This window comes from Tachyglossus aculeatus, chromosome X3 (genome assembly GCF_015852505.1).
Source record: "Tachyglossus aculeatus isolate mTacAcu1 chromosome X3, mTacAcu1.pri, whole genome shotgun sequence".
NCBI lineage: Eukaryota > Metazoa > Chordata > Mammalia > Monotremata > Tachyglossidae > Tachyglossus > Tachyglossus aculeatus.
Window position 1 is genome coordinate 33,798,808 of NC_052099.1, and position 105,396 is coordinate 33,904,203.

Genomic DNA, 105,396 nt, shown 5'->3' on the forward strand with positions numbered 1-105,396 from the left:
TCTGTGGGGAAAAGAAGTGGTATTTGATTATGAGGTAAATGAAAATCGGGGCTGGAAGGCTCTGGGAGGCACCTAGCCAGTCTCCAGGTTGATATCACACGTACATCACGCCAGCGAGGTGGCTAACATAGAGGACGGGCCCTCCAGAAAACGGAGTCCCACAGTCTACATGGATATTCTCATTCCGATGTTCACGTGTCACCTAGATCCCTCCAGCTGCAGTTGAAACCCCTTTCCTCTTCCGTCCTTAATAGAGGTGGGGAACGGCTGATCCATAACGTCGAATACAAAGCTGCTAACTGTAAACTTTGGAGGGTTCAGTTTGTGCCCAGACCCAAACACCCTAAATAAAATATTCAGACCCTCGGTCCTACTACAAAACATCTTTTCCCTCTAAAGTTTGGCTTGAGCGTTGTTAGGGAATTAAGGAGCGTTTACCAGCCAGTGGGAGCATATTTGGACGATAATAATAATGGCATTTTATTGGAAGCAGCGTGGCTCAGTGGAAGGAGCCCAGGCTTTGGAGTCAGAGGTCATGAGTTCAAGTCCCAGCTCTGCCAATTGTCAGCTGTGTGACCTTGGGTGAGTCACTTAGCTTCTCTTTTAGACTGTGAGTCCACTGCTGGGTAGGGACTGTCTCTATATGTTGCCAACTTGTACTTCCCAAGTGCTTAGTACAGTGCTCTGCACACAGTAAGCGCTCAATACGATTGATTGATTGATTGATTGTAGACAACCGGGTCCCTTCACTTTTACTGTCAGCTCTGAGCTTTGCATGTAGGAGCCTTTCCCCTGGATGTTAAGGAACAGAAGATCAAAGGCACTGAAAGGTAAGACTCTCCCTCCCCGACTTAGTCAACTTTAAGGTCACGTAGCCAACTTTCAGTTATCCGTTTAATGGGATATATGTCTATATGTCTATATATATGTATATATGTTTGTACGTATCTATTACTCCATTTATTTTATTTGTACATATTCATTCTAATTATTTTATTTTGTGAATATGTTTGGTTTGGTTCTCTGTCTCCCCCTTCTAGACTGTGAGTCCACTGTTGGGTAGGGACTGTCTCTATATGTTACCAACTTGTACTTCCCAAGCGCTTAGTACAGTGCTCTGCACACAATAAGCGCTCAATAAATACGATTGATTGATTGATTGTAGACAACCGGGTCCCTTCACTTTTACTGTCAGCTCTGAGCTTTGCATGTAGGAGCCTTTCCCCTGGATGTTAAGGAAACAGAAGATCAAAGGCACTGAAAGGTAAGACTCTCCCTCCCCGACTTAGCCAACTTTAAGGTCACGTAGCCAACTTTCAGTTATCCGTTTAATAGGATATATATCTATATGTCTATATATATGTATATATGTTTGTACGTATCTATTACTCTATTTATTCATTTATTTTATTTGTACATATTCATTCTAATTATTCTATTTTGTGAATATGTTTGGTTTTGTTCTCTGTCTCCCCCTTCTAGACTGTGAGTCCACTGTTGGGTAGGGACTGTCTCTATATGTTACCAACTTGTACTTCCCAAGCGCTTAGTACAGTGCTCTGCACACAATAAGCGCTCAATAAATACGATTGATGGATTGATTGATTGTAGACAACCGGGTCCCTTCACTTTTACTGTCAGCTCTGAGCTTTGCATGTAGGAGCCTTTCCCCTGGATGTTAAGGAAACAGAAGATCAAAGGCACTGAAAGGTAAGACTCTCCCTCCCCGACTTAGCCAACTTTAAGGTCACGTAGCCAACTTTCGGTTATCCATTTAATGGGATATATGTATATATGTCTCTCTATATATGTATATATGTTTGTACGTATCTATTACTCTATTTATTCATTTATTTTATTTGTACATATTCATTCTAATTATTTTATTTTGTGAAGATGTTTGGTTTGGTTCTCTGTCTCCCCCTTCTAGACTGTGAGCCCACTGTCGGGCAGGGACCGTCTCTATATGTTGCCACTTGTACTTCCCAAGCGCTTAGTACAGTGCTCTGCACACAGTAAGCGCTCAATAAATACGATTGAATGAATGAATATATATGTATATATGTTTGTACGTATCTATTACTCTATTCATTTATTTTATTTGTACATATTCATTCTAATTATTTTATTTTGTGAAGATGTTTGGTTTGGTTCTCTGTCTCCCCCTTCTAGACTGTGAGCCCACTGTCGGGTAGGGACCGTCTCTATATGTTGCCAACTTGTACTTCCCAAGCGCTTAGTACAGGGCTCTGAACACAGTGAGCGCTCAATAAATACGACTGAATGAATGAATGAATGGGAAAAGCCAGAATACAGTGATTTGAAAACCACCGATGATACAAACCTTTCATTTTCCCCATGGCTTTAACGTCGTCGTCCAATTTTTGACTGAACACTTACTGGGTGAAGAGCACTGAACTAAGTACTTGGGAGAGCACAATACAACAGATTTGGTAACAAGAAGCTTACAGTCTAAAGGGATTGAACATACAATTATTTCTTTTGACCTTTCTGTGGATATCTTTTGTCCGTCTTCCCCGTTACAGTGTGAGGTTCTTGAGGGCAGGGGACATATCACTTTAAAAAAAAATGGCAATAGTTAAGCACTTATTTCTGTGTTTCCCAAGTTCTTAGTACAGTGCCTGTGAGGGCTTAATTCTGCTGCTGCTACTACTGATTCTGATTATCAATATCCTGATATTGGTAAAAAAGGTTAAAAAAATACCGTTTTTATGGTATTAAGCATTTTATGTGCCAGGCAGTCTATTAAGCACTGGGGTAGATACAAGATAATAAGTTTGAACACAGTCCGTGTTCCAAATGGGGCTCAGAGTCTTATTCCCCATTTTGTAAATAATAAATAACAATGGCATTTGTTAAGCACTTACTATGTACGAAGCACTCTTCTAAGCACTGGTGGGATACAAGGCGATCAGGTTGTCCCACGTGGGGTTCAGAGTCTTAATCCCCATTTTACAGATGAGGGAACTGAGGCTCAGAGAAGTTCAGTGACTTGCCCAAGGTCACACAGCTGACATATGGCGGAGCTGGGATTAGAACCCATCACCTGTATATATGTATATATTCACCTGTATATATGTATATATGTTTGTACATATTTATTACTCTATTTATTAATTTATTTTACTTGTACATATCTATTTATTGTATTTTGTTAATATGTTTGGTTTGGTTCTCTGTCTCCCCCTTCTAGACTGTGAGCCCACTGTTGGGTTGGGACTGTCTCTAGATGTTGCCAGCTTGTACTTCCCAAGCGCTTAGTCCAGTGCTCTGCACACAGTAAGCGCTCAATAAATACGATTGATTGATTGATTGCACCCAGTAAGAGCTCAATAAATACGATTGAATGAAAGAACTGAATGAATGAATGAATGAATGAATACAGGCCTGAGGAGAAGGCCCCGGGCGCACGCGCAGAGGGGGAAGCGGAAGTCGCGCGAGCCCCCCCGCGCGCCACGAGGAGCCACGCCCCCGACGCTCGCGCTCCCGTGCGTCAGAGGGGGCGTGATGACGTCAGCGACCCCGCCGCCGCCCGATCGCCAGGTGAGGCCTCGTGGAAACGCACGCGCGCGCGCGCGCCTGTGTCTCGCGGGGGGCGCGTGAGGGGAGGTCGTTGTTGGCGGGAAAAGGGGGAGCGCGTGGCTGCTCCACGACGCCATTAACGCCTCCGTCGCCTCAGGCCCTGCCACAGCCGGACACCATGACTGGCGGGTTCGTTGGCCCGCCCCGATTCGGAACCGGCCTGTGGAGGCAAAAATAATCATAATGGCGACGATGGCGTCTGGTAAGCGCTTACTATGTGCCCAGCACTGTTCTAAGCGCCGGGGTAGCCCCGAGGTCATCAGGTTGTCCCTCGTGGGGCCCACAGGCTTCATCCCCATTTGACAGATGAGGCGACTGAGGCCCAGAAAATTATAATAATGGCGTTTGTTAAGCGCTTACCATGTGCCCAGCACTGTTCTAAGCGCTGGGGTAGCCCCGAGGTCATCAGGTTGTCGTGGGATTCACAGGCTTCGTCCCCATTTGACAGCTGAGGCGACTGAGGCCCAGAAAATTATAATAATGGCGTTTGTTAAGCGCTTACCATGTGCCCAGCACTGTTCTAAGCGCTGGGGTAGCCCCGAGGTCATCAGGTTGTCATGGGGTTCACAGGCTTTGTCCCCATTTGACAGCTGAGGCAACTGAGGCCCAGACAATTATAATGATGGCGTTTAAGTGCTTACCATATGCCCAGCACTGTTCTAAGCGCTGGGGTAGCTCCAAGGTTGTCCCTCGTGGGGTTCACAGGCTTCATCCCCATTTGACAGCTGAGGCAACTGAGGCCCAGAGAATTATAATGATGGCGTTTGTCCCCATTTGACAGCTGGGGCAACTGAGGCCCAGAGAATTATAATGATGGCGTTTGTTTAGCGCTTACCATGTGCCCAGCACTGTTCTAAGAGCCGGGGTAGCCCCGAGGTCATCAGGTTGTCATGGGGTTCACAGGCTTTGTCCCCATTTGACAGCTGAGGCGACTGAGGCCCAGAAAATTATAATAATGGCGTTCGTTAAGCGCTTACCATGTGCCCAGCACTGTTCTAAGCACCGGGGTAGCCCCGAGGTCATCAGGTTGTCGTGGGATTCACAGGCTTCGTCCCCATTTGACAGCTGAGGCAACTGAGGCCCAGACAATTATAATGATGGCGTTTAAGTGCTTACCATATGCCCAGCACTGTTCTAAGCGCTGGGGTAGCTCCAAGGTTGTCCCTCGTGGGGTTCACAGGCTTCATCCCCATTTGACAGCTGAGGCAACTGAGGCCCAGAGAATTATAATGATGGCGTTTGTCCCCATTTGACAGCTGGGGCAACTGAGGCCCAGAGAATTATAATGATGGCGTTTGTTTAGCGCTTACCATGTGCCCAGCACTGTTCTAAGAGCCGGGGTAGCCCCGAGGTCATCAGGTTGTCATGGGGTTCACAGGCTTCGTCCCCATTTGACAGATGAGGCAACTGAGGCCCAGAGAATTATAATGATGGCGTTTGTTAAGTGCTTATCATATGCCTAGCACTGTTCTAAGCGCCAGGGTAGCCCCAGGGTCATCAGGTTGTCCCTCGTGGGGCTCACAGGCTTCATCCCCATTTGACAGCTGAGGCAACTGAGGCCCAAAAAATTATAATGATGGTGTTTGTTAAGTGCTTACCATATGCCCAGCACTGTTCTAAGCGCTGGGGTAACTCCAAGATCATCAGGTTGTCCCTCGTGGGGCCCACAGGCTTCATCCCCATTTGACAGATGAGGGAACTGAGGCCCAGAGAATTATAATGATGGCGTTTGGTAAGTGCTTACTATGTGCCAAGCACTGTTCTCAACTCTGGGGAGGTTACAAGGTGATGAGGTTGTCCCATGGGGGGCTCACAGTTTTAATCCCCATTTTACAGATGAGGTAACAGGCACAGAGAAGTTAAGTGAGTTGCCCAAAGTCACACAGCTGACAAGAGGCAGTCGGGATTTGAACCCATGACCTGAGCCCCCTTATTCCTCTCCTCCTCCCCATCCCCCCGCCCTACTTCCTTCCCCTCCCCACAACACCCGTATATATGTTTGTACATATTTATTACTCTATTTTACTTGTACATATTTACTATTCTATGATCTTCATGATGTGCATCTAGCTTTATTTCTGTTTATTCTGATGACTCGACACCTGTCCACATGTGTTGTTTTGTTGTCTGTCTCCCCCTTCTAGACTGTGAGCCCGTTGTTGGGTAGGGACCGTCTCTATTTGTTGCCGACTTGGACTTCCCGAGCGCTTAGTACAGTGCTCTGCACGCAGGAAGCGCTCAATAAATACGATTGAATGAATGAATGAACGAATGTGACCTCTGACTCGAAAGCCCGTGCTCTTTCCACTGAGTCACGCTGTTTCTCGATGGGCTGACTGAAGCACAGAGAAGTAAAGTGACTTGCCCAAAGTCACACAGGCGACAAGGTGCAGAGCCGGGATTTGAACCCATGACCGCAGACTCCTAAACCCAGGCCCTTGCCACTGAGCCACACTGCTTCTTGTTGGTCAAGGCTCACTTGACAAGGGCTGGCGGGGTGGGGGGGAGTGGGGATTCACGTGACCTGTTGCCATGTTTTGTTGTCTGTCTCCCCCTTCTAGACTGTGAGCCCGTTGTTGGGTAGGGACCGTCTCCATTTGTTGCCGACTTGGACTTCCCAAGCGCTTAGTACAGTGCTCTGCACGCAGGAAGCGCTCAGTAAATACGAATGAATGAATGATGGGCTATGGCTTCCGGGGCAGGATGTGCTGATCATCATCATCATCATCAATCGTATTTATTGAGCGCCTACTATGTGCAGAGCACTGTACTAAGCGCTTGGGAAGTACAAATTGGCAACATATAGAGACAGTCCCTACCCAACAGTGGGCTCACAGTCTGAGTGGGCAGCCCTGAGCCCGTGAGGGGAGGCCTTGTGAGGGCCTCGGGGGCGAAGATTTGTGCCTGGGTGATGATGATGGCATTTTGTTGAGTGCTTACTATGTTCGAAGCACTGTTCTAAGCGCTAGGGACGGATCAGGTTGTCCCACAGGAGGCTCACAGTCTTAATCCCCATTTTCCAGATGAGGTCGCCGAGGCCCAGAGAAGTGAAGTGACTTGCCCAAAGTCACCCAGCTGACAACCCTATGTCTGTCTCTGCCCATCTCTGTCCTTTTCTCTACCCCTGTCTCTGCCCCATCTCCGTCCCTACCCGTCTCTGCCCCTGCCAACTTGTACTTCCCAAGCGCTTAGTACGGTGCTCTGCACACAGTAAGCGCTCAATAAATACGATTGAAGGAATGAATGAAGTGGCGGAGCCGGGATTAGAACCCATGACCTCCGGCTCCCTAGCCCGGGCTCTTTCCACTGGGCCACGCTGCCGGGTCTGTCTGCCTGTCAGCCAGGAACCGGCCCAGATGGAAAACCTGACGGGCCGGTTGTGACGTGGGGGCGGATGGACGCCCCAGGATGTGGATGACGCCTGGAGGTTCATCTGGGGCCACAGGAAATGCCTCTTCACCCTTCAGCGGTACGGGGGAAGCAGCCTGGCCTGGTGGAAAACCTGGTTGTCAGAAGGCCTGGGCCCCGTCGCTTAAAAATGATGGTGGTAGTTGAGCGCTTACTATGTGCAAAGCACTGTTCTAAGCGCTGGGGGGATTCAGGGTGATCAGGTTGTCCCACGTGGGGCTCGCAGTCTAAATTTTACAGATGAGGCCCAGAGAAGTGAAGTGACTTGCCCAAAGTCACACAGCTGACAAGTGGCTGAGCCAGGATTCAAACCCACGACCTCTGACTCCCAAGCCCGGGCTCTTTCCACGGAGCCACGCCGCTTCTCTTCCTATGCGCCAAGCACTGGAGTAGATATAAGGGAATCAGGTTGTCCCATGTGGGGCTCCCAGTCTTTATCCCCATTTGACAGATGAGGGAACTGAGGCCCAGAGAAGTGAAGTGACTTGCCCAAAGTCACACAGCTGACAAGTGGCTGAGGCAGGATTAGAACCCACGACCTCTGACTCCCAAGCCCGGGCTCTTTCCACTGAGCCACGCCGCTTCTCTTCCTACACGCCAAGCACTGGAGTAGAAACAAGGGAATCAGGTTGTCCCATGTGGGGCTCACTGTCTTTATCCCCATTTGACAGGTGAGGGAACTGAGGCACTGAGAGGTGAAGTGGCTTGCCCAAAGTCACACAGCTGACAAGTGGCTGAGGCAGGATTAGAACCCACGACCTCTGACTCCCAAGCCCGGGCTCTTTCCACTGAGCCACGCCGCTTCTCTTCCCATGCGCCAAGCACTGGAGTAGATACAAGGGAATCAGGTTGTCCCATGTGGGGCTCCCAGTCTTTATCCCCATTTGACAGGTGAGGGAACTGAGGCCCAGAGAGGTGAAGTGGCTTGCCCAAGGTCACACAGCAGACAAGAGGCAGAGGAGACAGATGCAGAAATCAAGGTCGGGTAATAGAGAAACAGTGTGGCTCAGTGGAAAGAGCCCGGGCTTGGGAGTCAGAGGCCATGGGTTCAAATGCCGCTCCGCCAATTGTCAGCTGTGTAATATGTAATAATGGCATTTGTTAAGCGCTTACTATGTGCAAAGCACTGTTCTAAGCGCTGGGGGGGATACAAGGGGATCAGGTTGTCCCACGTGAGGCTCACAGTCTTAATCCCCATTTTACAGATGAGGGAACTGAGGCTCAGAGAAGTGAAGTGACTTGCCCAAGGTCACACAGCAGACATGTGGCAGAGCCGGGATTCGAACCCATGACCTCTGACTCCCAAGCCCGGGCTCTTTCCACTGAGCCACGCTGCTTCTCTATGTGTGACTTTGGGCAAGTCCCTTCACTTCTCTGGGCCTCAGTTACCTCATCTGGAAAATGGGGCTGAAGACTGAGCTCCACGTGGGACAACCTGATCACCTGGTATCCTCCCCAGTGCTTAGAACAGTGCTTCGCACTTAGTAAGCGCTTAACAAATGCCATCATTAGTATTATTTTTATTTAATGTGAGGGTGAACATCCAGAAAGACAGCTGTTACCCTATCCCTCCAAGCGGCCCGGCGCTTCCCGGTGTCATACGTGGAGGGATGGACCTTGGGTTCCAACCTAGGGTGGCTGGGTTTGTGGCGTTGTCACCTCCAGAAGGAATTGGAGGTCGATGCTTTGTGTGACGCCTGAGGGGAATCAGTGACAGAGGAGGTGTATGTCACACAAAGAAAGTTTCTGACCCGGAACCGGGTGGGGATTCATGCGGTTTGGGGCCAAAAATGAGCAATCGTTCATTGCTTCAAAATAGTTGAGGAGGGATGACGTGTCACAGGTCTGTGTTTTCATCCCATCTGAAAATAAGGAATGGGCCGGGAGTCGGGATGTCGGTTCTAATCCCGGCTCCTCCACTTGTCTGCCGTGTGACCTCGGGCAAGTCGCTTCACTTCTCTGGGCCTCAGTTACCTCATCTGTAAAATGGGGATTAAGACTGTTAGCCCCACGTGGGACAACCTGATTACCTTGTATCTACCCCAGTGCTTGGCACATAGTGAGCGCTTAACAAATACCAACTTGTACTTCCCAAGCGCTTAGTGCAGTGCTCTGCTCACAGTAAGCGCTCAGTAAATACGATTGAATGAATGAATGAATGAACAAATACCATCATTATTAATCAATCATGTTTATTGAGCACTTACTGTGTGCAGAGCACTGTACTAAGCGCTTGGAAAGTACAAGTTGGCAACATATAGAGACAGTCCCTACCCAACAGTGGGCTCACAGTCTAAAAGGGGGAGACAGAATTATTACCATTATTATTATTATTGTTCTCTGTGCCTCATCTGTAAAGTGGGAATTAAGACTGAGCCCTGTATGGGGCAGGGACTGTATCCAACCCTATTATTTTGTATCTCCCTTGTAACCTCCCTGCTTAGAACAGTGCTTTGCACATAGTAAGCGCTTAATAAATGCCATTATTATTATTATTATTGTTATCTACCGCAGCCCTTAGTAAAGTGCTTGGCACATATTAAGCACTTAAATACCACTATTATTAGTATCGTTATTAAATACTACTATTATTATTAAGAATAATACTAAAATGATGAGTCCCCAACCTCCAGATAATCGGCGTGAACACCCATGAGTGCCCCATTGGAGAAATGTTTAGTACATCAAGCGCTTAGTGCAGTGCTCTGCACACATCAAGTGCTCAATAAATATGATCGAATGAATGAAATGTTTACCCCCAAGGAATCTATTTTCCAAAAGGCTCACAGAATTTTCTGAGTAAATCAGTTCGCATAGGATCTTTAGGCTGGAATGTCCCTCAAGTGATCGTCTTCCTTCAGGCAGGACCATAAAGAGTATAAAGTCGTTCAGGTTCAAAGATGCTATAACTGATGATGAAGTTTCTCCGAGTGTGGTTTTGCTGAAATCATTGATGTGTGACCTGCAGGCTCGCAGTCTGAGCGTGTAAAGATTGTCTTTTGCTGTACTGTGGTCCTTGGTGTTTGCAGCATTTTTCCTTGTTCTCAATTCTGCGTCTTACTTAAAAGGAGCCACATCATTAAGGTCTCGGTGTCAACTTGGGCTCTGGGTTTGGCCCAGCAGCCAATTAGATTCAGCATCACAATTGACGATCCGGACAAAGGAATCGAGGGCTTGCTCATTAAAGTTGCAGATGAAACCAAGTTGGATGGGGCTGCCAGCACTTCAAAAGCTGGAAAAAATTAGAATCAGGCTGGAATTCCGTAGGGACGGGCGTACGTAATGTACCTAGTGAACGAAATTCAAAACCCACTAATTTGGGTCGGGGAAAGACACGAGCGAGGAAAAGACCAAAAAGTGAGTCAGCAGTGTGGTGCTATTAAGCCTCATTGCATCATGTTGGTTGTTTATGCAATAGAATATGAGCGAGTTGAGAAACCAGTCAGACCCTTTTTAGAATATCGCATCCGGTTTGGGCACCGCACTGTATTATAAAGAATGTAGAGGAACTTGGAACAGGTCCAAAGAATAACCACACTATAAAGGGATGGGAAACGAGCCCTAGGAGAAACGGTTAAAAGAGTTGCTGTTGTTTAGCCTCGAGGGGAGTTGGCTAAATCTCTGAAGAGTTTTCATTTAGAAGATGTTTTCCACGTCCACAGAGGACTCAGCGTGAAAGGAAATGGGCTTTCAGTAGAGAAGCAGTGCGGCCTAGAGGAAGGAGCACGGGCCTGGGAAGCGGAAGATCTGGCTTCCAATCGCAGCTCTCCCACTGGTCTGCTGGGTGACTTTGCACAAGTCACTTAACTTGGGTGCCTCAGTTTCCTCATCTGTAAAACGGGGATTAAATCCTACTCCATCCTTCATAGATAGCCCCAGGTGGGAGAGGAATTGTGTCAGACCCGATCACCTCGTATCTACCCTAGTGCTTAGTACAGTGCTTGGCTCTTGGATAGTGCTTAGCAAATGCCGTAATTATAATTATTAAAGCAGGAGGGAATTCACTTGGACCCATGGAAGAACTTTGTAGCTATCAAGGGGATCAAACAGAGGGATGGCTACCGAGTGAGGTTGTGATGTCTTCTGAAGAAAAGAACCGGCCTCCATTCATTTATTCATTCATTCATTCAGTCGTATTTATTGAGTGCTTTCTGTGTGCAGAGCACTGTACTAAGCGCTTGGGAAGTACAAGTAACAAGTACAAGTTAAGCACTTAGAACAGTGCTTGGCACATAGTAAGCGCTTAATAAAATGCCATTATTAAAAAATGCCATTATTATTACAAGTTGGCAACATATAGAGACGGTCCCTACCCAACAGCGGGCTCACAGTCTCCATCTGTTCACCTGCCTGGAGAGAGAGAGAGAGGAATTGACTGAGTGATCTCCCAGGAATCTTTAATTATTAGTTTAATTATTAGTCCTTTAGATCCTGATTGTTATTGAGCATCCCATGCTGTATTTCACTATATCACTACCCCTAAACCATTTGGACAGGTGGACATCTAGCCTGCCTTAAAAAACCTTCTTTAGTAATCCATCTAATGTTTAACCATCCACACATGTGGAATTTATTTCTCAGTGTCTAACTCAAGTCTCTCGTGTTGTAACTTAACCCCAAAGAAGATGGAGAATAAGGGAGTCGTATAATTGTAGATTGTAATGAACTCAGCCTTCTCTCTTACGGGGGAATAATCGCAGTTCCTTTGATCTTTGCTCATAGGTAGGATCGAACCACTTCAGAGCAGGCTGCGTAAATTATTAATAAACTCTGGCTCTGAAGTCAGGGGTGTGAGCCCCAGCCACCCTCTGTCTTTCTGCAGTGGGCAGCAGTGTCAAGCACTGCAGATGGCTGGGAGGGGGGAGAAATGTCTGTCACTCTTGCTGTTCTAATGGACAAGACTAATGAGAGGTTCCTGTAGCTGCCTCCCCTCCTCAAATTGATTTATTTATATTAATGTGTCCCCCCCCTCTGGACTGTAAGTTCACTGTGGGCAGGGAATGTGTCTGTTATATTGTTATATTGTACTCTCCCAAGCGCTTAGTACAGTGCTCTGCACAGAATAAATGCTCAATAAATACGATTTACTGACTGATCTTACTGTCAGAAAGTACCTACTCTTACTTTTAGACTCCAGGCTGGCAGATAGGCCGGCCTCTTGCTTTCTCCTGCCAACTCAGGTTCCAGAGTGACTTTCTCTGCACACATTAGAGTCCTCTGGCTTCCACCCCCTGCACTCCGTGGGAACCACCCTCGCAAAAGTCACCGGTGACCTCCTCCCTAATCCTCCTTGACCTTTCTTTTTTATGGTATTTATTACGTACTTAACCACGTGCTAGGCACCGTTCTGAGCGCTGGGGTAGATCCAGGTAATCAGATTGGACACAGTCCCTGCCCCACATGAGGCTCACAGTCTTAATCCCCATTTTACAGATGAGGTCGCTGAGGCCCAGAGAAGTTAAAGGAGTTCCTCGAGGTCACACAGTAGACGAGTGTCCTTCTGACTATAGGCCACGCTGCTCATCAGCTGCCTCTGACACTGTGGACCACCCCTGTCTCCTGAAAGCATGCTCTAACCTGGGCTTCACTGACACACTCCTCTTATCTCTTTGGCGACTCGTTCTCAGTCTCTTTCACGGGCTCCTCCTCTGCTTCCCACCCTTAACTGTGGGAGTTATGTTGCCAACTTGTACTTCCCAAGCGCTTAGTACAGTGCTCTGCACACAGTAAGCGCTCAGTAAATACGATTGATGATGATGATGATGAGTCCCTCAAGGCTCAGTCCTGGGTACCCTTCTATTCTCCATCTGTGCCCACTCCCTTGGAAAATTCTTTTGCTCTCAGGGCTTCAACTGCCATTTCTATGCAGAAGCAGCGTGGCTCAGTGGAAAGAGCCCGGGCTTTGGAGTCAGAGGTCATGGTTTCAAATTCCAGCTCCGCCAATTGTCAGCTGTGTGACTTTGGGCAAGTCACTTCACTTCTCTGGGCCTCAGTGACCTCATCTACCAAATGGGGATTAAGACTATGAGCCCTCCGTGGGACAACCTGATCACCTTGTAACTTCCCCAGTGCTTAGAACAGTGCTTTGCACGCAGTAAGTGCTTAATAAATGCCATTATTATGCAGATGATCCCCCAATCTCCATCTCCAGCCCTGACCTCTATCCTCTGCAGTTTCACATTTCCTCCTGCCTTCGGGACATTTCTATTTGGATTGACCTGCCAGCACTTCAAGCATAACGTGTCCAAAGCAGAACTCTTCATCTTCCCACCCAAATTCTGTCCCCCACTGACTTTCCCATCACTGTAGACAGCACTACCATCCTCCCTGACTCACAGACCTGAGAAGCTGAAGCAGCGTGGCATCACTCCTGGGCTGAGCTCCCTTCTAGATGCCCCCTAGGTTCTCTGCGTTTCAGCGTGCTCAATATTTACCAGTACTTTATATCGCTAATATAAAGATTAATTTTTCAGTTTTTTTCCCTGAAAAATTGCCGCTTTAGGCAAGGACCTACAGGGCTTTATGGAAATGCTTCACTGTCCCTTATTTATCAGTCGATCAGTCGTGTTTAGTGAGCAGAGTACTGTACTAACCGCTTAGAAGTGGGCGATATAACAGAATTGGTAGACGCATTCCCTGCTCACAACGAACTTAAGCCTTTTGTTCCCAAGGAAGGTGTGGCAGGGCATATTTGTGCCAATGGGCTCATTTCAAGAAGGCATGTGAAATCATTCATTCATTGTCATATTTATTGAGTGCTTACTGTGCGTAGAGCACTGTACTAAGCGCTTGGGGGAGGACAGTACAACAATAAACAGGCACATTCCCTGCCCACAATGAGCTTACAGTCCAGAGGACTTGTGGTGGCCCCCCAGTGAGTTTAAAACTGAATCCTTCGACCAGGTAAGCTAAACTTGAGCCCAACTGCCTGGCTGCTGCAGTTTCTCCCAGCTCCAGAAATAGTCACCCGGGCCATTTAGGCAACCTGCTAGGAGACCCCTAACAAACCCTGGAAGGGGGAATTTCGAACTCACCAGAGGAGGCCATCGCTAATTCTCACCTCGGGGCCAAAATAACATCAACCACGCGGATCGTCCTGATTTTGTTACCAGACTTTGGCTTTTCAAGCTTTCCATTTCATTTACAGCGACCGCCGCTTTATCACGCATTTTATTTTTGTGATTAAGTTGTACACAGACCAAGGGTTTTGAGTTGGAACTCTTGTGCTTAGCAGGAGAAAATTGATTTGGGGAGAGGATTGAGTTGAGCCTGGAGGCTGGATTTACATTTTTAGTTGCCCAGTGTACCAAGTCCAGATTTTGAATCTTGTCCCAGAATGAAGGAGCCAAGTTTTGGTGTTTGAGGCTCTGTGCCTCAGCTCACTACCAGTGTTTGATGCCCACCTATGCGAGTGGAAAAGTTCAAATAGATCGCCGTTCTATAACATGGAGGCTCTGTTCTTCAAGAACTCTTGTGTTAAGGAACATTTGTATCATGATAATCCTGCTTTGACTGACATCGCATGCGTGTGCCCCAATCTTTTCCTTCCCCCATCTCTTCCCGGTCTATCCAGAAACCTGTTGATGGCCGTGTCTTCCCGAAAAGAGTTCTATCCAGAGGAGAGCAGGTCATTTTCTCGCAGCGGTAGGGCCTCAGGTGTTGCTGAGCGAGACTTTGATTTAGCTTGGAGAAGCTTTGCTTGTTACCCATTCCCACCCGTCTGCATTCTGACAGTCACGTTGTCAGGTGGGATCTTTGATGTTTCTGAACAGCGGCCGTTTACGAGTTGACGCGTCCGGAAGCGTCTGTGGCCAGAGCCAGAATATCTGCAGTGGGGCCTGGTGGTGAGGAGTTTCCATTCCGACTTGGTGGTGGATTCCGTGAAATAACTCCCCGTAAGGCGTGCGGCTAGGACTTAGCTCCGAGGACCGCTGCCGAGATCCACGCTCAGGGTAGGATGGCTGGCATGCGCAGAAGAGTACCTTCTGCTTTAGTGCCACGTAGGCTTTCTTTCTCTTGCCTTTGTTGACTACTTAACTCTCCCAGATTAGATGGGAGGCCTCGTGAACTCACCGTGCCCGAAGCCTGACTCAAAGCCATGCTAGGCTCTGCCTCGGGGACCAGGTCGCAAGCTTGGCACCCTTAGCGTGGGTTTAGGTGGCCTGTTCTCTGTTTGGAGAGTCGGGGTGTCCCATCCCTTCTGGTTCCAAAGCCATTAACCCCTCCCGTTCCTCGCCTCCCACCCCCAACCCCAGCGGGTGGTAGCCCTGGCACTGATGAGCCCTGCCACTCTGTCCACCGCACCATTGGGCACCCAGAAGCTAACTCCTCTGGCTCATCCACACATTCCCACGCTTACGTTCGCAGCATCAGGCCCCGGGCCTCACACACCGGTCTTTCTGCTCAGTCACAAGAGCTTCACCGTCAGCACTGTCTCCTTCGAAGAAGGAGGAGGACTTCTTCCTGTATATACAGTCCTGTATATACAGGACTTCCCTGTATATAGGGAAGGCCTCAGACAGTTGCTCCTTCTCCCCGCCTTGGTGGAGCAGAGCACAGCAGGGGCCGACGGGACGTTTCAGGGCCGTGGGTGAGGGCACGGCTGCTCCGCCACTTGTCAGCTGTGTGACTTTGGGCAAGTCACTTAACTTCTCTGGGCCTCAGTTCCCTCATCTGTAAAATGGGGGTTAAGACTGTGAGCCCCTCATGGGACAACCTGATCACCTTGTATGTACCCCAGTGCTTAGAGCAGTGCTTGGTACATAGTAAGCGCTTAACAAATACCAACATTATTGTTATTTTGTTCCAGAAAGCAGCATCCGAGTCTGGGGGAGAAGGGGCTGGTAGAGGTTCTTACTGTTGCCACTGCTGCTTCTCCCTTCTGTGGCGGGGCCGAGGTGAACAAGAAAACTTTTCTGAAAGCGGTTTGAGGGTGCGATCCATGTTCTCTGTGATTTGTGCTTTCATTTATTTATTTAATTTGTAAAGTGAGGGATTTCAAAATTGTCTTCCGATAGTCGCACTGGAAAGGGAGCAGCAAGGTTCTTAAGAGTCAATGATTCTTTTCAGGTTCCCCAGCGCGAGCAGAGAAGATCTAATGGGCAACTGGTGACCTAATCCTCCTTTCAGGATGTCTGAAGATGAGGAGAAAGTGACCCTGCGTCGCCTCGAGCCAGCCATCCAGAAATTCATCAAGGTGGCAGTCCCCACCGACCTGGAGAGGCTGCGAAAGCATCAGATGAACATTGAGAAGGTGAGCCTTTCCACTGCCCGAGCACAAGGAACGGTTGCGTGGCTGTGCTGCTTCCGTTCGCCCTGGTTTTCAACTAAACGTGGCGCGTCGGACGAGATACTCCCGATAAAACACCCGGCTACCGTTGATTTAACATTGCGATCCATTTTAGCGGGGGCTTAACCACTCTGCACACACATCACTCTCAAAGTGTTTGCCTTGGACGGACTAGATCGACATAATCGGAAAGGGTTTTGGTTCTGGTAGTGCATCTTGATCTCACAGCTGGCCGAATCCGTCAGGTTTTCCCAGGAGGCCCTCTCCCTGTGGCTTTCCCAGGCATGCCTCGGAAGCTGGTTTGGGAAGGGAACAGGTCCCGGACAGCAGTCCTGTCCTTTAGGCCCCAGCCTTTCTGTCTTCCGGCTACCACTACTCCCACACCAAAGATTCTGCTTCCTACGAGGGAGGATGTGGCATTTAGTCTGTCATCGTCCTAGCCGCCCCCGGCTACCATCCTGATAAAAAACCCCACTTCTTCCTGAAATGTGGAGGGGAGAGGGTGAGAAGTGGACAGGTGGGTAAGAGGCCTTCCCCAACTAAGCCCTCCTTTCTTCTTCTCCCTCTTCCTTCTCTGCCCCCCGACTCGGTCCTGTCTTCCAGCGCTTAGTACAGTGCTCTGCACACAGTAAGCGCTCAATAAATACGATTGATGGATTGATTGATTTCATCCCCTCTGGCCTAGTGAATAGAGCGTGGGCCTGAGAGACAGAAGGTCGTGGGTTCTAATCCCGGCTCCACCACTTGTCTGCTCTGTGACCTTGGGCAAGTCACTTTACTTCTCTGGCCCTCAGTTCTCTCATCTGGAAAATGAGGATGGAGATTGTGAGCCCCGTGAGGGACAGGGACTGCGTCCAACCCGATTTGCTTGTATCCACCCCGGCGCTTAGTACAGTGCCTGGCACTTAGTAAGTGCTTAACAAATACCATCATCGTCATCATCACAGCACTTCTGTACACATCTGTCATTTATTTATATTAATGTCTGTGTCCCCTTCTAAACCTTTTAGACTGTGAGCCCACTGTTGGGTAGGGACTGTCTCCATATGTTGCCAACTTGTACTTCCCAAGCGCTTAGTACAGTGCTCTGCACACAGTAAGCGCTCAATAAATACGATTGATTGATTGATTGTAAGCTTGTTGTAGGCAGGCAGTATGTTTGTTATATTGTTATATCATACTCATCATCATCATCAATTGTATTTATTGAGCGCTTACTATGTGCAGAGCACTGTACATACTCTCCCAAACTCTTAATACAGTGCTCTGCACACAGTAAGTGCTCGATTGACTGACTGACTGAGATCAACTTGCACTTCCCAAGCGCTTAGTACAGTGCTCTGCACACAGTAAGCCCTCAGTAAATACGATTGAATGAATGAATGAGAACGAGCAGAATGGGGCAGGGAACGAGCAGAGTGGCGAGAGAGAAGGAGAGAGACCGTGAATGAGAAAACAGAGGAAGGGGACCAGAGAGGCGGAAAGGAGCAGAATGTGACCAGCGGCTTCAGTGCAGTGAAAAGGACCAAAGAGGAGCAGAGCGTGGAGGGGACGCAGGATAATGGAACGGGGAAAGACAGAGGAGAACATTGAGGGGCAAAGAGAAAGACACGAGGTAAGGAGGAGAGGGACCGGTGAGGAACGAGAGAGATGCAGAAGAGAGGGTTAGAAGAAATGGTGAAATGGAGAGAAGAGACAGACACACCGAGTCAGCTGAAGAGTTGAAGGCCATGGAGAAAGGAAGGGGATGAGAATGTCAAAAAGCAAAGGAAAAGGGATGTAAAGAGGAAAAGTGCAATGTGTGCTTAATCTGGTGGAGGGACCGGTGAGGAACGAGAGAGACGCAGAAGAGAGGGTTAGAAGAAATGGGGAAATGGAGAGAAGAGACAGACACACCGAGTCAACTGAAGAGTTGAAGGCCATGGAGAAAGGAAGGGGATGAGAATGTCAAAAAGCAAAGGAAAAGGGATGTAAAGAGGAAAAGTGCAATGTGTGCTTAATCTGGTGGAGACTATGTTCACTGAATAGTAATTAAAATGTAGTTGATAACCAGGTTTACTATCTCTCACATACTAAAACGAGCATTTTGGGCAGATGTCCAAGGTCTCTTCCCCCCCACCGCCCCCGCCCCATTCCCCCCTTTTTAAAATGTTATTTGTTAAGTGCTTACTATGTGCCAGGCACTGTACTAAGTAGACACTTAGCTTGTATGTACACAAGCTAATCAGGTTGGACACAATCCATGTCCCACATGGGTCTCATAGTCCTTAAGGTCATACAGCAGATAAGTGGTGGTGGTGGAATTAGAACCCAGGGCCTTCTGACTTCTAGGCCCATGCTGTATTCACTAGGCTTCTTTGCGTCTTTGATACACTGTTTGGAAAACAGTTCTCTCTAGCTCTCTTCCTCCCTTCAAGGCCCTATTTAGAGCTCACCTCCTCCAGGAGGCCTTCCCAGACTGAGCCCCTTCCTTCCTCTCCCCCTCGTCCCCCTCTCCATCCCCCCCTTCTTACCTCCTTCCCTTCCCCACAGCACCTGTATATATGTATATATGTTTGTACATATTTATTACTCTATTTATTTTACTTGTACATATCTATTCTATTTATTTTATTTTGTTAGTATGTTTGGTTTTGTTCTCTGTCTTCCCCTTTTAGACTGTGAGCCCACTGTTGGGTAGGGACTGTCTCTATATGTTGCCAATTTGTACTTCCCAAGCGCTTAGTACAGTGCTCTGCACATAGTAAGCGCTCAATAAATACGATTGATGATGATGATGATGAAAATGTGGGCATATTTCCTAATTTTCTTTTTGAAGAAGGATTTTTGTGTATGTGCGTGTGTGGGATACATTTTGAGAAAGAAATAAAAAACCAAGACTGTGGATTTGATATGAAAAGCTGTAGGATTCAGGCTGGTCTCTGTCAGCCTCTGTTCCCATCCTTGCTTTGTCAGCTCTAAGCCCCCTGGGAATTTAGGTGACCTGGAGGGTAGGGGTGATCAGAAGGTGGCCTCGGGCCCAGTCCTTCTATTCTTGGACTGTGACCGGCTTTGTCACGTGTCCCCAAGTGGTTCCCAGGGTAGACAGGAATGATCGGGATTCCTACAGTGAGACGGAGCTCCTGGTAGCCCATCCATCCTGGGCCGTGAAACCGCTGACAGCTTTCAAAATTCTGGGCTTTCAGAGAAGTCTGCTGGTTAGTGAGAGGGGCTTCCAGATTTGGCTACTGTCTGTCTCGTGCTCAGTCCAGTGAATTGATTTCCATCAGTGGTCATGGTGCAGTTGCCTCTGAGGTCTCCGTTATTAGAATCGACTGAAAGAGTAGGTATTTTTCATTCTGGAAAAACCAAAGCTGAGAGGAGACAGAATTAAAATTGACAAGGTCATAAAGGGTGTGGACAGGGTGTACTTGGGAGTTACTGTGAAGCAGTGTGGCTTAGAGAATTTAGAATTTAGACTGTGAGCCCACTGTTGGGTAGGGACTGTCTCTATATGTTGCCAACTTGTACTTCCCAAGCGCTTAGTACAGTGCTCTGCACACAGTAAGCGCTCAATAAATACGATTGATTAGAGAATGGAACACAGGCTTAGGAGTCAAAGGTCCTGGGTCCTTATCCCAGCTCTGCCACATGTCTGCTGTGTGACCACGGGCAAGTCACTCCGCTTCTCTGGGCCTCACGTCTTCGGTAAAATGGGGATTAAGAGGGTGAGCCCCATGTGGGACAGGGACTGTGTCCAACCTGATTAACTTGTATCTAATCCAGTGCTTAGAACGGTGCTTGGCACATAGGAAGTGCTTAACAAGTACCATAATAATAATTATTATTATTATTAATATTATTATTGGCCTGATCTCACAACTTCACAATCAAGGAGGGGGCGCCCGTTGAAACTAGAAGGTGGCAGTGGGTTTGAAACAAACAAAGAAGTGCAAATAAACAGAATTTGTTCCCACAAAAAGTTGTGCCGCCAAAAAAATGAGGAGGCTCAAGAGGCGTTTGGGTAAGTTCTTTGTGAAGTGGACCACGGTATAATTATAATAATAGTTGTGGTATTTTTTAAGCACTTACTGTGTTTCAAACACTGTTCTAAGCAGTCGCATTGGGAAAGTTAGGCAATGTAGAAGGGATAAATGTACTCGGTTTAGTAGAATTTCAAGTTCTCTGAGCCAAAATGGTCTGAATGTCAAGTCTGGATCAACTGTAGTTGTTTGCCAAGGAGGAAGCTATAACAGGAAACATGTGTAGAATCTTGGTCAGAGGAACTTGTGCCTAGCAACCGCTTAATTACAGAAAACACAATCTCATACTGTTTCTGTAATAAGCTTCTGTGCTCACATGGAAGTATCCAAGCAGCTTCAATTCAATTCTGAATTTCAAAAGCTAATGCATTTGGAAATGTGGTACTGCCTACCCCTTGTCAAACAAGAAATCAGTTCATCTTCATGTGTTTTGAATATAGTTTACAGTTAACAGGGCTTCCGTAATCTCTCAAACGTGTAGGAATTTTGTCGTAGCAGTATTTAAAATCAATTTAAGCCCCAGGCCTTTGGTTCAGACTGAGAAATCCTATAACTGAACTAACTAAATTCTCCGCTTAACAACAATACTAATAACTGTGGTACTTAAGAGCTTACTATGTACCAGGCACTGCAAAAAGCTTGCTAGTTGCCTCGTCCCTACGGAACGAACAGGAAAGAGATAAAAATGCCAAAGAGTGATACAGAGTTCAGCCCAACGGAAACGAAGCCTCCATCCTCTTCACGGTTTCCTTGCGTCAAACTTGTCAGAAGTAGGATGGGGGTTGGGTGGGGGGCGGCAGGGGGTTATTTCTCCTTCAGCATCCTGATGAAAGCCTTCTAGAGAAAAAGACCCTCAACATTTTCACAGCGGAAGCGAGCGGCACGTTCAGTAGTGGTGTCGCAAGCGGACGAAGGCCCATCAGTGCCCAGATACTGCCCTTTCGGACCATGATTTGCTGTCTTGCATCTGTGCTGCCGGTCACAGGGGCACCAAGTGAGAGTTTATGGATGGCTCAACGCAAATCATTCCTGCTCCTGAAACGTCAACTCATGTACACGCCCTACTGAAGGGGGGCTATGCCCTATCCTACCCTAACCTCCTGTCAGTCAAAGGCAGGTGGGCACTGGTCTTTTCAGGCACGTTTATGCATGTAGAGAGTATTTCACCAACTAGGAGTCTTCTCTTTGAAAATTCTCACTCCCTCTCTCTCTCTCTCTAAATATGGGGGGAGAGAGAGCTATATATATACTGTAGATTTAAGATTGATATATGAAAAGACCACTTATAGCTGAAGATCTTATGTGTGTGTGTGTATGTATATATGTATATATTTATATATATGTATATATGTATATATATTTATATATATATGTATATAAATTAGAATTTTCAGGCACATTTATACATGTGGAGAGGATTTCACCACCTAGGAGTCTTGCCTTTGAAAATTCTCTTTCTTTCTCTCTCTAATAATAATAATAATGACTGTATTTGTTAAGCACCTACTGTGTGCCAAGCACTGTTCCAAGTGCTGGGGTAGATACAAGGTAATCAGGTTATCCAACATGGGGCTCACAGCCTTAATCTCCATTTTGCAGATGAGGTAACTGAGGCCCCGAGAAGTGAAGTGACTTGGCCAAAGTCACACATCTGACAAGTGGCGGAGTTGGGATTAGAACCCTGTACTAAGCGCTTGGGAAGTACAAGTTGGCAACATATAGAGACGGTCCCTACCCAGGAGCGGGCTCACAGTCTAGAAGGGGGAGACAGACAACAAAACGAAACATATTAACAAAATAAATAGAATAAATATGAAAAGACCGCTTATAGCTGAAGATCTTATATATATATATATATATATATATATATATGTATGCACACACACACACACTATAGAATTAAGATCTATACATTATGTAGCTGAAGATCAAATATACATATGTATGTATTATATATATATATTATATTTGAGATCTTTAGCTATAAATGACTTTTTCATCTATCAAATACTCTACATATCCTTTCTCTTGCCTTTCCCCTTTTCTTCCTCTCATCTTTCTCTGCCTTCTTACCCGCTCCGTCTTTTCCTCCTTATTCTTCTCAGCCTTTCTCTTCTGCCTTCTTTCTGCTTCCCCTGCCTCTGGCCCCCCTCCTCCTTTTCTTTTCTCTCATCTCTACTGAGTTCCCAGTGGGGTAGAGGAATGCAGTGTCTGTATTCCGGTCTTTCTCAAAGTGTAGTGCAAGGGACCATTGGGATGGGAGAGGGGACGGGGGCGGGTTTTGGGGGGGCAGCTCGAAGTAACCTCCATCCACACCACTGTCACTTCTGCCCCCCCGGGACTTGGTCTGAGAGAGGGACTGACGTCCCTCCCATCCCCTTTCCTCAGCATGCAAGCCCTGCTGGGACGAGCACTGCGTTTGAGGTTGGGAACGCAGTTGGGAGGTAGCTGCCAGCTTTCTCCCTTATCCCAGACAGTGGAGGCCCCGGGGATTTCTGCCCTTCCAGAGATGTCCTGCTGCATCCCGGCCCCTCCCACCCTGGGATCTCCTCAGGGGCTGAATGCCGTTCCCAGCCGGGGCTGCTGGTCGGTCTGCTGTTGCAGGCTCTTGGCCCGAAGGAACAGAACGGACGTCACCGAGGATCCGCTGCCCCGTGATCCCCAAACAGCCGGTGGGGCCGACGCCAAGAATGCAGGATCGGGAGGGAGGCAGGCAGCAGGAGGACTGATTGCCGCCGAGCCCGTTCCCTCACATCCTGGATCCCTGGCCTCTCTCACCCTCCCTCTCCCTCCTGCCATGGTTTTCAGCACGTGTGTTAGAGAAGCAGCGTGACCTAGTGGAAAGAGCACGGGCTCGGGAGTCAGAGGACCTGGGTTCTTCATTCAGTCGTATTTATTGAGCGCTTACCCTGTGCAAAGCACTGTACTAAGCACTTGGGAGAGCTCAGTACCACAGTAGACACATTCCTGCCCACAACGAGCTCACGGTCTAGAGGGGGAGTCTATCTGTAAATTGATAAATAAATTACAGATATATATAGATACATGCAGGTTCTCATCTTGGCTCCGCCACTTGTCTGCTGTGTGACCTTGGGGAAGTCATTTCACTTCTGTGGTCCTCAGTTACCTCATTCGTAAAGTGGGGATTAAGACTCTGAGCCCCACGTGGGACAGGGACTATGTTCGACCCGATTATCCTATGTTTACTCCAGTGCTTAGTACGGGCACTGTACATAGTAAGTGCTTAACAAATACCATTATTATTATTCTCATTAAGCAGTGTGGCAGTTAACTTGTGCCATCGAACAGTGGGAGAGGATTGTAGCCCGAAAGACGTTGCCTCCCTTCCTTTCCTGTGTGGCTGGAGGGGAGCAGATTGTGTCAGCCCAAGCAGGGCACATACTCGGTCTTCAGTAAAATCCTCAAGCACAGAGTAAGGGACTGCCTATTGAAACTTAAAAGTGGTCGGGTTAAGACCAACCGCAGGAAACCTTACACCCAATAGGCAGTAAGTGTGTAGAATTTGTCACCCTGGGAAGCAACATAGGCCAAAAATGTGAGTCAGTTTGAGAGAGTTTTGGATTAATTCAAGGATGAGAGATGCATAGTGGGTCACTGGGTGGAACCTGTAGGATGTAAGAGGGAAAAATGAGGGCTATTAGATTCCTGGGCAGTGGATCAATTACTGTTTATTTGTGCGGGGAAAATCACGTATTTTTGAGAGTCACCAAACCAGTCTCCCAAAGAACTGTGTTGTTTTTTTTGTGTGTGTTTTTTAATGGTATTTGTTAAGCTTTAACTATATGCTTAGCACACTGCTCTGCACAAAGTAAGCGCTTAATAAATCCGATTGAATGAATGAATGTTCCAGGCACCTCACTAAGCCCTAGGGTAGGTACAAGCTAATCAGGTTGGACACATTCCCTGTCCCACGTGGGGCTCACAGTCTTAATCCCCATTTTACAGATGAGGTAACTGAGGCCCAGAGAAGTGAAGTGACTTGCCCAAGGCCACCCAGCAGACAAGTGGTGGGGCAGGATTTAGGACCCAGGTCCCCTGACGCCCACGCTTTTCCCTCTAAGCCACGCTCCTTCTCAACTTTTTCCACCTCCTGTGATTGCTCCTTTCAGTGAGCAAATTGAGTCTGCAGAGAGGAAGTACTCAAGACTGTCTGACCGTACCCTTGTTCTCTGGACAGTATCAGCGTTGCCGACTTTGGGACCAGCTTCACGAAGAACACATCAACGCAGGCCGAACCGTTCAGGTAAGGATGTTCAGTTGCCTTTATTCGGTGAGTGAGAAAGAAATGAATTTGGATCTGGGAGGGAGAGCATTGACGTTCTGAGAGTCCATGACAACTGAGCCCGGTATTTTTAGCATCTACCAGATGTAAAACCGTGGTTGTCCCCTGATGGCAACCAGGTAAACCCTGAGGAGGATTTATGGGCATTGATTCAGACCCGTTTTCCTGGCACACGAAAGGGTCACGTTCTAAAACAGTGGGAGGGAAGGCGGGAGCAGTTTGGCCTAATGGCCTGGGAGTTGGAGGATCTGGGTTCTAATCCCGGTTCCACCATTTGTCTGCTGTGAAACCTTGAGCAAGTCACTTCACGTCTCTGTGCCTGTTCCGTCATCTGTAAAATGAGGACGAAGACGGTGAGGGACACTGTTCGACCCTGATTATCTTTTATAACAGTAATAATTGTGGTATTTGTTAAGCACTTACTATGTACCGGGCACCGTATTGAGCACTGGGGTAGATAGATGATAATCAGGTTGGACGTAGTCCTTGCCCCACATGGGGCTCACAGTCTTAATCCCCATTTTCCAGATGGGGTAACCGAGGCCCAGAGAAGTGAAGCGACTGGCCCAAGGTCACACACCAGACAAGTGGCGGAGCTGGGATTAGTAATCAGGTTCTCTGACTCTCAGGCTTGCGCTGTTGCCAGTCAGTAGCTTCTCCTTCCTGAGGTCTATCTAAGTTGACCATTTTTAGGCCTGCTCTCCCTCGTTGTATTTCCAAGGCAGCTTTTCAGAATATCAGCTCCGCCTTTTGCTTTGGATTTCTTTTATCTTGCTGATTTCTTCGGATTTCTCCCACCGCTCAGAGCAGCCTGGCCTGCAGGGACAGTTATCTCACCAAATGACCAGAGAAAGTGGTTTATCCTACAGCTCCCTCTGTAGGGTAAGTTCTTGACTCTCGAAATGCACCTTGCTTGGCTTCTAAACCAGCACTCTGAGAATCGTTTCTCTTCCCAGCTTGTCCATTTCGGAGAAATTCTACTCAAGGAACCAGGTTTTTAAATCCCCAGGGGCTGTCTAGAGCAAACTTATGTAGAAAACCCTACTGGAAGTTTTGTTAACCTGTGAGAAAAAGCATTTAATTGTGCTCTAGTTCTTTGATGGGGTTGCCTGAAGGGAACATGTATTAAACTTAAGCTCTTGGAACCCTGATTTTATTTTCAAACGTCCTGTCTAGCCAAAGAGGCTAACCCTTAGTCAGCAAGAGAAAATGCCCAGGAGAGGAGAGGCCTCGGCTTCAAAGGGTTTCATCTTTGGTTTGGACTTTATTACTCTCCTTCTCAGGGTGAAGGAGGATTCTGCTATATCAGCCTCCTCACTGGCCTCTCTCCCACTTCGATACATAACTTCATGCTGCAAACCGAGATCGTCTTCCTAAAATGATCTCTTCCCCACCCATCTCTCTCCATAGCAAACGAAAACTATTCCCCTTCCTCTCTCTGACTTTCCCTCACTGTAGACAGCCCCACCATCCTTCTTGTCTCACAGACCCGTAACCATGGCACTCTCCTTGACGCCTCTCTCTCGTTCAACCCCACACACTCCGTCTATCACTAAATCCTCTCTGTTCATCCTTCACGGCATTGCTAAAACCTGCCCTTTCCTCTCCATCCCAAATCGCTACCACGTTAATCCAAGCACTTAACCTGTCCCACCTTGATTTTACTGCATCAGTCTCCCTGCCTCCTGTCTCTCCCCACTCCAGTCCATACTTCACTCTGCTGCCCGGATCACCTTTCTACAAAAAATCTTCAGTCCACGTTTCCCCACTCCTCAAGACCCTCCAGTAGTTGCCCATCCACCTCATCGTCAGACGGAAACTCCTCACCATTGGCTTTAAAGCACTCTATCACTCAATCCATTTGGCCTAAGAAGCGGGGCTACCAAGGGAGAATTGATTCCACCACAGGACCAATTGAGCCATGAGCGGACAAGTGTAGGTTTCCGCAGTGGATTCATTTTAGAATTATTTCTGAGATCCTGTTTGGTTTGAGCAAAAGGGGATCTTATCTTGTTAGCTACCCTGTAGACTCCCAGCTGGGAGAGCAAATGGTCATGTGACAGCCGACAGTTTCCCGTGGCATTTGGTTCCAAAATGATAGTCGAAAATCATGATTTTATTTCAAATGCAGAATCTGTTAGAGCTAAGAAACGTTTCTACACAGTGACCTTTCAGAGGGTAATATTTTCCTCCAATTTTTGTTACTTGTTGTTTTCTGTAGGGTTTCTCTGTTCTTGTTTCTTACGTGCGTTACTTCTTTTTGATGCCCAAAGGAGAAACTAATGCACTGTCACTGGTATTAGCCATTAGAAAGACATAGTTGGGTGCTGACAGGTAAAGGATATTCTAGAGCTTTGTTTTAATTAGATAGGACTCTGGAGCCTTTGATAATAAATTTTATGATATGTAGAATGTGTTTGCCGTAAGCTGTTTAAATGTTTACCAATGGACTTGTGTTCTGTTTGTTTGCAAAGAAATCAGATTAATTATTGCCATACCAAATGTTCTCTGCAGCAGACACTTTGCTTGCAAAATTAGATGTTGTAAAAATACATTAGGAATCCCTAAGTCAGTATTGACCCAAGGCATCCGCCACAGGTTTTGGACAAATATATGCACAGCCACTGTACCTTTTATCCGTGCACACACAATTAGTCATTTTTCCCCCATTTTCAATTTACACAGAATAATTACCTTCGACAGTCAAAAGTATTTTAAAGTCTAGAGTTAGTCTTTGCAAAAATGACTGAAATTCAGGAAAACTCGGAGGGGGAAGGAAGGCGGCCAAGCGGAGTAGGGAGAAAATGGACCAGTGCTCTGGAAAAAAGCATTATAGGGAAGAGGCCGAGATGCCGAAAGAGGCTGGGAAACGGGTAGAGGGAGGAGGGAGTTGGGAGTGGAGGGGGGAGGTAAGGAGACACGTCCCCCCAGGCACGTCTAGACATACATGCATAGACAGAGGAGCTCAGGCCAGACTGAATCCGCAGCGGCAGAAGGAGGAAAAAGGTGGACCAGCTTTGGAGGGACCAGAAGATGTCCTGTATATATACAGGACACCTGTATATATGTATATATGTTTGTACATATTTTTTACTCTATTTATTTATTTATTTTATTTGTACATATCCATTCTATTTATTTTATTTTGTTAGTATGTTTGGTTTTGTTCTCTGTCTCCCCCTTTTAGACTGTGAGCCCACTGTTGGGTAGGGACTGTCTCTATATGTTGCCAATTTGTACTTCCCAAGCGCTTAGTACAGTGCTCTGCACATAGTAAGCGCTCAATAAATACGATTGATGATGATGATGATGATGATGTCCCAACTCCAAGCCCGGCAGAGGCAGAAACTCTGGGCAGCCACTGGCGGTTCTGCCCAGATCTGCTCTGTGTTGCTCTCTCCATCACTGCCACGGTTCCCCATGACTTAAAAAAAAAAAGACATCTTTAGAGGTTCGTTTTTGGGGTGGCGGGACCGAAGGACAATATTTGTGATTCCCGACCCATTGCGAAAAGGGCAAATCACTTTTTTTTTAATGGCACTTATTAAGCGCTTACTATGTGCAAAGCACTGTTCTAAGCGCTGGGGGAGATACAAGGCGATCAGGTTGTCCCATGGGGGGCTCACAGTCAATCCCCATTTTACAGATGAGGGAACTGAGGCACCGAGAAGTTAAGTGACTTGCCCAAAGTCACACAGCTGACAAGTGGCGGAGCCGGGATTTGAACCCATGACCTCTGACTCCAAAGCCCAGGCTTTTTCCACTGAGCCATGCTGCTTCTCACTTAATTTCCCTAAGCCTCAGTTTCCTCATCTGTGGGCCCTTGAAAGTGCTTCTCTTTCTGTTTGCTTCACAATATGTGCATTGTGCACACTGTGTGTGTATGTCTGTATTCTGGGCAACTAAAATGAATTGGGAACTGTCAGACAACTAGTAACCAAACACTGATCTATCCCACCAACTCACTAACGAGTGACCAAACCAAGGCCCTGGAGGGCAGTGATCATGTGCCATGCTTCTGTTGTGTTCTTCCAAGTGCTTCACACGCCCTAGAGAAGCAGCGTGGCTCAGTGGAAAGAGCCCGAGCTTTGGAGTCCAAGATCATGGGTTCAAATCCCGGCTCTGCCAATTGTCAGCTGCGTGACTTTGGGCAAGTCACTTCACTTCTCTGGGCCTCAGTTACCTCATCTGTAAAATGGGCTGTGAGCCCCCCGTGGGACAACCTGATCACCTTGTAACCTCCCCAGCGCTTAGAACAGTACTTTGCACATAGTAAGCGCTTAATAAATGCCATCATTATTATAGGTGCCCAACATATAAAATAATGACAATAATAATGGTACTTGTTAAGCATTTACTATGTGCCCAACACTGTCCTAAGCACTGGGGTCCATACAGGATCATCGGGTTGGACACACAGTCCCTGTGCCACATGGGGCTCCCAGTCCGAGTAGGATTTAATCCCCACTTTACAGATGAGGTAAGTGAGGCACAGAGAAGCAAAGCGACCGGCCTAAGGTCACACAGCAGGCAAGCAGCAGAGCTGGAATTAGAACTCAAGCCTCAGGCCCAGATTCTTTCCATTAGACCCCTTTGCTTCCTGCATATCATTGAAGATGATGAGGAAGAGGAAAAAGGAGACAGGAAAGACACCCAGTGTGGAGCGAATCTGGGGTTTGGAGCAGGGTGGAGGAAAGGAACTTTGTAAAAGCCTTCAGCCGTGTGGATCTTCAGTCAGAGGGAGACCACCTCTCTCTGGATGAAGAGTTCTGGGCCAGGGGGAGGGAGAGGGAGAAAGAAGGAGAAAATTCACTTTAACCATCCACTCCCTGTCCTAAGAATCCCCCTTAAGGTTCAGATTATTCTGAGTAATCCCATTTCTCCTGCTGTAAACGTTAGCTGTCTGCTCCCTGACTATCAGAGTTTTAGGCAAAGCAGTCACTCAAGTCAGATCTCCACACCACGAGGCCCCTGGAGAGAGAGAGTCTCTGACCCTAAGTGACCCTGGGGTGCAGGCAATTGGCCATAAAACCAGGTTTAGGCCGGCCCGTGGGTTTAGTCGTCTGCTCCAATTCAGTATTTTTAACACTCAATAGTGTCTGTACAGTAGACAGAGTGGCCGGCAAGGACCAGCCCATCCTGGCTTCCATTTATCAATCAATTGGTGGTATTTATTGAGCGCTTACTAGGTGCAGAGCACTGGAGACAAGTTCCCTGCCCCTAATGAGCTTCCAGCCGAGAGGGGGAGAAGGTACTGGCTGGCCTGGAACTACCCAATGGGAGTGGGATCATTCAGCTTTTACTTTTATGTTTGTTTTTCCACCACATGTCGCCTTCACATTTTCTGGAGGACATTTTAGTCAGGAAACCGACAGAAAACTTTCCAGGGGATACACAAACTTCTCTTTTTTTTTCATTAGGGTCCCAGTTAATACTGTGCATTTTTTTTTTTACCCTAAAGTTGTAAAGTTAGGCAGAGCGCATATTCAGAAGTCTAAACAGTTGGCTCCAATGACAAGACTTTAGGGTGTGAATTGATGCGTGTATCAAGTTCAAGATAAAATTCTGAAACCAGAGTCGGTATGTTTTTTTTTTTCCTCGAGAGCAGTCCCATTGTTAGCCAAGTGCCAGGATGATTCATGAGTTAGGGCTGCTTTGTCCCTTTCTCTCTTACTTCTCTTTCTACATGAAGCATCATGGCCTAGTGGTCAGAGCCCAGGCTTGGGAGTTAGAGTCATCAGAGGACCTGGGTTCTACTCCTGGCTCTGCCACTTATCTCCTATGTGACCATCTCTGTGCCTCAGTTACCTCATCTGTAAAATGGGGATTAAGACTGTGAGCCCAATGTGGGACTGTGAGTCTAACCTGATTATCTTGTATCTGTCCTAGTGCTTAATACAGTGCCTGGCACATAGTAAGCACTTAACAAATACTGCCAAAGAAAATCTCATACAAACAGTTGTAAGAAATGTTTAAAAGTAGTCAGCAGGGGCAAAATATAGTCTTCACAGCCACTTGCTCTCAGTGAGTCATGCTTTTGGAAATCTTTAAATTAAAAAAATAACATATCAATAACATCACTCGACTTTTATAGTCTCCATTTTTTTTCCCTCAAATCGGAATTCCAAAAGGCCGGACTTCTCCAATCTTTCTCCCTAACGGCTGTGCAGATACTTCATGAGAGTATTGGGCAGCTCATCTAACATGAGATCTTCAAAGAAAACAGTGGGTTCAACCAATCAAGTAATTTCAGTGGATGTAATTCTTCTTCTCCTTCTCCTTCTCTCTTTCTCCTTCCTCTTCTTCCTCTCGTTAAGTGCTTACTCTATGTGATGCTTACTCTATGTGACAAGCACTGTTCTAAGCACTGGGGAAGATACGAGTTAAGCAGGTTGGACACAGTGCCTGTCCCACATGGGGGGAGAACAGGCATTGGATCCACATTTTACAGATGAGGAAACTGAGGCATAGATAAGTTAAGTGACTTACCCAAGGTCACACAGCAGGCAAGTGGAAGAAGCAGGATTAGAGCCCAGGTCCTCTGTCTTCTAGGCCTGTGCTATTTCCACTAGGCCACCCTGCTACTCCACACTGGTGTTAGAAAAATTTCCTTCAGCAAAATAGGCCATTCCCAGCATCAGTTTGGGGATCAAATATATAAAATGAAAGCATCTGAAATTCTTGTAGACCCCACGGTGAAACCTTACTGTTAATAATAAATACGTCACTAAGAAATGTACAGCATTCAGGTGATGATTCAGACCCCTCAGTTCAAGTCTGAAAAAATCTCAACAACACACTCATCAGGCTCGCCTCACCCTGGAGGAGCCAAATGATTTGTGGTTCACGTCGTCTCATTTTGTGGGCACACAGCCACAGTTTAACCAGGAACGTGTCCGTCTCCGCCTCCGACCAGAGTCTCCGTTGGAAGGAGAGCTCGTGCTCAGAACGGAAATCAATGTTACGGTGTCCTTTCCTCTGACCGCTGCAGCAGCTGCGATCTAACATCCGAGAAATGGAGAAGCTTTGTCTCCGAGTCCGGAAGGAAGACATCCGAGTTCTGAAGAGAATGATCGATCCCGTGAAAGAAGTAGCCTCCGCTGCCATAGTGGAGTTTCTCCGACTCCATTCCGAATCGGCGGAAGAACTGGAGAGGCAGCTCCATGCAGACGGCTCTTCGGTCCACGGCCCCATGACCAGGTCCTTGACTGTGGGAGGTATGCTCAACGCTAAGCGTCCTTTGCCAAAACCGATAAGAATAAGAATAATGATGGTATATGTTAAGCGCTTACTATGTGCAAAGCACTGTCCTAAGCGCTGGGGAGGTCACAAGCTGATCAGGTTGTCCCACGGGGGGCTCAAAGTTTTAATCTCCATTTTACAGATGAGGTAACTGAGGCCCAGGGAAGTTATGTGACTGGCCCAAAGTCACACAGCTGACAGTTGGCGGAGCCGGGATTTGAACCCATGACCTCTGACTCCAAAGCCCGGGCTCTTTCCACTGAGCCACGCTGCTTCTCCGATGTTCGGAAGCGAGGCGGGCCTCGTCTCTGTTTTCTCGGAATCCCTTGGCTCTAATCCTGGCTCTGCCACGAGTCTGCTGTGTGACCTTGGGCAAGTCACTTAACTTCTCTGGGCCTCAGTTACCTCATCTGTAAAACGAGCCCCATGTGGGACAGGGACTGTGTCCAACCTGATTACCTTATAATAATAATGATGGTATTTGTTAAGCGCTTACTATGTGCCAAGCACTGCTCTAAGCGCGGGGGGAGATGCAGGGTGATCAGGTTGTCCCACGAGGGGCTCACAGTCTTAATCCCCTTTTTACAGATGAGGTAACTGAGGCACAGAGAAGTGACTTTGTCCAGAGTCACACAGCTGATAAATGGCAGAGCTGGGATTAGAACCCATGACCCCTGACTCCCAAGCCCGGGCTCTAAAGAGCTTATACCTACCTCCAGCGCTTACAACAGTGCTTGACACTTAAGTGCTTAACAGATACCATTATCATTATTATTAGTGCTTGGCTCCTAGTAAGCTTAATAATAATAATAATAATAATGGCATTTACTAAACGCTTACGAGAAGCAGTGTGGCTCAGTGGAAAAGAGCCCGGGCTTTGGAGTCAGAGGTTGTGGGTTCAAATCCCGGCTCCGCCACTTGTCAGCTGTGTCACCCTGGGCAAGTCACTTCACTTCTCTGGGCCTCAGTTCCCTCATCTGTAAAATGGGGATTAAGACTGTGAGCCCCATTGGGACAACCTGATCACCTTGTAACCTCCCCAGCACTTAGAACAGTGCTTTGCACATAGTAAGCGCTTAATAAATGCTATCATTATTATTATTATTATGTGCATTATTATTAGTGCTTGGCTCCTAGTAAGCTTAATAATAATAATAATGATGGCATTTATTAAACGCTCACTGTGTGCATTATTATTAGTGCTTGGCTCCTAGTAAGCTTAATAATAATAGTAATGATGGCATTTACTAAACGCTTACTATGTGCATTATTATAAGTGCTTGGCTCCTAGTAAGCTTAATAATAATAATAATGATGGCATTTATTAAACGCTCACTATGTGCATTATTATTAGTGCTTGGCTCCTAGTAAGCTTAATAATAATAATAATGATGGTATTTATTAAACGCTCACTATGTGCATTATTATTAGTGCTTGGCTCCTAGTAAGCTTAATAATAATAATAATGATGGCATGTATTAAACGCTTACTATGTGCAAAGCACTGTTCTAAGCGCTGACAGATACCACAGTTAGTACCATTATACTATATGTCCAGTTCCTGGACATTCATCGGGGTGACATTTTCCCCAAAATAGTTGTTGATGTCAGCCGTAGGCGTGAAGATGGGAGGAGCAGAGGATTGTAAGGGGCAGGCGCCGCTCCCTCATTCCCCCAACCGCACCGTCAGCTTCCTGACTGCCACCACCCCTCCACTTCATCATCAATCGTATTTATTGAGCGCTTACTATGTGCAGAGCACTGTACTAAGCGCTTGGGAAGTACAAATTGGCAACATATAGAGACAGTCCCTACCCAACAGTGGGCTCACAGTCTAAAAGGGGGGAGACAGAGAACAAAACCAAACATACTAACAAAATAAAATAAATAGAATAGATATGTACAAGTAAAATAAATAAATAAATAGAATAATAAATATGTACAAACATATATACATATATACAGGTGCTGTGGGGAAGGGAAGGAGGTAAGATGGGGGAGGATGGAGAGGGGGACGAGGGGGATCAGTAAGGATCAGTACTTCAGTAAGGATCACTCAGCTTTCCCCTTTCGGGAGTAGGTAGGCTTCGCTCTCTGGTCCTTGTACTTCCCAAGCGCTTAGTACAGTGCTCTGCACACAGTAAGCGCTCCATAAATACGATTGATTGATTGATTGATTGATTGGTCCCAAGGTCCAGGAGCAAGGAATTCCTCATCCTCAGAGAGCCCACTCTTGGGGCTGCCAGCCCAGAGGAAAGCTGGGGTGAAGGAACAGGCCCTGCCCATAGTAGTAGTAGTCTCAAAGGATTTATTCAGCACACCTACTCTATGCTAAGTTCTGCTCTAAAAAAAGGTTGTTGCTTTGTTTGGCAGGGTGGTGGTGTTTATGTCGCCTCTTGTTAATCTGACCAACAAAGTCGGGTTTACAAGGGGAGCAGAGAGGAAAGAGTCATTCCTTAAAGAGAAGCAGCATGGCTTAGTGGCTAGAGCACGGGTCTCAGAGTCAGAAGGACCTGGGATCTAATCCCAACTCGGCCACCTGTCTGCTGTGTGACCGTGGGCCAGTCGCTTCACTTCTCTGGGCCTCAGTGACCTCGTCTGGAAAATGGGGATTGAGATCATGAGCCCCACGTGAGACAGGGACTGTGTCTAATCCAATTTGCTCATACCCGTCCCAGCGCTTAGAACAGCACATGCCACATAGTAAGCGCTTAGCAAATACCACAATTATTATTATTACTACTGCTGTCTGCCATTTCCTTTTCAGTGGGGGTCCTTTCCTCACTGAAGGGCGAGGGGAAGGGCACAGGTTCCCAGTTGCAGCTTGGTGTTTGGGATGGACCTCGGTCACACAGGGAAACCCCTCAGTCCTTCCTCCTCATCCCCCCGTCAGTAGGGCAACAGGAACAGCATTTTAGTAGGGTTGAAGGGAAAACTAACCACAGGACAAGATTCAATTGGAAAACTGCCAGAAGAGTCTGAGCAGCATATCGAGTGGGATGGAGTGGTAGACTTTATCACCGGGATTGAAAGGGGAAGATGGGTTTGAATCCTCCTGTACCTCCCCAGGCTACCTCTGTGAAAGTAGTTAATAATAATAATAATAATGACGGCATTTGTTAAGCGCTTCCTGTGTGCCAAGCACTGTTCTAAGCCCTGGGGAGGATACCAGGTGATCAGATGGTCCCACGTGGAGCTCACAGTCTTCATCCCCATTTTACCGATGAGGTAACTGAGGCCCAGAGAAGTGAAGTGACTTGCCCAAAGTCACACAGCTGACAATTGGCAAAGCCGGGATTTGAACTCATGACTTCCGACTCCCAAGCCCACACTCTTTCCATTGAGCCACACTGAGTTCTTTTAGGCCCTGTATTTTCTGTGGCTTTTTGAACTTCCTTGGAAGTTTTCACTTGAACTTCAGCCCAAGAGAGAATTTTTGTAGATGGGGGGGGGGCTCAGAATCAGGACTCTTAGCTGGTGGTTGTGGTGGCCAGAAGCCAGCCTCGAAGGGGGTGCAGTCTTTTTTCATTTTTTTGTCGCATTTTCCAAAGCGCCTATCCCGTGCCAAGTGCTGCGGGAGGTGCGAGACAGATCCCATCGGACACAATTCCTGTCGCATACAGGGATCGCAGTCTAAGCGGTAGGGAGAGCAGAGTTTCTCTCTCTCTCTTTTCCCAGGTGAGGAAACTGAGGCCTTGAGGGGTTAAGGGACATGGCCTCCTTTAAAGCTCTGAGGTGGTAGAGATGGCAGGGCACTGTAATATCAAGAGGGAATGTAGAGGAAGGACTGAGGACAGAGGGGAAGGAGTGAGGGATGGGGAGAGAAGCCCCCAGGTCCACACTGCCCTCATCCTCAGAATGCCCGGATCACCACCGCTCATTTTAGGAAAGCCACCCTGAAATGCGCAAGGGCTGCATGCATTCAGTTGCCGCCCGGAGGAAAATCTGGTGAGGGAAGGAGAGCTCGTCTCTCCGAGGCGTACATTTCCAGTCTCAAAGCTCGTTTTTCACTTGAACTCCAAACCCTCCGCTTCTGTTTGTTCATCGTCTGAATCCACTCTGGCACCCGGTGGTCTTATTGGCAGAAAGCCAGATTCGAAGATAAAGTCTGACACGGAAGGGAGAACGACAGGTGGTGTAAATCCCCTTTAAATCTCTGCTTCTGCAAACTCACTTGCCTATCTGTGTTTCAGGAGGGGAGATAGTTGAGGTATTGTCAAGAAATATAAAACACCGGTATTTTTCTTTACCAAGTTTGGGGCTTGGGGTCCAGATGAGCTCTGCTCAGCCATCTTCCCCACGGCTCGAACCCTTCCAGAACCTCACCTCTTCAGTTGCGTAGCGGTTCGTCCAGATTCAAAGGCAGTGGTCCGATATCTAAGACGATGATTTATAATAGCACCTAGGGTGAGTGAATTAAAGAAGTCAGAGCCGGTTGGACTGTCTGGATTTTATTTGCTGGTCGTGCGTTATTACATTGATCGGCGACGAACACTGTTGTAAACTTGGAAGCACCGTTTCCATGGCAAAGAACAGATTTCTTTGTTCTTCAGCCCTGTTTGCATTTGAGACAAATACATGGTTTGGGTTTAACCGAGACATAAATGGCAGGAGCGCTTTTCCTTTTTCTCTCAGAAGTGACTTTTCTGTTGATCTAAAAACACCACCTATTTCCCGTCCCCGTGTTATTTGAAGAAAGAGCGTATATGCGGCAAACGTCTTTTGGCTACACCTTGCATCAGGGAACTTCAGTCCTCTTTATGGCAGAGATGAGGTGTTGAAAAATTTCCTTCTGAGCAGGCACTCACAGAAGTCTCCATTAATTTGCTCTAAGAGACTTAAGCCTGTTGTTTTCTGTTACGTTAGTAATTGTAAGTGGGAAAAGATTATTGTGGTAATTTCTGGATGTGGATGAAGAGAAAGTTAAAGTGAGGCGTCCTGTGATGTCATGCCCTAGGCTGAAATTTCTGTCTTGAAATCTGTGAAACCAGAGTTCTCAGAATGCCGGGGCATCGCCGCTGGACTAGAATGCGAGAGTTGGTTTCTGATGTTTGCCTCTTTCTTTTGATTGATGAAATCGCAGGAAAAGCACCAAGTAACTTTAATTTCATAGGAAAGGAAGGCTGTCATTTTTGCAGACGCTAAAATTACTCTTTCAGCACCCTTATGGCCAATTTAACTGGTGCTAAGCAGTTTTTAGAAACCATTATATAGATGTCTTTGTTCGAGATGGAAAAAAAATCTACCACCGCTCACATTTTGGAAGATTGAACTGTGTCGCGGCTTTTAAGAAAGGAGACGGGGACTGGGCTCCGTGTGAGCGGACTTGAGAGAAGTTCAGACTGGTGTGAGGTCAGGAGTGGCAGGAAAAGGCTGGTTCGGGTTGAGGTGAAGGAGAAGAGACACTGGAAAGGAAGCAGAATGGATGGGGAGCCCTTGAAGGAGAGCAGCTGGGGGCTCGCAGTCAAACCCCGGGGAGGAGGGAGAGTCAGGGGCCAAATAAACTTGGCACAAGCCATTGTCATCAGTTGGCCCTACCTTCAGATTGGGAGGGTCTGTGCTACTTTATCTGTTTATTTATGTGTAATAATGTCGGCCTTCTCCTCTAGACTGTGAGCAGGGAACGTTGTGTTCGTTGTGGGCGGGGAATGTGTCTGTTGACTGTTATATTGTAATCTCCCAAGCGCTTAGTACAGTGCCTCGCTCAATAAATATGATTGAGTGAATGAATGAAAGCAGTTCAGATTTTGTCCTGGAAACCGTCCAAGCAGCGGGATCGTTCCCGATGAGGAAATACCGGGCAGTTTCTCGGAGAAGAAATGGAAGAGTGGAATCCGCTCAGGTGGGTTCGGACGGTCATTTACAAGGCAGGCGTTGGGTCAGAGAGGTTGCAAGCAAGTAATTGGCCTCTTTGTGCTGCCTCTTTTTAGCACTGTAAAAGAGCTTACAGAGGGGTGATGTTTTCCTTCAGGACCCCTCCCTACGCCCGAAGCGGAGGAGTACCCCTACAGTTTAATTCAGTTGGAGGCGCCTCTCCCCGAAATCCCTCAAGATCAAAACGCCGCCGAGTCCTGGAGCGCTTTGGAGGAGGTGTGTTGCGTGGCCGGTTATCCTCTTCCCCTTGTCTTGCGGTGGCTCTGAGCTGGGGGGTGGCTTAAGTAACGTCCATTATTTTCTTTCTGTAGGATTTGATCGCGCTCAACCAGCTGGTGATGGATTTCTCGTTGCTTGTCAGTGTAAGTCCTCTCCCCCCACCCTCCGCCCCCATCCGCGCTCCCCTGTGGGCAGGCAGAGTGTGAAGCCTGCTGTTTCATCTTGAGGAAGTCCAGGAACAATAACAACAATAATTATGGTATTTGTTAAGTGCTTACTATGTGCGAGGCACTGTACTAAGTGGCAAGCCCCTGTCCCTGTGAGAGCAGCGTGCCAGGCCTTTCCCATAATAATGATGGTATTTATTAAGTGCTTACTATGTGCAAAGCACTGTTCTAAGCGCCACCCACATCCACATCGGCTGCCACGGGGCCGTCAGCTGGAGGTTCCCCAGGGGAGCTGGATTTGGGGCTCAGGGAATTCCCGCCACCGCCCCTTTCCAGAGTTATTTTTTCTGGGTGAGACCGCTTAAGGTAGCTTCGTTTTTATTCATTCAGTCGTATTTGTTGAGCGGTTACTGCGTGCAGAGCACTGTACTAAGCACTTGGAAAGTACAAGTTGGCAACCATTAACTTTTAATTAATGTTACTTGATTATTCTGGCACCCTGAATAGCAAAGAGCCACGGTTCAGAAATCCAACCGGTAAGTAATATTTCTGTGAAAAGGTTTTTTTTCCCCCTTTTTAAGACCAAACCTTAGGTATTTAAGTTGAGCTTCCTCAGAGATGCGATGCCATCAGTGGGGTGAGGTGAAAGCCAGGAGCAGCTTCCCTTCCCGGGTTCCTGCTTCTTCGCTTGCGAAGTGGGAATGGGAATACTGCCACCCTGCCGCCTCCTTCCCGTCTTCCCTCCCCTCCCTCGAAGGAAGGGAAGTGAGTTGGCCAGGGGAGAGTCGGGGCCAAGCCGGGGCTGGAGGAGGAGGAGGAGGAGGAGGGGGGAAGTGTGGCACAGCTAGAGACAAAGGGAAAACTAGGCCTAGCTGAAGGCTGGGTAACTCCGGCATTCCGGGCAGCAACTGTCGTGCCGTTCCTTATGTTCCTGGGACCACCATTTCTTGAATCGACGGCGTTTTACTCATTCATTCATTCATTCAATCGTATTTATTGAGCGCTTACTGTGTGCAGAGCACTGTACTAAGCGCTTGGGAAGTACAATCAATCAATCGTATTTATTGAGCACTTTCTGTGTGCTGAGCACTGTACTAAGCACTTGGGAAGTCCAAGTTGGCAACATCTAGAGACGGTCCCCGCCCGTGACGTAACTCGCGCCCGTTTTGAACCCAGGCTTCGGAGAAAAGGGATGGTTCTTGCGGACCCGACTCAGCGTGAAGCGAAAGGGGCGGTTTGGATCGTTTCCAGCTAGTAAATAGATTTGAAAAGCCGACCCATAGAGGGGCATCCGCGCTGGAGTGACCTGTTGTTCACTGTAGCGGTAATATCCTCCCCGCTTCTCGTAACCTAATGGTTAAATGCCTTTCTTTTAGAAAAGGGAACTTTGTGCTTTCAGCCCAGTTTGATCAGCCGCTCTTCCCCACTCCAACTGGAGGGCTACAGCAGCCTGTGCGGATGAAAGCTTCGGCGGGGCCTGATTACAGGAATTAAAAGAGTGTGTATCGGCGGAGGCTGCTGCTTCCCGGCAGGAAACCTCCCTCCTAATTCCTTTGCATCTAGGCTCAGCAGGAGAAGATTGACAGAATTGAAGACCATGTCAACACTGCCGCTGTGAACGTGCGAGAGGGGAAGAGAAGCTTGAGCAAGGTAAGGAACCGCTCCTGCCACCCGATCAATGCTTCTCAGCCTCCCAGCAATATTCCGTATTAACCCCATCGATCCGCCGATTCTAATGGCGAGGGAACCGGCAATTAAGGAAATGAGGAAAAAGCGACACATTGGATTCGGGGGAGGAAAACAAGAAGAATCGATGGCTATTGAAATAGTCTCTTCCTCGATTCATCCCGCCAGCCGAGACCCATTTGGTGGAGAGGGCGGGCGTCCGCGGCCTCTTTAGAAGGTCCTCGGGGTCCAGTTCCCAGAGGGCCTCCGAGAAGCGAGGAGGGGAGATGGGTGGGAATGGGGTGCCGGCCCCCAGGATAGGGAATTGGCCTCTGGGCGCAAGGATGAGCCTCCACTGTGGAAAAAAAGCCTTTGTAGAGTCCGGGCTCGGGGCCTCCAGGCCTCAGCCGGGAAGATCGATTGATTGTTTTACAAGCCAAATCAATCAGTGGCAATTAAGCTGATACTCTCTCCCTGCCAGGACGTCTCCGGGCACCCTGCGGCCTTAAGCAATTCCACCTCAGGTTCCTCTGGTTGGAGGATGGGGCCGTAAGGGAGCATTCGGGGGCCGGTGCGCCAGGACCGATGCCGGGAGTGGGGGAGGGAGGAGGCGCGGCCCCCACGGGCTCGTCGTCTCAACCCCTTTTCTAAAATGGGATTGTTTTTCCAGGCTGCGCGATACAAGCTGGCAGCCCTGCCCGTGGCAGGTGCGGTCCTCGGCGGCATGGTGGGAGGCCCCATCGGGCTCCTCGCAGGCTTCAAAGTGGCAGGAATCGCAGCTGCTCTCGGCGGCGGGCTGTTGGGCTTTACGGGCGGAAAACTGATTCAAAGGAAGAAGCAGAAAATGATGGAGGAGCGCTCCTCCAGCTGCCCCGACCTCCCCAGCCAGAGGGACAAGAAGTCGAGCTGAAGCAGGCGGGGACGGAGCCCGGGCCGCCCCGGAACGGGGGCTCCGGTGTGTGGACGGGAGCGGGAGGAGCCGTCGGGGTACTGTTCCGGGCCCGTTCCCGTTGGGACTCTGGCTGGGGGAGGTGACTTGATCCAGGGCCTGGCCCAGGAAAAAAAGAGAGAGAGAGTGTGTGTATATGGTGCAATGTTGGGGGTGCTCATTCCTCCTCCTAAGAGGATGTCTGACCTGGGGCCGAGCGCATCCTCTCCTCCTCCGGTCCTTTTCCTTCCCCAGCTGAACGGTGAGCTGCGTGCAGAGGGATCACAGTGTTCCCGGGTTTGTCTCGGCCCATTTGCTTCCCTCTCCCTCATTCCTCCCCAGCCCAGGGTCGCCATTCCGTCACCACTGGCCCCTCACTAAGCCCGAGAGCTCTTCCTGCTCCCCGAGGGGCCCGCCCCGCCCCACCACAATCCAACTGCCCCAGAGCCAAGTGTCTCTTTCTCCTCCCACCCCTTTCCTGCCTTTCTTCTGACCCGCAGCCCCTCACGCGGCTCCGGAGGCGGGGAAAGGAGAAAGGCAGGCAACCTGCAGGTGCCAAAGGAGCTTGGGGTTCATCGGTCCAGCTGGTGGGAAAAGGCTGCCCTTGAGACCAACTGACGTAGCCTCGGCTCACCGTAACTTTCCTGTAGGGCAAAGTCCCAGGGAGGCTCTCGCTCTCCCGCCGGGAGGAGACGGCAAGGGGCCTACCCGTCCGTCCAGGCTTCAGGGAAGGGCCGTCCTTCAGCTGGCCACTGGTCCAGGGCCTGATGGAAGAAAACAAAATCCGTCCAGGGCAGGCGGGGGAGGATTTTCAGTTTAGTGGGTCCTCTGGGTCCCCCCCTCACTGCCAGTTTGGGACCTGAATTCTCTCTGCCCCGTCTGTGGTCGTGGACCTGCTTTTCAGGGCTCCAGGAGGAGGAGGAGGGATGTCCTTGGGAGAGCAGGTAAGCGCTTTAAGACCCAAGAGCAAGGTAACAGGGGACTCTCCATCTATGGATTATTGGGTTCAAGGCCAGCGGTCCGGTGGGGCTTCAGCTGTGGGACAATGATGCCTGGCTGTGATTTCTCCCCCCGGCCAACTCCCCACCACCTCTATTCAATAAAAGTACAGAGTCCAAATCCAGCAGGATCCATATCTTCATTACACCTCGCTCCTGAGCTGTTCCAGTCAGTGGTATTTGAGTGCTTACTACGTGCAGGGCACTGTACTAAGCGTTTGGGAGCGTCGTGGCTCAGGGGAAAGAGCCCGGGTTTGGGAGTCAGAGGTTGTGGGCTCTAATCCCGGCTCCGCCACTTAATAATAATAATAATAATAATGGCATTTGTTGAGTGCTTACTACATGCAGGGCACTGTACTAAGCATTTGGGAGCATCGTGGCTCAGGGGAAAGAGCCCGGGTTTGGGAGTCAGAGGTTGTGGGCTCTAATCCCGGCTCCACCACTTAATAATAATAATAATAATAATAATGGCATTTGTTAAGCGCTTACTATGTGCAAAGCACTGTTCTAAACGCTGGGGGGGATACAGTGTGATCAAGTTGTCTCACGTGGGGCTCACAGTTTTAATCCCCATTTTACAGATGTGGTAACTGAGGCTCAGAGAAGTTAAGCGACTTGCCCGAGATCACACAACAGACATGTGGCAGAGCCGGGATTCAAACCCATGGCCCGACTCCAAAGCCCGGGCTCTTCCCACTGAGCCACGCTTGTCAGCTGTGTGACTGTGGGCAAGTCACTTCACTGGGTCTCAGTTCCCTCATCTGTAAAATGGGGGTGAAGACTGAGAGCCCCATGTGGGACAACCTGATCACCTTGTATTCCCCCGAGCGCTTAGAACAGCGCTTGGCACATAGTAAGCACACCATCATCACCCCCCCTTTTAGACTGCCCTTTTAGACTGTGAGCCCACTGTTGGGTAGGGACTGTATATGTTGCCAACTTGTACTTCCCAAGCGCTTAGTACAGTGCTCTGCACACAGTAAGCGCTCAATAAATACGATCGATGATGATCACAACAGTTAGTAGGCCGGCCGGCCTTCCGGTAAGGTTTGGGGAAATGGCCTAACAAGTCCACTGACCGACCCACACTGCGCTGGGCATTTCGGCGCCCGGTGCCACAACCGAAACTTGTCCCAACTCCACGGCAGGCGCTGATGGCTCTGCTGCTCAGTCCTTCCTGCCTGAGGAAGGGAGCGATTGTGGATCATCATCATCAATCGTATTTATTGAGCGCTTACTATGTGCAGAGCACTGTACTAATGACTTAGATACCCACACAGAGGGCGAGGACTAAGGCTGGGCCAGGTTAACGCCTCCCCTAGCTCTAGCTTGGCACAAAACATGAAGAACAAGAGGAGGGAAACAAGACAGACATCACAGTGGCTGCGGGGCACCGTTACCTTTCCCTGCCGCTCGGCTAACGACTCCGGTCACGATCTACCGCCTTTTTCCTCAGGGAAGAGGCTCTCGAGAGCTGAACGTGGAAGGGATCAGGGCACCGCTGACCAGATCTTTCCCAAGGATGCTCTTCAGTCGCCAGTGTCGGAGAGGAGAAGGTTAGCCCAATCCTGACTACTCCGAGGAATAAAGAGAGGCGTTATCTGCGAGGACAAGCAAGCAACATCAGCAAATGGAAACTAACACGTAATCCTAACAGTCTGGCCCAAGGAAGAAGGGGTCATTTAAAACCAAAGTTTTAATAATAATAATAATGATGGCATTTGTTAAGCGCTTACTATGTGCAGTGCACTGTTCTAAGCGCTGGGGAGGATACAAGGTGAGCAGGTTGTCCCACGTGGGGCTCACAGTCGTAATCCCCATTTTCCAGATGAGGTAACTGAGGCCCAGAGAAGTGAAGTGACTTGCCCAAAGCCACACAGCTGACAATTGGCAGAGCCGGGATTTGAACCCATGACCTCTGACTCCCAAGCCCGGGCTCTTTCCACTGAACCACGCTGCATTTAAGCCCTTCTAGACTGTGAGCCCACTGTTGGGTAGGGACTGTATATGTTGCCAACTTGTACTTCCCAAGCGCTTAGTCCAGTGCTCTGCACACAGTAAGCGCTCAATAAATACGATTGATTAAGCAAAATAAACAAGAACTTTTTTTTTAAATGGTATTTATTAAGCACTTACTTTGTGCCAGGGACTGTACTAAGCAGTGGGGGAGCACAGTCCACGTCCCACAAGGGGCTCACAGCATTAATCCTCATTTTACAAATGTGGAAACAGGCTGTGCTAAGCACTGGGGGAGCACAGTCCACGTCCCACAGGGGGCTCACAGTATTAAAACTCGCTTTACAAGTGTGGTAACAGGCACAGAGGAGTGAAGTGACTTACCCAAGGTCACCCAGCAGACAAAGGGTGGAGCCAGGATTAGAAACCCGGGTCCTTCTGATTCCTAGGCCCTTGCTCTACATTCTGCTTCTCGGAACTTCAACCACCGCTCCTGCCCTGGTTCCTGGCAGTTTAGGGCACCTGTAAGTCCAACTTACCCACTGGAGGATGCGGGGGGCCACTAGTTCGCTCTCCTCTCAACAAGAACCAGCCGGAAAGGGTCCCAGATATCCCGGAGGCAGCAGCAGACAGCTCTCCACGGGCGAACGCCAAGCCCGAGCTGTGGGGTCAGGGTGGGGGAAGAGAGCTAAAATCGGAGGCCTAATAAGCAAATCAATCAATCAATCGTATTTATTGAGCGCTTACTGTGTGCAGAGCACTGGACTAAGCGCTTGGGAAGTACAAGTTGGCAACGTAGCAAATGCGAACCAAGAAAACCCGGGAGCTTTTAAAGGGGAAAAGAAGAAATCTGATCAAGTAAATCAGTGGCTTCCAATCCCAACCAAAACAAAACAAAAAAAAGGCGGGGGTCACACCCTGAAACACAAGCCCAAAGCCCCAAGGGAAAAAGAGGCATTCATTCATTCAATCGTATTTATTGAGCGCTTACTATGTGCAGAGCACTGGACTAAGCGCTTGGGAAGTACAGTCAATCGTATTTATTGAGCGCTTACTGTGTGCTGAGCACTGTACTAAGCGCTTGGGAAGTACAAGTTGGCAACATATAGAGACGGTGCCCTACCCAACAGTGGGCTCACAGTCTAGAAGGGGGAGACAGAGACGGAGAACAAAACATATTAACAGAATAAAATAAATAGAATAAATATGTACAAGTAAAATAGAGTAATAAATACGTACATCATCATCATCATCATCGTCATCAATTGTATTTCTTGAGCGCTTACTGTGCAGAGCACTGTACTAAGCGCTTGGGAAGTACAAATTGGCAACATATAGAGACAGTCCCTACCCAACAGTGGGCTCACAGTCTAAAAGGGGGAGACAGAGAACAAAACCAAACATACTAACAAAATAAAATAAATAGAATAGATATGTACAAGTAAAATAAATACATAAATAAATAGAGTAATAAATATGTACATACATATATACAGGTGCTGTGGGGAAGGGAAGGAGGTAAGGCGGGGGGATGGAGACGGGGAGGAGGGGGAGACTAATCGCTGAAGAATCAAGTCACAAAAACCTAAAATCTCAGGAATCACTTGAAATCACCAACGGGCCTTTCTGAGCAAGACACTTCATCAAATCAGACACTTACCTAGTAAGCCACTGGCAGGAAAGGAAGACCACCGGGTGAAGTCCTAGAAAAGCCTTGAAGATCACAGAGCAATTTAAAAGAGAACCCGGTCACCCAATGCCCGCGTCTTGGGGCCCACCTCCCCAACCTGGCCGCGGCGGGGGACGGGGAGCGGCATCTTAGGGAAGCTCAAACCTCCGGGAACACTTGACCCGATCCACGCGGTTCAGACCAGACGGGAGGAAACCACACCAGTTGTTAGGAATAGAGTGAAGAGACGCCAAAATTGGAAACAGTAGGAGAAAATCGCCTTTATTGGTTTTCTTTTTAGGAAACACCGACCTGCCTCCGATCGGGCCAGCTTTCCCCCCCACAAATTAAAAAAAAAATCACCCTTGAAGGCTCAAAAGAGAGCCCCTTTCCTTTTAAAAACAATCTACGGATTCACCACGGGCTGCTGCTTTAAAGGGATTCTGGAGAATCTGCTCCACTGACACCATCATCATCATCAATCGTATTTATTGAGCGCTTACTATGTGCACAGCACTGTACTAAGCGCTTGGGAAGTACAAATTGGCAACATATAGAGACAGTCCCTACCCAACAGTGGGCTCACAGTCTAAAAGGGGCTCACCAGGTCCCGGCCTGTGGCTTTCTCCGGTTTGCTATGCTTGAGTTACGCAGCAAGGACCCGCAAGGATCACCACCGACACCGAGTTAATAGCCCCGTTGAGTCAGGAAAACACCACACAGCGATCTGTCAAACTTTCTCCTTTATTCCCTCCTAAGGAGCCAGGCTGTTCACCCGAGGGGTCGACACAAGTACCGGCAAACGGCTCGTACGGGAGGAACAGCGGAAAATGACCAGACTACACAGACATCACCCTCGGGGGCCGGGCCCATCCATCGCACGGGGCCCCGCCCGGGACACTTGGCTTCGGGGTTTAAAAAAGTTTTACAGGACAGCTCTGCCCGCTCGGCCCCCCAAAAAGGGGCTGGGCGACCCACCACACGGTGAGGGTTCGAGCCGGGGCGGGAGAGGGGGAGGGAGAAAAAAAAATTAAAAAAATCCAAAAAAAAAAAAACCCCAAAACATTTTTTAGTTTATTCAAAATAAAAATACACATAGAATTATGAAAATATAGGTTTACTATTTCCACCACACAGAAGTTGATGCTGCCGTCTGCAATGCCTGCAAGATGTTTTCAGGTTTTCAAAGCTCATCTCGATCTCTCAGCAAGGTGTACCTATATTCGCTGGGGGCCAGTTTCTGGAAGGAGCTTTCGGGGGGGCTGCTTGCTACGTCTTGGACGTGCTGAAAGAGACGCAGAGAAAAAACGTGTTGCAACAGTCATTTGCTTTGTAGAGTTGTGGGGCTTTGGCATCCAGGTTGGGCTTTACTTGAGATGCTGCTAGGCTTTAGCATTTGCGATGCTTGCCGCGTGCATGGAAATAGCGCTTAGAACAGCGCTTTGCACATAAGCAGCGGGGCTCTGTGGAAAGAGCCTGGGCTTTGGAGTCGGGGGTTCGAATCCCAGCTCCGCCACTTGTCATCATCATCAATCGTATTTACTGAGCACTTACTATGTGCAGAGCACTGTACTAAGCGCTTGGGAAGTACAAATTGGCAACATATAGAGACAGTCCCTACCCAACAGTGGGCTCACAGTCTAAAAGACTTGTCAGCTTGTCAGACTTGACGGTCACCCACTTGTCAGCTGGGTGACTTTGAGCAAGTCACTTCACTGCTCGGTGCCTCAGCTACCTCATCTGTAAAATGGGGATTAAAACTGTGAGCCCTGCGTGGGACAACCTGATCACCTTGTAACCTCCCCAGCGCTTAGAACGGTGCTTTGCACATAGTAAGTGCTTAATAAAATGCCATCATTATTATTATTTTTTTTTTTTTGGTGCCTCTCACCCGCTGCATTCCCTGAACAACTCCTGTGAGCGTTTAGTAAAGTGCCTGGCGCATAATAAGCACTTAACAGATACCATTTACAAAAAACAAAGACTGTCAAAAAACAGGTACTGAATACCTGTACTCCCTCTTACTTAGACTGTAGGCCCCATGTGTGCATCTATTCCACTTGAATCTACTCCAGTGCTTGTCACACAATAAGCACTTTAAATACTCTAATAATATTCATTTATTTTACTATTTATTTATTTATTTTACTTGTACATATCCTATTTATTTTATTTTGTTCATATGTTCTGTTTTGTTCTCTGTCTCCCCCTTCTAGACTGTGAGCCCACTGTTGGGTAGGGGACCGTCTCTATATGTTGCCAACTTGGACTTCCCAAGCGCTTAGTCCAGTGCTCTGCACACAGTAAGCACTCAATAAATACGATTGATTGATTGATTGATTAATAATACCTGCTGCTTGGGGTATCCCAGGGAAGGAACCCTCACCCCCGCCCTTAACTTGAATCTTCCCCAGTGCTTAAACAGTACTCGTCACTCAGTAAGCGCTTTAACAAATATACCATCATTATTATAGCAATACTAATACCGGCTGCTTGGGGCATCCCAGGGAAAGAACCCTCTCCCTGCCCTTGAGGGGCTTACAGTCTAACTGGGTATAGAGCCAGTCACGGGAGCCACGCAAATACTCTTCCTGGGCCACCTCCAACTGAGCTTTCTCCCAGCAGCTTCTCCACCGGACTGAAGTTTGAAACCCAAGAGCTAAGCCCCGACTCCGTCTGGTTCCCCCTTCCGCACCCCTCCGTCCCTTCCCTCCCGCGATAAAAGCCACACCATCCCTCCTTCCTGAGTCTTGAAGAGCTCTTGGGACTGAATGAGTCTTAGAATGAGGCAGCGCTTAGAACAGTGCTCTGCACATAGTAAGCGCTTAATAAATGCCATCACTAATGAGTCCTCAAGGCAGCAGGGAGGCCCCTTCCTTTCCGGGGTAGGAAGTGGTCAGTCCCAAAACCCTCTCGCTCCTCCCTGCTCTAGGGATTCCCCAATTACCGCTCCAACGATCCAGCCTTCCTCTAAGGCAACACCAAAAGGAGCTACTTGAAGAAAGTCCGCCGCCTTGTAGAAGAGGAAAGGAGCGCTCATTCTTTAGGCCAAATCCTTTAGATGTTTTTCGGGGAGGAGGCAAAAATGACACCTCAAACAAAAGGCCCTCTCCTTGTCCGTGAACCCCAGGGAAATGGTTAATCGGCAGTTGGGAGAGGGATAAAGCTGGAAAGTTATCGGCTAAAGCAGCGGAGGGGCACACCGAAATGTCGGTATCTCCCGAACTCGGCAGGAGGTGTGTCTAACCTTTGGACGGGGAACAAAGGCCAGTGACGTTCAGTTCATTTTCACTCTGGGCTACGGCGGTGTCGGGAGTTAGGGAAGCCACGTGGCTCAGTGGAAATCAATCAATCAATCAATCAATCGTATTTATTGAGCGCTTACTATGTGCAGAGCACTGTACTAAGCGCTTGGGAAGTACAAACTGGCAACATAGAGAGACAGTCCCTACCCAACAGTGGGCTCACAGTCTAAAAGACTAAGTTTTTTAGTTTTTTGGAAAGAGCGCGGGCTTTGGAGTCAGAGGTCATGGGTTTGAATTCCGCTCTGCCACCTGCCAGCTGTGTGACTTTGGGCAAGTCCCTTAACTTCTCTGTGCCTCAGTTCCCTCATAGGTACAATGGGGATGAAGACTGGGAGCCCCCTGTGGAACAGCCTGATCGCCTTGTAACGTCTCCAGGGCTTAGAACGGTGCTTTGCACGTAGGAAGCGCTTAATAAATGCTATCATTATTATTATTATCATTATTATTATTATTATTAGGGAGCGATCAACCAACCATGCCAGCCTGTTTGGTTCCAGTGTACTGCAGTGTCAGATGGCCACGGGCCTAGCGGGCGGGCATGGCTGGTGCTCGAGTGGGGAGCCTGAGGCGTTCAAGACTCGTGACGGGTCAAGGAAGGAATCCAAGATTTAAAAAGTCACTACTTTCTCTCTGAGCCCATCAAACTCCAAGAGGCGGTGGCAGATGGAATCCACTCCCCTTCCCTGCTGATTCGGAGGCCCCGTTAAGCGACGCCATAATAATAATAATAATAATGGCATTTGTTAAGCGCTTACTATGTGCAAAGCACTGTTCTAAGCGCTGGGGAGGTTCCAAGGTGATCAGGTTGTCCCACGGGGGGCTCACAGGTTTAATCCCCATTTTACAGATGAGGTAACGGAGGCATGGAGAAGTTAAGCGACTTGCCCAAAGTCATACCATCCCAACAGCACACTGTGGCCAACAGTCAAAGCAGGCAGTCGTAAGGACCCGACCAAAGGATTAAGAGACTATTTCATGCTGCTCACTGAAGAATACTTTCCTCAAGCAGAAACAGGCAAGATGTTGACTGAAAGTCTGTTAACTGAAAGAGGCTCTAACTGCATTCAAGGGCGGGAGCGGAGGGAAAGTGGGGCCGACAGACAGAGGCCCCTGCTCAAGTGGACGGCCGGTCCCTACCTGTCCGGGGGAAACGTCGGTGGGGTCGGGACCGTGGTGAAATTCTCGATGCAGTTTCCCTGAGTGTAAGTCCAACACAAACTGTTTGAGTTTACCCGGAACCCTGGAAAACAAACAAAGATGAAACCAACAGTCTGCCAGGGGAGTTTGTTCGTTTAAAAAAATGAAAATCGAAAATGAAAAGTGCTAGTCCACACAGGCCCCCTAGATGCTGTTGGGTGCCTTTTTCAAAGCGTTGATCATCATCGGGGAGGAAAGAGTTAAGCAGGAATTCCCGTTTCTTCTCCTCGCTCCTTTCTGTCAAGACCCTAGCAAGTGTCTTTTCCTTTAATAACTCCCCTGGAGTCGTCCGAGCCAATAACTCGAGCGAGTCCCGATTCTGGCTCCCGCCGGTCCCCACCCGACCGAGAACAGCGGGGGTTCAGATGCACAGTTTACAAATACAAAATCAGCCATCGGGTATATATGTATATATATTTGTACATATTTATTACTCTATTTATTTATTTATTTATTTTACTTGTACATATCCATCCTATTTATTTTATTTTGTTAGTATGTTTGGTTTTGTTCTCTGTCTCCCCCTTTTAGACTGTGAGCCCACTGCTGGGTAGGGACTGTCTCTATATGTTGCCAATTTGTACTTCCCAAGCGCTTAGTACAGTGCTCTGCACATAGTAAGTGCTCAATAAATACGATTGACTGATTGATTGATCGGGTAGCCGGGTCGACAGGGCGCCTTCGAGAGATCCTCCGGCCCCAAGTAACTGCCCGTACACCCCAGGTAAACACTGAGAGGAGCTCGATTTAAATTTAATCTGCGACCGTCTACCGTCACCCGCAGCAGAGTGCTAGGATACAGCAAAATCAATGCTATCTATGAAATGTCAGATGTGCTACAATGCTCGAGGCGAAGATCCAGGAAAAGGCGGTCACAAACTCTGACAATTAGCTCCCACCCAAATGCAGCGTGAACGTCCTATAAGCGGTGCCCAAGACGGCTTATGAATGATCCAAACTTGCAGGGGACAGAAACTGCCACACCAAAAGGGACAGTAAGTCATACAAAGAACTGCTCTCACACCGAATCGCCTTCCTCAATGAAAAGGCTTTCTGAGGCAGGAAGGAATTGCAGGTCATGGACCGCCTCACGTATCCGGCTTTGAGGCGTGGTGGGGAAGTGTCAGGGAAAGGTGAAGAGGACGGAGAAAGATGACGTGTCGATCAGAAAACTTTGGCAACTGATTGGTCCCCCTAATAATTGGGGCTCCCTAATGGTCTTGCCCTTCCCCACCAGTGGAAAAAGCATCATCGATATTAGGCGGCATTGCTGCTCAGTGATCTTAACCTAATCGGAAATCAGAGAAGGTAGCAAACTGGTACTGGTTAGAGACGAAACCCAAGGAAACAGAGCGGGGGGGACAGCAGACCCCAACTGTCAGAGCGTAACCGGGCAGCTCTGGTCTCTCCTTCGGACCCCAGCAACGGGTGATGAATCGAACGTACTGAGACCTCTACGCCTTTTGAGAGGATGCAGACCCCGGAGAACGCGAAGAGAGTCAGACTCGTGTTTTCTTGCTTTGGAAATCGTCGTTTCCTAGGTGAGGGCCTGGCAATGTTTCCTGTGAAAATCCGTGCAAACTCGCTGATTTGTACAGCTCTTGCCCGAGCCAGTCACTGGCTGCGAAGAGTTCATTTCTGGCTTCTGGCTGAGCCTTCTTTATACCCCCGCCCAGGAGCCGGCGAGAACTCGTTCCTTGTTTTCCTTCCCCGACTCTAAAAGCAGAGCCCCTTACTCCTGAAATCCAGCACTAATCTTTGAACTACCTGATATTACCACAGACATAGCAACATGTTCTTAGACCATAATAATGGGGGGAAAAAAAAACCTGGGCAATATTAAAAATACCACCCAATGCACAACTATCATTTTATTTTCACCAAAGCCATCAAAATACTTCTTTAAAAAAAAAACCCAAAGGAAATGTCTACTTACACCAAGTCCCGGAAGTCAGGAAAGACATACATGTGCCTGAAGCTGTCGATGGCTATAACTGGGCAGTCGGCGGGAGTTTTCTGTATGTGTAGAAGCGGATGCCTAAATTTATCACAGTCAGCATGTAGAAAGTTGATTGTACCTTTCAAAGAAAGAGGGTTTGGTAGTAAGATTAGGCTCGAATTTATCTTCACAAAGAGAGGAAAAAACATGACCCAGTGATACAGAAATCCAAGACTGTTACTCCACTCTCCAGGAAAAAAACCACGTGCCGTTATTCTTCGGCACTTCGGTTTTCCCTCCAGTATGGGAAGCTAAATTGGCTTTCTGTGAACGCCCTAGCACACGTGATCCTTTATAAGTTTGATCTTGTACAGTTCAGGCACTTGCCAAATCAGAACCAAGAGTTCGCCTACCTTTCTCGCTGATTAACTGGCGAGCTACTTCCTGTTGGAATTGTTCTAGACTCTCGGCATCGTCTTTCATATGGAAAAGTATGAGGAAAGGGAGGCCTTCCTCTGTGAGTTCCTAAATTGAAGGAAAAGACGTTGAGAGAAACCTCTATTTGATTTCCAGAGAGAAGAAAACCAAGAGCAAACACACACATACACTCTCTCTCTCCAATCTAAACAGCCCACACTCCAATGATGAAATCCCACAAAATAAATGAGGATCACATCAATCAGTAGTATTTACTGAATGCTTGTTTTGTGTAGAGCGCTATACTAAGCACTTTGGAGAATACAACGGAATCGGTAGACCCAACTCCTGCCCTCAAGGATCTTACAATCTACAGATGGAGATGGACACTAAAATAACATTACAGGTAGGCGGAGGCAACTGACCTACCTTAAAGGACTGGACAGAACCGTATCCAGGAAAGCGGGATGTGAGTATCTAAGCTTATGCGATATGGAGCAGCTAAAGAGATGGAAATGATGGAATGATGAGTGACTAAACACAGGCTAGCCTGGATGCAGAAATGGACCCCATCAGGATTTCCAAATCCTGAAAGACCGGTCTGCACTAGAGTGCTTTATTTTTTCCTCTTGGCTGGCTTAAATCTATATATGGTTTCCATTTAAAAGCAGGTTTCTGTAGAACTCATTTCCAGGAGCCAAAAAAAGGAAGGCAATTTGCTGGAACACGACAGACTCTGCGTGGAAAACAACACCTGCAAACCGTCATGTTCTGTTACTAAGGGGCTGGGGATACTGTCAGCGAGGGACGTGAAGGAGAATCTGGACGCTGCTGAACTGTTTTTTCGTTTGTGGTTCTGTTTTTTAATGGTATCTGTTAAGTGTTTATATTGTGCCAGGCACTGTACTAAGCGCTGGGGTAGATACAAGTTAATCAAGTTCGACCAAGCCCCTGTTCCACGTGGGGCTCAGTTTTAATCCCCATTTTGCAGATGAGGGAACTGAGACCCAGAGAAGTGAAGTGACTTGTCCAAGGTCACAAAACAGACAGTGGTGGAGCTGGGACTAGAATCCAGGTCCTTCTGGACTTTTAGGCCCTGGTTTTATCCTCTATTAACCACTCGTCAGACGTTTTATCTACCTCTCGGCCCACTTCTCTTATTTGGAAGGCAGGGCCGGGGAAAAACCCCAGAATAGTTTCCCCGGTTCCAGCGACCACATATTGGTCACGGTGTTTCCTCATTTAAAGCCAAGAGACAGAAATCCATATTGCCTGACAAGAGTTCTCTCTCACGATTCCTGAAAGCAGATAACCACCTCTTTTTCCTTCTTAGAAATTTATACCGCTGATCTCCAGAGGAACACCTGTTCCACCTGCAACCACGGCGAGACCAAGGGGCCCTCTGAGAGCTTGTCGCCCTGATAACCCCGAGGCCTCTCTTCCTTCTGGCATATATTTGGGTTGCATTACCAAGTCCCAAGCACCCCAAGAATAGAGGGATGCTCCCCTACTGACCAGCCATCACAACCAGTTTTTACTCCATCTCAGTAGCAGGCCCCATATAGACTGTCTTGTGAAAGAGAGACCGAGAGAGATTTACTGGTACAGAGGCCAGAGGGCAGGATAGGGACTGTCCCCAAGGACTATTTTCAAATGATTTCAAGAAGTCCCAAGCCATGGTGTCAACAGTGAGCTCACTGACAATATGGAACCAACCTGATGAAAGAAAAACCTCCCAGCGAAATACTTCTGTTTTGAGGCAAATGTATATAAATCTGCTGAGCCCTATACTGAAAGCATGATTTTCCACCCTATCTTATTTAGGTCCCACTCATCAGCCGGTCAGAGACTTGCTAACGAGACGGCAAACGAACAAGACACACTTTTTGGTCTGTACCTCTCCATTTTCAAAGGTGATTTCCCGAACAAGGGGGACGCATTTATCTTGAGTCCAAGCATACGCCAGGTCAAAATTGGTCATGGATCCCAGGTATACCATATCCGGAGCATTTTCCTGTTGGGAAAAAAAAGAGGTATGGATGAGTTTTGCTTATAAGCACCTTGACCCCGAAGACAGACATTGGGATTTTGAGAAAATGAGATGAGGCGCCAAAGACCCACATCACCATCACAAGGAGAACCTCCTCTTTGGTAGGGGGGAGATACTGGGTTGGATGGTGCAACTAGCCTGTGAGTGACTTTCCAAACCCTGGGTTTCTTCCCTTCCTCCTCCTCATTTCACTGCTCATTACCATCTCCACAGCAAAATTCAAGGACAGGACAGGACAGGAAAGGAAAGGGAGACAAAAAAGAAAAACACAGCTTCTTTTCAGTAGCTTGAAAAGCTGGCTGTAGGGGGAAGTCTGGTTGAGAGCAGGATCCAAGAATGATTCTGAGAAGTTGCCAGGGTTTGGTTACTTGTGCTTCTCAAAAGTGGCTTCTTCTGGCATCAGAGAATTAGAAGGTGGGAGGGCAGGGGGGCACTGGGATGGATGTTCAGGGCCAAGAGGGCGACAGCCAAATTGGGCCAAATTCCAGAGCCTGGACGCCCACCTCCATCCTTCTCAACTTCATGTTTTCCTACTGATTTTCCCAATCTTTGGAGTATTGTGCTGGTCCTGAAATTTGGTGCAGGGTTCCAGACTTTCCTTATGACTTAGTTACCCCCCTAGATTAAAACGAATTAAGCTTCCTCTGTAATGTGTCTTGCTAATTCACCTCCCCGTTTCTGGGTGACAACAAGGGAGGAAGGTGTAGAGGTGGAGGGGGGCGGGGAACAAGAGGCGAGATGTGTGGAGAATATTGAAAAGGTGAGAAGAAACATCTCCAAAATAATACAGAAAACAGACATTGCAATAGGGAAACAGAAAGGACACTGGCCCCAGTGATCAAAACCAAGCAATCTGTAAAGCACACCCATATGTAATGGAGGAAATAAATAGAAAAAACTGCTTGAAAAAACAACACACACACACACAAAAAAACTAAGGATTGTGTTGAGTACAGTAGGTGTTTTAGCTCCCACAGTGAGAAATGTTTCACACCAGGACAGAACTTTTGGAAGAGATTATTAAGCTATTGGTTCCCCTGGGCTTTAAGCACCAGCAATCCAATATAAAGAGACCCTGTTCTCTCTCACAGGGTCTCCAAACTTCTCTTCCACTAATCCAATGACCATCAATCCTTCCTCCGATCACTGTAATTCTTGAGAGGGAGAAATCTGGGGCTATCACTTCTCCAGGAATGAATTCTGTTGATGCAGCAGAAGCAAGTTGGGAGAAGGGACCAGAGAATGCGCCCAAGAAGATTAGAGTTTGGGGGTAGGAACGGCAAAAGTACAACAGCAGACGGCAAAAGACTGATTCGGGAGGGGAAAGGCGGGGAGAGATGTGGTGGTGGTGGTTGGGGTGGGAGGAAGAGGAAGGTGTCTGCTCAAACCTTTTTTTAGTTTTAGTGGGAACCAGGCAATGAAGACCCAGAAGGGCATGAGAACCAGAATCCAGAACACCTTGACTGTCGGTGCTTTGGTGCCTCAGTTTAGTTCTGAAGGCCCGAGAGTCCAGATTGATATGGGAAATCCTGAGCCACTCTTTTCCAATTCCTGAAACCACCTGTCTCCCGGGACCCGGGCTAACTTGGACAGTCCAGATCCTCAGGGTCTGCTGCCAGCCAGCATACACCCCGTAGGTGACACCTGGGATAGTCTATGCCTTGAAGATTTGGGTGAAACTACCCTGACTGGAACCAATCAATCGTATTTATTGAGCGCTTACTGTGCGCAGAGCACTGTACTGAGCGCTTGGGAAGTACAAGTTGGCAACATATAGAGACAGTCCCTACTGGAAGACAGTGTTTCTTGATGGCCCATTCTGGACAAGCAACGAAAGGCGAACGAGAGCCAAAGAAACATCCCAGTGCCCGAAGGGCACTAACTTTTGTGCCCATTTTATTGAAAGAGAAGCAGCGTGGCTCAGTGGAAAGAGCCCGGGCTTTGGAGTCAAAGGTCATGGGTTCAAATCCCGGCTCCGCCCCTTGTCAGCTGTGTGACTTTGGGCAAGTCACTTCGCTTCTCTGGGCCTCAGTTCTCTGTAAAATGGGGATTAAGACTGTGAGCCCCACATGGGACAACCGGATCACCTTGTAACCTCCCCAGCGCTTTGAACAGTGCTTTGCACATAGTAAGCGCTTAATAAATACCATTATTATTATTACTATTATCTCCATTTCTCAAATCCTTTGAGACAAGCTAAAGAAAGAAACCGACTACTACATTCCAGGACACCTGCCTCTCCTCCTCAGCCCCAAGGACCCACCTCCCCGGCTGGGGATCATCTCCACAAGGGTTCCTCCGGGCTGCTGAAGGCAGACAGGACACGCAGGATGATGCTGCTACTGCCGCCGCCTAAGTTCTCATCTCACCAGCTAAATGCAGCTTAGTCGTTTGCTCAGTCCCATGCAGGCGTCTCACCCATTTTAAGTCCTGGAGGCTCCGGAGCAGATGGAGCAGGAGGGATAGGAAACCGAGGGCCGAGGCCCAACGGAGCGGCTCTCATCTGGCCCAAGGACCAACACATGGGAAGCCGATTTCCTGTCCGGCTTTGGATCAGGTTGGACTTCATAGATGAGCTCTTGGAAATCCAGGTTTAATCAATGATACCTGCTTCACTTTCTTTTTGGGGGGCCCGATTTACCTCAGCAGAGTGTAGCTCAGTGTGGCCATTTAAAGTCAGATCTTCAGCCAAGTCATTTCTGGGCACCCCCACCCTGTTCATAATGAGGAGTGGCAGGATGAAGGGACTTGCAAATCAAACTTACCCCAGGTGGTTTGTAGATTATATTGTCTCCACTAAATCTTTCCGGTTTTGAAACAGACCTAAGAAGAACAAAGAAGTGCTCAGATAGCCTTTTAAGTGCCTCAAAGAGTTGATAAAAAACAGTGGTATGACTCACTTGAGTGGCTTTAAGAGAATAAGACCCAAGAAGAAGCTCCCTGCCCGCGACTTTCAGAACCATTAAAAGTGCACAGTAGAAGGGTTCCTTTCGAAAGCGTTGATGAATACCTAGATTAGGCCGAATACTTCCCCTGAATTATTTAAAACTCTTACACTAGCTATTTTCACAAGTTTTAACTTCCCATTTTTCAATCATGATTACCATGACTCTGAAAGGGTCCTTTAAACCAATCATTAAAATATACTCCCAGAAATATGCTGTGCAGAATCGAAATAGAAATAGCTCATCTTGCCCCACAAAATATAAGTCATGCCCAACTGCTCCAATATTTTATGAAAACCACTCACTGAAAGACTAATCATGGTAGAGATTTTGGGCACCAGGCTCAAGGAATTCAGAGACCAAACCAGCAGAATTTGAAGTCTCAAAAATGAACTCCACGGAGGTTAGAACATGGTTCAAAGAGTTGGCTTAATGTTAAAATAGCCTTTGTGAAAGTGGTGTGTTACGCATTTTCTAAAGCAAAACCCCAAAGAAATCTGGGGCTCTATAAAGTACAAACATTTTTATCTAACCACCCCTGAGTGATCTAATTAATTCATTCATTCATTCAATCGTATTTATTGAGAGCTTACTGTGTGCAGAGCACTGTACTAAGCGCTTGGGAAGTACAAGTTGGCAACATATAGAGATGGTCCCTACCCAACAGTGGGCTCACAGTCTAAAAGGGGGGGAATGCCTTTTGCCCCAGCTTTTACCACAGATCCTAAAACTAGAAAAGTAACTGATGAGAACTTCACCTCTCCCTGCTCTTTTGGGAAAGGTGCCAACAGGCGGTGAAATGGCCAGGAGGTGATGGAGAAGAGAAGAAAGGCCTGATAAAACTGGTTAATCAATCTGAATAATTCAAAATTCACTGCATTCATTTTAAATACCGGAATACTTCTGATTTTTTTATGTCAAAATATTCCCCCCCCCACCTTTTTCACAGAAATAAAAGACAGTGTTGCTGAATCTATATATATAAATAAGTATATGCATAAACAAACACCAGATCTTTGCCCAAAGTGTTTCTTTCTCCTCTCTGCATCCTTTTCCTTTCCCTTTCCATCACTGTCCTGCATCTCCCTTGATGGCCCTCAACTCTTCTCTGTGCTTTTCTAACTCATTATATACCTGCCTTCTGTCCTTATCCTCCAGTCATTTTCCCCTCTCATTCTCCTTTTCACCCCTTGATGTTCCTCCTCTGCCTCTTCCTGCTCCTTAATGCTCTGTCCCCTCTGTTTCTCTGTGTCTGGACCATAAGGTCACTATGGGCAGGGAATGTATCTACCAAGGCTGCTGGACTCTCCCAAGTACTTTGCGCAGTGCTCTGTACACATTAAGCACTCAGTAAATCCCACTGATTGATTGTCCCGCTCCTCTTTGGTTCTTTTCGCTGCCCAGCCCCTGTGTATCCCTCTTCCCTGGGTCCTCTTCTTTGGTCCCCTTTCCTGCCCTTCTGTCTCCCCCCACCCCAACTCATTTCCTTTTTCAGCTACTTTTCTTTCTCCCTTTCAAGCTTTTTTTCCCCCTTTTCCACCTCCTTGTCTCTTGCAAAGCCTCTTCTGTCTTCCAGGCTGCTCTCTCAGTTCCTCAGTTGCCTAAACAGTGAGAATCCAACTATTCTCTCCCGACTCCTATTTACCCTCCAGAAATGAATTAGCAAGACTCCACAAGGAGTGCAAAGCCTTTGCATTCAAAGACATTACACTATTGGGCTGTAAAATAAGAAAAAAAAAAAATCAGAGCCGGTTTGACAACTGAAGAAAAATGACGTCTTTGTTATGCAAAGGAGCTGGAGAGCTTTAGGGAAAGGAGGGAAGCCTGGAAGACATCGGGAAAGCAATGAAGGGGAATGTACCCCAGAAATACATCACAGAGAACTGGTTCCACCACCTACTTGTCTTAAGCAAGCAAAGATCTGACAGCATGTAAATCAGCTAGCCATGGCTGCCTAGAAACACCGTGCTTCATGAATGATAGGCATTTGTGGTAAAGAACTGCTAAGAAAGGGGAGACTATAAATTATTGTAGAGCACAATGGCAAAAAACAACCTAAGAATAAATCCAAAAGCAACACCAATGTGCACAACATGGAGGGTGGCAGAGAGACAGACAGGGAAAAGCACCTAGTTAACAACCATACACCTCCTGTGTGCCTCAGCTGAGACAAATGGATGTGAACCAGTCAGCAAACACAATATTTTGGCCTTGCCCTGATACAGTCATACAGACTGGAGATGACATTTTAAAATACCCTTCCCATGAATGAACTGGCCCAGACTATTTCCTACCACCTCAGATTTTAACACTCCAAAGGCCAATCCTCAAACCGACTGTGAAGGGAAAATAAGACCCTGTGCGAATTTCTGGACTCTGACTTTTCCCCCCTAGACAACTCATTATCTACGTTTAAGATAGATTCATGAGCTTAACAACAGCCTGGGCGGTGTCAGTCTTTGAAAGCGTTTTATTTCCATGGGGTCAGAATCTGAAATTGTGCAGCTCCCAGCAGGTTTCACAGGCCGGGCCTCCTGTCAGCCACACACACTTTCATTGGCCCAGAACAAGTATAGACATCTTCGCTAAAAAAAAAAACTACAGAAAGTCAGGCCCCTCAGCCCCCTCTAAGTTTAAAATTTTGAATGAGGAATCTGATAACCCCAGGGAGTACTGGCTAACCGTCCTGTTGCATGGGGGTCAGGGGTAATGAGGAAGGGGAATGGGACCTGCCAGATCTGTGTGGACATTCCCAGCCTAGTCATCAATCATTAGCGAGACTGTGAGCCCACTGTTGGGTAGGGACTGTCTCTATATGTTGCCAACTTGTACTTCCCAAGCGCTTAGTACAGTGCTCTGCACACAGTAAGCGCTCAATAAATACGATTGATGATGATGATGATCACAAGCCAGGGCGGGGAGGGCTATTCAGGACAGCAGGTAGGTGCCGGTCGGCTCCACAATTCTTCATTACTAGATATTAAGCTCCTTAAGGAATGCTCATGGATACCAATTCTAACTTACTCTCCCGAATGTTCTGCATAAAGTGAGTGCTCAGTAAATATCACTGAATGACTGCTGGAAGAGGAGGAGGAGATAGGCAGGAAAATGGGGCAGATGAGGCTCTAACTGAAAAATTTATATATGTATGCATGTGTGTGAGAGAGACATATATTCTCATCCATGCATGTCTGGAAGGGGAGAAATATCTAGGTACACTCCCTGCAGGCATATGGGGAGAAGCAGTTGAAAACTATGGGCAAGAAAACATTCTGTGGGGGAATTTAATTTTAATTAATTTTATTAATATATCAAGCCAACTGCTAAACATCTAGCACTCAAATTCTTAATAATAATAATAATAATGTTGGCATTTGTTAAGCGCTTACTATGTGCAAAGCACTGTTCTAAGCGCTGGGGGGGATACAAAATGATCATGTTGTCCCATGTGGGGTTCACAGTCCTAATCCCCATTTTACAGATGAGGTAACTGAGGCTCAGAGAGGTTAAGTGACTTGCCCAAGGTCACACAGCAGACATGTGGCAGAGCCGGGATTATACGGTCCTGTGTCCTGAAGAATGAGAATATTCTTCCATGCATGAAAGGCAGCAAAAACTGGATGGGTTCTCCCCAAACCTTTCTACAATCTGATAAATTGAACTTCAGTTCTGTGGTTCTGTATTCCTTGCAGGAAATAATTTAACGCGATAACCATGTGACGGGGAGGAGAAAAAACAATGAAATTCTTGGCACAGAAATCCTTAGAAATAGCTGAAAAGAACACAGAAGTGATTTTGGTCTGCTAACCAGACTGATATATCATTTTAAAAAACAAAGCAAAAACAAAAAAACCCAAAACACTTACCCAAATGCAGAAAGGAAGACACAATCATCATGCAAAATATTTGCTACTCTTTCAAAGGTTCTGTAGTTGTCTGAATCTTTTTGTTCAAAATATCCAATGATATTTCTTTTACTGCGCTGTAAAAATAAAGCATGTGCTTGAGGATTTTTTATTTCAAGGACGACTTTCTCCAAAATGTACTAATGGAGTTTCCCCCCTCCCTCCAACATTTTCCCAATTTTAAAAGACCTCATGGGCTACGGCTGTTGCCCATCTGGTCCAAATGAGGTACGACCAAACACAAATTCAGGTACAGAGCCATTTGGATGGAATATAATGATAAATACGCTCGTTTAATGAAACCAGAGTAAATGCTACTTTTTGCCACACAGAATCGTAACAAGAAAATTTTAACACCCCAAAGACAAAAATAAAGGAAAACTGCTTGTACTAGTAATAGCTTCCCCCGCACCCCACAACTCAACTATGTTTGGCAAGGGGCTTACATATTTTAGGATATATTTTATGCAAAAGTTCTACCACAAAGCAAACTTGGTATAGTCGTCCAAATGTAAACTGTACAAGCCATATGATAGAGACAAAGCAGTTTCGGAGACTTACATCAAGTGAGGCAATTTCCTCCAGGTCGCGAACTTCCCGAACGGGGTCACTTTTCTGTTGTCTGATGTAATCTGCTATTGCTGTCACTGACCTTTGACCCCTGTACTCTCTCTTCATCATCATCCCATTCCGAAACAGTTTTAAAGTTGGGTATTTGCTTATCCTGTATCTTTGTGCAATGTCCGCTAGCAGAGAGGAAGGGAAGGAAAGTGGTATGAGGCTCTGAAACTTTACGATCAATCAGTCATATTTATTGCGTGCTTCTACTGAGCCGCGGAAGCAGCGTGGCTCAGTGGAAAGAGCCTGGCTTTGGAGTCAGAGGTCATGGGTTCAAATCCCGGCTCCGCCGCTTGTCAGCTGTGTGACTTGGGGCAAGCCACTTCTCTGGGCCTCAGTTCCCTTATCTGTAAAACGGGGATGAAGACTGTGAGCCCCACGGGGGACAACCTGATCACCTTGTATCTACCCCAGCACTTAGAACAGTGCTTGGCACATGGTAAGCGCTTAAATACCAACATTATTATTATTATTCTTGTGTATAGAGCACTGGGCTAAGTGCTTGGGAGAGTACAATATAGCAGGTTGATAAGACACGTTCCCTGCCCGCAATAATCAATCAATCAATCAATCGTATTTATTGAGCGCTTACTATGTGCAGAGCACTGTACTAAGCGCTTGGGAAGTACAAATTGGCATCACAATAAGCAATAAGCTTCCAGGCTACAGTCTACGTGCACCCTAGGGTGGAGACTGGGATGAATAGGCTGGGAAGAGCGCTACCTTACAGGGACCTCGGCCCTGTCCGAACAGAAAGGGAAAATTCAGGGTCTTGTCCACTCGGCGTCTGACTGCTGGATTAATTAACAACAACAATAATTATTATTATTACTATTAATAATAATAGCATTTGTTAAGCACTTGCTACGTGTCAAGCACTGTACTAAGTGCTGGGGAGGATACAAAACAATCGGGTCCCACCTGAGGCTCACAGCGTACATGAGGGAGAAAAGATATTGAATCCCCATTTTGCAGATGAGAGACAGAGAAGGGATTTGCCCAAGGTCACACGGCAGACAAGCAGTGGAGTCAGGTTTAGAACCCAGGTCCTCTGACCCCCCCAGGGCTCTTTCCACTAGGCCGCGTTGCTTCCCTTGGCTCCAGGTAGCCTGACAAGAGATTTTGGAGCTGTGTCGTGTCTGATCCAATGCATCATCATCAATCGTATTTATTGAGCGCTTACTATGTGCACGGCACTGTACTAAGCGCTTGGGAAGTACAAATTGGCACCATATAGAGACAGTCCCTACCCAACAGTGGGCTCACAGTCTAAAAGGGGGAGACAGAGAACAAAACCAAACATACTAACAAAATAAAATAGAATAGATATGTACAAGTAAAATAAATAAATAAATAAATCCAGCGCTTAGAACAGTGCTTTGCACATAGTAAGCACTTAATAAATACCATTTAAAAAAATAAATAGAGTAATAAATATGTACAAACATATATACATATATACAGGTGTTACAGGGTGTTATAGGTGGACTTTGCCTTTTTTTAAACTATTAAATGGCTGGTCCCAGCCTAGACTGGCCCAAAGACACGCAAATTCCTCGAAAATGTCATTCCTACCTTGGTCACGCCTGGGTGCTTTTTAAGGAAAAGTAGGGGGTTAGAATATGATGACGTGCTGCAAAGCACTCAGGGCCGTGCACCACTTAATAGGATTGCCCCTGAGTTGGCATGACGGAACCACACACAAAAAAACACAAAACAAAAAAATTCAGCGGTTCATGGCCTCTTCAAACTCTCTTGCTTTCCCCTAAGAAGTCCCAACCTCGGGTTTGGGAACTTCATTTAGCTCAGCGGAATCAGTGACATTTAGAAAAATGTTAACCAACTAGACCCCACACAGCCAAATTCCCCAGACTGATAAGATGTACTGTGATCTACAATTTAGACCCTTTAATTTGTTTTCCCCTTGGGGATGTTGGCTTCAAATGCAAAAACAACCCCCCATCACAAAACACACGCACCCAATGGCCAACTGGCACTTCATTAAATTTACACCTTTCAAGTGAAAATAAGCGCCAGTAAGTAGGCTGTTTCTGCCAAATAATAATAATAATAGCATTTATTAAGCGCTTATTATGTGCAAAGCACAATAATAAAATAATAATAATAAATAAATGATAAAATAATAAAATATGACGGCCTAGAGAGTAATTGGGAAGCTGGGTCTAATCCCAGCACAGATGCTTTGAGCCCGGGATTCACTGCTCAATCAAGGGAAGCAGCGTGGTTGAGTGGGTAGTGTATTGGCCTGGAAATCGGAAGGACTTGGGTTCTAATCCCCTTCGCCACTTGTCTGTGTGACCTTGGGCAAGTTGCTTCTCGTCTCTGTGCCTCACTCACCTCATCTGTAAAATGGGGATTAAGACTGTGAGCCCCACTTGGGACAGGGACCTTGTCCCACCTGATTAGCTTATAGCTACCCCAGCACTTGGTGGAATCAATCAATCAATCAATCAATTGTATTTATTGAGCACTTACTATGTGCAGAGCACTGTACTAAGCGCTTGGGAAGTACAAATTGGCAACATATGGAGACAGTCCCTACCCAACAGTGGGCTCACAGTCTAAAAGGGGGAGACAGAGAACAAAACCAAACATACTAACAAAATAAAATAAATAGGATAGATATGTACAAGTAAAATAGAGTAATAAATTTGTACAAATATATATACATATATACAGGTGCTGTGGGGAAGGGAAGGAGGTAAGATGGGGGAATGGAGAGGGAGAAATGTTTGGCACAAAGTAAGCGCTTAACAAATACCATTTAAATAGTAAATAAAATAAAAGTACTGTTCTAAGCGCTGGGGCAGATACAAGTTAATTGGGTTCTACACAGTCCCCATCCCACGTGGGGCTTGCAGTCGAAGTACTGAATCCCCATTATACAGCTGAGGAAACAGGATCAGAGAAGTTAAGTGGCTTGCCCAAGTTCGCACAGCAGGCAAATGGCACAGTTGGCGACAGGACCTCTGACTCTTAAGACCATGGTTTTTCTACTGGCCGCGCTGCTTCGTACTGAAATGAGTCTGGGGGGGTTGGGGGAGAGGAGAGACAGAATCAATCAATCAATCGTATTTATTGAGCGCTTACTGTGTGCAGAGCACTGTACTAAGCGCTTGGGAAGTACAAGTTGGCAACATAGAGAGACAGTCCCTACCCAACAGTGGGCTTACAGTCTAAAAGGGGGAGACAGAAGGTCAGGAAAAGGGGACAATGGGCGCGAGGCAATCAGTGGGATTTATTGAGCGCATACAGTGTGTACAGCGCTGTCCTAAGTGCTCTAAAGAGTACCACAGAGTTGGTAGACACATTCCCTGCCCACAAGGAGCTCACAGTCTAGAGTGGGAGACAGGCATGAATGTAGATAAATTATGGATCTGGACGTAAGTGCTATGGGGTTGGGGGTGGGTGGGCGGGGAATAAAGGGAGCAGAAGGGAATGGGAAAAGAGGAAAGGAGGGCTTAGTCAGGGAAGGCCTCTTGGAGTAAAGACCTGGAAAAGTCTGTAAGACTTGGGCCACAGCCGTCTACCTCACTCTCTACCCTTTCCCCATGTGTACCGAGCTGCCCCAGGCAATGGGAGGGACCGGGGCACGACCTGTACAAATCCAGGCGTGTCCATTGGACTCCTAAGACAGCGCCCATTGCCATTCATTGCTCCCACCTGCGTGACTTCCCAATTTCCACCTGACCAATCCTCTCTCCTCCTGCCCCTCCCGGAGCAGTGTCGCTGCTGCGGGGCACAGAACGGGCAGAACAGGAGCAGAAGCCCCGGCAGCAGGAGGGACACGTTCCCCGTTCCAACCTGTCGTTCCTCTTCCGCCTCGAAGGCCCTAATGGCTCTCTCCTCCCCGTTCCGGCCCTCTTCTGCCCTGCCGACTAGCTCCCGTTTCAGCCTATTCCTCAATCAATCAATCAATCGTACTTTTTGAGCGCTTACTGTGTGCAGAGCACTATACTAATCCTCCACTGACTCCCCACCCCTCTCAGCCCCAACACTGAAAAGAAACACCACTCAAGATTTTTTTTGTTTTTTGTTTTCAGAAGCAGTAGGAAAGAGCACAGGACTGGCAGCCGGTAGATCTGGGTTCTAATCCCAGCTCCACCCCCTGCCTGCTGTGTGGCTCCGGGCAAGTTACTTAACTTCTCAGAGCCTCTGTTTCTTTCTGTGTAAAATGAGGATTTAATGTCTAGTCTCTCTCCTTCCTACACAATGAACAGGGACTGTGTCTGTCTGATCTGTTTCTAATGTTATCTACCCCGGTACTTAGCATATGGTAAACTTTCTACTAATACCATGATTACTATTTTATTTTACTTTTTTTTTTTGCAGAAGTTTAAACCCACACTGGTCCCATTGCGATGCTTACATTTTATCAATCACCACATTTTTGGCCTAGTGAAAGTTTCCATCACGTACAGAGAGGAAGTGGAAGAGGAAGACAGCCGACAATGTAGCCATTCACAGCCAGGCGCTTCTGGTGCTTGGCTTTTTGGTTTTTTTTTAAATGGCATTTTTTATGGTGTGCTAAGCGCTATGTGCCAAACACTGTACTAGGCACTGGGGTAGATACAAGATAATCAGGTTGGACCCAGGTCGTGCCTCACGGGGTTCAGAGTCTCCATCCCCGTTTTACAGATGAGGTAACTGAGGTGCAGAGAAGTGAAGTGACTTGCCTGAGATCACACGGCAGACGAGGGACAGAGTCGGAATTAGAACCCGGGTCCTCTGAATTCCAGGCTCGTGCTCTTTCCACGAGGCCACGCTGGTTCTCAGGCAAGCTGGTACATGCCTGCCTGATGCTTTTACAAGTGGTCCACTGCTATTTTAGACTTTAGACTGCCTTTTAGACTGTGAGCCCACTGTTGGGTAGGGACTGTCTCTATATGTTGCCAACTTGGACTTCCCAAGTGCTTAGTACAGTGCTCTGCACACAGTAAGCGCTCAATAAATACGATTGATGATGATGATGATTACTTTCTCTTGGTGTCTGAAGGGGTGTTTTTGTGGGGGATGGAATTTATGATACTCACACGCTTATACAACAGAAGTTGGCAGAGATGTTCCCTGCCCACCATGAGCTTACAGTTCAGCAGGGGAAAAAAGCTGACAAATATTGTACGCACCCAAGGGCTTACACTGCCAGTCTCATAAGAGATTTCTTCTCTTGAGAGTGACCACGGTTTATTAGGTGATTTTTTTTTAGGCTAACTTTTCCCTGGTGCCCACTGTGAAACCAATATGGGAAGCACATTCATTCATTCAATTGTATTAACTGAGCGCTTACTACGTGCCGAGCCCCGTACTAAGTGCTTGGAAAGTACAACTCAGCAATAAAGAGACAATCCCTGCCCATACCAGGCTTACAGTCTAGAAGGGGGGAAGACAGGCATCAAAACAAGTAAACAGGCATCACATGGCCCCATATAATAATAGTAATAATAATAATAATAATAGCATTTGTTAAGCACTTACTATGTGCAAAGCACTGTACTAAGCGCTAGGGAGGATATAAGGTGATCAGGTTGTCCCAAGTGGGGCTCACAATCTTAATCCCCATTTTACAGATGAGGTAACTGAGGCTCAGAGAAGTTAAGTGACTTGCCCAAGGTTACACAGCAGACGTGGTGGAGCCAGGATTTGAACCCATGACCTCTGACTCCAAAGCCGAGGCTCTTTCCACCGAGCCACGCTGCTTCTCTATAATCTGTGGGAGTGCACATGAGCCACGAAGGGGGCCAGACCAGTGGGGAGAGGACTGGGTGAGTGGGCCACAAGCAGAACTTTAAAGATAAAAATTTTTTTTTGCTCTATTTTGAAAGAAAACTGGATTTTCTTACTTTCAGAGTTAGTCCTGTAATTTCTTTTAAAGGACCTGACCCTCAATCGGCAAACAAAATAAATACGATTGAATGAATGAAAACAAGCATGGTCACCTTAGCGTCTCTGCTGTCCTACTTTCCGGCTTTCTTCCCTCTCCTTTCTTAATTCCTCCACAGCAGAGGAAACCACAGGGAGAGGATTGCCGGCAATGGATTGGTTTTATCAGTCACATTCTTACATGCTGATAAAATCTCACCATGAATAGGCCCAAAATTCACCATGGGTAGGGCCATCTTCAAATTATGTAATGGTTGGGGGGGGTGGGGGGGGAATGGGTGTTTCTCTGGGTATTTTTGCAAAAAGGTTAAAGTTCTAGTATATGAGTACCTGGGGCGTATAGTGTTATACATAGATAGAAGGCCTAAGACTTTTTCTTAGATTAGTTGTTCGGATGCCTTTTTGTATTAGCATTTTTCTCTGATCCTCTTCTCTTCCTATTTATTTCCTGCTTGAGGAAGTTTATTCTTGTTGGGTCAGACCTTCCTTCCCCCTCAACAGATCTTGCAACTGTTGATTTCCAGGTTTTGATTTCCAGGTTCCAGGCTGCTATGAAATGAAACTGGGAAGGTTTTTCCATAACGCTGGTCCAAGAAACTGGAGCCTGGGTGAGTACAATATTTGTCAGCTTTTCTCCCCTGCTAAACTGTAAGCTCATTGAGGGCAAGGAACGTGTCTGCCAACTCTGTTGTATTGTGCTTTCCCAAGTGCTTAGTACACTGCTCTACACATAGTAAGCGTTCAATAAATACCATTGATTTACTCTGTTGGATGCTCCCAAGCATTTACTACAGTGCTCTGCCAAGCCCTAACATCAGGGAGAACAATTCTTTCATCAATTCCCTCTTCTGCTTCAAATGCACATGGCTTGTGGCTGAGGCTAAAGCCCTTTTCGTGTTTTCAAAAAGGCATAACCAAAAAGGATTTAAAATGACCGACAAGGCTTCCCACTGAGAGACTTACAGTGCTGATCACAATCGACTCTGGCAAAGACGACTTGATTTTTATTAGGGAACTCTTCCTTAATGACATTGGAGGCTTCTTCAAAGATTGGATGCAACATCTGGCTGAAACGACACCTGTTCACGGGGAGGGACACCAAATTTAAGACAAAAGCAAAAATATTAAGATTACTGCCCAGCTAATGAATACAGAAAAAAAACTTTTTGATCACTTAGGTCTACCACAGGAAAGTTGGGAGAGAACAGTCTCTGAGTCGGGTGCCTTTTCACAAGTTAAAAAACATTTCTTGAATACTCCAGGGGAATTTGACGTCTATTACCTCAACCACTTTAACCTCTTGAAAAGGAGGAAATTTGTTTGAAGTAAGCTACATTGTCAGAATTACGCTGCTCGAACAACTTCCAATAGCATTTACAAGATCCATCTCTAAAATGACCATGAGCTACCAGAATCCAAAATCTTAAATGTACCATGCTAATCAGGAATCAGGCTCCACCCCTAAATGAACCAAACTGCCTTTAAATTGCTAAAAAAATTTCCCCTTCCAGGTTCTGGAGTGTTTGGAATAGGAATGATCCTATTCTTCTAGGATGGTCAAGAACTTGTAAAGCCTAGCCTGAGTTATGAAAGTAGTTTGTATTATTTAAAAGGAACAGATTGGGGCTCTAGTAGGCCCAGGGATGAAAAGCCTGAGGGGAGGAAGCTCCAATATCCACCCCTATTTCCTGCCAAAGTGGGACCTATTTTAAGCCAGTATGGTGGAGGTAAGGAGACAGGGGAACAGCAGTAGTAGCAACCACCTTTCAGGAAAGAGAATTATTTTAGCTTCCATGGATAGGGAAACAGACGCTTATTAAAAAAGGAAGAGATTAGATGGCACCAAAGACTACGTAAAGATGGAGGTGGGAGCAGAGAGCTGAACTCTCTTGGTATTCTAGACTGTGAGCCCGTTGTTGGACAGGGATTGTCTCTATTTGTAGCTGAACTGTACGGTCCAAGTGCTTAGTATAGTGCTCTGCACACAGTAAGCGTTCAAAAAATATAACTGACTGACTGAATGAATATTCCCAGAAGACTTCCAGACGCTGGTCAGGTGGGAAGTTGGACTCAGGAGACTGAAGGGAAAAAAAAAAATGAGTAAATTATACTAAAGTTTGCCAATTGGTGGAACCAGGATATAACGTGGAGGAGTTTCTTCTCCCCTTTAAGAAGAAACTTTCACTCTTTTCCATTCAGTGTTCAACCGCCAAACTGGCACTTTTTTGAAGCTAGAGAAAGCTTTAAAAGTGATGGTTGGGGACTAGTGGATTGTATTCCTACCGTTCTGGGCAACAACTTGTAAGGCAATAGTCAGAAGTCTCCCAGATTTCCAAAGAATTTTAGGGGAAGGCCAGTTTTTGAGGAGAAAATCATCATCATCATCATTATCAATCGTATTTACTGAGCGCTTACTGTGTGCAGAGCACTGTACTAAGAGCTTGGGAAGTACAAATTGGCAACATATAGAGACAGTCCCTACCCAACAGTGGGCTCACAGTCTAAAAGGGGGAGACAGAGAACAAAACCAAACATAGTAACAGAATAAAATAAATAGAATAAATAGAATAGAATAGATATGTACACGTAAAATAAATAGAGTAATAAATATGTACAAACATATATACATATATACAATAATAATAATAATAATAATATATAATAATGATAATGATGCTATTTGTTAAGTGCTTACTATGTGTCAAGCACTGTTCTAAGCGCTCGGATAGATACAGGCTAATCAGGTTGGACACAGTCTCTGTGCCACATGGGGCTCACAGTCTTTAATCCCCATTTTACAGATGAGGTAACTGAGGTACAGAGAAGTGAAGTGACTCGCCCAAGGTCACACAGCAGATAGGTGGTGGACCTGGGATTAGAGCCCAGATCCTTCTGACTCCCGAGCCCACGCTCTATCCTCTAGACCACGCTGCTTTGGTTATCATCCTCTCCTAAATCCATCGTAAAAAATGCCTCTAGACTATGAAAATTGAATGAATGAATGAATGAATGAAAGGAACTCCAATAGGATATACAAAAGTAAAACCACTTACCAGTCAGCATAAAAATTAACTAGAGCAACATCTGCATGGTCTGAAATAAAGCAAAACAAGGGTCATTCATTCAGTCGTATTTATTGAGCACGTACTGTGTGCAGAGCACTGTACTAAGCGCTTGGGAAGTACAAGTTGGCAACATATAGAGACGGTCCCTACCCAACAACAGGCTCATGGTCTAGAAGGGGGAGACAGACAACAAAACATGTGGACAGGTGTCAAGTCATCAGAATAAATAGAAGTAAAGATAGATGCACATCATTAACAAAATACTATAGTCATGTTGTGAGAGTCATTTACCTCCAAGTCGATAATTACTGGAAGGCAGTTTTAAATGCAAGGATACGAGCTGAGTCTCTATTATTACTAATTTAGGAGCTGTTTTCCCCTTAGTGGCCTCTCCAGGCACCCCCCTTTGATTCTCCTCTGCAGACCCCCACATCCCGCGTGGCTCAGTGGAAAGAGCTTGGGCTCTGGAGTCAGAGGTCATGGGTTCAAATCCCTGCTCCGCCAACTGTCAGCAGTGTGACTTTGGGCAAGTCACTTCACTTCTCTGTGCCCCAGTTACCTCATCTGTAAAATGGGGATTAAAACTGTGAGCCCCCCGTGGGACAACCTGATCATCTTGTAACCTCCCCAGCGCTTAGAACAGTGCTTTGCACATAGTAAGGGCTTAAAATATACCATCATTAGTATTACTATTTCCCTGCTGTTTTGATCTGACTTATTTCAACTCTCTGCTTTCTGGTAGGTACGGCACAGAGAAAAGGTTAAACTCTAATCAGTCCAATTTAGCTTCTTTGCAACTCTTTTCCCCTCCCAAGGGTCTAAGGGAGGTTTGGGCATTTTCTTTCACTTCCATTACCATGAATAATTGAAAGTTGGCTCAATTGCCTTCAGAGTGCTCAAACAGGCAGGCAGGGCCAATGCCTCTGTCTAAATCAGAAGTCCCACACAATTAGGACTAAATGGGGATCACTACAAATATACATAAATAAATCAAAGCCTGATCTTCCTTCTTCCAAATCCGACCTTCACTTGAGGTAACTCAGGAGCTGAGGGTCCTGCCAACTTGTTGTTCCCTGTTGTTGTTGGCCTATATGTTGCCAACTTGTACTTCCCAAGCGCTTAGTACAGTGCTCTGCACACAGTAAGCACTCAATAAATACAGTTGATTGACTGATTGAGGGTCCTCACTGGGTGTGGAGCTCTGCTGGGGACCCCCCCACGCCACCGGCCCCACTCTCGTCTGGGATCGGCACAGGGAAGGGGAGATTGGCAGCCAAGGGCAATCTTCAACCTTCTTCTCTTTTCACCCCACCTTTAGGTACTTTCACCTAGTCAGTAAATTGTAAGCCTCTTGGGACTGTGTCTACCAACTCGTACTATTACAGTACTCTCTCAAGTGCTTAGCACAGTGCTCGGCACACAGTAACGACTCAAGCACCGCTGATTGATTGGACTAGGCCAGGGGATCAGAGGTCAGGTACTAAAACGGACTGTAGTGAATTTGACCAGATAGAACAGAATTCTTCAAGGACCTGTTCTGACGTATCAAACAGAAGAACAAATTTCCCGATACTTACTTAAAGTGTCATCTATATTTGCGCTATCGAGACTCGTTATTTCACTTGTAATTGGAGTAAAAATCCAAGTTACCTGGAAACAGAAAATAATTTAAAATAAACATTTTCATAGATGGCTAAGACGGTAATGCCGATTCAAAAGGAGCCACGTTGGAAATTCTGCAGGTAAAAACCGTTCCATTAACAGTTCATTCATTATGCTCTCAGTTGCACAGCTTCCACTGAGATATCCAGCGCTTAGAACAGTGCTTTGCACATAGTAAGCGCTTAACAAATGCCATTATTATTTATTTATTTATAAAGCCACGCTGCTTCCTGCTGATCCGTCTAGGAAGACCACGCAGGCTCGATGGGCTGAGACTGCGGCTGCTTCGGTGGCAATTCAGTCGAAGACAGAATGTGCCTTCTAGTAGCCTGGCACCACGGCTGGGCCACGCAGCAGTGCCTGAAGTCACTGGCACCCACCTTCACCATGTTGCCTGCGTTGGTGGCAACAAAAAAAGCCCTTGGATGGAGAAGTATCAGGGGGCAGCCAGAATAGCCCCATCGAGCCAGGACTCACAGGAGGGGGGTCAGAGGCCTCAGACTTCCACTCCTTCCCCCCTTGCTGATCTCCACACATTTAAGGACGAACACTCCATATGTAGACATGCCCATATATCGGAGTCAGTTGAATTTATTGAGCGATTTCTGTGTGCACAGCACTGTACTCAGCGCTTGGGAAAGTACAGTTTAACCATATCACAGACACCTTTCCAGCCCACATCAAGCGTACAGCCTAGAAGGAGGAACGGAGGAGCTGGGGGACAGATAAGAGGAGCAGCAAGGAGAACTCCTGAGGAGGAAAATTGGGAGAGACGGGGAAAATAAAAGGAAATAGGGGTATCTAAGCATTAATGCACAGAAGGCCAAGAATTCTGAGTTTGTTCTGCCCTCGTGGCTGGTCATCTTGTTCCTGCCACATTACCCTGTGTATGAGGAGAGACTCCACGTTATCATCAAATGCCTTTAAGAAGCCACTTGGGAATCGCTGCCTGCTGATGACTGTGCTCTTAAGGAACATACACATGGCAACATCTAGAAGATCAGGAATCGCTTCACAGAGTCGGCACAGCATTACGACCTGGTGGTAAGGCTGAAGAAAGCCTTGGTCTACAACCAAGAAGCCCTAAACAGAACCAAAGATTTCCACCAGCAGTCCAGAACTAATGCCTGTCCTGAATTCAGACATCTAAGGAATGCAACTCTCCAAAGAGGCACAGATCAATCAATCAATCAGTCGTATTTATTGAGCGCTTACTGTGTGCAGAGCACTGTACTACGTGCTTGGGACAGATAAACAATGATGCACAAAATACAATTAAAAGAGGGTCGAGCCGACTTTCAGGAGATTGACAAACCTGGGTGGTACTGGGACCTTAAATATTTTACTCAACTGAAAGTCTTTAAAGGGAGAAGCAGCATGGCATAGTGAGCAGAGCCCGGGCCTGGGAGTTAGGTCGTCATGGGTTCTAATCCCAGCTCTGCCTCTTGTCTGCTGTGTGACCTTGGGCAAGTCACTTTGCTTCTCTGGGCCTCAGTTTCCCCATCTGTTAAACGGGGATTGAGAGTATGAACCCCATGTGGGACAGGGACTGTGTCCAACCCCACTTGCTTGTATCCACCCCAGTGCTTAGTACAGTGCCTGGCACATAGTAAGTACTTAAATACCATAATTATTAGTAGTAGTACTTAAAAGCAGTAAGATCTGGACCTCCCAATCAATCAGTAGTATTTATTGAGCACTTACTGGGTTCAAAGCACTATACTAAGCCCTTGGGAGAGTTTAAGAGAGATAGCAGACATGATCCCTGTCACAGAAGAAGACCCCATGACTTGGCAAAGCCCTATCCTGGACAGCTCTAATTCTTAATTATCGGCACTTCCCATGTAGCAGTAGTAGCAGCTACAGGCAGGGCACTGTACTGAGCGCTTGGGAAGTACAAAATAAGTGACTTTCCCTGCCCACAAGAAGCTTATATAATCCTGGGGGAGACAAACATAGAGTGACCCAAATAAATGAGTACAGTGTATACCTGAATGATGAAGATGGCTGATGGGGTTGGTTTGACTGTGAGATTGTTGTGGGCAGGGAATGCGTACATATCTATTCTATTTATTTTACTTTGTTAGTATGTTTGGTTTTGTTCTCTGTCTCCCCCTTTTAGACTGTGAGCCCACTGTTGGGTAAGGACCGTCTCTATATGTTGCCAACTTGTACTTCCCAAGCGCTTAGTACAGGGCTCTGCACACACTAAGCGCTCAATAAATACGATTGATTGATTGATTGTTGTACTGTATGCTCCCAAGTGCTTAGTACAGTGCTTTGCACACAGTAAATGCTCAGTAAATGATTAATGAATGAATGGCTCAAGATGCTAGGGGAAATGAACCCAGGAAGGCTAGCTGACGACCTCCCTAAAACATCTCCTTCTCCAATGTGGGGAGGCCTGTGGTCTGACTGGTGTGGAGAGAGAGGGAGTTCCAAGCTGGAAGAACAGCGTGAGCACAGACAAGGAGGTGGGAGAGTGAAAAGCAAGGTAAAGCTACAAGGTTGGCTTGGGAGGAACAAAGATAGCAAACCGGGGAATAAACAGGTGAAGAGAGAGCAGACAGGTAAGGTGCGGTCAGACGGCGGAGAGCCTTGAAGCAAACGGGGAAGAATGTTTTTTGATGTGGAGAGACACCAGAAGCCAGCGTAGGGTTTTGAGGAGAGATGTGAGCTGAGCAGGTGATCTGTGCAGCAGCATGCAGAAGGGACTGGAGTGGGAGAGACTGAAGTGTTGGTTTTTTGTGGATTTTTTTTAAACTTATCTAATAGTTTTAATTTTCCCCAGCTCTGCAAAAAAGTATGACACACAATACATTAAAAAGGGCTTTTGGGGAAACTTTTAGAGTTGTGAAAGCCAGATTTATGAAGTTATACCATAGCTTCAGGCTCAGTCATTAACAAAAAGGATGACAAAGCAGTCTCATTTTCTGATCAAAGAATTGCAAGAAACTTATTACTGTAGTTATGCAACTTGAAGGGGAGGTTGAAGTTAGTTTATTTAAACAGCAGATCATCTTATCTTTACACATCACCTTGGATGGGAACCAGATCCCCTTGGGGAAAACACCTTTGAAAGTCAGTCACCTGCCCAAGAAAATAAAAAAGTGTATGCCTTTAATGGGTGTTTCTCTAAACCAAATCCTAAACTGGAGACAGACTTCTTTAAATGGACACCTACTTTCAAGTGAGGTCTATTTTACAGTATTATTGTTTTAGCCGATATATCACTTACAAGCCCGAGGAACTCATCAGCGTAACAGGTTTCAAAACTGCAGCTAGCTCTCAATTCTGCATGACAGATAGCAAGAGGGTGTGCTGAGAAAATAGACAGCACAAGGCAAACTATAGTAATTATAGTGGTATTCATTAAGTTCTTATTATGTGCCAAACACTTAACTGAAAGTATAAAATGGATTCGATGTGTAGGGTGAATCCAGATTTACACAGTAAAGTTTGTGGGGGGGTGTGTGGTGGGGTTTAAGATATTTGTTAAGCGCTATGTGTCGGAAACCGCAATAAGGACGGGGGTAGACACAAGATAACAAGTTTGGACACAGTCCCTGTCCCACATAGGCCTCACAATCTTAACCCCAACTTTATAAGTGAGGTACAGAAGTATGCAGATATCTGTAATTTTATTTATTTGTATTGATGTCAGTCTCCTCGTTGTGGGCAGGAAATGTCACTGTTTATTGTTGTACTGTACTTTCCCAAGTGCTTAATGCAGTGCTTTGTACACAGTAAATGCTCAACAAATAGGACTGAATGAACGACGGAAAGGAGTGACTTGACCAAGGTCACCCAGCAGGTAAGTGGCGGAACCGGAATTAGAAACTCAACTTTGACTTCCAGGTTCAAGCTCTTTCCGCTAAGCTACACTGTTTCTCAATTTCCTGATCTTTCCCCGTTGAAAAGTGTGCATCACGAGAGAGAGAGAGAAAGAGAGAGAGCGAAACAGAAAGAGGAAGAAAAACAGAGGAAGAGAAAAAGAAAGAGAGCGAGCATGCACTCTGCAGCCACAAGTCCTATTTCAATTTGCACTTAGTCAAGGGGCAAAACAGTTGGACTAGTTAGGAAGAAAGCTAATGGAACACCCCTCATTCCCACTCCCAGGAGGTCAGGAAGCAGCGGCATTCACAGGGAAGAGCTGTGGGGGTGTGAGGCTCTGGAGAGCTGCAGAGGAGTCACAGGTGTTTTATGAAGCTATCTTCACACACCACACCAGAACCACCAAATACCCTGGGGCTTAATGGTGCCATTCTTATCACTGTATACCAAACCATGTTTCCACGGATTAATTGAAAAATTACCTAAGTAACGTTAACCACTAAAAAGTAGTTTATGGCTTGTTAAAAATAGCACGAGTCATTATTTCTGCACGGCAATATTTGCATGAAATAAAGGCCTTAACTTCCCCTGTGAACTGTCTGGAGAATATATGCAATCTATTCTTCCCTGTGGCATTATTGCTTCTAATTAACATTACAACTGCTAGGCAGCCTACCCAAGAGCTTAGTTTATTCTTGCCGAACCTTTCATTTTCCTTCCTTTCTGATGGGAGATGCTACAGGCGCTTTACAAACTGCTTCTCTCCTGTACCAGGAAATCACTATTGTGCCTAACAAACAGTTCTATACCATTTCTAATCCAGATTGACACGCTGAATTTCACCTGAAGCCCAAACCCCACAGGATCCTGGGGCTGACTTTTCTCCTCCCCAGGTACATTTTCTTTTCTGCACGGGGCTAATATGCTACTGCTCTGAGATTTGCATTAAACTAGCAGGCAACAGGAAGCACAAGGATTTGCAGTCTGCTGCAGGAGGATACCAAATGTGAAAAATCCCGGGAGAGAGCGGGACTTAACGCTCACAGGGACTTTAAGAGCCCCCGAAGTTTGGCTTGAGAGCCATCATCAGGGAACATCACCCTGGGAATAGTCCCAGAAGCCTAATAAAAATAAGTGAGAGAAAGCATAACTGTGGGAAATAAGAGGGGCTGAACCAAGATGCAAAGAGTCTGGAAAATTTTCATGAAAGTAAATTCCATGTGGCTGGTTTGTGGGTAGTTAAGTGGCTTTTGAAAGCATTCCATTACTTCAAGCGACACGTTTCTCAAAGAGGCGAGTCCCCGTTAATAAACGTGAATTGAAATGCACGCTTAGGGGAGAGCTACTGACAAGACCATAGAAGAAATTTAAAATCTAATCAGAAACACTCCACCTCGACTACTCTAGTTCTCAAGGGGGCTGGGAGAGATGTGGAATATGGGATTGGGAGACACATTTGGGATTCCCAGGGGAGATGAGAGGAGGGACTTGGAGGCACAAATAGAAAACCAAGGAAAAACACCAGTCAGGGAAGGGAAGGTTTAGGGCTGAAGACTGGAATCGGAGGGAGCCAGGAGCCAGCAGGGGATGGAGAATTTCTGAGAGAGGGACTGTAGGAAGGCGTGTTCTGATGAGGACAGTGGCAACAAAGGCCGACACTGGAGAATCCTTACAGAATTCCAGATAGGATGCAATGCCACACACAGAAAGGTTCAGCTCCAACACAAAGGATGATAGCTCGAGGCTAGAACCTAGTGTCTGCACAAGATCTATTCACACAACTGAAGAGAAAATAAAAACTAAACTGTCACTGATCATCTTTTACAACTTTTACAAGCCTCATTCATACCCTTTGGTACAGTCCTTAGGAAAACCCCACAAAGATATTGCCTGTATTTTCTGCACCTCTTCCCTGAGAAGCACAAAGCCCCAGCTCTAACGGGAGTATTACGTAACGAACATCAACGATTATATTGCCCATCTGTGCCATTATCTGCTTTTTCACAAAGAGGTAACTAAGTGGGTCACGTGACCTTTTGGGGGGCTTGAAAAATGAAAAGCCCAGGCCCAACCTGCTGAAATGAGCTGAGGCCAGGAAGGGAGACAGGAGCTAATGTGTGTGCCTGGCATTTGGGGTAGGAAGAGGACTCCAGGACTGTGTTCTTTCTTTCAGCTCTGCTTCCTGCAGTTTTTTTCTGGTGGCCTGAAAGAGGAAGGACAGAGGGGAACCATTTCTGTAGGGCTCAAGGTAGCTGCTGGCTTCCACCCATCCCTGCATGGGCTCTGTTGCTTTCCCATATCCCAGAGGGGCAACGGAAAGTCACTCAATCACTGGTATTTACTGAGTGTGTGTAGCACTGTACTAAGCTCCTGGGAAAGTATAAGAGCTGGCAGAAGCGATCCCTGTTCGCAAGGAGCTCACAGTCCACAGCTTCCAACCACAAATGAGCTTCCTTAAAAAATCATTTTCTCCATTCGGGGAGAGTCAAGTGTCTGGGGTAAATGGTAAAACTAGAAGTGGAGTGGTTACTTGAGCATTTTCAAGTTCCCTGTCCCAGGATTAGCAAACCCCATCTCCTCCAAAGCTGCCATGGCAAACCACTTCCCTTGGCATCAAATACTATCTTCTATCCAAGAGCTTTGAAGCTTTCCAATAATGGTCTCCCTTCTTACCTAAGCCTTCTCTTCTCCTCCTGGACACCACCCTTGAAATGTGGAACTCAGGGCACCTAGCCCATTCACCCTCCCTTATCGATGGTTAAAAAGCAGTCATAGCCATGGTTCCTGTCTTTGGGGAATTTCCAGTATTTAATGGACTTGGGGGACTTCTCTTTTCCTAGACACCAGCTTGCTAGTTCCAAACTAACCTCCTCACTAGCTACTCTCCCATTTTGAACCCGTTCTTCATGATTTTCCCCTGCATGAAACTCCCCTACTTTCAGAGAAGCAGCGTGGCTTAGTGGAAAAAGCACAGACTTGGGAGTCAGAGGCCGCGGGTTCTAATCCCAGCTCCGCCACTTGTCTGCTGTGTGGCCTTGGGCAAGTCACTTAAAGTCTCCATGCTTCAGTTACCTCATCTATAAAATGGGGATTAAACGTGTGAGCCCCACATGGGACAACCTGATTACCCTGTATCTACCCCAGCACTTAGAACAGTGCTTGGTACATAGTAAGCGCTTAACAAATACCATAATTATTATTATTATTATTATTATCGTCCTCCTTTAGGGCCACCTCCTCCAAATATAATTCCCTACTATCGCCCCATCAGCCACCTTAGCACTCACAAGCGTACTGCAAAAAATCCTAACCATTTCCTGATGTAAGGTACAAAACATTACAAGTAAAACCTGGTTGATGAACAAAAATTCTCTGCAGTAGCTAGACGGTGAAAGGAGGATCAAGAATTGGTTGGTTTAAGATAGAAGCCCCGGTGGGTTTGAAAGCAGAGGGGGATGAGCCAGAGGTGAGGGAGCAGTGGAAGATGGCCGTCAGGGACGGGAGAAGAATGGGTGCAAGAGATTTATAAATTACAAATTTACACAATGGATGGGATCTGGAGGCAAAGGTAGAGATTTCTAAAGCAGGTGGGAGTTTGCTTCTTTAACGATGGAGGAGAAGGTTGAGAGAGTGGATGATGGGGCGGGGGGTTCACATCTGATGATTTGGTTTTTCTCACCAAAGTCGCTCTCAAGGTCATCAAGGGATAAGGGGGAGTGAGGTTAGTTGCGCTGAGGCGCGAAGAAGGGAGTTGAAAGTCTGGAATAGTTGATGCGGGCAGTGGCCATCAGAATCAGTGAGGAAGGAGAATACTGGAGGGGATGGAGTGAAGAACTCGCTCCACAAAAAGAAAAAGGACACTACCAGCTCCGGGGCTAAAACCACAATCTGCAGAAAGAGTCTTCGGCTGGGACTTTTTCCAACAGCCTGTGTTGGCATTTTCTAAGTCAGAAAGCTCATTTTGTAGCGTTGGTTTGTGTTAGGAAAATGCAGTCATCTATTAGATATGATCTGTCAGCCAAATCAAATGAAAAGTGATTTACAGTGTGATCTCCTATAAAAGGCCACATCTTAGGCCTCATTAAGAAGCCAAAAGGATTTGTACTTTTACTCTAATGAAGACTGGACTGCTTTTTTGGGAAAGGACAGTCCTGAGGGCTAGACCGGCCTCACAAGGCACCAAGATATTTTTCCATTCTCTTCCACTTAGCTCGAATTACCCATCTGGGAACAGGCAAAGGGTTTAGCTATTGAGATCATCAGCGGAAACGTGTGGTAAACGGTCACTGGTCTCATAATGGCTTCTTAGACTGAAGCCACCACATACTTTGTCATGCATGACTTCCGGATGTCAAAGTCGAGCGCTCTTATTCAAATAGTGTTTTATTCTCTTGGGCAGATTTGTGATTCCATGCAAGGATTGTACCTGGTTTTCAATCTAATGTTCCACTGCAGTGTAAGAAAAATGTAGAATAAATTCAGTCTCGAAGATATTCACTTTTGGGGAAGGCTCTCGATCCTGAAATTATTTCCCAAAGTTGTTTAAAAAGGAGAATTGTATTTAATGACGTTAAAAACTGAATCAATTCACTGGAGATTTCAGACCAAATAAGTGAAAGACAAATTGGTTGTTTTACAAAAGTAATTAAGACAGTATGTGGCGCACAGGGCAGCAGTAAGGGATTCTTTCTTACTAATGATCCATTAATTAGTGAAGGCAGCTCAGCAGCATGTGGGCCTCTCAGGGATTAGCTCTGATTGACATTAAAAGTAAGTTTGATTAGACATTGCAACACAATTAAGATAAAGTGTTCTTAAACTCAAAATCTGTGAATGGATATGCTAACTCCATTTTTTCACCACACAAACTGTATCTTCAGGGGATAATAAGAGAATAATGTTTCACCCCCTTAGGAGAGCCTGCTACATTAAATAGGCCACTTCAGTGCCAACAGAACAGCTATGAGAAGTGGTCATCATCATCAATCGTATTTATTGAGCACTTACTGTGTGCAGAGCACTGTACTAAGCGCTTGGGAAGTGCAAATTGGCAACATATAGAGACAGTCCCTACCCAACAGTGGGCTCACAGTCTAAAAGGGGGAGACAAAACCAAACATACTATCAAAATAAAATAAATAGAATAGACACAAGTAAAATAAATAGAGTAATAAATACGTACAAACATATATACATGGGGAAAGAACAAGGGTTTGGGAGTCAGAAGACCTGGGTTCTAATCCCAGCCCCACCACTTATCTGCTCTGTAACCTTGGGCAGGTCGCTCAACTTCTGTGCCTCGGTCTCCCTGTCTGTAAAATGGGGACTCAATCCTGGTCTCCCGCCTCCTTAGATCGTGAGCCCCATGTGGGACAAGGACTGTGTCCAGTCTGATTAACCTGTATCTACTCCAGCGTTCACAACAGTGCTTGATGCTTAGTAAGCATGTAACAAATACCATTATTATTATTATATTCTGATAAGTTCGATGGTCCTTGGCTGCCGATATGGGCAAGGAAAACGGCACGGCTAGAAGGCTTCTTCTGTGCCTAACAAGTCAGCGGGACGCTGTGACCACCTGGGAAGTTTTCCACCCAGAAAGGACAGCCCTTCATCATCATCAATCGTATTTATTGAGTGCTTACTACGTGCAGAGCACTGTACTAAGCGCTTGGGAAGTACAAATTGGCAACATATAGAGACAGCCCCTACCCAACAGTGGGCTCACAGTCTAAAAACATACTCAGTAAGCCCTCAGTAAGCATACTGAGTAAGCCCTTGTTGCAAACGAATTGGCTAGATCTAAGGATCAGAGTCCACATCAAAGCAGTACCTGAAACCAGGCTACCGGATGAAGACAGATGCTGGATACACCTTCCCTCTTCAGAAGAATGGTTATCAGGGCTTGGACACACAGTCAACACGTTAAGCGACAGATGTGACAACAGTGCATGTGTGGGGAAGGAGGGAGAGAGATGAGATGCCCAAACTGAAGCGATCCAAGGCTACGCAGACTGTCCCCAACCAAGAACTTCCCAGCCCTTTTGATAAGTGCAGATGCTCCAGCCTCATTATAAACACAGAGCGATTCAAACGGAGATGGCAAAACCACACTGATGGTCTCTAAATCAGAGCTCCTTGCCAAAGAGGAGGTCATACGAAGCTGAGTACCTGCCAATATGGAAAGACATGCCATTTCCCAACCACCGAGGAAGTCTCTTCGGCAGTCAGAACCAGGAAACACGGCAAAGCACCTGGACCTGATGGCAATAAACTGCTGAGCTCTGTTAGGTAGAGAGGGGACACACTGCTTAAACACTTACACAAGCTTTTCCTCAACATGTGGAACACTGAGGAGATGCCACGGGATCTCAAAGATGCCACCACCATCACCATCTTCAAAACCAAAGGTGAAAGATCAGAATACGGCAACTATCAGAGAAGCAACGTGGCTCAGTGGAAAGAACACGGGCTTTGGAGTCAGAGGTCGTGGGTTTGAATCCTGTCTCCGCCACAGACCTTGGGCAAGTCACTTAACTTCTCTGAGCCTCAGTTCCCTCATCTGGAAAACTGGGATGAAGACTGTGAGCCCAGCGTGGGACAACCTGATCACCTTGTATCCCCCCAGCGCTTAGAATAGTGCTTTGCACATAGTAAGCGCTTAACAAATGCCATTATTATTATTATTATTGACACCTCACTGCGCTTTGCTGCTGGCAAGAGCCCATCAAGCATCCTTCTGGACCAGTTACTAAAGAATATCATCGGCATCAGTATTGGCTGGGGGCACTTTACTGGGTGCTTAGGAACACAGAATCGAAGTGTAAAATATGGTCCCCGCCCTTGAATGGCTTACAATCCAATGGGGTGACACGCACTTATAAACTGTCAAATACCAAGAGAGTGTAAATGCCAACGATAAAAGCAAAAGCTGTTACACAAATAAATAATAAACAAGGTTACGGCGACTGGTGGGGTGGTATTGATCAGGAAGCCAGGGATTAATTGAGGAATGCCTCTTAAAAGAGGGAACTTCACAGGAGAGCTCTGAAGACTTGGCGGATTTGAGGGGAGGGGAGATATGGTGGACGGGGTACGTGTCTGTTATACTGTACTCTCCCAAGCGCCTAGTACAGTGCTCTGCACACAGTAAACACTCAATAAACACCACTGATTGACAGAGGTGCGCAAATGAAGACGGGAGAGTAGCAAATGAAATCTGGAGAAGAAAGAATGCATGCTGGAGTACTGTGGGGATCGATGAGGAGAGATGTCAGCTCGTAAACTATCGTTGACCGCACGCTCCCAAGAATCACAATCTGGCAGAGCGCAGACAATCTTCGCCACCCATTAGATACAAGAGGAGCTCAGGAGACGGCCCCAAGATTCAGTTTACACAGATTTCACGAGAGCATTCACATTAGTAGATGCAAGCTCCGCCGATCGCTTAATAAATCCAATTGCCCCAAGTTCATCAAGATTCCAGTTACTTCCAAACGGCGGGTCTGGCTGAGTCGGAGCTGAAGTGGTGGCCTGCCAACTGGGGACAAAAGCACGGTTGGGCTCTGTTCCGGTCTACGCAGCACACAGCACTAAGAATCTTGTAAAAATAATGATGGCATTTGTTAAGCGCTTACTATGTGCAAAGCACTGTTGTAGGCAGTCGCTGCTCTACACTTCTAACTAAACAAGCGAAAAGCATCATCAAAAGTCCCAAGGACGGTCACCGATGAATGACGCTATGTGGACGACTGCGCCTCAGAAGCCCACCCCGAAAAAACAGGCAGAGGATTGTGAACTAGTCTGCAGAGTCAGTCCGGCTCTACGGATGGATGATCAATCTGGAGAAGAGCGAGGAAGGAAATGAATCAGCTGTGCCCTGGAAACCTTACACAGGAAGATCTTCACTCGCTACTCAGAACTGCAAGCTTTTGCAGAATCGGTTACCTTGGCGGCACCGGGTTCAACGGTGCAATGGCAGACGAATGGAAAGATGCCATCGAGGTGGCAAGCGTGCTGTCATCATCATCAATCGTATTTATTGAGCGTTTACTATGTGCAGAGCACTGTACTAAGCGCTTGGGAAGTACAAATTGGCAACATATAGAGACAGTCCCTACCCAACAGTGGGCTCACAGTCGCTGTCAGGGTTGTGGCGATGTAGGAGCCACGTTTCAATCTAAACTGAAGGCCTAAAGAGAGATATACCTATACTGTCCAACCTTCCGGTACATATAGCTGAGAAGCAGCGGGGCTCAGGGGAAAGAGTGCGGGCTTTGGAGTCAGAGGTCATGGGTTCAAATCCTGGCTCCGCTAATTGCCAGCTGGGTGACTTTGGGCAAGTCGCTTCACTTCTCTGTGCCCCAGTTACCTCATCTGTAAAATGGGGATCAATCAATCAATCATATTTATTGAGCGCTTACCGTGTGCAGAGCTCTGTACTAAGCGCTTGGGAAGTACAAGTTGGCAACATACAGAGACAGTCCCTACCCAACAGTGGGCTCACAGTCTAGAAGAGTGGGCTCACAGTCTAGGGATGAAGACTGTGAGCCCCCCCCCCCACCATGGGACACCCTGATCAACCTGTAACCTCCCCAGCGCTTAGAACATCATCATCATCAATCGTATTTATTGAGTGCTTACTATGTGCAGAGCACTGTACTAAGCGCTTGGGAAGTACAAATTGGCAACATATAGAGACAGTCCCTACCCAACAGTGGGCTCACAGTCTAAAAGTGTTTTGCACATAGTAAGCACTTAATACCATCATTATTATTATTATATTATATATATATATTATTATTATTATTATTATATAGTTGCAAGAACTGAATCCGCTGCAAATGCCACATCTGGCATCTTCAGCAATTTCAATATCCCCTTCAGGCCACCCTGGTCATCGAGTGGCAAGGCAGGACCACAAAGCTCCGCAGTGGAGGTAAGCCCACTAAGGCTGAAGTTAGTGTCATCTTAACTTCCATGTGCTGGCCGAGACCTGTTTGTAGAACAGGACGTTGAAGGAGCTGAAGTGCGGCCGCCAAAAGGCTCTTCGAGCCACCTTGACCCTGTGAGTTCCAGGGTTTATAAAGGTTCCCTCTGCCTGCCCATCCTTGAGGGAGTTCAACCTGTTCTCCCTGTATGGACCAGGGTCAGCAAACGGCCTGCCAAAAAAAAAAAATGCTCCAGGGCTGCTTGGCTGGAGCAATCTCTAATGTGCCTGGAGCATGGCACTGAAGAACCTCAGGGCTTCCCTCTTCCAGCGCTGTTTACCTTCAGTTACTGATTCTTTATTGAAGGCAAGATCACAAATAATGAAGTCAGTCTCCTAACAGTAAACCTATGCTCACTTTAACACCGCTGTGCTGGGCGGGAGGAGCAGAAGTGATAGTGAGATACCCAAGCACCGGCTGTTTGGAGAGCTGAAATCCAGAAACTGAAAGCAGGGAGGGCAGAAGAAATGTTGCAATGACGTGGTAAAACGAAGCCTCAGAAAACGCTGCGTCTCAGCTGAAAATTGAGAGTTCGCTGCCGAGGACAGACAGCATGCCCGTGTCCTATCAAGAAAGGAGTGGCTTCTTTTTTTTGAGCTAAAGCTTCAGAGGGAAAAAGAAACCAAGGAATGAGGAGACGAAAGAGAAAACTGAGTGAAGTGGTGCAGGCACCACATGTGACAAAAACTCTGCACACAAAAACTGTGTCCCGCATAGGCCTTTTCAGTCCCACGTGTACTTGTAGGTGAATTCTGCTATAAGTGGTGCTGTCTTTGGCTACAAAGACAAACGGAATACCACACACGCACACACACAAACATATTTATTTTAATTGTACATATCTATTCTATTTATTTTATTTTGTTAGTATGTTCGGTTTTGTCTCCCCCTTTTAGACTGTGAGCCCACTGTCGGGTAGGGACTGTCTCTATATGTTGCCAATTTGTACTTCCCAAGCGCTTAGTCCAGTGCTCTGCACACAGTAAGCGCTCAATAAATACGATTGATGATGTTGATGATGATGTTCTTTGTATTTTTAAAAGTTCCCATGGTCTAGAATTAATTATCTATCACTTATTTTTCCTCTCTGTGTGCATCCTCTCTGGCCCGTGGGACAGGGACTATGTCTGAATTGCTCATTTTATATTCACCCCAGCACTTAACACAGTGCTCGGCATGTATTGAGCACTTAGTACATATGATAACACAGGGGGACAGAGGACATGATTTCAGAATGCAATAAAGCGTGGCCTCGGATAACGCAGAGTCCGTTGTTGGGTAGGGACTGTCTTTACATGTTGCCGATTTGTACTTCCCAAGCGCTTAGTACAGTGCTCTGCACACAGTAAGCGCTCAATAAATACGACTGACTGACTGAATGAATGTAGCAATACAGTTGAGAGTTGGGAATCAATAGTGGCTTTCGGGCCAAGTTGGCACACTGGAATCATGACACGAGAGGCCCTTTGGGAACAGAGGTGCGAGAGACAAATAAACAGACGGGCCAAAGCAGACAACAGAAAGGACGACCCAAGTACGCAGGCCAATTAGGGCTGTTCATTCACTTGATCGTATTTATTAAGCGCTCAATAAATACGATTGATGATTAAGCCTTTACTGTGTGCACAGCACTGTGCTAAGTGCTTGGGAAAGTCCAATACAACAATAAAACAGGGATAAGCCCTATGAGTCCTACCCAGAGGAAACTGTCATCACAAGCTTCACCTTCCAATTCCAAAGGCAATTTTATTCAAAATGTCGCTGGTATAACCTGCCCAGGTACCATTTTTAAACGTTTAAAATGCACCAAACTTCTAAAGAGCTAACACTGCCTTTCCAATGAGAGAAAGTCTTTCCTCTTTCACCAAGAAAACCCCAGAAACAGGCAGAAGCCAGAATCTGTGTCCACGAAGCTCACCCCAGCGCACCAAATTCAGGGCTTTCTGTAGTGTCAGTTATTAAAACATACCAATCCTGCTATTATTCACCATTACTCTTAGACCGGGAGGCCTCTGTGACTGATCTGCGTGGACTGAATCTACCCCAGCATTTAGTATACTGCTTCACACGTAAGTGCTTAACAAACACCATTATTAGTTGATGGGGAATTAGGATTTGATGTCTGTCCCCCACATTCTTCTTCTGTAAAGAAAGATCTATATGTCTCCACTATAATAAATGCTAGGAACATACCTGGGCCCAACTAAACCAATTTGATAAAAACAACAACAATAATATTTGTCAAATGCTTACTGTGTGCCAACCGCTGTACTAAATTCCGGGGCAGATACAAAATAATCAGGTTGGATCAAGTCCCTGGTCAATGCGGGACTCACAGTCTAGGCAGGAGGGAGTAGAATTTCATCCCCAATTTACAGATGAGGAACTGAGACACAGAGAAGTTAAGTGGCTTGCCCATGGTCACACAGCATAGAAGCAGCATGGCTCAGTGGAAAGAGTACAGGCTTTGGAGTCAGAGGTCATGGGTTCAAATCCCGGCTCCGCCGATTGTCAGCTGTGTGACTTTGGGCACGTCACTTAACTTCTTTGTGCCTCAGTTACCTCATCTGTAAAAATGGGGATTAAGACTGTGAGCCCCCCATGGGACAACCTGATCACCTTGTAACCTCCCCAGCGCTTAGAACAGTGCTTTGCACATAGTAAATGCTTAATAAATGCCATTATTATTATTATTATTATTATTAAGTGACAGAGCCAGAATTAGAATCCAGGTTCTCTGACTCCAGGCCTGTACTCTTTCCACTAGGCCATGCTGCTTTAAAAAAAAAACCCAAAAAGCATTTAAATAATCTTATTACAAACATGATTGAGGTAATAAAGAAAAATTTTTTCCTCTCTCCAAAACATTCAGGAAACTAAATGAAAAGTGGCCTAGTCCTTTCAATAAGTATTCCACGAAAGTTGTCAAGGTTTGGTCACGTACAAAGCACTTCCCCATAAGAGCCCAATGGATAAATCTCCAATCCCTTGTACCCTCAAGATACATTTAATTGCCGAGGGTTTTTAAATAGACATTCACAGCCTGAGAAACTGCCTCCAAGAGGAACTGAATGATAAATAGTTACCATCTCTATAGAATAAAAACTGCAAGTCTTCATGTAAAAGCACTGAAAGTACCAAGATCAGCTCAAAGCATTATCCATCCCAAATTTACCAAAACTGATGATCATTTGTAGTTATCCCCTGAGTGCCTTAAATACAAGGTTGAAGCTATATGGACCTTAAAGTGAGCTATGAAACCATTTATTTGAAATCATCGATAATCAGATTTCACACTTCAGTGCAGTGTGTTTTTTCCTGCCGTATCTTTTAGGGGCAAAAATGAGTGGTAAAATAGTATTTCTCCTCTTTACTGAATTCAACTCATCTCCAGAGAAAAATTCTAAGCTTCCAAGGAATAAACACTTTTTTGGGAAGTAGAGACAATTACAATGAAAGTTGGGAACTTCTTTTTAAATGGATTTTGAGTGCTCAAATAATTGGGAGTGATGGATTTCTATACAGAGCAAATAATACCTTTCATCTTGCACGGCATAAAATGGTCTTTCCCTATCTTTATTTATACCACTTGGCAAAAATGCCTACCTCACTTCCATTATTATTATTAAATACAGAAATACATTCTACGCTTGGTTTATTTCAATCACCTGCATTCTCCACTATTTTGACAAGTACACGTTATAATTTCCATAAAACAGTCTTTACCTTCTTCAGTAGCTGGAAATAGAGACCATTCCCTCTAGATGAAAAATCTCTGATTTTCTCATGTTCGGAGAGGGGATTGTCACTCGTTAAAATTGGAAAAGATGCAAAATCCCGCCAACACCTACTCCCTACGACAGAAAGGCAATTTCACGGGCGGCGTGGAACTCAGCCTTCAAGCTGAGTCCTCCCTCTTTATTAATTTACATCCATGGGGGATACCATTCATTCATTCATTCAATCGCATTTATTGAGCGCTTACTGTGTGCAGAGCACTGTACTAAGCGCTTGGGAAGTACAATCAATCAATCAATTGCATTTATTGAGCGCTTACTGTGTGCAAAGCACTGTACTAAGCGCTTGGGAAGTCCAAGTTGGCAACATATAGAGACGGTCCCTACCCAACAGTGAGCTCACAGTCTAGAACTGGGAGACAGAGAACAAAACCAAACATATTAACAAAATAAAATAAATAGAATAGATATGTACAAGTAAAATAAATAGAGTAATAAATATGTACAAACATATATACATATATACAGGTGCTGTGGGGAAGGGAGGTAAGTGGTAGGGCGGGGGGGATTCATTCATTCATTCAATCGTTTTTATTGAGCGCTTACTGTGTGCAGAGCACTGTACTAAGCGCTTGGGAAGTACAAGTTGGCAACATATAGAGACAGTCCCTACCCAACAGTGGGCGGCCTTATCTTTGGATTCGCGGCCTGCTAGATAGAGCCCAGGCCTGGGTGTCAGAAAGCCATGTGTTCTAATCGCTTAGTACAGTGCTCTGCGCACAGTAAGCGCTCAATAAATACGACTGATTGATTGATTCTAATCCCGGCTCTGCCACTCATCTGCTGTGTAACCTTGGGCAAGTCACTTCACCGGGCCTCAGTTACCTCATCTGGAAAATGGGGATTGAGACTGTGAGCCCCATGTGGGACAGGGGCTGTTTCCAACCCGATTTGCTTGTATCCACCCCAGTGCTTAGTACAGAGCCTGGCACAGAGTAAGCACTTAAATACCACAATTATTACTCCTATTATTATTATTATTATCTGGCACAGGAAGCAGGGTGGCCTAGTGGAAGGAGGGCAGGGCTGGGAGTCAGAAGATCTGGGTTCTAATCCTGGCTCTGCTGTCTTACCTGGGGCAAGCCGCCTAATGATGATGATGATGATAGCATTTATTAAGCGCTTACTATGTGCAAAGCACTGTTCTAAGCGCTGGGGAGGTAACAAGGTGATCAGGTTGTCCCACGAGGGGCTCACAGTCTTTAATCCCCATTTTACAGATGAGGTAACTGAGGCCCAGAGAAGCTAAGTGACTTGCCCAAAGTCACCCAGCTGACAATTGGCGGAGCCAGGATTTGAACCCATGACCTCTGACTCCAAAGCCCGGGCTCTTCCCTCTGAGCCACGCTGCTTAACTTCTCGGTCCCTCAGTTTGCTTCATCCGTAAAATGGGGGTTAAATCCTTATTCTCCCCCTCAGACCGTGAGCCCAATGAAGGAGAGACTCTATCCAGCCTGCACACGGTAAGCGTTCAATACATACTACTGAATGAATCGAGCCAGATTACCTCGTATCTAACTCACTGCCTTGCACGTAATTTAGGCATAACAAATACTTTTTGAAAAAGGCCCCCGATTTTACTATAGTTAATCCTGGTTCGTTATGAATCAGATAAACAGCCCCAATCTCACGAAGTTTGGGCTTGTGAGTCTACAAAGGGGATGATGGGGAAAGGACTTGAGTACTAGGCGATAACTGGAGTACACACACTACTCACAGCAACTTCCAATCTGGAAAGACAAAAGCTGAGAAGAGATCAATCAATCAATCAATCAATCGCATTTATTGAGCGCTTACTATGTGCAGAGCACTGTACTAAGCGCTTGGGAAGTACAAATTGGCAACACATAGAGACAGTCCCTACCCAACAGTGGGCTCACAGTCTAAAAGGGGGAGACAGAGAACAGAACCAAACATACCAACAAAATAAAATAAATAGGATAGAAATGTACAAGTAAAATAAATAAATAAATAAATTAACAGAGTAATAAATATGATCAAACCTTCCAAAACCACAAAGGATTTGGGCAGAGCACATGGCGAACTGTACGTCCTTGTGGGCGGGGATTGTGTGTACCAACTCGGTGGTACCATGCAGAGCTCAGCACACAGTAAGTGCTCAAAAAATACCACTGACTGTTGACTGATCAAACTCCACAACACCAGGACAATTGAGCCCCCTTGGAAAAAAATCAAGAGGAAAGATGTCTTTATTCCGAGGCAGGTAAACCTATAGAATTTGTTACCCTAGCGAGTTGTGGAGGCAGGAACTATCTATCAGTATTTCCAAAAAGGTCTAGTCAACTTCACGGCTGAGCAGTCCAAATGGGTCACTATTAGACATCAGATGGCTCATAAAGGGCTTGGAGTCCCGAACACCCGGCCCGTGAACTATGAAGCGCTTAGTACAGTGCTCTGCACATAGTAAGCGCTCAATAAATACGATTGATGATGAAATGGATGTAGGCCCTGTGTCTGTCGCAGACCCAATGCCCGGCTGGATGGATGCCCAGCCTTTCAAGTCCTGTCGGTCAAAATACCAGGGTGGCCGGACCAATGGGTTGATCCAGGCTGGCACTGCTCCGAGGTGCAAATTGAGTCCACTACAAAACAGCTAATCAGTGGTCTCACGCTTCTAAAGTACGACCCTGCATGCTGAAGTTAAACACAACCCGATCTCGTAAGGGCTGACTAGTGATTCCCTATTATTACACCATTTTAAAGCCAGGTAGGAGACCCATTTCTTTTCCCACGCATGATTATTCCCTACCGGACAACGTTCAGGATTTTGACCTGTCGAGAGCCTAAATTTCTTTTTATGTAACAGAATTTTCAGCCACTCTTGAATTCGGCGTTCTGAGTCATTAATTTAGTTCAGCTTGTGCTGAACAAGCCTACATGCTTGATTTGTATCACTGAAACTTATTGTCTCGATGTCTGCTTGAATCCAATAACTTACGTTTCACTGGTGCCAAGGAGCAGGGCAACAGGACACAGAGCTTTATGCAGATTTGTTATATTTCCAATTTTAATGCCACTGAAATTTATCCTCGAATCGCCAAAAGAGAATTTGGTTTAAAGAAAATATTTCTTCTGGAAAACAGGAGCTCAAAATCAGATTTCCACTAAGGGGGCAGAGCAATTAATGTGTGACTGAAAGCACTTTTTTCAAATGGCACTTGATAAGAGCTTACTATGTGCCAAGCACTGCTCTAAGTGCTGGGGTGGATACAAGGTCATCAGGTTGGACCCAGTCCGTGTCCCACATGGGGCTCCATCATAATCCCCATTCTGCAGATGAGGGAACTGAGGCACAGAGAAGTTAAATGACTTGCCCAGGGTCATATAACAGACAGGTTTCAGAGCTGGGACTAGTAGCCAGGTCCTTTTGACTCTCAGGACCGTGCTCTATCCGCCAGGCCATGCAGGGAACATGCTTACCAACCCTGTTATACAGTTCTCTCCCAAGTGCTCAGCCCAGTGCTTTGCATACAGTAAGCGCTCAATAAATACCACTGAATAATAATAGCTGTGCTATTTGTTGAGCGCTTATTATGTACCAAGCATTTGGGAGAGTACAATATAGACTGTGGAGCTCACAGTCTACCTAGGAAGGAGAACAGGGATTAAATCCCTGCAGATGAGTTAACTGAGGCACAGAGAAGTTAAGTGAATTGCCCAAGGTCACACATCAGGTGAGTGGTGAGGCCGGGATTAATAATAATGATGGCATTTGTTAAGCGCTTACTATGTGCAAAGCACTGTTCTAAGCACTGGGGGGATACAAGGTGATCAGGTTGTCCCACGTGGGGCTCACAGTCTTAATCCCCGTTTTACAGATGAGGGAACTGAGGCTCAGAGAAGTTAAGTGACTTGCCCAAGGTCACACAGCAGACATGTAGCAGAGGCGGGATTCGAACCCATGACCCCTGACTCCACAGCCGGGCTCTTTCCACTGAGCCACTAGAACCCAGGTCCTCTCTCTTCACTAGGGCACGCTGCTTCTCTGACAAAATGATTTGTCTTGATGTGGAAAGCACCGAAATACGTCCCACAGCTATGACTTATTTGGGATAACTGGTTTTTCTAAGCTCAGAGGAAAGAGCCCGGGCTTGGGAGTCAGAGGTCATGAGTTCAAATCCCCGCTCCGCCAACTGCCAGCGGTGTGACTTTGGGCAAGTCACTTCACTTCTCTGGGCCTCAGTTCCCTCAACTGTAAAATAGGGATTAAGACTGTGAGCCCCCGGCGGGACAACCTGATCACCGTGTAACCACCCTAGCGCTTAGAACAGTGCTTTGCACATAGTAAGTGCTTAATAAATGCTATCTATTATTATTATTATTATTATTATTATTATTATCTGAGGGGCTTGGGAGGGCTGGGTCTCATTTCCAGCCCACAAGTAGGACCTGGCAGGACTGGGCACTGCTGAACTCCAGCAAGGCTCAGAAATGGGACTCCAGCACCTTCTCCTGTCCCTGCTGCCCCTGGCTTAGAGGGTAGTACAATGCTTTGCACACAGTAAGCGCTCAATAAATACGACTGAATGAATGGAGAAGCAGCGCAGCTCAGTGGAAAGAGCCCGGGCTTTGGAGTCAGAGGTTATGGGTTCAAATCCCAGCTCCGCCAATTGTCAGCTGTGTGACTCTGGGCAAGTCACTTAACTTCTCTGCGCCTCAGTCACCTCATCTGTAAAACGGGGATGAAGACTGTGAGCCCCCCGTGGGAACAACCTGATCACCTTGTAACCTCCCCAGCGCTTAGAACAGTGCTTTGCACATAGTAAGCGCTTAATAAATGCCATCATTATTATTATTATGAGAGTTAGAGCGGACCAGACCCCATGGTGGTCACCCGTTTAATAAGCCATTATGGAATATGGTGCTTATAGTGATTTAGTAAAAATTGGACGGCTATCGGGGGGTGAAGGATGGAGGGAACCTGTTCCACTCTCTTGCAAAAAAAAAAAAGGCAGAAGCAAAACAACAACAACAAAAAATCCACGAAACACTGTTGGGTAGGGACTGTCTCTATATGTTGCCAATTTGTACTTCCCAAGCACTTGGTACAGTGCTCTGCACATAGTAAGCGCTCAATAAATACGATTGTTGATGATGATGATGATGTAGTTACCCAACTAGATAGACCACAGCCACAAAACAGCAGGCCCACCAGGGGAAGGCAAATGTGGAGAGGGTCAGCTGTTTCTGAGGGCGGTGCAGTCTCCCTAGATTTTTTTCTCAGGGTAAGTCGTCAGGCCCGACACCAACACCTGCTAGTCTGCAAAAACATCCCCCCTGTCAGACAGTGGTCTTCGATGAGGAAAGACCTCACACCAAGCCAAGTTCCCTCCAGAACGCGACAATGTGCTGTGATATCGCCTCCACACCTGGCCACGCCAACAACTGATGCTGTGCTCTCTGGACCATCAATTATCATCAAGCCCTCAGAGAGGGTACAGTGTGGAAGTGACACTTCTAGATAGTGAAGGAGTAGTATGCAAAAAACCACCCCCCAAAGCCCAATGGCATTTATTTAGCACTTACTACGTGCAGAGCACTGCACTAAGCGCTTAGAAGAGTACAACAGAATTAGCAGGCATGCTACCTGTCCATAATGAGTTTACAAGCCCCACACCAGTCAGTAAGCCTGAAACAGGGAAGCCTGATTTTCCTAAAAGTTCCCTTTTCTGGGTCAGATCGATGGAAGGGAACAGTTTGGATCCGGTTTGTAGATGATTGTTGAGAGAGACTCCCTACCAGTGTAAAAATTATTGGCAACCGCAAGGAGTTCGGTAGCGAAGGGCACGGCCTGGGGAGGAGAAATAATCAAAATGCATTTCAGATACGTGGAGGGGAGTTTGTGTGTGCTTCAGCAATGCAGAACTTCACACTCCTTGCTGGAGTCAGGAGGTGTGAGGCGGAGGAATCACAGTTTCCCAGAACTCCAGTACGCCACCGACTTTTCTGAGCTGGGCCAGCATCAAAGAGGTCCAAAGAAAAAGGGCAGAGGTGAACTCACCTTCATTACTGCCCTTCTGCCTAATCCTAAGAGTTACTAACTCTAGGAGAACACAAATTATTTTCAAAGGAGCCAACTAAAGGGGCGTTATATGTGTATATTAGCTGTGTGCAGAATGATGAAGTCTCCCTTTGAGAACGGAGGAGACTCGATCCTAAGTCAGGACGGAGGGAAAAAATTGACTGTAGTGATAGATTTCTTTTTTTCTTTTTTGTGTGGACCCCCTCCCTCCTCGTACAGTCTTTTCCCTGGCAGTCATTTCTCTTGGGGCTCAGGAAGTAACCAGCAAGTAGCTGGGGAGGGGTGACAGACACCTCAAAGCACGCACACAGGTTTTTACATGCCGGACCAATTTATGAGCAAAATGACCTACTGGGCCCTGGTTCTCGGCGGAAAGATGCGCTAAAATGCTGTGCTCACAGTATTTCAGAAGGTACAAGCTGGCAGCATTCCCAACAGCTACAAAAGATGCAAGGAAAGCGCAACTGAATGACTTCAACTAAAATTAAAATAGGCTTGGACTCATCTGTCAAAGGATCAGAAGGCTTAAATTAATTCTTCTCACTGTCTTCTTCTGTTAATTTGCTTGTGGTCTCCCCACTTTCACTATTACGTTACTGTACAAGATTTGCAAATTAAAGGTTTGGTTAGAAAACACAATGCAACTAATGTTTATTTCAATGAATTTGCCCTACTGAGAGCTCACCTCCTCCAGGAGGCCTTCCCAGACTGAGCCCCTTCCTTCCTCTCCCCCTCGTCCCCCTCACCATCCCCCCATTTTACCTCCTTCCCTTCCCCACAGCACCTGTATATATGTATATATGTTTGTACATATTTACTACTCTATTTATTTATTTATTCATTTTACTTGTACATATCTATTCTATTTATTTTATTTTGTTAGTGTGTTTGGTTTTGTTCTCTGTCTCCCCCTTTTAGACTGTGAGCCCACTGTTGGGTAGGGACTGTCTCTATATGTTGCCAATTTGTACTTCCCAAGCGCTTAGTACAGTGCTCTGCACATAGTAAGCGCTCAATAAATACGATTGATGATGATGATGATGATGATGCAGTGCCTGCACTGTATTAAGCACTAGGGTGGATACAAGCAAATCGGGTTGGATACAGTCCTTGTCCCACCTGGGGCTCACAGTCTTAATCCCCATTTTAGGAATAAGCGACCGAGGCACAGAGAAGTCAAGCGATTTGCCCTAGGTCACACAGCAGACAAGAGGTGAGGGTGGGATTAGACCCTAAATCTTCTGACTCCCAGGGCCAGGCACTTTCCACTAGGCCACTAAAGGTTTAGATTAAAGTAAAGTAAAAGTACAAGTAAAGTAAATAAATAAATAGATAGAGTAACAAATATGTACAAACATATATACATATATACAGGTGCTGTGGGGAAGGGAAGGAGGTAAAATGGGGGGGTGGAGAGGGGGACAAGGGGGAGAGGAAGGAAGGGGCTCAGTCTGGGAAGGGCTCCTGGAGGAGGTGAGCTCTCAGTAGGGCCTTGAAGGGAGGAAGAGAGCTAGCTTGGTGGATGGGCAGAGGGAGGGCATTCCAGGCCCGGGGGAGGACGTGGGCCGGGGGTCGATGGCGGGACAGGCGAGGACGAGGTACGGTGAGGAGATCAGCGGCAGAGGAGTGGAGGGTGCGGGGTGGGCTGGAGAAGGACAGAAGGGAGGTGAGGTAGGAGGGGGCGAGGTGATGGACAGCCTTGAAGCCCAGGGTGAGGAGTTTCTGCCTGACCATGTCCCACAAGGGGATCATAGTTTTAATCCCCATTTTACACAGTAAGGAAAATGCCTCAGAAAAGACTACGATAAGTGAGACCAGTGCCCCCACCCTACGGTTCTCTACCACCCTGGCTTGTGTGCTCACATCTCTACAAAGCTATTACAATGAGAAGGCAAAAATCTTTATTCAGAAAGAGCACAGTTCAGGCTGCGGGCCACAGCCAAGTGGCCCAGACCCACAGCTGAAAATAAAAGCACCTCTCTGGCCCTGCCGGAGATCAAAACCGGGAACCGAATTGTAACTGATGTTGGCTTCCTCAGCCAGGTTGGGGGGGAGGATCTGCAGAGCCCGGAATCGTATCCAGCAGCTGCATGGGGAGAAGTGCCACTTTGGCCAACAGGAAAGCGGGGCCAAGCGGAAAACGATCCAAGTGCGTAAGTGTGTGAAAGCGTATGTGCCACTGAGGGGAAGGAAATGTGACTGTAGGAAAGTATGGTCTGAGAGATGGGCAGGTGACAGAGGGCCTGACTGAAGGAGTGTGAATAATAATAATAATAATAATGATGGCATTTATTAAGCGCTTACTATGTGCAAAGCACCGTTCTAAGCGCTGGGGGGGATACAAGGTGATCAGGTTGTCCCACGGGGGGCTCACAAATCTTAATCCCCATTTTACAGATGAGGTAACTGAGGCACAGAGAAGTTAAGTGACTTGCCCAAAGTCACACAGCCGATAAGTGGCAGAGCCGGGATTCGAACCCATGACCTCTGACTCCCAAGCCCGAGCCCAACTCGTAAATGAGTTGTGAAAAACAAAGGGGGGAAATGGGGAAACGGAAGGGAGACAAAAGTCTGGGGAAAATGGGGGAGAGGAGGTTGGAGAGAGAAAGCCACATGGGTGATCGCAGAAGACTAGACATTTCAGATCGAAGCAGAAACCCTATTTTGATTTTGTGAATGAGACGGGCCCAATCAAACTAAGAAATAGAAGTATTATGGTACTTGCAGAAGACTAGACATTTCAGATCGAAGCAGAAACCCTATTTTGATTTCCTGAATGAGACGGGCCCAGTCAAACTAAGAAATAGAAGTATTAATGGTACTTGCAGAAGACTAGACATTTCAGATCGAAGCAGAAACCCTATTTTGATTTTGTGAATGAGACGGGCCCAATCAAACTAAGAAATAGAAGTATTAATGGTACTTGCAGAAGACTAGACATTTCAGATCGAAGCAGAAACCCTATTTTGATTTCCTGAATGAGACGGGCCCAATCAAACTAAGAAATAGAAGTATTAATGGTACTTGCTGAGTACCAACTGAGAGCAGTGTACTGTAGCAGACGGGCCTGACTGCTCATTCCTGGCACCTAAAATACGTTCTGTTTTTACCAGTAAGCAACCCCTTTATATTTTGGCTGCCAAATTTATCCTTAAAGGCACCTTAGTTCACCAGACTTCCTCCGTGAAGCAGTGATTCACAACGACGTCACCCAGGCATTGAGTGGTACAAGCTACACGTATTCCCCAAACTGGTTCTTGACACGTTTTCAGGCCGTCATTTGGGGCATGGCAAAAAAAAAAAAAATATGCCTTGACACTCCCCAGTTTTAAGATACCAGAAACTGGTCTCTCTTTTCTTACTGAGACAATTTCTGGACACCAGTAAGTACTGATTCCTTTCCTTCATTTGTCATTGAACTGCAAAGTTGGAGACCGCCAAAAGTCACCTAATCCAACTATTTTTAAGAAAGGACCATCCACCAATCAGCCCAGAGAGAGGGCACTTCATCTGATTTCCCAGGTCTTCCTGAAGAGATTCTTTAGGAAGTCCATTCTAGGCGAATCCCGTTGTGAAGAAATTCCTCCTCACTGCCAAACTAATCCTTCTGCTGAAACCCTAAATTTATTCCTCTTAGGTTCTGCCCTCAGTGGACCGAGAAGCGATGGGGGTCGGCCTCTCTGCGCCAGACTTTCAAAGGTTGACTGGAAGTGAGCTCGGAAGCCGCTCTGATACGTGAGAACGCGGTGGTCTCGGCCGCCAACGCTGCTCTCAACATCTGGCGCGTCTTTGAAGACCAGCAGCGGTTCCCGAGCTCCAGATTTTCTTGAAATACTCACAAACCAGAGCCTGGGAGTTACGTGAAGAGGGAGTGAAAGAGTAAAATGACTCTTGCTTTCGGGTCACAGGGAAAGGCAGCTTCAGGAACTCGGATTATCGGTAGAGTAAGAACATCTGTGGCAGCCTGGCCCAGATCACCGAGCTCTCACTCTCCTCATTAAAGCAGGTGCATGGAGTTCTGACCTTCTGTGCACCAAGAGGTCCCCTTGGTTAATATTTTCTTTAAAAACCTCTCTCCTTGTTTTCCCCACAGTACATTTTGGGACAGGTAAAGGAGGCTACTGTGTCTCCTGGGACAGGACACCTTAGAACAAACTTTCTGCCTTAAGGGGACAACTGCGACTTCTGTTTGTCCTGAATCGAGCCTCGTGCCATGTCTGTTAATGTTCAATAAACTGGCACACCCAGTTCCTCTAAAACGCGGGACCATTTTCCTGAAAAGACCCACATTAAGGAAAACTCAGGCTGCAGTACTCACCGGCCCAACACCTTTTCTTCTGACATGGAGCCACGCTGCAGCCAAACAGGCTCACTAATTCACTAACAGCATACTAGCCATACTCCACAGAGAAAACACACCTAACAGCAGCGTACTTCACAACAAAATGAAGACAAACACAGCTGCATCTGTATCCCTAGGGTCAATCAATCAATCAATCGTATTTATTGAGCGCTTACTGTGTGCAGAGCACTGTACTAAGCGCTTGGGAAGTACAAGTTGGCAACATATACAGTCCCTACCCAACAGTGGGCTCACAAAGTGGGTCCTGTAAAGTACCATTTTAGATGGAGAGACCCCCAAAGTAGTACGTAGGTCATATTCCCCAAAGTTTTTCACAGGTAGAGATACCATTTTAGATGGAGTGACCCCCAAAGTATGTCATATTCCCCTACATTTTTCACAGGTATTCCTTGATGACTACAGCCATAGGAAGAGATACCATTTCAGACGGAGAGACCCCCAAAGTAGTACGTATGTCATATTCCCCAAAGTTTTTCACAGGTATTCCTTGATGACTACAGCCATAGAAAGAGATGGAGAAGCATTGGGCCCAGTTGGGGTAATTAAGGCTAAGTAAGAGGCATCTCCTCTTCGGGAAGAGTACCTCCGAACATAGCCTCAGATTCCACTCCTTTGTCTTCCTCAGAAGGAGCAGGTGAATGGCTCTTTCCTTTTAATACCGTCTATTGGCATAAGCACTTTCTTGCACCCTTTGTCGAGAGCTTTATGGCGCCGTTGCTGCCAAGGGTTCAAAGGTCTAGAGATCCGGCATTCCAATTCTTTTGATTAAACCAACATTTTCCCTCTTGAAAACTGACCAGGACTCCCATCGGTCCCTCCTTCTACAGCCAGGAGGGCGTGAGGCTATCTCAACTTTCGGTTGTGGTGCCACGACACTGACTTTAGGCTCCTCAAGGCTCACAGTCAAACGCGATACTCCTCTAGACCCCATGTCTAATCCCTCTGGTTGAATTTAATGCTTGTCCTTCCTTATGCCTGTCACCCCATCCCCTCTCCCTTCCCTTCTTAGATTGTGAGCCCCTTGAAGGTCAGGGACTGTGGCCTCTCCCCAGAGAAAGCACTTAATAAAGACCACTATCAGTCGTGAGCTTTTATCCTCACAACATCCCCATGAAGAAGGCAGAGATAGCTATTACCCCCACTGTAGAGAAAGGGAAATGGTGGCACAGGATGGTTACGTGATTTTCCTGAGCGAACAGGGCAGGCAAGTGGTAGAAGTAAAGCATTTCTGAGAGCCACACTGCCTCGTGCCAAGCAAGAAAGCAAGAGCTCAAATATATAGATTTTTCTATGAAACAATATTCAGCACTTTCAAGTGGAACACTGATCTCCCGGGCATTATAATAATCCTCCACAGCTTGGGCCTGCAGAGTAGGCCCCGGATCTCAGGGTCAAATGGGGTGGCCCCTATTTTCTAGGGCTGAACTTTCTCAAGGAGAAAATGAGGTTGCAGACAGACATGGAAAAGTGGGAAGCTGGTGAAATTGGGCGCGAGAAAAAGGAGCCTGGAAGGAGTGTGTAATAATAACCATAATTGTGGTATCTGTTAAGGACTTACTACATGCCAGGCACTGTACTAAGCACTGGGGTGCTTCTCGCCCCACAGCATTTATGTATATCAATCAATCAAATTTATTGAGCGCTTACTGTGTGCAGTGCACTGTACTAAGCGCTTGGGAAGTCCAAGTTGGCAACATACAGAGACGGTCCCTACCCAACAGTGGGCTCACAGTCTAGAAGGGGGAGACAGAACAAAACCAAACACACTAACAAAATAAGTAGAATATGTACAAGATAGAGTAATAAATATGTACAAACATATATACATATATACAGGTGCTGTGGGGAAGGGAAGGAGGTAAGATGGGGGGTTGGAGAGGGGGACGAGGGGGAGAGGAAGGAAGGGGCTGAGTGTGGGAAGGCCTCCTGGAGGAGGTGAGCTCTCAGTAGGGCCTTGAAGGGAGGAAGAGAGCTAGCTTGGCGGATGGGCAGTATATCTATGATTTGCTGATTTATTTATTCACATTAATATCTATCGGACCCCTCTAGAGTGTAAGCTCATTGTGGGCAGGGAATGTGCCCATTTATTGTTATATTGTACTCTCCCAACTGATTAGTACAGTGCTCTGCACACAGTAGGCGCTCAGCAGATACCACCGAATGAATATAAGCAAATCGGGCTGGACACTGTCATCATCATTATCATCATCCATTGTATTTATTGAGCGCTTACTGTGTGCAGATCACTGGACTAAGCGCTTGGGAAGTCCAAGTTGGCAACATCTAGAGACAGTCCCTACCCAACAGTGGGCTCACAGTCTAAAAGGGGGAGACAGAGAACAAAACCAAACATACTAACAAAATAAAATAAATAGAATAGATATGTACAAGTAAAATAGAGTAACAAATATGTACAAACATATATACACATATACAGGTGCTGTGGGGAAGATGGGGGGGATGGAGAGGGGGACGAGGGGGACAGGAAGGAAGGGGCTCAGTGTGGGAAGGCCTCCTGGAGGAGGTGAGCTCTCAGTAGGGCCTTGAAGGGAGGAAGAGAGCTAGCTTGGCGGATGGGCAGTATATCTATGACTTGCTGATTTATTTATTCACATTAATATCTGTCGGCCCCCTCTAGAGTGTAAGCTCATTGTGGGCAAGGAATCATCATCACTCATATTTACTGAGCGCTTACTATGTGCAGAGCACTGTACTAAGCGCTTGGGAAGTCCAAGTTGGCAACACAGAGACAGTCCCTACCCAACAGTGGGCTCACAGTCTAAAAGGGGGAGACAGAGAACAAAACCAAACATACTAACAAAATAAAAGAAATAGAATAGATATGGACAAGAAAAATAAATAAGTAAATAGAGTAAAAAATATGTACAAAGTAAAAAATATGTACAAAGTAAAAAATATGTACAAGTAAAAAATATGTACATGTATACCTATGATTTGCTGATTTATTTATTCACATTAATATCTGTCGGCCCCCTCTAGAGTGTAAGCTCATTGTGGGCAAGGAATCATCATCACTCATATTTATTGAGCGCTTACTATGTGCAGAGCACTGGACTAAGCGCTTGGGAAGTCCAAGTTGGCAACATACAGAGACAGTCCCTACCCAACAGTGGGCTCACAGTCTAAAAGGGGGAGACAGAGAACAAAACCAAACATACTAACAAAATAAAAGAAATAGAATAGATAAGGACAAGAAAAATAAATAAGTAAATAGAGTAAAAAATATGTACAAAGTAAAAAATATGTACAAAGTAAAAAATATGTACATGTATATCTATGATTTGCTGATTTATTTATTCACATTAATATCTGTCGGCCCCCTCTAGAGTGTAAGCTCATTGTGGGCAGGGAATCATCATCACTCATATTTACTGAGCGCTTACTATGTGCAGAGCACTGGACTAAGCGCTTGGGAAGTCCAAGTTGGCAACATACAGAGACAGTCCCTACCCAACAGTGGGCTCACAGTCTAAAAGGGGGAGACAGAGAACAAAACCAAACATACTAACAAAATAAAAGAAATAGAATAGATATGGACAAGAAAAATAAATAAGTAAATAGAGTAAAAAATATGTACAAAGTAAAAAATATGTACAAAGTAAAAAATATGTACAAGTAAAAAATATGTACATGTATATCTATGATTTGCTGATTTATTTATTCACATTAATATCTGTCGGCCCCTTCTAGAGTGTAAGCTCATTGTGGGCAAGGAATCATCATCACTCATATTTATTGAGCGCTTACTATGTGCAGAGCACTGGACTAAGCGCTTGGGAAGTCCAAGTTGGCAACACAGAGACAGTCCCTACCCAACAGTGGGCTCACAGTCTAAAAGGGGGAGACAGAGAACAAAACCAAACATACTAACAAAATAAAAGAAATAGAATAGATATGGACAAGAAAAATAAATAAGTAAATAGAGTAAAAAATATGTACAAAGCAAAAAATATGTACAAGTAAAAAATATGTACATGTATATCTATGATTTGCTGATTTATTTATTCACATTAATATCTGTCGGCCCCCTCTAGAGTGTAAGCTCATTGTGGGCAGGGAATCATCATCACTCATATTTATTGAGCGCTTACTATGTGCAGAGCACTGGACTAAGCGCTTGGGAAGTCCAAGTTGGCAACATACAGAGACAGTCCCTACCCAACAGTGGGCTCACAGTCTAAAAGGGGGAGACAGAGAACAAAACCAAACATACTAACAAAATAAAAGAAACAGAATAGATATGGACAAGTAAAATAAATAAATAAGTAAATAGAGTAAAAAAATGTACAAAGTAAAAAATATGTACAAAGTAAAAAATATGCACAAGTAAAAAATATGTACATGTATATCTATGATTTGCTGATTTATTTATTCACATTAATATCTGTCGCCCCCCTCTAGAGTGTAAGCTCATTGTGGGCAGGGAATGTGCCCGTTTCTTGTTACATTGTACTCTCCCAACTGCTTAGTCCAGTGCTCTGCACACAGTAATCAATCAATCAATCAATCGTATTTATTGAGCGCTTACTATGTGCAGAGCACTGTACTAAGCGCTTGGGAAGTACAAGTTGGCTCAATAAGTACGATTGATTGATTGACTGATAGAAGGACTATCATTATGATGGGGGGGGGTCGCTGCTGGCAGGTGTCAGTCCCCTCTCGGGTCCGGCGGTGGCGGCGAGTTCCGAACCAATCAGGAGGAGCCACAACAGAGGAACGGGCCAATGGGAGAGCGGGGGGGGTGGGGGGAGGCCCGGCACCCGCCCCTCCCCCCCCCCGGCTCCCTGAGAGAACGATCGCGCGCACGCGCGGCGCCGGGCCCCCCTGAGGCGGGCGGACGGACGGACCGGCGGACCCCCCGGGGGGCCCCGGCCGGCGGACACTCACCACGACCAGCACGGCGGTGGTCGGATTCGTCATGGCGACGCTCTCTGCGGCCGCAGCGGTCGGAGCTCCGGACGCCGCCCGCTCTCTGCGGCGCGCGCGCGCGCACCCGGCCCCGATCGCCTCAGACCGCCCGCCCACCCCTCACTTCCGGGCCCTGCCCGCGCGGGGCGCGCCGGGAGCTGTAGTCCGCGCGTCCCCGCCCCCGAGGGAGGCGCGCGGGGCACGCCGGGAGTTGTAGTCCGCGCGGCGGTGTGCGTTGGGGGAGCCCAAGCGGAGGGAGGGCGCGCGGACTACAACTCCCAGCGGGCCCCGCGCGCCCTCCCCTCACGCCGCCGCCGAGGGGGCGGGAAAGCCTTTCCCGGCAGAGGCGGGCGCGCGGGGCACGCTGGGAGTTGTAGTCCGCGAGTCGGTGTGTGCCCGTGTCTGGGGGGATGGGGGGGGGGGAGCTTTCCCGGCAAAGGCCCGAACGGTGGGAGGGAGGCGCGCGGGGCACGCTGGGAGTTGTAGGCCGCGCGTGCGCCAAGCGCTTAGTACAGTGCTCTGCACACAGTCAGCGCTCATTAAATACGATTTAATGAATGAATGTATGTGGGGGGCGGGGGAACCCTTCCCGGCAAAGGTGGGGGAGCCCGAGAGGTGGGAGGGAGGCGCGCGGGGCACGCTGGGATTTGTAGTCCGCGCGTTGGGGTGTGTGAGCGCCAAGCGCTTAGTACAGTGCTCTGCACACAGTCAGCCCTCATTAAATACGATTGAATGAATGAATGTATGTGTGTGTGGTGGGGGGGAGCTCCTCCAGGAGGCCTTCCCAGACTGAGCCCCTTCCTTCCTCTCCCCCTCGTCCCCCTCTCCATCCCCCCATCTTACCTCCTTCCCTTCCCCACAGCACCTGTGTATATGTATATATGGTTGTACATATTTATTACTCTTTATTTATTTATTTATTTTACTTGTACATTTCTATCCTATTTATTTTATTTTGTTGGTCTGTTTGGTTCTGTTCTCTGTCTCCCCCTTTTAGACTGTGAGCCCACTGTTGGGTAGGGACTGTCTCTAGATGATGCCAACTTGTACTTCCCAAGCGCTTAGTCCAGTGCTCTGCACATAGTAAGCGCTCA

At 46.7% G+C, this 105,396-nt stretch overlaps 2 protein-coding genes across 3 annotated transcripts; one reads left to right on the forward strand and one right to left on the reverse strand.

Annotated features, from left to right (window-relative positions):
• The first annotated feature begins 3,700 nt into the window (after positions 1–3,700).
• Positions 3,701–41,842, forward strand: STX17 (syntaxin 17). Of its 2 annotated transcripts, none has more exons than XM_038770380.1 (8): positions 3,701–3,805; positions 16,081–16,264; positions 24,521–24,586; positions 31,617–31,842; positions 37,838–37,956; positions 38,052–38,102; positions 39,690–39,776; positions 40,462–41,842. In XM_038770380.1, exons 2-8 carry the CDS (start codon positions 16,142–16,144, stop codon positions 40,699–40,701), a joined length of 912 nt encoding a protein of 303 aa, XP_038626308.1. In that variant the 5' UTR covers positions 3,701–3,805; positions 16,081–16,141; the 3' UTR covers positions 40,702–41,842. The 2 variants fall into 2 exon arrangements, with proteins under 2 accessions (XP_038626308.1, XP_038626310.1); XM_038770382.1 differs by having other exon boundaries at positions 3,714–3,732.
• Positions 41,843–46,398: 4,556 nt separating this feature from the next.
• ERP44 (endoplasmic reticulum protein 44) lies at positions 46,399–104,376 on the reverse strand. The gene is made up of 12 exons (XM_038770459.1): positions 104,282–104,376; positions 72,262–72,334; positions 70,673–70,712; positions 68,583–68,698; positions 61,662–61,846; positions 61,062–61,177; positions 57,016–57,073; positions 54,098–54,214; positions 52,197–52,308; positions 51,781–51,922; positions 49,785–49,887; positions 46,399–46,627 (listed from the first exon to the last, which is right to left on the reverse strand). The coding sequence occupies exons 1-12, from the start codon at positions 104,312–104,314 to the stop codon at positions 46,526–46,528; spliced, it is 1,197 nt and encodes a 398-aa protein (XP_038626387.1). The 5' UTR covers positions 104,315–104,376; the 3' UTR covers positions 46,399–46,525.
• Positions 104,377–105,396: the final 1,020 nt, after the last annotated feature.

What these genes read in the sequence shown, in the direction of transcription:
- STX17 (XM_038770380.1), top strand. Translation starts at nt 16,142, where the DNA reads ATGTCTGAAGATGAGGAGAAAGTGACCCTGCGTCGCCTCGAGCCAGCC. An exon ending in ATCAGATGAACATTGAGAAG is followed by an intron (nt 16,265 to 24,520) that starts GTGAGCCTTTCC and finishes TTCTCTGGACAG; the next exon opens with TATCAGCGTTGCCGACTTTG. An exon ending in ACGCAGGCCGAACCGTTCAG is followed by an intron (nt 24,587 to 31,616) that starts GTAAGGATGTTC and finishes TGACCGCTGCAG; the next exon opens with CAGCTGCGATCTAACATCCG.
- ERP44 (XM_038770459.1), bottom strand. Translation starts at nt 104,314, where the DNA reads ATGACGAATCCGACCACCGCCGTGCTGGTCGTG. An exon ending in AGGAAATTGCCTCACTTGAT is followed by an intron (nt 61,178 to 61,661) that starts GTAAGTCTCCGA and finishes TTATTTTTACAG; the next exon opens with CGCAGTAAAAGAAATATCAT. An exon ending in CCGACGTTTCCCCCGGACAG is followed by an intron (nt 46,628 to 49,784) that starts GTAGGGACCGGC and finishes CGTCTCTTTCAG; the next exon opens with CACGTCCAAGACGTAGCAAG.